This window comes from Lithobates pipiens, unplaced genomic scaffold (genome assembly GCF_037356315.1).
Source record: "Lithobates pipiens isolate NorthernLeopardFrog02 unplaced genomic scaffold, aLitPip1_a1.2 Scaffold_1, whole genome shotgun sequence".
NCBI lineage: Eukaryota > Metazoa > Chordata > Amphibia > Anura > Ranidae > Lithobates > Lithobates pipiens.
In genome coordinates this window covers 134,446,522-134,565,320 of record NW_027507685.1, presented here as the reverse complement: position 1 = coordinate 134,565,320, position 118,799 = coordinate 134,446,522, and the positions used below count along the sequence as shown (strand labels likewise).

The 118,799-nt window shown below is 44.8% G+C and overlaps 1 protein-coding gene across 1 annotated transcript; it reads right to left on the bottom strand.

The window, feature by feature from the left end:
• Positions 1-32,141: 32,141 nt before the first annotated feature.
• Positions 32,142-98,990, bottom strand: LOC143975159 (epithelial sodium channel subunit gamma-like). Its single transcript, XM_077477227.1, has 11 exons — positions 98,640-98,990; positions 87,889-88,100; positions 71,758-71,888; positions 66,490-66,653; positions 62,178-62,282; positions 56,391-56,511; positions 53,030-53,102; positions 41,189-41,246; positions 40,974-41,047; positions 36,782-36,857; positions 32,142-34,452 (listed from the first exon to the last, which is right to left on the bottom strand). The coding sequence occupies exons 1-11, from the start codon at positions 98,988-98,990 to the stop codon at positions 34,243-34,245; spliced, it is 1,575 nt and encodes a 524-aa protein (XP_077333353.1). The 3' UTR covers positions 32,142-34,242.
• Positions 98,991-118,799: the final 19,809 nt, after the last annotated feature.

Here is a 118,799-nt window from a genome sequence, read left to right as displayed (position 1 = left end):
AAACGCAACCACTGTGCCTATCGAACGCAACCACTGTGCCATCAAACGCAGCTACTGTGCCATCAAACGCAACCACTGTGCCATCAAACGCAACCACTGTGCCATCAAACGCAACCACTGTGCCATCAAACGCAACCACTGTACCTATCAAACGCAGCCACTGTGCCATCAAACGCAACCACTGTGCCATCAAACGCAACCACTGTGCCATCAAACGCAAACACTGTGCCTATCGAACGCAGCTACTGTGCCATCAAACGCAACCACTGTGCCATCAAACACAATCACTGTGCCATCAAACGCAATCACTGTGCCATCAAACGCAATCACTGTGCCATCAAACGCAGCTACTGTGCCATCAAACGCAATCACTGTGCCATCAAATGCAACCACTGTGCCATCAAACGCAATCACTGTGCCATCAAACGCAACCACTGTGCCTATCGAACGCAGCTACTGTGCCATCAAACGCAATCACTGTGCCATCAAACGCAGCCACTGTGCCTATCGAACGCAGCTACTGTGCCATCAAACGCAACCACTGTGCCATCAAATGCAACCACTGTGCCTTTCGAACACAGCTACTGTGCCACCAAACGCAACCACTGTGCCATCAAACGCAACCACTGTGCCATCAAACGCAAACACTGTGCCTATCGAACGCAGCTACTGTTCCATCAAACGCAACCACTGTGCCATCAAACGCAACCACTGTGCCATCAAACGCAACCACTGTGCCTATCGAACGCAGCCACTGTGCCATCAAACGCAACCACTGTGCCATCAAACATAGCTACTGTGCCATCAAACGCAACCACTGTGCCATCAAACGCAACCACTGTGCCTATCAAACGCAGCTACTGTGCCATCAAACGCAACCACTGTGCCATCAAATGCAACCACTGTGCCTTTCGAACACAGCTACTGTGCCATCAAACGCAACCACTGTGCCATCAAACGCAACCACTGTGCCATCAAACGCAAACACTGTGCCTATCGAACGCAGCTACTGTTCCATCAAACGCAACCACTGTGCCATCAAACGCAACCACTGTGCCATCAAACGCAACCACTGTGCCTATCGAACGCAGCCACTGTGCCATCAAACGCAACCACTGTGCCATCAAACATAGCTACTGTGCCATCAAACGCAACCACTGTGCCATCAAACGCAACCACTGTGCCTATCAAACGCAGCTACTGTGCCATCAAATGCAACCACTGTGCCATCAAACGCAATCACTGTGCCATCAAACGCAACCACTGTGCCTATCGAACGCAACCACTGTGCCATCAAACGCAGCTACTGTGCCATCAAACGCAACCACTGTGCCATCAAACGCAACCACTGTGCCATCAAACGCAACCACTGTGCCTATCAAAGGCAGCCACTGTGCCATCAAACGCAACCACTGTGCCATCAAACGCAACCACTGTGCCATCAAACGCAAACACTGTGCCTATCGAACGCAGCTAAAGTGCCATCAAACGCAACCACTGTGCCATCAAACACAATCACTGTGCCATCAAACGCAATCACTGTGCCATCAAACGCAGCTACTGTGCCATCAAACGCAATCACTGTGCCATCAAATGCAACCACTGTGCCATCAAACGCAATCACTGTGCCATCAAACGCAACCACTGTGCCTATCGAACGCAGCTACTGTGCCATCAAACGCAATCACTGTGCCATCAAACGCAGCCACTGTGCCTATCGAACGCAGCTACTGTGCCATCAAACGCAACCACTGTGCCATCAAACGCAACCACTGTGCCTTTCAAACACAGCTACTGTGCCACCAAATGCAACCACTGTGCCATCAAACGCAACCACTGTGCCATCAAACGCAAACACTGTGCCTATCGAACGCAGCTACTGTGCCATCAAACGCAACCACTGTGCCATCAAACGCAACCACTGTGCCATCAAACGCAACCACTGTGCCTATCGAACGCAGCCACTGTGCCATCAAACGCAACCACTGTGCCATCAAACATAGCTACTGTGCCATCAAACGCAACCACTGTGCCATCAAACGCAACCACTGTGCCTATCAAACGCAGCTACTGTTCCATCAAACGCAACCACTGTGCCATCAAACGCAATCACTGTGCCATCAAACGCAACCACTGTGCCTATCGAACGCAGCTACTGTGCCATCAAACGCAATCACTGTGCCATCAAACACAATCACTGTGCCATCAAACGCAATCACTGTGCCATCAAACGCAACCACTGTGCCTATCGAACGCAGCTACTGTGCCATCAAACGCAATCACTGTGCCATCAAACGCAACCACTGTGCCTATCGAACGCAGCTACTGTGCCATCAAACGCAACCACTGTGCCATCAAACGCAACCACTGTGCCTTTCCAACGCAGCTACTGTGCCATCAAACGCAACCACTGTGCCATCAAACGCAACCACTGTGCCATCAAACGCAAACACTGTGCCTATCGAACGCAGCTACTGCGCCATCAAACGCAACCACTGTGCCATCAAACGCAACCACTGTGCCTATCGAACGCAACCACTGTGCCATCAAACGCAACCACTGTGCCATCAAATGCAACCACTGTGCCTATCCAACGCAGCTACTGTGCCATCAAACGCAACCACTGTGCCTATCCAACGCAGCTACTGTGCCATCAAACGCAACCACTGTGCCATCAAACGCAGCCATTTTGCCATCAAACGCAAACCACTGCGCCATCAAACACAACCACTGTGCCTATCAAACGCAGCCACTGTGCCTATCGAACGCAGCCACTGTGCTATCAAACGCAGCCACTGTGCCCATAAATTGCAGCCACTGTGCCATCAAACGCAAACACTGTGCCTATCGAACGCAGCTACTGTGCCATCAAACGCAACCACTGTGCCATCAAACGCAATCACTGTGCCATCAAACGCAATCACTGTGCCATCAAACGCAGCTACTGTGCCATCAAACGCAATCACTGTGCCATCAAATGCAACCACTGTGCCATCAAACGCAATCACTGTGCCATCAAACGCAACCACTGTGCCTATCGAACGCAGCTACTGTGCCATCAAACGCAATCACTGTGCCATCAAACGCAGCCACTGTGCCTATCGAACGCAGCTACTGTGCCATCAAACGCAACCACTGTGCCATCAAACGCAACCACTGTGCCTTTCAAACACAGCTACTGTGCCACCAAACGCAACCACTGTGCCATCAAACGCAACCACTGTGCCATCAAACGCAAACACTGTGCCTATCGAACGCAGCTACTGTGCCATCAAACGCAACCACTGTGCCATCAAACGCAACCACTGTGCCATCAAACGCAACCACTGTGCCTATCGAACGCAGCCACTGTGCCATCAAACGCAACCACTGTGCCATCAAACATAGCTACTGTGCCATCAAACGCAACCACTGTGCCATCAAACGCAACCACTGTGCCTATCAAACGCAGCTACTGTTCCATCAAACGCAACCACTGTGCCATCAAACGCAATCACTGTGCCATCAAACGCAACCACTGTGCCTATCGAACGCAGCTACTGTGCCATCAAACGCAATCACTGTGCCATCAAACACAATCACTGTGCCATCAAACGCAATCACTGTGCCATCAAACGCAACCACTGTGCCTATCGAACGCAGCTTCTGTGCCATCAAACGCAATCACTGTGCCATCAAACGCAACCACTGTGCCTATCGAACGCAGCTACTGTGCCATCAAACGCAACCACTGTGCCATCAAACGCAACCACTGTGCCATCAAACGCAACCACTGTGCCATCAAACGCAACCACTGTGCCATCAAACGCAAACACTGTGCCTATCGAACGCAGCTACTGCGCCATCAAACGCAACCACTGTGCCATCAAACGCAACCACTGTGCCTATCGAACGCAACCACTGTGCCATCAAACGCAACCACTGTGCCATCAAATGCAACCACTGTGCCTATCCAACGCAGCTACTGTGCCATCAAACGCAACCACTGTGCCTATCCAACGCAGCTACTGTGCCATCAAACGCAACCACTGTGCCATCAAACGCAGCCATTTTGCCATCAAACGCAAACCACTGCGCCATCAAACACAACCACTGTGCCTATCAAACGCAGCCACTGTGCCTATCGAACGCAGCCACTGTGCTATCAAACGCAGCCACTGTGCCCATAAATTGCAGCCACTGTGCCATCAAACGCAGCTACTGTGCCCCATCAAATGCAGCCACTGTGCCCATAAATTGCAGCCACTGTGCCATCAAACGCAGCCACTGTGCCCCATCAAATTCAGCCACTGTGCCCACCAAAAGCAGCCACTGTGCTATCAAACTGTGCCACTTCTTTAGGGTTAAAAGCCCCCCCGATATCGGCCGTAAAGCGTTGCCTAAACAGCGCCGCTAAAATGAGCAGTGCTTTAGCGCCAACACGGCCGCAATGTGAAAGGGGTCTTAGAGCAGTCTTGTGACTTCTATCCGTGTCCAGACAAGCACTGGATAAAGTTTGTAGGAGGAGTTTTCTGGCTGTGCTGTGAGACTGCAAGACCCCTGACCCTCTGTCTGGACAGTGCTGATTGGCCCTGTGCTAATCACATGCACCCTCCCAAGAAAAGAAAAAAACTGTAGCAATACACACCAAACTGAGCATGTGCAACCTGACTCCATAGACTCTGTGTTATCAGGAATTTATCAGGGGACAGTGGAAGGAGGGGAGGAACAGAGAAGCCAGGATCAAACAGCCTTTTTACACCCCTTAGGTTCCACAGTGAGTATAACAAGCATGGTTTACTGCATATACAGACTTCTTTTACTCTTGTTTAGTAACACTTTAACAACTGAGTCATCAACTGAATGTAAAAAAAAAAATTGTGAGCTAAAAAATTGAGAAAAAAATGGCGTGGGGTTCTCCCCCAAATGCATTCCAGGCCCCATATTGATGGGGACAATGGACTCTTCCCCACAACCTGGCTGGTGGTTGTGGGGCTCTGTGGACAGGGGACTTATCGGAATCTGGGGCCCCCAGAACCCAGCCCCCCACCCCATGTGAATGAGTATGGGGTACATTGTACCCCTACCCATTATCTAAAAAAAACTTGGATGGACTGCCCTAGATGCTAAAAACGTGCCAAAGTAGCTCCTGCGTTTTCTGGCAGAGAGCCTCATGTGTTTTTGCAATGCGTTGTGGCAGAGCGTTGCCCTGCCAGGGTCTAGAAGGAGGATGTGACCCAGAATTCTCAACCAGACAGGTTGCGGGGCTCCAGGGAGCTTGTAACATAAAGAGGAAACTGGCCTTTCAGATTCCTCAGTGTTTTGTAAAGTCCACTTTGGGAGCTGGAGCTCAGGGATTTCTGAGAGATCCGGGTGGGATGGAATCCCTAGTCCTGGGTCCTGATTTTGAGAACAGCCAGCATACTGATTGGTCAGGTGTGGGCTGGGCTTTTAGTAGTGACCTGACCATAGTTCTGGGCTCCACTCCGGCAGATAGGAAGTCTGAGTACCAGGAGTCAGGAGGGCGCCACGGGGGAGCCAGCAAGAGACTGCTACATGTGTGCACCAAGGTGGTCAGTGAAACAGTCTGTATGAGACAGACAAGGGCCTGAAGTGTAAGGCCAGAGCAGCAGTGTTGCAAGTGAGAGCCAACTATGCTGAATATAATTTTGTTGATGAAAAGGAATGCTGAAACCCCTGCGAGGGAAACCTATCTTTGTTTGTTGGACTTTCTTTTAAGAAAAATGGGCAAACAAAGCCCTTAAAAAAGAACCAGCGAATGACGGCATCCTTCAAGCTCTACGTTTGATGCTAATCCTTTACAGCGTGTTTTCTGCACGGCAAAATGCGTGACGACTACCAGCATTTAGAGTACCCTGAAAGTGGAGTTCCACCCCAAAAAAAAAAAATGTCATTTATGTGCATAAAAAAAAAAAAGAAAACATTTGGAGAATTTGTTTTTTTTTTATTTTTATTTTTTTTTTTTTTAACTCACCTCTAAATGCCTGTTGCTAGAGGGTCCCTCGTAGTCTGCCTCCTTCAGTGCCTGGGCACTTGACGTCACTTCCCTCGGCGCAGGAAGGGAGATCAGCTCTGCCCCCTCCCTCTTGTCAATCATCTGGGACACGTCACAGGTCCCAGGTGATTGCACAGCCATTCATGGCGCGCGGCGCCGCTCACGCATGTGCAGTGGGTGAAGCTACAGCCAGGCGCCCTCAGTTAAAATGCCTGCACCGCCGAGCGGAAGGGGAGACGAACGGGGCTTTGTTCCCCCACATCGCTGGACCCTGGGACAGGTAAGTGTCCCATTATTAAAAGTCAGCTGCTGCAGTGTTTGTAGCTGCTGACTTTTAATTATTTTTTTTTTTTAAGCAGAACTCCGCTTTAAGAAATAATGGCACTGCAAGCACGATGTGTGTTTTTTGCACATTCCTGGCAATGCGCACAGAAATGTATGTTTAAGGCCCCCCAACCTCAAGTGTAAATGCGGCCTGATAGGTGAAAAGAAATGTAAAAAGTCCAATCTGACAGAGCTTAAGCTATTTTGCAAAGAAGAATGGGCAAAAATGTCACTCTGTAGATGTGCAAAGCTGGTAGACATCACCAAAAAGACTTGCAGCTGTAATTGCAGCGAAAGGGGGTTCTACAAAGTATTGACTCAGGGGGGCTGAATAAAAATGCGCACCACACTTTTCACATATTTATTTGTAAAGAATTTGGAAAACCATTTATTATTTTCCTTCCACTTCACAATTATGTGACACTTTGTGTTGGTCCATCACATAAAATCCCAATAAACTACATTTACGTTTTTGGTTGTAACATGACAAAATGTGGAAAATTTCAAGGGGTATGAATACTTTTTCAATGCAATGTAATTAACAACTTACAGACTACCACACGCCGACATACGCCCTAACTTTGAAGAGGAATATCTTTGTTATGGCAGCAGCTAGCTGCCATAAACCCGGTATCCTCTTCTTCAGCCGGCAGTCCGCTTTCTGATAATGGTGGTCTTTGTGGCGGCTTCGCCACGAGATCACTTTTATCAGCAGTGGCGCTCCAGTGGCCTTTGTCGCTTATCGGAAGCCGTCGGCAGCGGCGGAGGCGATCAGCTGTTGTCCCTTGCTGGGTATGGAGACGAGTGAGGGGAAGATGGCCCCCACCGGTCTCCATACCATTGCAGGACGGAAGCGGCGTTAAAACATCACTTCTGCCCATAGCTCTTAAAGGGCCATTTTTTAAATTTTGTATTGCATATTAGTGTAAATTTAAGAGGACCTGTCATGTTTTTTTCTATTACCAGGGATGTTAACATTCCTTGTAATAGGAATAAAAGTGACACACTTTTTTATTTTATTTTAAAGAACAGTGTAAAAATAAAAAAATAAAAGGTAAAATAAAGAAAAAAAACGTTTTTTTTAAACGCGCCCTGTCCCATCGAGCTCGAGTGCAGAAGTGAACGCATACCTGAGTAGCGCCCGCATATGAAAAAGGTGTTCAAACCACACATGGGAGGTATCGCCGCGATCGGTTGTGCGAGAGCAATAATTCTAGCCCTAGACCTCCTCTGTAACTCAAAACATGCAACCTGTAGAATTTTTAAACTTTGCCTATGGAGATTTTTGAGGGTAAAAGTTTGTCGCCATTCCACGAGCTTCAATTTTGAACTGTGACATGCTGGGTATCAATTTACTCAGCGTAACATTATCTTTCACAATATAAAAAAAAATGGGCTAACTTTACTGTTGTCTTATTTTTTTAATTTAACCACTTCCCGACCAGCGCACGACGATGTACGTCGACAGAATGGCACGGGCAGGCATATTGGCGTACATGTACGTCCAATCTTCAATGCCGCCCTGCCTGGTCGGGACCCCCATGAGTCCGGTCGCGGGACCCGCGGACTCGATCGCCGCGGGCATACCCGCGATCGTCTCACGGGATGGCTGAATGGAGGAAATGCCGTGTAAACAGCATTTCTCCATTCTGCCTAGCAACTAGTGACGCTGATCTCTGCTCCATGTGATTGGAGCAGAGATCAGTGTTCACTAAATGAAAGCCCAACCCCCCCACAGTTAGTAACACACCCCTAGGAACACTTAACCCCTACACTGCCACCCACTGGTTAACCCTTTCACTGCCAGTGTCATTTACACAGGAATCACTGCATTTATATAGCAGTGATTACTGTATAAATGACAATGGTCCCAAAAATGTGTCAAAAATATCCGATGGGTCCCCCACAATGTCGCAGTCACAATAAAAATCGCTGATCGCCGCCATTACTGGTAAAAAAAAATAATAAAAAATTATTAATAAAAATGCTATAAAACTATCCCTATTTTGTAAACGCTATAACTTTTGCGCAAACCAATCAATAATCGCTTATTGCGATTTTTTTTACCAAAAATATGTAGAAGAATACGTATCGGCCTAAACTGAGGGAAAAAAATGTTTTTTTATATATTTTTGGGGGATATTTATTATAACAAAAAGTAAAAAATAATGCGTTTTTTTCAAAATTGTCGCTCTATTTATGTTTATAGCACAAAAAATAAAAACTGCAGGGGTGATCAAATACCACCAAAAGAAAGCTCTATTTGTGGGAAAAAAGGACGTCAATTTTGTTTGGGAGCCACGTCGCACGACCGCGCAATTGTCAGTTAAAGCGACGCAGTGCCGAATCGCAAAAAGTGGTCTGGTCTTTGACCAGCAAAATGGTCCGGTCTGCAAGTGGTTAAAAAAGTGTAATTTTTCCAAAAAAAGTGTGCATGTAAGACCACTGCGCAAATACGATGTGATAGAAAGTATTGCAATGACCGCCATTTTATTCTCTAGGGTGTTAGAAAAAATAAATGTATAATGTATGGGGGTTCTAAGTAATTTTCTAGCAAAGAACAAACAGTTTTTAACTTGTAAACAACAAATCTCAAAAAGAGGCTCGGTCCTTAAGTGGTTAAACAGTGCTCTGCCATCAGGATTCTTACCTGTAATGGTAATATCAGTTTTGGGTGGATGGAGCTGAAGGTTTTCACCTGGCTGATATTTTGCAGGCCTGCCCAGTAAAATGAGACTGAATAGGACTGGGATTGTAAAATAGGTATAATCAGACCCCCACCCTGCCCCATCATTTCATAAATACGGCATTTATCACTGAATATTCATCCTGTATTTTTGTAATTGGAACATGTCATCAAGTTTATTTTTGGTTTTAAAATGTAACAGACTTAGAAAGTGAAGTATGCTGTGTTTTCTCTTATGGCTCAGTGAATACAGGATCCTTTGTAGAATTCAATCTGAGGAATGAAGTGTGCCAGTTTCAGTTGGAACGTCTGCCAAGGTCAACATGATCTGACCAGCGTGTTTTTCTCAGGAGATCCGTGTTCAGGAATATGGAAATAAGACCTGCGTTCTTCCAGAAAACAGTACACCAACTGTCACATTTTTTTTTTTTTTTTACTTTTTTCATTTACTTTCACCGAGGGATTTGGCCAGCAAGTCTGTCATTTTTCAGCTTCCTTTAGCAGAACAAGCTGTTCAGCAAAAGTGGCAGTTAGAGGGTTGAGGAAAACCTATATCCCAAGAGAAAAAACAAACAAACTGTTGCTGTAACTGTTTAAAAAGTGTTAGCTGGAGTTTGCTTTTAATTTGTTAGTCAAGTCCATCTAATCTGCTAGTGTACTTAAAGTGGAGTTCCAGACAAGACATAAGCACACACCACCCCACCTGATTTCTGGATCCTTTTTTTTTTTTTTTCATACCTTTTTCTGATATTTTCTTTGGACCTCCGTCCCATGGTGTTGTGGCAAGTTACATCACTTACGCTTGTTTTTTTTTTTTTTGTGCCTTCCTCCTCCCCTTGTCGCCTTCTGGGACCTGTGTGTGTCCCAGAAGACAGCGAGACCATTCAGAAAGCGCAGCGAGACTCGTGCATGTGCCTTCCTTAGTAAGGATGCCATCGCCTGCACCCGGAGCCAATGGATGAGTCAGCTTCAGGTGCCGACATCGCGGGCTGCCTGGACAGGTAAGTGTCCTTATATTAACCACTACCCACCTGCCGGCCATCAAATGACCGCTTGGTGGCGTGGCTCTCGCTCTGGGTGAACGTCATATGACGGCCCTCCAGAACGACTGCTCTCATGCACCCGTGGGGGCACTACACCGATCTTGGTAAACAGCCTCCTGCGCTAAGGGAAGTGACGTCATGTGATCAGCCGTGTCCAATCACGGCTGATCACGATGTAAACAGGAAGAGCCATTGATCGGCTTTACCTCACTCGCGTCTGACAGATGTGAGTAGAGGACGGCCGATCAGCTGCTCTCCTGACGGGGGGGGGGGGAGGGCTGTGCTGATTGTTTATCGGATGTCCGCACAGGACCACCAGGATGTCGCCAGGACCACCAGGGATTGCCACCACACTGGACCACTGGGTATGCCACCCTAGACCACCCACCAGGGAAATGCCAATCAGTGCCCATCCCCAGTCCCTGCCAGTGCTATTAGTGATGCATATCAATTCCATCTATCAGCGCTGCATATCAGTGCCATGAATAAGTGCCCAGCAGTACCACCTATCAGTGCCACCCATAAGTACCCATCAGGGCAGCCTTTCAGTGCCGCCTAATCAGTGCCCCCTTATCGGTGCCCATGAATGAAGGAGAAAACGTATTAACAAAATTTTATAACAGCAAGAAAAGAAAAACTTTTTTTTTCAAAATTTTTGGTCTTTTTTAATTTGTTTAGCAAAAAATCAAAAACACAGAGGTGATCAAATACCACCAAAAGAAAGCTCTAGTTGTGGGAAAAAATTATAAAAATTCTGTTTGGGTACAGTGTAGCATGACCGCGCAATTGTCATTTAAACAGCAACAGCACTTAAAGATGAAAATTGGCTTGGGCAGGAAGGGGGTGTAAGTGCCCGGTATTGAAGTAGTTAAAAGTCAAACACTGTAGCTGCTGGCTTTAATTTTTTTTTTTTTTTTTTTACCCAGGCTGGAACTCTGTCTTTAATACTATCCTCTCCCCGAATTGACAAAGCTGCTGTCCAAAGGTGGCTCAGTGGCTCCTCCATCCAAAGTGAAGACACTATAAGACAGGAAGTACTGTATGTTACTGGCCGGATAACTAGGTGAAAATAAAATTAAACAAAGCCTAAAAATAAAACAAATTAAGCCAACACAATTAAAGCGGAGGTCCACCCTAAAGTGGACCTTCCGCTCATTGGAATCCCCCCCCCCCGGCACCACAATTGGCACCTTTCAGGGGGGAGGGTGGTGCAGGTACCTGTACAGTACAGGTATCTGCACCCACTTCCGGCGTAGATTCTGCAGAAGGTACGTCCCTTTCCGCAGAATCTACGCCCCTTTCCGAAAGTCCCCCGCTGCCTGCTGGGAAACACACGGATCCCAGAGACAGCGGGGACCATCCTTATTGCGCATGCGCAGTAGGGAACCGGGAAATGAAGCCGAAAGGCTCCACTTCCTGATTCCCATACCCAAGATGGCGGCGGCAGCACCCAAGAGACGATCGAGAGATCGGCTTCGGGTGCCGACATCGCGGGCGCGCTGGGCGGGTAAGTGTCATTATTTTAAAAGTCAGCAGCTGCAGTATTTGTAGCTGCTGGCTTTAAAAAATAAAAATAAAAATGGCGGAACTCCCGGCGGACTCCCGTTTTAAGTAATGGTAAGTTGCAATATATCAGGAAGAAAATTTTCCTCTGCTGTAGCAAATTGGATCATGCTGTTCTGGGGTTTTTTGCCTTCCACTGGATCAACTGTGGGTATAGGATTGGGTATATGGGATTGTTTGATATTTTTTATTTATTTATTTATTTTTATGGTTGAACTAGATGGACTTGTCTTTTTTCAACCTGACTTACTATGTAACTATATATTACATTATTTTTTTGGGGTTTAATGTTGCTTTAGCCTAATTGACACATACAGTACTTGCCAATGTAAAATTGTAGGTGCAGTTTTTCAGAGCTTAATTTTCTGTCTTAACAACAAGAGAAAGCCAAGGTTGTATAGGATATGAAGGTGGCATAGCCTGATTCAGGGACATTCAGATGTGGTGGGCCTGTGTGCTAGACCATAAGTTGGGAATGTATAGCACAGTGAAAAGAACTAGGCGGTGTGGAGTAGGAAATGTACAGCATAGTGTACAGAATAAGGTGAGGAATAGGGCATATACAGCACAATGTACAGTGAGAGGAGGTGTGGAATAGGGAATGTACAGCATAGTGTACAGAATTGGGTGGTGTGAAACAGGAAATGTGGAGCACAGTGTACAGAATAAGAAGATGTGGAATAGGGAATGTACAGCACAGTGTACAGAATGACGTGGTGTGGAATAGGGAATGTACAGCACAGTGTACAGAATGATGTGGTGTGGAATAGGGCATGTACAGCACAGTGTACAGAAGGAGGTGGTGTGGAATAGGGAATGTACCGGGAACTATGTTGGCGGCCAGAGTGGGGTACGAGGACCAATGCGGGGGCTTCAACCTAAGGTAATTCACAATGAGCTAGTATGCTATGCTTCGACATCGGCGCACTACATGTGAAATATCTCCTAAACGGCACACGTTTAGGAGATATTTCCACTACCTTATTCTAGGCTTACCTATAAGTAGAAGTCACACAAATGCATTTACAACCACTTTAATGTAGAAAGAGATGATCAGTAGTGCGAATAATTATGAAGGGGAGGGGAGATGGGGCAACGCGGCGTGAAGGTGGCAGCTGGCAGAAATTAATATTTGTGCAACAGTAGCACTGAGAAGAGATTTTAGCTAGAGACTAATACATTGTGAATTATAAATGAAGAAAGAGGCAGTAAAAGTGGTTCTGATAGTGGCTTGATTTCTAGGGTGCTGGTGCATGATGCAAGCCAGGGACCCTGCCCTCCAACCCAATGGACCTGGTCTTCTACATCAACGTGTCCTGCAGCAGAAACAGTGCTAATATAAACTTATGCACGTGAAAATATATTTTTTTAATATTACACCTCCATGTATTTTCCCAGTTTCACAATAAGTAAAGATGGTGTACATGCATGTTTGATGTTGCAGGGAAAAAGGGGTAGGGTCAGTGTCCCTCTGGTGAGCATCAGGGTATTGAGTGTTAGTTTTGGGATTTCCAAACGAGATGACCTAAAGCCCCATACACACTATGAGTTTTTCTGCTAAGTTTTTCCTTCAGGTTTACCAAAACCATGTAGTAGAAGGGCCTGCCTCATTGCACACAAATTGAAACTCCTAAGGTTTGACCTCATATTATATGGTTTTGGTAAATCTGAAGGAAAAACTCAGCAGAAAAACTGATAGTGTGTATGGGGCTTTACTTTCCATTGAAAATGTGAAGTGGATCCAATAGAACCATGTCACTTTGTATGTGTTGAGTTTATTTTGTTATGACAGTATAAGGCTTCTCATTCACACGATATCCTCCACCCTACTCAACCACAGGGATATTGAGGGAGGATATGGGTCTTTCCATTCTGGGGGATAAAGGATTTAGCTGCATTTAAGAGGCAGTTAAGTATGGGTTTCTTGTAAGTTTTTGTGGGACTGTTTTTGTAGAACATGACCAGTCGGTGAGTTCTTGAGATTTTTTTGGCCTTAGTCCAATAGGGCCTAAGTTTCGGGTGGGACTAAAACACATGGAGGATTGAACCTCTCTCAGCATTTCAGTGCCTGCATTTGTCATAGACATTGGGATAAAATTTGTGGATGACCTTTGGAGCTCTGTACCATCTAGACCAGGGATCCTCAAACTACGGCCCTCCAGCTGTTGCAAAACTACATATCCCATGAGGCATTGTGAAACTCTGACATTCACAGACATGACTAGGCATGATGGGAATTGTAGTTCCTGAACAACTGGAGGGCCATAGTTTGAAGACCCCTGATCTAGACAAGATTTAGGATGGAGGATTTTAGGGTAAAGTGAAGTATTTTTTGGCTTTGTTCTGGCGTGACAGTCAATTGCTTTCTGTAACTTATTCAACCATATGGCCTGCCTGTGGCTGAGAGTGTATTTGTGTAGAGTGTAGACAAAGTGCAGAAGTGAGCCTTGGTCACTATATAGCATTTTGAAGTGAGTGAAAGGTGTTGAGAATGATGGAGGAGGTGGTAGAGAGGAGAGAAGGTGTCTTACTGTAGTTGCAGAGCTTTCCAGACATCTAAATAAAAGAGACCCCTAATGGCCATCATGGCGTTAACAGAAGGGACGTTGTCCATAACAATGACAATTGGAGGCTTGAGAAAGTTCATTCCCAATATTTACTTTTTTATGTTTGTTTTCTATTGGGGATAGACAGCAAATAAGGACCTAACTGATGATCTAATTTTGCTCTATGCATTTTTGTTACCTTTATGTTCCTGTAAGAAAATTTCCTCTAACTTGCTCTCCTGGTGGCAAGTGGCAACATTATCCACAGAGGGGAAATCCTACGAAGGAGTCCAGAGACAGTAAATAAAAAAAAAGACAGACAGGATATGCTTTTTGTTGGAAAGCTTCTCTGGATATAACCCTTACCATTCAAGATATTGCTGGAAGCATGGCTGAGCCCTTTTGCTTTAATGGAAAACAACATTGACACAAAACCGGAAATTACATCATAATCATTTGAAATAAAAATCATCCCGGCCACAGTAGTCTTAATGGTTAGAGAAATTGCTTGATGATTTCAATCAATTTGATTGACAATTCCTGAGAGAGTATGTCATCATAAGCATCCTACAAGGGTAATACATTTTTCACACAAATTGCCTGGGACTTCTCTGTATTGACTTCTCTGCAAATGTAGCATGGGCAATTTCTCTAAATATTAAGATTACTGTAGCTGGGACGATTTTTACTATAAATGTAATCCCAGCCAGAGGTGGCTCTTCAATTAGGCGGTTCCCCAAGACCTTACACTCACAAGGGCCTCGCGATCACCTTATTTGCCTAACACGTTACCCCAGGCAGTGTTAAGAGCCCTGCCTCACTTAAGCGGGCCTCGCGACAGCCGAACAGCTGGTAAGCTGATTTACAGCATGACAGTGGGCCCTTACCCTCACTTCCTCCCACTTAAGCCAATCCCCTTTAAATCCGAGTCATGCTCAGCGAATTAATAATCAGCCAGTTCTGGAACTGCGGTGTTTGGCAGGACGCTGGTCAAATGTGCGGTGACATCATGGTGCTTGTTGCCTTTCCAGCAAACTTGAAAGCATCTGCAAGGAGAGGGCATGGGCGAGAGGAGGACCAAAGCCTGCAGGCAATTACAGGTTAGTGTACGACACAGTCAGTCACTCTATTGGGGGTCACAGATGTAAGGGGCAAGTGCAGACCCTAAGATAAGGGAGGGACACTGATATAAAGGTCCCCCCTTACATCAGTGAACTCCTTTACCTTGTCTGCAGACTGTAGGGAGTAAGGAATGTAAGGGAGAATTTTGTTGGTGTAAAGGAAAACACTGGTGTAAGAGGTTTTCTGGTCACCAGAGACCCCTACTTACATCAGAGTTCGCAGAGTTCCCCCTTACTTCAGAGTTGCAAGGGGAATTCTGCGGACTCTGAGATAAGGAGAAACTCTGCAAACTCTGATGAAAGGGGGGGGGGCTTTGGTGACCAGAAAACCTTTTACATTAGAGTTCACAACATTCCCTTTTACTTGAGGGTCCGCAGAGTTCCCCTTTACAACAGGGTCCGCAGAGTTCTTGCTTGAACTATAAAACAAACCCTGCAGATTTTGATGTACCATAAAGAGAAACTCTGATATAAATTGGATTGTGGGAATACTGGGAACTCCGATGTAAGGGGGGATTCCAATGTAGGGGCAGGAAAGGGGCCTGCTGCAGAACACATGAAAGGTTCCCACTGCAAGAACATAGTAAAGGGCCCCAGACTGAGGTCGGGGGGCCCTTCATGTTTTTTTACACCGGGCCCTGAAGGTTCTAGTTATGCCTCTGCAGCATGACTTTATTTTAGAGGTGACAGGACACCTTAACCACTTCCCACCCGGCCAATGCACATATATACGGCTGGGTGGGAGCCGTCTACTTCTAAAAGGACGTTCAGGAACGTCCTTCCGAAGGAGCGGGATCGCGAGCGTGCGTGCCCACGCAGCAATCCATGATGTGCGCATCTCAGATCGGCAGGAGGGCTCTGTGATTGGCCCTCCTGATCACATGATGGCCGTGTCCAATCACGGCAGTCATGTGATGTAAACAAACAGCCGGTTGCTAGGCAATCAGCTCCTCCTCTCCTCACACAGAAGTCATCGCTGAGGAGAGGAGAGCAGATCGCTGCAGCCGGCTGATGATCAGTGAGTATGAGCTGTTTTTTACAGCTTTTTACTCACTGATCATCAGTCTAGTGTAAACACACAACACACCACACAGTATAAACACAATGTCCCCAAAACACACATGTCCCCAAAACATACATGTCCCCAAATAATAAAAACACATGTCCCTAATAATAAAAACATGTCCCCCACATATGTCCCACTAAAATCACATTTCCCAATGATTATCTGCACACATATGTACGTGATCACCTGCACACATATGTACATGATCATTTGCGTACATATGTCCGTGATCACACAAACCAATTATTATACACTTAACGGAATTTTTTTTACCAAAAACATGTAGCAGAATACATGTTGGCTTAAATTTATGACAAAATTTGATTTTATTGGATTTCTTTTAAAATAGAAAAAATAAAATATTGTTTTTTTTTTCCCAATTTCCGCTTTTTTTGCACTTTTATCGCAAAAAAATAAAAAATGGAGTCGTGAATAAATAACACCAAAATAAAGCTCTATTTGTGCGAACAAAATGATAAAAATTTCATTTGGGTACGGTGTAGCATGACCGTGCAATTGTCACTGAAAGCGCGAGAGCGATGAAAGCTGAAAATTGGGCTGGGAAGGAAGGGGGCGAAAGTGCCCTGTATTGAAGTGGTTAACGCTGCTGTGCACAGGCAGCCTTAAGAGCCCTGTCACACTCACCTCTTGCATGACATAAGACTTCTGGAGCTCTGGAGCTTATTTTTTTCCATTATGGGCGTGAGTGGGGCCTCATGTCTAAGTTTTGCCTCACAAAGCCTAGAGCTGCTTCTGATTCCAGCTGTTATGGGCGAGTTATTTTTTAAATCAAAAAGGTTTTTATTGAACATGTCGAGAAACAACAACTTCCAATGTACAAGTACATAAAGGAATTTTCAACCAATTGCATATACACAAGCATGTTATCCTAAGGCCGCGTACACACGGGCGGACTGTTCGCTCAACTTTGTCCGCTGAACAGTGTTTCAGCGGACAGTCCGCTCGTGTGTGGGGCTTCAGCGGACAGTTTCAGCGGACAGTTTGACGAACAAAGTTTTTCGGAAATTCCGAAAAACTGTCCGCTGAAACTTGGTTTGAGCGGACAGTCCGCCCGTGTGTAGGCCACTTTCGAAATGAGCAAACTGTTCCCGCTCGGAGGAAAGTCTGCTCATTTCGAGCGCGTCTCCAGGTAGGCGGGGCCCGCGAAGGAGACGTCGCGGGCCCCGCCGCCTGGTATGGACTTAAAGGGGAACACCAACGCCGAAAAAAATCGGCGTGGGGGTCCCCCCAAAGTCCACAACAGACCCTTGTCCGAGCACGCTACCCGGCCGGCCAGGAAAGGGGGGCGAGCGAGCGCGCCCCCCCTCCCGAGCCGTACCAGGCCGCGTGCCCTCAACATGGGGGGTGCCTTGGGGAAGGGGGGGCCGCGCGGCCCCCCCACCCCAAAGCACCTTGTCCCCATGTTGATGAGGACAAGGGCCTCTTCCCGACAACCCTGGCCGTTGGTTGTCGGGGTCTGCGGGCGGGGGGCTTATCGGAATCCGGGAGCCCCCTTTAATAAGGGGGCCCCCCGGATACCGGCCCCCCACCCTATGTGAATGAGTATGGGGTACAATGTACCCCTACCCATTCACCTGTAAAATAAAAGTACCCAAAAAAAAAACACAACACACGAGATAAAATATTTTATTGCACAGCTCCGGGGGTCTTCCGTCTTCGGGGGTCTTCTCGCCGGACTCCTCCGCTATCTTCTTGTAGCTCTTTTGCTAGCGGAGGAGTCCGGCTTTCTTCCTCCCCGCCGCCGGCCTCTTCTCCCGACTTCGGGGGTCTTGTCCCCCTCTTCGGTTCTTCTGCCGGGCCACCGCGCCTTCTTATAGCTCTTTTAGAGGCGGTGGCCCGGTCTTCTGTCGCCGCTGTCGCCTTCCGGTCGCCTTCCGTTCTTCTTCTTGTTCTTCTTCTTCTTCTTCTCCAGGAGATGTTGACACGTCGCTCTCTCCGGCCGGAATGCCAGAGCCGCGCTGTGCGGCCACTTATATAGTGACAATGGGGCGGTGTCACATGGTATATGTCACATGGGTTGGTCACATGGGTTGATGTCACATGGGGACTATGACATCGTAAGGGGGCGGGGTCACCATGTGACCAACCCATGTGACATATACCATGCGACACCGCCCCATTGTCACTATATAAGTGGCCGCACAGCGCGGCTCTGGCATTCCGGCCGGAGAGAGCGACGTGTCAACATCTCCTGGAGAAGAAGAAGAAGAACAAGAAGAAGAACGGAAGGCGACCGGAAGGCGACAGCGGCGACAGAAGACCGGGCCACCGCCTCTAAAAGAGCTATAAGAAGGCGCAGTGGCCCGGCAGAAGAACGGAAGGCGGCGGCGACAGAAGACCGGGCCACCGCCTGCAAAAGAGCTATAAGAAGGCGCGGTGGCCCGGCAGAAGAACCGAAGAGGGGGACAAGACCCCCGAAGTCGGGAGAAGAGGCCGGCGGCGGGGAGGAAGAAAGCCGGACTCCTCCGCTAGCAAAAGAGCTACAAGAAGATAGCGGAGGAGTCCGGCGAGAAGACCCCCGAAGACGGAAGACCCCCGGAGCTGTGCAATAAAATATTTTATCTCGTGTGTTGTGTTTTTTTTTTGGGTACTTTTATTTTACAGGTGAATGGGTAGGGGTACATTGTACCCCATACTCATTCACATAGGGTGGGGGGCCGGTATCCGGGGGACCCCCTTATTAAAGGGGGCTCCCGGATTCCGATAAGCCCCCCGCCCGCAGACCCCGACAACCAACGGCCAGGGTACGGCTCGGGAGGGGGGGCGCGCTCGCTCGCCCCCCTTTCCTGGCCGGCCGGGTAGCGTGCTCGGACAAGGGTCTGTTGTGGACTTTGGGGGACCCCCACGCCGATTTTTTTCGTCGTTGGGGTTCCCCTTTAAGTACATTCCAGGCGGCGGAGCCCGCGACGTCTCCGTCGCGGGCCCCGCCTACCTGCACACGCGCTAGAAATGAGCGGACTGTTGCCTCGTGTGTGGGCGAGTCCGTTCATTTCAAAAGTTGCGCGGACTTAGTACGACGAACAAAGTTTGCCGTATTTGTCCGCTCAAAAAGTGCCGTGTGTGGGCGTGTTCGTTCATTCAAAAGTTTGAGCGGACTGTTTGACGAACTTAGTTTCGGCAGACAGTCCCCGCGTGTGTACGCGGCCTTACTGTTACTACACATCTAAGTATTCCTAGCACTCTTATTGCACCACTCCATCTCCCCACTGACACAGCTCGCAGCATGCATAGTATCAACATGATATATTCTCACCTCTATGGACCTTGTAAAAGTCTAGACATCACAAGTTCTCTAGGGCTTAGAACAGGTATATCTAACCAGTGTGACCATATGCGTTCGAACCTGCCCGGGCATCCCCTGTGCTGATAGATATATTTTTCCATAATTTCCCATGTGTGTTATCCAGGAGGTGCTAGTGGGTGGCAAGGTGGATTCCCCGCCCATTAAGATAAGTTTCCTGGCCTGAAACAGTGCCCTAGAGAATGCAACCCTGGTCAATTCCTCTGGGATCACATCCTCCAGAACCCCCAGAATACAGCATATAGGGTCTGTAGGTACCTTCGTTTGAAAGACCCCATTAAGTGTACCAACCACCTCGTTCCAGTACCGATTGAACTTCGGGCAGCGACACAGGAGATGGATGAGATCCCCGTTGTGCTGCCGACAGTGACAGCACAAAGGGTCCGCCCGTCTGCCCATCCTATGTAATTTTGTCGGGGTGTAGTGTACCCTTAGATTTATATAGAGTTGGGAAACTTTTTGTGCTATATTCAAAGAGAATGTGGTTATAGATTGTAGGGCTTCTTGCCGCTAATCTCCCGTAAATTGGTCAAAGTCTCCCACCCCCACGCAAACACTGCCTTACAGGGGTATGCCCACAAGTGTCTTGCTAGTAGCATTGCCATATAATCCCCTTAGTTGTACAGCTGGAGTGCAGCATGTGAAATACCAGAGTGGGTGACAGTGCCCACTCTCCTGCATCCCCCTGCGCAGCAACAGCATGCCGGAGCTGAAGGTACAAGTACCATATGGTGGCAGGTAGGTTGACTTTGGCTCGTAGTTCAGGGAGGGAAAGCAACTTACAGTCAAATATGTGGGATAGCAGAGTCACACCATGGGCCCCTGCTGTAACTTAATCAACTCCACATATGGACGATTACCCCATATAGGGCTAAAATCTGTAAATCCCTGCACCCCCTGGAGTTGCCTGCTCTTGTTCCATATTTTTTGTATTAGCGAGAGGGTTGGGGTCTGTTTATTGGATTTCATCAACATTTGCTCCTCCAGTCCCATCGGGGTGGTCTTAGCACCAGAGACAAACAGCATCAGCTGCCCTGCCGAGCCTCTCGGATCTTGGCACATAGAGCTGACCAAATGTGGCAGCTGGGCCGCTACATAGTACAGCCAAGGGTTAGGAACTGCCAACCCCTCCGCCATCTTTGGAATACTGCAGCTGCTCCAGCCTAATCCTAGGGGGCTTGGCATTCCACAGTAGTCACCGAAAGAAGGTGTTTACCAGTGAAATTTTTTTTTTTTTAAAACATGAGTTCTTTTTATTGAAAAAAAATAGGTTTATGGTACATACAGAAAAATAAAGGGTGTCCACATAGAAACTTATGGTAATCTCAGTTTCTCAGTTTCACTCTTCGTACATAATGTATATACATGCCTCACATAGTTAATCAAGTCAGTACATATTTTTAGAATTATTATCGGGGTCATGCAAGCACCTCCATAAATCCACCCACCCCCCCTCACCCCATCCCGCCCATTCCCGGGTCGTCTCCATTAACCTAACAAAAGTACTGAACAATACTCATCTACAATCAGACTATTATGTGCATGTTGCAGAGTTTTTGAGCCACCTGTCCCAGACCTTCTCATATTTGGAGGGGCATCCCCTATGAGTGTATACAAGTTTCTTAAACAGCAAGACTCCATTAATTTCCCCGAGCCATTGGGAGACCGTTGGAGGGTCAGGTCTCATACAGACTCTGGCAACCATTTTCCGTGCAGAAAACAGGGTTTCATGTAAAAATATTTTGGTGTACTTTTTCGAATCAGGGTCTGGGAAAATACCCAGAAGACACGGCTTTGGCTGAAGTGTTACGGGGGATCCCATCATATCATGTAGGAACCTCACCACCTGGGACCAATACGCTTGAATTTTAGGGCATTCCCATAGAAGATGAAAAAAAAGGTACCGGGTGCTTGTGTACACATGGGGCAAGTACTGGAATAAGTACGTTTGTACCTGGAAGCCATGAGCGGCGTGAGATACGCTCTGTGCGTTATAAAAATTTGAGTCAGCCGGTCAGAGTTTGGGCGAAAATAGTTTACAGGTGTCCAATGCATCACTCCATTCGTCATCTGTAATAGGCCCCAACTCCTCCACCCATCTATTTTTAAGTGTATAGGCAGCCACGGTCATGGAAGGAAGTGATAACATAGCATAAAACTGTGAGATGAATTTTTTGGGGTCTGGGTTTTTTATCGCTGCCATCAGTGGGTTGGGGGGTAAAGATAGATCATCTAGAGGAAATTGGGCACGGTATGCATGACGAAGCTGTAGGTATCTGTAGTAAAAGTGATTCGGGAGCTCGTATTCCATCTGTAGGGCAGGAAAGAATTTTAGTTTGCCACCAGAAAGCATGTGAGACAAATAAAAAATACCCTTCCCGCACCACACTCCGCTATCCACGATCCCTCTAAATTCTGGGATATTCCAATTATGCCATATGGGGGTGTGTTCAGGCAGGGGTGGAAGGCACAGTTTCACAGAGGCAATATGCCACACCTTCCTATACTGGTATAGAAGAGATGTGGAAGGCGACTTTCTCCCCTCCCCCTCCGTTCCCCCGACAATCCCAACCATTGGGTCTAAAGTTGGCTTGGTCCATGTCGGGCATAAGAAATGTAAAAACCTGTCTTTGTCCGTTTTGTCTATATCAAACATTTGTGACAGCTGAGATGCTAAATAATACAAATTAAAGTCCGGCATTGCCAGTCCCGCTAGGTCTGTGGGCTGTTTTAGTTTTTGCCATGTGAGTTTGTGCCTGCTATTACCCCACACAAAAGGTTTCAAAAGAGCTTCCATTACCTTAAAGTGTTTGAGGACCAGGTAGACGGGGGAGTGCCAAAGCATGTACAAAATTTTTGGAAGAAGGACCATCTTAATCAGATTTGTACGACCCATTACCCCCAGCGGGAGGCGTGCCCATAGCTGCGTCTTCTGTTTAATCATGTCAATTAGAGGAATTATGTTAAGTTTAATATAATCCGACGGGGTTCTGGTTGTCCCGATTCCAAGATATTTAATGGTGTCCACCCTCTGTAGAGGAAGCAGGGCCCTGTCTCTGGAAGGCAGAAAACTGTCCAGAGGTAGAATCTGGGACTTGTCCCAGTTAATTTTAAGACCAGAAAACGTGCCAAACTCTTCTATCAGTGCCAAAGGAAGGGGGAGTGATTGATCAGAGTCGTTTAGATACAGTAAAGTACCATCAGCATAGGTGCTGATCTTCTCCGTAATCCTTTCCCTACACATCCCCACTATTCCCACGTGCTCACGTATTGCCATAGCCAACGGCTCCGCCGCCAATGCATAGAGCAAAGGCGACAAAGGGCATCCTTGTCTAGTACCTCTAGAGAGGGGGAACTGCTCGGAGGACCAGCCATTCGCCTAGACCTTGGCGACCGGATTCTGATAGAGCAACTGGATCCACTTAATAAATTTAGACCCTATACCAAACTGGGCCAGGCAGGTCCAAAGGTATCGCCACTCAACAGAATCAAACGCTTTGGTGGTGTCCAAGGCGACTATTATCCTAGTGCCGGCATCATCGTGGAGAGTCTGGAGGTTAATAAATAGCCTCCTGAGGTTAAACTACGTGTTTCTACCAGGCATGAATCCTGCTTGATCTGCATGGATCAACGAGAGGATCACCTTGTTAAGGCGGATGGCAAGAACCTTAGCAAGTATCTTGACATCCACCTGCAGCAAAGAAATAGGGCGATAAGATTCCAGGAGGTGCGGGTCCTTCCCAGGTTTAGGGATTAACACTATAGTGGTCTCTGTCATGGTCACTGGAAGTTTGGAGTTTTCGAATATAGAGTTATAGATTGCCAGTAGCCTAGGGGCCAGTAGCTCTATGTAGGTAGAGTAGAATTCTATCGGTAGGCCATCTGAGCCCGGGGCTTTGGACGACGGGAACGTAGCAATAGCAGATGCTATTTCGTCTCGTGTCAGAGGTGCTTCCAGTCCTAAGATCTGATCCTCAGTCAGTTGGGGGAAATGCAGTCTCCTCAAGAAAGATTCCATCTGGGAGGGGTCATTGGAGGCATTAGAGGTGTAGAGAGAGGTAAAGAAGTCACGAAACATCTGCGTGACCCGTACGGGATCAGTCTCAAGTACACCCTGTGACGAGCGGAGGGAGATCACCACAGGGGGTCTCCCGTCACCATGAACAAGATAAGCCAACAGTTTCCCTGCTTGTTCACCATGTTCAAACGACCTCTGTCTAAAAAAAAAAAGAACAGTTTCTGTTTGGATTTTTCATAGAGCAATTGGTCTAGCGTTCTAGAACTGAGTCTAAGGCTACCTGCCTTTTCCGCTGAGGGGTCATTTATAAAGTTCTGTTCCACTGTCTGGAGAATGTGTGTTGCCTCAGCTAAATTTGCTACAGAGGACCGCTTTACCTTGTTAATTTGAGTCTGTAAGGTAATTCTTGCATGTAATTTAAATGCCTCCCAGACTATATGTCCCCCCTCATTGGTCTCAAAAAATTCCCTCCAGCCTGATTCCAGGTTACTGTCTTCGGGGAGGAGAGTCAACCAGAAGGGGTTGAGGCGCCAAGTCGTCAAAGGGAGAGCGTGTCGTAAGGAGAGCGTCGCCCAGTATGGACAGTGGTCAGAGAGCGATCTAGGAAGTAGGCCCACGTCTGTGAGTCTGGGTAGGAGTGATCTGGAGAAGAGTATGAGGTCTATTCAGGACATAGAGTGGTGAGTAGCAGAAAAGCATGTGAATACACGCTGCGTTGGGTGCCTGGTTCGCCACGAGTCCACCAGGTGGAAATCGCTGAGAAGTCTGGCAAACCTGGTCAATGGGGGGCGCGGGTTGGCCCAGGAGGGGTCCGCCATCCTATCTAGGGATTTGTCTAGCAGATTATTAAAGTCTCCCGTCCACACCACCGAAGCAGCGGGATGAAGGGCCATGTAATTAAAACCCTCTGACAACACACCAAACTGGAATGGAGGGGGTACATAAAAAGCCATTATAAGAAGGGAGACCCCCCCTAGGATGGGTAGTATGTACGGAGTGATACCCCCAGCCTATCCAGGGGCGCCGGAGCGCTCTGAGCATGGGGCCTTCAGCATGGGTTTCCACTAAGGCCACTACATCTGCCTTCATTTTTTTAAGCTGCCCAAAAACGGCTGACCGCTTAATCGGGTCCCTCATTCCCCTCACATTCCATGTGAGAAATTTCAGTGTGGCCATGGATGCATATTAATCAGTGGTGAGACAGCAGGAGACAGACCAACCCGCCAGGTCGGAGCAGTCAGGACCCCCCCCCCAAAATGGGAGAGGGCCCCACCCTCCCCGCCAGACACACATTGTACCATAGAAAATAATCAGGTAGAGACTTAAAAATAACTTTTTTCATCCATGAAAACCATATATCTCCCCTCCCCGCCCTGCACTGACCCCAACTAGTGCGGGCATTAACCCCTAACTGCCAACAGGGCATAAACATTTTCCAACTCGGGAAGGAACAACATTGCTGTAAGAAAATACCCGTGGAGGTATCATAATAAAAGAGCAAAGGATTATGCCATTTGTTCCAACCTGAGTGGTGCATAGTAAAACGTTGGGCGAAACTTCGCTGTATAATATGACACTACAGGACGGTGCTCACAAAGCAAGGTGAGCTTGCTAATTAGTTATTTCCCTCCGCCGGCCAGGAGGGTGCCGAAAAGTACATTCCTATAAGTGGGAAAAACAAAGTTAAAGTTTCAACACAGACATTGGTATGGTCAGCTGCAATATGCAGTTAGATATTACGGGGCCCCGTATAGAGCAGGACACTCTTTCCAACGGATATGTCAGCCAGGGTAACCATAACAGCCCCGTCTCCATCCTTCGTGGGAGGCCAGTCCAGAGTCAAGTGATCCAGCACACATGGGGGGGACTCAGCCACCACCCTCGTGGGCAACTGTAATAACCAGTGAGCAATGGACATATGCAGTCTGACGCCCTGTCGCTTCACGGCTGTCCCAGCATTGTGTGCATATAAAGGAGGTTGTGTAAACCACATGGGGCGTAGTGGTGACATTCAGTACCTCAGTATTTTAGGCCCTAAAATATTGGGCTTAGTAAGGGGAGCTGACGTGGAGTTGTACACTCATTCAGGGGGTGCAAGGAAATGGGGGTCCCAGTCCAGAAAGACATACATAATCAAAGATGATCAGGTGGGAGAAGAGGGGGCATTTCCAGAAAACAACTGGCATTGGCGGGCGGATTCGCACACACATACTCATCTGTTGACATCTCGCCGCTCCAGCCACGACAACGCTGTCTCTGGATCCTCAAAAAAGTGGGCCCGGTCCGTACCTTCCACACGTAGGCGAGCAGGAAATAGCATGGCATACTTTATGTTTTTGATTCGCAGGCGTCTTTTCACTTCCATAAAACTTTTGCGTTTTTTCTGAACTTCAGAAGAAAAATCAGGGAAGATTGCTACGGTTTTGTTTTCAAAAGGGATGTTCCCCTTTTCCCTGCTGAGACGGAGGATGGTGTCTGTCCCTGAAATTTAGGAACTTGGCAATAAAGGTGCGGGAAGGCGCCCCCGGTGGGGGAGGCTTACCCGACAGTCTATGTGCGCGTTCCACCGCAAACATGGGGGAGAACGAGTCCCTTCTGTAGGTGTCCACAAGTAGCTTTTCCAAAAAAGTCGGGGGGGTCCCTGCCCTCCACCCCTTCAGGAAGACCTAAAAAGCGCAGGTTACATCTACGAATCCTGTTCTCAATATCATCCTGCTTCTGGAGGATTTGATTCACTTGATGCTGCATGGCCTCCAAGGAGATCTGCAGGGGGGGAGGGAGTCCTCTACATTACTCAGGCGGGTCTCAGCTTCAGTAACCCTCTCCCTTAGTTTCTGAAAGTCTTGCCTAACCAGCGATATGTCTACTTTTACCTCTTCAATCCTGGCTGTGAAGTTGGTTTGGCAGTTCGTGACAGCTTCTTGACATGCTGTAATAGCATCGAGGAGCCTGGTTGTGTCTGTGCTCCGCGCATCCTCCTCCCCCTGCATAGCGGCGCCATCTTGGTCTGCTGGGCCTGCTTCATCATGTCGGAATTGTGACAGTCTGGTGGCAGCTGAGTTGTTCCGTTTCGTCGGCGACATGTGCCCAGGGGTTGCCCAGCTCGCAGAGCGGTCAGAACGGAGAGAAAAATGCAGTCTGCGTGTCCGGATTAGTGATCAGGATATGCGGTCGGCGTAGCTCAGCTCACATGCGTCCTATCTCATGCCGCTCCAGGCCACGCCCCCACCACTGAAATTTTTTAGGTGTATTACTACTGGCGAGTTGTGTAAGAAGTACAGCAACTGGGGCATTAGAATCATTCAGATTAAATTGGCCTTGCCTGCCAGTGACATTTTAAGGTTGTTCCATGTATTAATCTTATCTCGAAACCGAGATAATAAGGGGTTTACATTTAGGGAGCAATAATCCCTGAATCTGGGCGAGATTTGTACACCCACATATTTGAAGCTGGCAACCACGGGGATGGGACAAGAGTCAGGAAGTTCTACCTCCCGGTCCTTGTCCAGCAGCATCAGGGCTGACTTAGACCAGTTTATGTTCAGACCAGAAAAATGACCAAACTGCGTTATTATGGACATTACTCCTGGCAATGAGTGGCTGGGATGCCCCAGAAAGAGGAGCATGTCATATGTGTACAACATAATTTTTTCATGCAGGACTCCATAATAGAACCCACAGATCCAGGAACTAGCCCTTACCATGGCCGCCAGTGGTTCAATAGCAATTGCAAAGAGCAGGGGAGACAGCGGACAACCCTGCATCATTCCCCTGCCCAAAGCAAAAGCAGGTGACATTCTATCCGCCACTCTAATAGTTGCCTGTGGGGAAGCATAGAGCAGCTGAACCCATGCTATAAACTGGTCCCTGAAACCAAATTGATCTAGTACTGCCCACAGGTACCTCCAGCTGACACTGTCAAACGCTTTACTGACATCTATGGACAAGAGAGCCCTATGAACCCTATTATCTGCTTGTAGTTGCATGTTTATGAATAGCCTCCTTAGGTTTGTGGCATAAAGCCAGCCTGATCCTGGTATATAATGGATGATACTATCCCATTGACCCGAAGCGCCAGGACCTTAGCCAGGATTTTTACATCGCTCTGAAGCAATGAAATAGGCCTGTAGGAGCCTGGGTCAACCGGATCCTTCACCGGCTTAAGTAACAAAATCACATTTGCTCTGGCCATGGAATCAGGAAGTTTACTTTCATCTAGACATGTGTTAAAAACATTTAACATTTCTGGCAGTATTTGTTCACCAAATTGAGTGTATACCTCCATGGGGAGGCCATCCTCTCCAGGCGCCCTACAGTTGGGGAAAGAGCAGGGTGCCATCTGAAGCTCTTCTAATGTAATCGGTGCATCTAGTTGTCGTTTAGGCTCAGCAGACAGCAAGGGTAAATCAATATTAGACACAAAAGCGGCCAGGTTCTCATCCGAGTAAGCCTCCCTCGACCTGTAGAAGTCCTCATAGAAGGAGGCCAGCTCGGATATAATGGCCTCTGGAGAATTAACCACTTTGCCATTTGAGGCGCGAATAGCACCACTGGCCGGTGACTGTTGTTGGGATCATGCTATTTTGGCAAGTAGACGGCCTGTCTTTTCCCCCTCCTCATAAAACGCCAGTTTTGTGAAGAACCTCTTTCATTCTGCAGTGGAGGATCTCAGGCGGTCCAAGGAATCCTAAGCCGACATCCACGCCTCCCTTGCAGAATCAGTAGGATTAGTCACATAAGTCAGTTGCAGCTGTCTCACCAGGTCCCCCCGCCTGATTCAGCAGAGCAGAGGAGTTTTGTTTAACAATTTGTATCTCATGTATAAATACCCCCCTAAGATATGCTTTAAAGGTTTCCGATTTCTGCAGGTTGTCAGTATACTGCCGGTGTGACTGGAAAAAGACCTGGATCTGAGAAGCTATCCAATCCTGTGAGGAAAACAGCTTAAGCCAAAAGGCGTTCAGTTTCCATGGGGCCCTGGGTAACAAAGTGGGCGGTTGGGTGGTTAGCCATAAAGCTAGTGGAGAATGGTCGGATACTCCCCATGGGAAACATTCTACTTTAGAGGTGTAGCCGACCATGTTTGGGGTACCTACACAAATGCGGGACAGTGAGCCATGGGTCTTATAAAAACACGAGAATTGTTTACTGCCTGGATTGAGAATGCACCAAATGTCAATCCATCCCACCTCTGCCAATAGGCGGCTAAGGGTAGTGCCCCGGCCGGCCCTAGGGGGCGACATGGGGGGGGGTCTGTCTAATTTGGGATCTATGTAACAGTTAAAGTCACCCATAATCAGGACTGGAGTATCAGGCTTGTTAGTCAGGTAGGACAGCAACTGTAGCACCTCCGAGAAAACGTGTGGGGGGGGGGGGGTATATACACAAATGCCAAAATCATAGTAATTGTATACAGTTTACAATACAGAAAGACAAATCTACCACATATATCAATGAGGGAGTCCAGTTCCTGATAGGCCAGGGCTTTATCAGTACACTGATTCCACAAGCCCATGCATAGTGTAAGAACCCAACCATGTCTCCCTGCAGGTAGGTCTCCTGCAGGCCGATTATGGCCGGATGAAACTTCCACATACATGTAGAAATCATAGTCCTTTTCAATGGATCATTCACCCCCCGGACATTCCATGCCACTATAGGTGTAGAAGACATGGTAAACACAGATATATCCATTTATAGATCTGAGGGAGTTGTTCAAGCACAGAGTTCCCGTACTCCACCAGCCGCCAACTAGTGGACAGTCTGGAGCAGTCATCAAATAGTGTAGCACATATGAAGTAGTAATGGGGTAGCTTGCACATTGGAAAGGCAACAGGAAACTGAGGAAGAACATCATGCGCAACTGCGCAGCAAACAAGCAGAGCGACAGGTATAGGAGTGGCATTTAACCTGTGGCCCGCCCCCTGCCAACAGGGAAAAACACGGGCATTCCAAAAATGGTGGGGCTTGGTCCTTATATGACTTCCTCGCGCCAACAGAGCACAGAAACTTGAGCCATGTAAACCATAGCAACAAATAATGAACAGATGATGTGCATAATCGCATTCCGCGTGTACACTTGCACTAAGAAGCAAAAAAAAGAAAGTAAGTGGAATTTCACTCGCTGATAGCGGGTAACAATTAAAGGACCTCTCTTAGCCTTGCGTATGCTGAAAAGGTACAAGGGCTCCTTTCTTGCCCGGTAAAAATGATTACAGCAGCATCAACCTTCTCCATTATCTTGACGCCAGCGACGGAGATCTTGTTCATTTTGATCCAGCCATCCTGTGCATTTTCAAAAACATGATTCTGATCTCTGGCTATTATTCGTAGCTTGGCCGGGAACAGCATGGCATAATGTAGCTGTAGCCTTTGTAGCTGTTTTTTTTACGTCTGTAAATTTGGACTGTCTGCGTTGCAGTTCCGCCGAAAAGTCGATGGGGTAGAAGGATATTCTGGTGCCATTGCACCTTTTTCTCTTGCCAGTTGCAGCACAACCTCACAATCCCTATAGTTCAGGAGTCTGGCTAGCATCGATCTTGGGGTTTACCAGGCGGGAGAGCATGTGGCAGCACCCTGTGTGCCCGTTCCACTGTGTATAGAGGAGAGAAAGCCTCCTTGCCAAACACTTCCTGCAGCCAACCTTCAATAAATGCAGTGGGGTCCCTGCCCTCCACCTTCTCTGGGAGCCCCACGATGCAAACATTGTTACGTCTCAGGTGGTTCTCAATGTCGTCAGTTTTGTCAAAGGCCTGGCGTGCTTGTTGAGCAGCCACCTTCACATCATGATTCATATGGGGCATCTGATCCTCTATGTCACTTACTCTGCCCTCCACTGCAGTGGTTCTCTCTCTGATTTTCTGAATGTCCTGTCGGAGGAGAGACACTGTCTCCTTCAGCCCCCCAAACTTCTCTTTCAAATCATCCACCGAGGCAGTGCATTTATGAACAGCATGCAGTATTTCACTTAGTGTGGGTTGGGGGCTATCCTCCGATTGCATATTAAACAGGTTGGGCATGGGATCAGGGACAGGCTCCATAAATTCAGTGTCATTCAGCCTGCCTTTTCTCTGTCTAACTGTTCTGTGAACACTGCAGGCAGCTGTGCTTTAGCCTTTGTGGATTCTGCAGGCCCTGCCAACTTCTGCGTATAGTATAGCATTTCTCTGGGCTGTTCTTTAGTCTTAGGGGGTTTGGTGGACTTACCCCCCTGCTCCATTTTCTTGTTTGGGCCTCGTGGCATCTTCTGAAGCCGAGACTACCAGGCACCGTCTTGGAAGTCCTAAGAGGCTGCGGCTGCGTGGTCTCCCCGGTTCCCGCGGGTCATCACGCCTGTTTTTTCAGCAGCCACAGGGTCCTGGGGTATCAGGGGATCAGCAGTGACCGGTCAGTTTTGGGTGTCTATGGTAGCGAGGGAAGGATCGTTAGCAGGATCACCAGCGGGAGCGCCGTGGAATAAGTCTGTTCACATGCCTCGTTAGGCCACGCCCCCCATTATGGGCGCGTTTACTTTGGATTGAAAACTAATCAGAACATATAACCCCTCTTTCCCCATAAGAAACCCATTTGGGCGAAATTCATTGGTTTCCTGTCTGTGGATTGTTCATCAACATTAAATAGTGATGTAATTGGCATTTTATCAACAATGTGGTTTAGAGACATCATTGTCTAGAAATATATTTGATGGGGTTGATGTTCTGTAACAATTCTCATACTGTGTGTACTGTATAGGATTTTTAAAAATTGGGTTTTGATTTGATTTCATGGATTCATTAAATAAATTAGATTCTTTGTGTGTTGTATTGATCTTCTTATTGAGAGACCACCCACCTAAAAATCCTCATTTTAGAGTGTTGCATTGTACTCAGCTATTTGAATGGTGGCAGAAGGTTCTAAAGACCATATGAGAATGGTTGTTGCACCTGTTTGTATATTTTGAACTTTGATAATAGTACATTTTTCCAGATCACTTTACTTACTGACAATACATATAATTAATATATGAAGAATAGAGGCTGAGTAGAAGTTGTAAGGGAGACAGGCTCAACTGGCAATGGCAACTTTTGGGAAGACTTGGAAAAAGTGGTCTTGGGCATGGTTTACTTGGAGTCTAGTATGATTTGCTTCAGTTTGAACACAAACTGTGCCTGAGAACAGATCTCACTATAGATCAAGCTTAAGAATTGTAGTCTGGTTAGCAGAGTTAATGATGTAAGCATGCCTACGAACAATTATTTTAAAGCACAATGTGACCTCAGACCAGCTTGGGAGTGAGAAGGGGGAGCAATCAAACTAGGTCATGGTTCAGTTTAACTGTGCCTACCAGTTTTACAGGGAACATACATGTAGTTTTATATACACTTGCTCTTTCACATCATTGAAAACACCAAAATATAAGTGGAACAGGACAGACACCAAACTCAGACATCTGTATATAAATAGCTTTATTTTTTATCATTCTACAAATTAAGCTTAATTAGACAAAATTACAACACACATAACAGATAAAGTATGCCTCAAATATGCCTCAGGGATACAAAACATAATCTCTGACCTAATGATAAGACAAAAGTCATCATATTAGCTAAAAACTTCTCAAAGATGTTGCAAAGCAGATTTTTGACAGCATTAAGGTTCCTATACATTCCCTACAAAATATTTATAATCTATCAATTGCTGATGCAAAATGGTGTTTTTTTAACATGCAACTGCTGGATTGCTGGAAATGATTACTTTTTAAATTGTGACAATTCTAGGTTTCTGGAAGAATTAGAATTGTATATCTTCGGGTAGCATTTCCACTTAGCAGCATTAGGGTTGTCTGTTCGGATCCCAACCATGGCGCTGCCTGGAGTTTACATGTTCTCCCTATGCCTGCATGGGTTTCCTTCCACACTCCAAAGACATGCTGGTAGGTTAATTGGCTCCTCTCCAAATTGGCCCTAGTATGTATGAAGGTGAGTTAGGGACCTTAGATTGTAAGCTCGTTGAGGACAGGGACTGATCTGAATGTATAATATACTGTACATGTAAAGCGATGCATAAATTGATGGAGCTATAAAAGTACTTACTTCCTCCCCCTGTAAAACTTGCTACATATAGGTGGTTTGAAACTGTACCCACAACAAACAAAAATAGTTTATATACTAAGCCTACACCTGTCCTTCATTACCCTTATGGCAAGCTTCCTAGGTAACCACGAGTACCCAACATTTTGCAAGAAAATACTTCAGTCCAGTACAATAGCATCTTCTAACAATATATGGGCTGCTCTGCATTCCCTTAGGATTTCCCCAACAGGAACATGACGCCATACTTATCTAGGCACTATGGTGGAATATGGAGGTAAGGTACGTTTTTAACTTAACTTTTTTACTTACAGTTTTTAACCACCTATATGCGGTGATTTTTACAGGGGAAGGAGGGTCAGATCTTGGGAAGACCTTGTTTTATTGGGCCAAGATCCACTTTAAATTTAGTATTCTTTTTTATACATTATTTCAATTTGTGTGGTTGCTGGCTAATCAACTTACATGCTGGCTCTTATATGATTTGGCAAGCTCTTTGGTGGGCTATTTTCACTGCAGTGCTCACTCTTGCCCAAATTATGTTGCTATTTACCAAATGATGACATGAATCTTCTTATTAATTATGTTTAAAACAGAGGTAAAAGAGTGACACCTTTAGAGAGCATTGGCATGGGCTACTTGGTAAAATCTGGAACTGGAATGTTCAGAACCATTGATGGGTTCAATACACTGGTGCTCACTCTGTATTGACAGTAGATGGCCTGTATTCATGAGTCCATGCAGCTAGGAATATATATGTGCCCATGGGTGCCAATGGACTGTAATTTGTATATAAAAACTGGAGGAATGAAAAAATTGCATACTTTTCCATGACAGCCATCATTCTTTTGATAGAATCTGACTTTTGTGTAAAAAATAATGAACTTTAATTCCCCTGGCTGCTCAATGAATTAACATATCCCCTACATGACTGAGCTTAATGTAGCAATTCGAAATTTGGAAAGTTGGCTGAATCATCCATAACATGCTTAGTTTGTTGTTGGCTTTGAAAACTAACTTGGTGGTTTTTGATGCTTGAGTGAAGTTTCGGTATACACATTTCTTGCATGATAGACTTTTGATATAGACTGATCACATCCAAAATATTCATTTATCATACCTAAAATAGTCTTTTGACAAACATATTTTCAGCCTGAGAAACCTTTGCTATAAACCCATCACACACAAAATATTTACTTTTCACACTTTTTAAGGCTATATTCCCTCATGAATTGCATTTGTTGGGTAAGACGTTTATAGAGGTTTTATTAGTCCCTTTAACAGATTTCATAGCATTATTTGCCTTTTTTGTTTCAGGGCGATTTGCTCCACTATGTCTTTTTGTCATTGCATATATATGATAGTCTTGTCAGCTGGTGTAAAGATTAGGCATGAATGAAGGAGAAACAACACACTGCGGACATATGAATGCTTTGCTGGTTCTTTATATGTCTCCAACACTGTGGTCCTCTTTTTTTCTATTCTTCTGCTCAGAATTTGGTGGTTCTGTGTAGATAGACGGGACTCTGTTTTTGGGTATAAGGGTTGGAGTAGTCTTCCTTGTTCACTGTCCTCATACACCTCCGAATAAAGAGAAGAAGGACATCGAGGAACAATTCAAAGAACTCTGCTAGGGTGCAAACGGAGAAGCCCACCCAAAGGCCAACCAAACCCCCCATGTTAGAAATTAGGTTGATTTCCTAGAAGAGAGAAACATCCATCATTCCGTTATCAATGGTATAGTTTATGCATTCATTCATTCATTAAAGGGCCAATCCACCCAACTGGCATTTCATTTTTCCCCTGTGAATGACCTATATACCTAATGTAGTTTTTTAGACCCTCAGGTTTAAACCCCAAAAAGAGAGTGAAGATCAAATGTTTCAGTGCTCACAAGGGAGAGGAAGGGAGGGAAGAGATCTAGTTGTCCAGAGACAAAGCTGAAGGGGAGATTTCTCTTTACTTTGGCTAGATTTAATCTTGTTTCCTGTCATTGCTGGGGGCAGGAAATGAAGGCAAACTTGGGTACACACAGACAGCATTGAAAACCTGACAAAAGTTCTAACCCATCCACATTCTAAAATAAAAAAGTTGTATCTACTTTAAAAGCAGCATATCCCTTGAAGATTAGGGGGTGCTGAAATATAAGATTATAAATTTACTTCCTTATCTGGTTATGGTAGATTAACAAGTATGCACATGTGCAAAACTCTTGTCCCTACAAAATATGGATTCCAGCAACACCCTACATTTATAAACACTAAATAATTTTTAGGACTTTAGGCTTAATTCACAAAACTTTAACACAAAGTATTTTCATTTTAGCCAGGTGACCGATATTATCACATATGTTATATTTTCAAATCTTGTTGAACGTAAAGTGGTTGTAAACCCCCAAAAAAAAATCAAAAAAAAAAAAAAAAACCTGCAAGACAAAAAGGCATAATGAGCTAGTATGCATACTAGCTCATTATGAATTACTTACCTGAGATCGAAGCCCCCGCAGCGGTCGTCGTTTACCGCGCCAGCGGCCGGCATCGCTCCTGTGGGGTTACTTCCAGATATTGCGGCTCCGGCGCTGTGATTGATAATGACGGCGGCACATGCAAATACATGGACATCTCCTAAACCTACAGGATTTAGGAAATATCCAGTGTAGCTACAGGTAAGCCTAATTATAGGCTTGCCTGTAGTAAAAAGTGGTTGTAAAGGGGTTAAAACCAGTTTAAAGTATACCTAAAGACACATTTTTAGTTTTTTTTGTTTTGTCCATAGTGGTGAGGAATTAAAACATCTGCGGATTAAAACAGCAGCTTTTATTGCCACCAGCGCTGCCATTAGCGAGATTCACCCTCTCTACTTGTCCTGTTTACTGTTATCATTAAAAGTGAACGCAAAAGAAAATCCCAAATTTTGGGTTGTCCACATAACAGTAATAAAGGGGAAAATTACTCTCACTTCCTGTATTGGCTGTGGGACAGGAAGTGCCGTAAAATCTCCCTAATGGGATACAGATGGTTAAAAAAAAAAAACTGACAGGGGTTAAAACCCTCCCTTGCTCTACACAAAATTAATAAAAGGCTTTGCATTTAGTTCTACTTTAACTGAAATAAATGCAACTTTAAAAAATAAAATAAAGCCCTGCTGAATTGTCTGAAATTTAAAAATTGACTTAGCTGAGTGCAAAATTATTGGCTGATGAGTGACTGCATACTATCTACTATCAGATGCAGTCACTGTTCTTCAGCACCAACTTATTCACACAGCCATGGGTGCCATGGCTGCCTTAATATAATAGTCAGTAGTGGAGATTCCTCCATTTATGCCATTACCATGGATGGGGGAATCAACTGATTTTCTCTTTTTTTTGCACATGGGCTGAACAAGAGAATATCAAGCCGTGTACGGTGGCCTTTAAGAGTAACTCCACTTTTGAAGAGGGAAAAACATTCCACTCTGGGTGATGAATGTACATTACACTGCCAGGGTTTGAACAAACTTTGTAAACAATCACCTTGTAAAACAACCCATTCAGTTTAAATAAGAAATAAAATGCAAAACATTTTTATATAGATATAAAAAAAAAAAAAACACATTCTAAATACTTTTTTCCCCCTTTTTTTCTGAGTGATCACATTCCCTATGTTCTCAGGTGCATAAGAGCTGGGGGGATTAGAATCAGCAGCACACTAAGCTTCCCAGTGAATGGCTGTGGGGGGCGGGGGGTCAGGACAAGTCTGATCATTGGAGGAATGCAGGCCGAGTTCCCAACACAGCTAGAGAACTGACCATGATGTGCTCTCCTATTTAGTGTGGTCAGTTAATAGGAAAGCAGAGGGACTAGCAGGAACACCAGAGATTTCACAGAAATGAAGCAATACAAAGATAACAGAATACATTTTCATACAAGTACATGGTACAGCAGACACATATCAGGAATATGAAGTGTTAATTTAACAAATGCTTTTAGTTTCAGTCTTGTGAACTGAGCCCCTTGTACTTTACTCTACTTATAATAATGATAGTTACCGTCATCGAGGGCTCCTCTTCTATCATTTCAAAATTTAGCTGTTTGAAATACACCACAACTTTCACAAAGTTATCTCTGTGGAAACAGAGAAGAGAAAAAAACTTTATTCATGGGGAACCTTAAAATTACACCATTTAGTGGCCAATTGAACAGACTAAGGGTCCTTTCACACGGGCGGTCCACTGAGCAGGAAGATTACAGGTTCCTCTCCGCCCACTGTGCTGTGACAGACCTGTCAGAGCCCCGATCTCCTCTATAGGTAAATAGGATGAAGACGGACCGCCTGTCCATTTTCATCCAATTCCATCCAATCCGATTCTCCAGACGAATGGAAAAGAGGGTCTCCATCTGTCTGGATTTCATAGACAGGATCGGATAGCAGGGGATGTCAGTGGAAATGTCACCACTGATATTCATCGCTCCATAGGAGTGAATGGAGGCTCCGATCAGGTCTGTCTGAAAAACTGATAGGCAGACCTGATTGGAAAGCCTGTGAGAGCCTTTCAGTTTGTCCGTTTTTCATCCTTTCGTTACAGAAATCAATGCATCGCTATGTAAAAACAAATGTAAATGGCTGATCTGTTTAAATCAATTTTTTGGAAATTAAAGCTTTAATTTTTCTTCCGTTAAAAAACGCAAGGAACAAAAAACAAATGTAAACAAACGGTCCGTTTTTGCATTGGTAGTGGATGTAAAAAAACTGATGTACAACTGATAAGAACCTGATGAGAAACTGATACTTTTTTCTTTGAAAAAATGTGACTGAACTGATGAAACAAACGGAAGCTCATGTGAAAGGACTCTTAAAGTAGATATAAACCCAATCAAAAATAAGCTTTAAAATGTTAATATGAAATGTTCTTTTGATCCTTTGAAAACTGAAGAATTAAAAAAATGCCTGGTGACCCTGCCATAAAGCTCAGGCACTTCCTGTCAAAGGGTGACACCTGTCTCCCACTGGTGCTCCTGCATTATCACCCTGTCACACTGCAAGCAGTGGTTTTAATACACTTTACACAGGCATGTTGTCACCCTGTTGCCACCATCTTTAACCTCCCTGGCGATAATCCGAGTGTGGCTCGGGGTTTATTTTCAGTACCAAAAGCGGGAACCCCGAACCACACTCGGGATCAAACCATAGTAGCCCTGTACTGTTACTTACCTTGTCCCTACGATCCCCCAATGTCCTCCCGTTGTCTCCTCCGGTGGCTTCCGACATCCATCTTCCAGGTTTCCTTCCCTGTGAGCACTGTGACGATGGGGCGGAACCAGGTGGGAAATTCATAGTTTCATAGTTAGTAAGGTTGAATAAAGACACCAGTCCATCCAGTTCAACCTGAGTGAGTGTCTACAATTGTCCCTATCCCTGTACACTGCACACTCCCATCGGTCCCTACCCTCAAGGAGCCCACAATCCAAGGTCCCCATTCATATACTAGGGACAATTTTGGACAGAAGCCAATTAACCTACCTGCATGTCTTTGGATTGTTGGAGGAAAACGGAGAACCAGGAGGAAACCCACGCAGGCACAGGGAGAACATGCAGACTCCAGGCAGGTAGTGTCCTGGTTGGAATTTGAACCAGCGACGCTCCTTACTGCTAGGTGAGAGTGCTAACCACAACACCACTGTGCCGCCCTCAAAAAGTTCAAAACATAACATAGACACAATACATTGTAATCTGTTAGGACTACATTACTGTATCAAACCATTTTACCTCAGTTTTGTCCCTAGTGCTTTTTTCAGTGCCCTGTCTGCACTTTTTCCATTCTTTCTGCCTGGAAACCTGAGAACGTCCATAACATCCAAAAAGCATCCCTTTAAGTCAAAAGCGGTTTTAGACCAGTTAGAAAAGGGCGATAGCGAATTAGAATCACTTGCAGAACTGAGCAATAGTGATTTGTGGGAAAATTCGTCATCAGACACTGAAAGTGACGACAGCGGCGATTCTGCGACTGAGCTCAGTGATGTGCAAATTTGGTGCTCTGTTGACTGTGGTATGGATCAAGCAGCGCCCCCCCAAGATTCCCATTTACTGGCGTATCTGGTATGAAAGTAGACGTTGAACACGACAACCCCTTGGCATAATTACAATTATTTCTGACCAATGAGGTTATTGAAAAAATAGTTACTGAGACAAATCGGTACAAATAGCAATAATTAGCCATTACACATCGGAAGATTCCAAGAAGCTGAAAGTGGGAACCAGTGACCAAAGATAACATTTGGAAATTGCTAGGCCTAATAATTCTTCAGGGAGTGGTGGGGAAACCCCTTCAGATGAGGTATTCGACAACCAATAAATTACTTGCCCCTCCATTCTTTGGCACGGTCATGTCAGTACAGATTTTCCTTGATCATGAAATATTTACTTTGAAAACAACAAAAATTTATGAAACTACTCATTCTGCACCAAAACTAAAGAAAATTTGGGAAGTATCTCAAATGATTCTAAAGAATTTCTAATGGAGCTATGTGCCAGAAAGAGATATCAGCATAGATGAAAGTCTAATGGCCTACAAGGGAAGGCTCAGCTGGATACAATACATTGCATCAAAAAGAGCATGATTTGGCGTAAAATCCTACACGCTATGCGATTCCTCAATTGGCTACATTTGGAATTCAGTCATGTACACTGGAAAAGGAACAAAATCAAATCCAAACTACAGCAACTATGGAATGGAAACATCTTCTGTTCTTTTACTCATTGGGCCATTGCTAAATCAGGACTATTGCGTAACAACCGACAACTTTTATACGTCTCCTGAACTTTATGAGTTTCTTCTGTAAAACAAAACAGATGCCTATGGAACCATTAGGGCTAATCAGCGCGACATGCCGCCATTGTTTTGGCAATAAGAAGCTGAAGACTGGAGAAATGGTTGCATGGCAGATAGGCAAAATGATGGCACCACGATGGCGTGATAAGAAAGATGTGTGCCTAATGAGTACAGTTCATAATACCTCCATTGTTATGGTACGCGGAAAAGTTTGGAAAGAAATCATGAACCCACAAGTAGTGATAAACTACAATAACACCATGAGAGGTGTCGACAGAGCCGACCAAGCAATGACATTCTACCCAGCAATGAGGAAATAGCAAAAGAAGCACTACAAGAAGATCTTCAGGCATCTTCTTGAGCAATGTTTGTAAAATGCATGCATTCTGTTAAAAAAAAGAAAAAAAAGAGTGACAAGCCTGTGATTCATTTGGAAAGTTGCCAAACGTATCTTTGTGAACTTACCAAACACCATCAATGTCTGAATAGATCTGGATGTCGAGCTGTTGGCAACATCAACCTGGAATGCCTGACTGGTTGTCACTTCATGGACTACATCCCACCAACCGAGAAAAAGTCAGCACCTACAAGGGTGTGCATTGTTGCTCGAAGCGAGATGACAGTGGAAAGAAAATCAGAAAGGAAACCAGGTTCTATTGTCCCGATTGTGACATCGGACTTTGTGCAGTCCCATGTTTCAAAATTTTTCATACCCAGGATGTTTACTAAACCAATATGCAGGGCCTAGTGTTACAGTAACTAGTAATATTGCACCCTTGTTTGGACAAATTTCAGTGTTTTTGGTTTGATTACATTATCGAATAACATTTATTTTATTATAATTATTATGTATTATTATTATTATTATTATTATTATATATAATAATAATAATATATTATTATATATTTTTTGTTTATAAATTATTTATTATTATATAATTTATGACTTCGTGTTTCAAACTTTATCATACCTGGGATGTCTATCAGACTCTTGTTTGGACAGATTTAAGTGAGTTATTCCTGAGAGAATTACAGGCCTACAATAAAAAAAAAAATGTCCATGCAAAACAATGTACCGCTTTGACATTCAAAAATACTGACATAATCAGACCGCCAGGGAGGTTAAACCAGTCCAGCACAATGATGTGCAGTCAACAATGGAGCAAGTGCATGTAGACAGGAAATGGCTGGAATAGGCTAGTAGAGATCAATGCAATGTAAATAGGGTGACCGTATTTTATGAAAGATAAAGCAATTGTTTTATAATACACACTGCTTTAGTAAACAAAATGTCTTCCGGTTAGCACTTAGATCTTCTTTAAGGTCAAAGTTGCTGGTACATGGCCCTCTATATATTTGTAGTCACTTAAGCATCTTAGATGGTCATAGGTTAGTAGTACTGGAGACAAACCTAATGAGCACTGGGTTGTCAGCGATATCTTTCATCTGTCCTCCCCATTCTCTCAGTTCTTTTGCAAAGTTTTCCTACAAGAAAAAAAATATTTCAGTATTATTGGTGTTCATATTACTTGAACTGCAATAAATTAACATACACATCACAGCTCCTACACAGACAAGGTATGATTAGTACATGACAGCTTACTGTATATAAAGTGTTAGACTTACAATAAAAGCACTGGATGGCCACTGGGACCCTGACACAGTCAGCTCATACATTTCCTCTCTGCAGGAACAATAGGACATGGGATTATTCATTATGGAACTAGTATGTAGACATTTAAAAAAAGCTTAACTCTGCATAGTTGCCAACATTTGGAAATAATTAGAAGGAACGCCTTTATAGGCTCAGCAAGGAAAAAAAAAAAAAAAAAAAAAAAACTAGTCCCACCCACTGATTCACTGCCATTGAATCCCTTGAGCTCTTTCAATCTTCACTGTGGTATCTTCCTTAAGCGTCACCCCCGCTTCTCTGCTGGGTCCCTAGCTTGGCACTCTAGATACCTCTGAAGCTTCACCCATGCTGGCCTGCTCGGTCCCTAGCTTGACACACAAGGCTGCAAGTGTCACCACAGCTGGCTGGGTCCCTGGCTTGATTCCCACTGAAGTTGGTGGAAATACTGCTCCAGTACTTGCTTCAGTTACTCACGGTGGTCCCTGGTAATAAGGCGTATAGTCCCTTACTGGCGACAGCTTTTCCTCTACCTCCAACCACAACAGGTTCTCTGACCAACAGAACTGTCACTTTTGGTTGGACTGTAAGCTGCAATCCTAACCCTGCTCTCTTGCTTCTGAATAGGCCCTCAGACAACCTAGCAGCTAGATGTACCCAGGATATGCCCAATCTCTGGCCTAGCAGCCCAGACAATATGACACACGTCCACCCAGACAGCCATCTAGGTGGCAGAGAACACAGATCCCCTGATCTCACCCGAATATATAGGCTCTCCCAGCCGGCCAAGGGATTCAAGAAAACTCCTGCCCACTGGCTGAGATACCCAATATACCCATAACCTGACCTCATGTTACCCTTCCTGTAGCCAATACCACCAAGTACCCAGCCACCTAGTGGTAGAAGATAAAAGTGCAACCAGGCCAAACTTAAGGAGAAATCAATAGATCTCCATTAACCAGGACAACCACTCCTGGCAAGTAAATTTGCAAGGCGCAACCCTGCCTAAATTCCAGGGTGCTACATATTATATATATATATTCCATCCCTCGCCTCTAAGCTAGGCCAGGCTCTAAAGCAGGTAGGCTTACTTAGAAAAGTAGAAGAGATAATGCAATAAAAAGCCAACCTCAGAACCCAGTGCCTTTTATGGAGACACTGATGCTACATCTTCAATCAACACCCCATGACACCACTCACATTCTACTATGCTATAGACCACCAGGACCAAAGACTAATCTTCTTACACTCCTTACAGAATTCATTTCAATACACACCCTGAAATCCAAAAACTTTCCGGTACTTGGGGACTTTAACCTCTGGGCAAACGATAACCAAGACCCTATCGCAACCACCTGCATCAACCAACTGGAAGAACTGGGTCTCCAGCAACTGATAAAGACTCCCACACATGGTTCAGGACACACCCTGGACCTCATCTTCAAACAAAATATGGACATCAACATACTCGACAACATACCCTTACCATGGGCGGACCACCACGCCATCAAATTTAAAACCTCCACTAATAACATCCACCAAAAACAGAAACTTGCAACAACAACTCATTGGACCAGATCGCAGAAGAAACTACACTCCGAAACCTTCAAAACCACTTTATCAAACAAAATAGACTCAGTGGCTCCAAAACGCAGAACACTCACCCGGAGAAAAAAACTCAGGATGGTTTAATAGCTCTCTCTCTACTAAAGCAAGAACGCAGAAGAGCTGAAAGAGCATGGAGAAGAAATCCTACCAAGGAAAGCCACATAAACTAGAAAGGACTCACTGAGAATTACCACAAAGCAATCTTCAAAGCTAAAAAGGGATAATTTCTCAAATACCATCTCATCAGCCTTAAACTGCCCTCGGGAACTTTTTAAAATAGTCATGCAATCGATGAACCCGGTATGCTTAGAGCCCCCAGCTAACGAAACCCAAGATTTCTGCAATGAGTTAGACTTTTCCCATCAACAAAATCGACAACATCCGGAAAATAATTCATCAGAAAAAAACAGCCAACCTCAGTCAACTAAAGCAAAAAGAAGATATCGACACCAACATCCCACAACCACCGAAGTTTTTTCTGACCCCAATTACCATGGATACCACTAAAAACATTATTAAAAACCTTTGAGACTGTACATCGCCAATTGACATCATCCCCACAAAACTCCTGAAAGAATATTCCGACATCATGGCTCCCACTATAACTCACCTCATAAATCAGTCGTTTAAAGAAGGGATTGTTCCGGGCACCCTCAAACAAGGCATTGTCAAACCCCTGCTAAAGAAACCCAACCTCGACCCTCAGGACCCTAACAACCGCAGGCCGATAACAAGCCTTAACACCATCTCCAAGATTATGGAGAAAGCGGTAATACAACAGATACAACACCACCTGGACTCACACAAACTCCTGGACCCGCTGCAATCAGGCTTCCGCCCGGGCCATGGAACAGAAACAGCACTCCTCAAGATATAGGACAAAGCCCTCAAAGCAGCAGATGACGGAGAATCATGTCTCCTGGTACTGTTGGACCTCAGTGCAGCATTTGATACAGTGGACCACAAAAATCTACTCATCCACCTCACTGAAGTAGCAGGAGTCTCAGACTCAGATCTACAATGGTTCGCATCCTTCTTAGGAAATCGTTCTCAGACAGTCAAACTAGGAGCATTCTCCTCTGAAACTCGGGCAGTCTCTTGAGGAGTCCCTCAAGGATCACCCTTGTCACCAGTGCTCTTTAACATATACATCCGTTCACTCCTCAAAATCATCAGAATATCAGACCTCTGCTTCCACTCATACGCTGATGACACGCAACTCTACTTTCGCATCACTGGACAAAAAGACCATCATCAGCAACTAGAAAATTGCCTCACTTTGATAGACAACAGGATGACCACTAACTCCCTCAAACTCAACGAATCGAAAACAGAGCTTCTTATCCTACAAGCAAACCACAATTCACGAACCAAGATCCGTTGGACACCACCCACCATCTTCGGACAGATTATCTCCCCAAAGACCAAAGCCAAGAGTCTCGGGGTCACTTTTTACTCAGAAAAGTCAATGGAAGCGCAAATAGGAGCTGTAGTCAGTGGTTCTCACCATCTGCTTCGCCTGCTACGCAGAGTCATCCCCTTCATTCCAAAGGAGGACAAAGCAGTGGTAGTTGGAACAGTCATTCATTAATTCACGACTTGACTACGCAAACTCCCTTTATCAACTTGCGCGCTTACAACTTATTCAAAACACGGCAGCAAGGCTGATAACAGGAAAGAAAACCCTGGGAATCCATCTCCCCTTCCCTGAGGAACCTACATTGGCTAACCATAAAGAATCGGATCACATTCAAGACCCTCTGCCTCACCCACAAATGCACTCATGGAGATGCTCCTCAATACCTACTCGAGAAAATAAAACATTACACACCCAACCGTAGTCTTCGATCTTCTAACCAAAACCTCCTCCTCATTCCCAAATCCCGGTACAAATCAAAGGGGGAACGGAGATTCGCTGTCCAAGGACCACGGCTCTGGAACGCTCTACTGACCTACATCCGCATGGAAGAAAACCATCAGGTCTTCAGGAAAAAACTTAAGACCTACCTCTTCTAAGAAGCATGACAACAAAGCACAAATACAGCGTCTTGAGGCGATTCAGTTTGCATTGTAGCGCTATACAAATTATTAATTAATTTATTCAGCCTGTTTACAGTTTTTTTTTTTCCCCCATTTTCAACTTTAGTTTTGCATTAGCTCCCCTCTAGTAAATCTTTCTAGGTTCAAAGTAGCAATTACCACCTGGCTCAGGCCAGGTCACTTATGCGCCCTCAGTCTCCAAGCCCACACACAAAATAAGTGACGCATAAGGGCCAGGGCCGTCTTTAATATTGATTGGACCCTGGACAAAACTTTTCTTGGGGCCCCCCCATGCAGTTTTGCTATCCACCTGCTCTGAGACTTACAATAAATAGCAGTTAGACTCAAAATCTGTTTACTAAATCAGATCGGGCGGCTATTGCAATTGTTTGCCAGAGGTTACAGTGTATCATTACCGCTCACTGACTGGTTGCTAGAGGTTAGAGCACACATTATGGCTCACTGATTAGTTGCTAGAGGTTACAGCACATGATTTCTGCTTGTTGATTGGTTGCTAGAAATTGCTGTGGATATGACCTCAGGAGGACAAGATATACATATCAATGCCGCCGGCCGCCGCTATTTACATATGAATTCCGGTTATTTACATGTAAACACAGGATCTGGAGGTGAGTCACCTGTACACAAAAGGGCAGAGCTGGGCAGCATTAGTAGCAGCACTTCACACTGAGATATCAGGACACAGCAAAAGACTAAAAACCTCAAGCAGCGAGGGAATTTAAACCAGGATAGTTGGCAAGTATGAGGCAGCTGCTTTGGGCCCCACAACAATGACAGGCCCCAGGGCAGCTGCCCCTTTTGCCCTGCCTTAAAAACAGCCCTGATAAGGGCCTTGTCAGACAGACAATGTATTCCCTCTAACGAAACCATAGTTTATTTCTTTGGAACTGCCAAATCACAAATTTGTGAGACTTGTAGCTCAGATGCTCAGAGCTGTCATGTTAGCAACAAGCTCACCAGCAACAGTCACTCTGCATTCACCTTTACTAGCTACAAATACTGAAGGAAAGCACATTGTATCAAAACACACCAGTCTAATGATTTAGCACTGATAGCTGTGACAGAAAGTGCTTCTTTATCACAAATCACCCGCAACTATAGTGAATAAAGCACTAGCTACAAATTGCTGCTACAAATGAGTAATGCTTGCTACTATCAGCAATTGCTGCTACATAATCACCTGTCTGAAATGGACCTAATTATTGTAGTCAAGATGTGGGCAGACGGGGGGAGGCACTTGTGCTGACTGACTTTTAAACAGCATGGTCTGGGATTAGCAGTTTGAACGGGCAGTAGGCTATCTGAGCCTAAGTAGCAGTTGAAGAGGTGTCAATTGTCCTGGATTTTGCAGTACAGCCTGTGAAATGTGGACTATGGTCCTGCAGGGTCAGGAACACTTGCCATCTATACCCCAGTATATATACTAATGGGGTGGTGCACACCCTTTAAAGGGTCAGTCTATTCAAAAGTGATATTGAAGCCTGAGGTGGGAAAATATTATATTTCCTTATTAAAATTGTCTCACAATATCTAAGAAAGAATTCTAAGCCTGGTTACCTTATCTGACTTCATACCAAAGGAATGTCATTACAAACTGACCAAGTCCTTAAAAAGTCATGTTGCTCTCAAGGAGGTTGGTAATTTCCTTACACACTAGTCCTGTATAGAACACAGCCAAAACTTGGAATTATCAGTCTCGCCTCCAGATCTGCATGCGTCAGGTTTGATCATCATGCCACGCCGCAATAAAGTAGGCAGGAGTTTGTGACGAAATGACATCTATAGCTAAGTATTCTTGCTATTATTTCTAATATTATTACATTTGTTTTCTGTATCTGCCATTACTTTTTTTTTTTTTTTTAATCAGAGGTAAAGTTTATTGATGTTCAAAGTATACAAACCAGAACAATGAACAGAGTAAACAACAACCAGTGTGTACAGCCAAACAAACTACAAAAGAGTCAAAGTGGTACAATGAAGTAATACAGTCATAAAAGACCATTAGTAAGACAGTAGATCTCTTGTTCTAGCATTAACTTTCAAAAAAAGATCAAAGAAAATAGCACCCTATAGAATAGATATGGCAGACATACCTGTGTAACTACAGAGGGTGTATCTGTCTTTACTTAATTAAATGTTGTACCTATAAGTAACCACTATGCACGATAGTTTATGTTTTTGGGGTTTTGTTTGAGATGTGCAGAAAGAGATCACTAAAACAATTATAGGTATAACATTTAATTACGTAAAGACAGATACACCCTCCGTAGCTACACAGATATGTTTGCCATGTCTATTCTATAGGGTAATCTTTTTTTGAAAGTTCATGCTAGAACAAGAGATCTACTGTCTTACTAATGGTCTTTTATGACTGTATTACTTCATTGTACCACTTTGGCTCTTTTGTAGTTTGGTTGGCTGTACACACTGGTTGTTCTTTACTCTGTCTGTTGATTTGTTCTGGTTTGTATGGAGCCTACAGGTGGAGCCTGGTGGGCTAAGTCAGCCCTTGGCTTCATATAAGTCATGCATACTCCAACAATAAGGTCTGCCTGCCATAATTCTTTACTTTTCTTGTCCACTTGGGAGTTTTGCATTTCCTCCCACCTGTTTGTTTTCTGGCCCTTCGTCTCACTTGTCATAGTCTCAAATAGATAAAAATGAAACAGGGACAGTGGGAGCCCCTTATAAAGGCCACAGCACATGTGTAGACCCATGAACCCGGCACAGGCCTCTCAACGTTAACATTCATTTGAAGAAGGAGCCTCCTCATATTTCTTTCTGCTCTCGGCTTAATACCACATTGCTAGCCATGGCCTGCATTTTACAGCTCATTCATAAAATTCAGGCTATAGTGTGAAGTCACCGGTGTCCCAGAGAGTGTTAAGAGTATATACTTTATAGTGGTCTCAAATTAAACAGTTCTGGATGAAAATATATACTCATATCCATTGCATTACCAACACCCTCAAAAATGCCCACACATCTCTCCTGAATGGCTCTTTCCAGACACTCATTATCGTATAAGCAAAAACGTCTGCCGCTAAAGCCCGGAAATCACCCATGATAGATGTTGTGGTAATCTAAAATAAGATTTGATGGATAATGCCACATGAAAAAGATAGCTATCATATTAGGATACACAGAGGAAATTTGAGAGGGTCTGGAACCCATAGATATGTTATATTAAAGTGGAACTTCAGTCATTTTTCATCTTTCCATCTATTAAATCTTCTGCCCTTGTTGTTTTAACTTTGGATAGTAAAACATTTTTTTTCTGCCAGTAAATACCTTATACAGCCAACTTCCTGTTTCTTGTCTGGTAAAAAGTCTAGGCTTATGACATCATGCACAGCTCTCTCTCACTCTTGTGAGAGTTTGCCAGGAAGGGAGGGGGGGTGAATCATAAGAGGGCCAATGAGAGCTGAAGGGCTAGAGGTGTGCCTCTGTGTGTCTGTGTAAATCCAGGAAGTGAACAGGCAGCAGCTTCAGCTGCCCACAGTTAAAATGGATGCAGCCAGACTCAGTGGAGGGAGATTTCTTCAGCATATTTGGCAAGTAAAGAATCACAGTATATTTAAAATAATATGCAAAGTGGTTGGAGGGAAGCTTCAGAATGGCAAAGATATTTTTATTACAAATTATGTGAGCAGACTGCAGTTCCCCTTTAAGTTCTTTACATTAGCTTGGATTTGGGAGAGGAAGGAGTGGCGGGTTCCTCCCCAAGAGGAGAGCTTACTTTTTTTTTCCTCCGATTTTTTGTAACGTTTATTCGTTTTCCCTGTGCCTCTTTCCTCTTATGCTCTAGGCTTTTTTTTTAATAAGGGTTTTTCTCTTCCTATGTTGATAACCTGCTGATGGCACTCTTATGGCAACGACAATGAGTATGGTTGGATTACAGCTTTAGACCTGCCTTGGCACCCGTCAGTTATTTGGGCTCCCAGTGTGCTCAACCTCAGGGCCTACTCCTCAACTGATCCGACTTAACAGATCCCCACAATGCCTTGCTGTTCATGTCAGTAGAGTTCTATTAAATTTCTGATGGAGTGTTCATACCACAAATTGTTACCAATGTTTATTTAACAAAAATGTCCTTATGGAGATCTATAAAAATCATTGAAACAGAGAGGAGTACATACTTTCCTTAAACTTTGACTTACGGGTCTTGATGTTTGTAACTATGCCCCTGGTTGAACACCTAGCTCTACCACAGAGTTCTACAGATCTCTGCAGACCTCCATACTGTCATGTGACTTAGCGGGGTTGTTGACTAAGTGTTTCTGTCTGCTGAAGTCAGCTGGAAGCAGGATGGAAATAGGAATTTAGAGTGTCATGTGCTCTGTGGCTGCACACTGGCTTCCTCGTGGCTCAGCTGTCTACACAGAGCATACAGAACGAACAAACAATCGCTCCCCCAGCCCTGGAAAAAATAAGGAGAACAAAAATACTCAGTGACTTGTTAACTTTGTGGTTTTCAGGGGCAGAATATTTTTCGTGATTTTGCGCTATTTAAAATGATTTTTCTGGGAGTGCGTGTCACAGCTTTCAAAGTAAATATTCTGAGTGTCACAATTATCCAACAAAAGTCTCCGTTCACTTTCACCAAAACAAGCCATACACTGAAACACAGACATAAAAGTTAAACATAAAATTAAATTAAAGGGAACTTGTCCTTAAAAAAAAAAAAAAAAAAAAAAAAGATACCCTGTACAGTCCACAGGACTGCCAAATAGATATAGAAACAAGTTTCTTCTGATATTCGAAATGTTCATGGTAATGTTACTGTAATACAAAGTTCACTCTGGGTAAAGCCATTTAAAGCTGAAGGTTGTGTGTGGGGTGGTGGTCCTCAGTAAGGGTAATGGAGGAGACAAAATCTCTGCAATGTCCACTAGAAAAAAAAAGAACATAAGAGAAAAAGAGGAGCCCTTCTGGTATACTAAGTTGACAATATAATTGGATATGTAATGTTTTAACAAAGGTTAAAAAATTTGGTGTGGCTGCAAATACCCAAATTTTATGTTAACTTCCAACTAAGAGTGTGATGAAGACTCCAGGAAGTTGGTGTCAGGGAATCCCTCTGAAATGTCAGGTACATAGATGTGCGCAGGCAGGGCCCCCATCAGACATTTTGGGGGCCCCTTACAGGTATGGGCTTCCTGGAGCAGAGAACCGGGGGGGGGGGGGGCTGAAAATTCAAAGTGTCATCTCACCTCCTCTTCTTTCTCCTGCAGCGAGTTGAGAAACAGGGGGTGCTGCCTGTACCCCCCTGATGGCGGCCCTGGAAGTCTATGAAAGGGGGGCAGGTCAGTGACTAGGGGGAAGTCTATGACGGGGGGGTCACTGAATAGGGGCCAGTCTATGAGGGGGGGGGTCAGTGAATAGGGGTCTGTCTCTGACAGGGGGGTCAGTCTATGACGGGTTGGCAGTGAATAGGGGTCAATCTATGACAGGGGGGTCAGTGAATAGGGGTCAGTCTATGACAGGGGGGTCAGTGAATAGGGGTCAGTCTCTGACAGAGGGGGTCAGTCTATGACGGGGGGCAGTGAATAGGGGTCAATCTATGACAGGGGGGTCAGTGAATAGGGGTCAGTCTATGACAGGGGGGGTCAGTGAATAGGGGTCAGTCTATGATGGGGGGGTCAGTGAATAGGGGTCAGTCTATGACGGGGGTCAGTGAATAAGACACAGACTATGCCACGGGGATGAATGGATGGGAAGTAGTGTATGCCATGGGGAGTATCTATACACATAATGATGAGCTCACCACTCTGCCTTAACTTTCTATCCGTAAGCGTCTTGTCAGTGCATGAATGGATTGGCTCCTTGAAAGGCTCCTACCACTTCCTGCTACAAAGAGAGAACAAAACACACCCTCCTCGCACAGGCGCCAATCCATTCATCCATTCCCACGCCCTTCCCTCCACCACTCACCATCATTGCTGAGACAGTCACTGTCAGTCTGGGATGGACTGCACCGAGGATCATGGGGAGGAGAGATCACTGTGGGGACACGTGATAGGAGGAGGGCGGGGGGGCGGCTGAATGACAGCTGGACTGAACTGAAAGTCTGCTGTGACCATTTTCTCTCCTCTCTCCAGCCGCGACATGAGAGCAGGGGGAGGAACTGCCGAAATGAAAGTGTTTTCTCTCCTCTCAGCCACGAGCTGAGAATGGGAGGCAGTCGGGCCCCTGGGAACATTCGGGCCCCTTACAGGTGTAATGCCTGTACCCCCCTGATGGCGGCCCTGTGCACGGGTGCATGGTTTGTCTTGAAGAATGGCTAACAGGCACGTGCATGGAGTCCACAATCGCAGATGCGCATTCGCGTGGGCACAATTCCTTTTGGCGCCAGACGGGCTATATAAAGGGAGCACAGTCTACTATTCTTTGCCCAGTAATCTTCAGCTGTATTCTGATCTGATCCTGTATGCTCTCCTTGTTGCTGTCCTGGCATGTTCCTTGACCTTTGCTGTGTATCCTGCTCCCGTCTTGCTCCGTTCCTGACTCAGTTTATGATTTGGTACCCAGCTGCCCGCCTGCTGACGCCCCTTGCTTTTCCTAAAACTCTGCTTGTGCCTATAACCCTGGTTTCTGTTAACCTTTGGGTGCCTGCCTGGCTGTCTTCTGTTCCAGCTCTGCACACTGCTACATGCTCCAGTCTCCAGAGCCTTGACAAGCTGGCGGCCAAGAAACATCAACATCAGGCACTCATGTCCCTCCTATCCCTCGGCTTCTTCTGTCTCATTCTCAGTGGGGCCAGGACAGGCGATATAAGAGAGGTCGGCCTCATCAACTCAGTCTCCTAACAGGTACATGATAGTAGGTGTCGGGAACCATAAACCAAGCAGAGACAGAAAATGCAGTTAAAATCACACCTTTAATAAAATGGCAAAAAATAACAGTTTTAGTCAAGCCTGGGTTTGGATGCCAGAGCGGCTAATCAGATGAGCCAGGGTCAGGAAGCCAGAAGTCAGCATAGTAAGGAGCAAAAACAGGAACAGGTATCAGAAGATAAGTCAGCCAGTCCAAGTCAAACACAGGAAAACACTGGAGATCATAGACCATGCAAGGGTACGGAGGAAATGTGCAAAGCTGTTTAAATAGCAAAAGGGGCTGGCTGTAGACTGGACTAATCACGCAGGCAATGGTAACCAAGTAAGTCACTGTGGAAACAAGTAGCTGGTAATTAACTGACAGCTGAGGAGCCTCTGTGCACTGAAAGAAAACAGCTGCTTGTAACTTGCAGGAGCCCAGCCCTAACAGTATGCATTTTCACAGCACAACACTACTTCCTCAAAAGGGGCATCAGGATGGTGGGCAGAATTTAATGGAAGGAAAATACCCATCAAATGCTTGTATGGCAGAGGCGCTTTGATAGCGTATAGTAGTGTTCATGGAGGAGTCAAAGTCATTGCAATTTTAAAGCAAGCATTAATTACATGTTTCATGGCTGATAAGTCACTTCATCAGTTTTATTGGTGTTACACAGTGATTCAGTGCCTCCTGGTTGCTGGGCAATTATTGGGCCCGAGCAAGGGGGCTGTCTATGAAAGCTCAGTTACAGTGATGGGAGTGAGCAAGCTCCCAGCACAGAAACCCTCAGCCATCCTCAGACACAAAAGTGCTGCACCAGTGGCACAAACTTCCCTTCTCCTTTTGACTTTCTCACTGCTACATTCAGCTGCTGGAAGAGAAGAAAGGAGGACTGTGTAAGCTAAAAGTTATGACCTTAGGATTGTATATGACTTTGGGCTGGAGCTGATCACCAAACACCAGTTATGGATAGTCCACTCATCAAAGATCTCTGTGGAGCAAGGTTACAGGATGTGGAGCACATTTATAAAAATGCTGGGGGAGAGGAAGGTTTTCTACTAAAGTTACCTGGGCTATAGTTGCAACTACCCTTTAAATAGGCACTGCACAACTGCAAACAACAACAGGATTGCATAGTGTAGGAATCCACTGTTGTCTCCTAACAACTAAAACTATTTAACACTTATAAAATGGAAGTGTGATACTACAATATTGTACATGATGCAATTTGGTTTTGGGCAGCAAATTCAAACACGAGTTATCAAAACTGTTGACCCATGTGCAGCTTCACAGTCTGCCCATCCTACACAAATTTTATGCCCGCCCCTGAGGTTTAGGCAGAAGACACTTACTTGCACTGTAGGGGACAATGACAGTTTAACTCATCATGAGCAAATTTGAATTCATACAACTTTACACAGTCACCTGCAATAAAGCAGTAAAGAATGGTTATAGATAGTTAATGTAGACCAATCAGCAACTATATGATGTCCTTTTACCAATATAATGAAAGGCCACTTCCTCTCCCACTTGTACCTTGCCCACCCTCCCCTTCTCCTTGTTCACATGAATGTGTTCAAGGTCACTTAAGCCAGACATAGAAGGTTCCAACCTTGGCTGGTTCAGCAGGGACTGGCTGAGATTTGAACCATGCATGGCCATCCTGATTGTATCCAACTTGATCGATCGATCAAGTTGGGTACAAACAGCATGTCAGATTTTTTGGATAGAGTAAGGGAGGGTTGTAACCCATGTCAGTTTTTTTATTTGCCATTTGTGTCTCATTATATCTAAAACAAAGTGCAGCACCTAAAAACTTGATAAGTGCTGCACTTTGTTTTGTAATATATTGATTAGGTTGGTATCTGTTGACCTGTGCCAGCAGCCGTCTTCAATAACTTTTTTTAACTGTTCATGTCTAGTGTGGATTTACACTGTTTATGCTATTTGTGTACCATTGCAGAGATTTGTCTTCACTTCTTGTCCCATAGTCAAAACTGGAAGTGAGAAGAAATCCCCCCCCCCCAAAGTGTGGGATTCCTGGGGTGTTACCAGGATCACCAGAACTAGTGTCCCCATTGGAATATTTCCCCTCTTTTCCTGTTTTGATGCCAACTCAAAATTTGGGATTTTCTTTTTCTTTCTCTTTCAATGATAATAGTAAAACAGGACAAATTGAGAGGGTGGATCTCCTAAACAGAGACACACAGATCAATCTAAAATAGAAAGTTTTTTTTTTTTTTATTTTTTTTTTTAGTTGGCTCAGAAAAGGGTACATTACATATTAGGAAGTGTAATGTAGACAGGTGTATACAAAGTTAGTATAAGGCAAGATCTCAGAAGATACTGTACATTGTATATAATGATCAAATACAATAATATCGGTAACAGAAGTTTCTCAAACTGAGTATAAAAAGGAGCCTGAGAGCAGGGTTTGCATTGTTGGATCTGTTAAAAGGTGTGAGTATGGGGATTACAGAGGAATCAGTAGACGCTGTAAAATAATTAATCCACAGGTTAATGAAACTCTTGGTGTATGGACTCTATATTCGAATTGTATTTCTCAGAATATAAATCAAACAGCAAACTTGCTTCAATAGACTTTTCTAATATTTAATTTCCATGATAACAATCATACAATAAAGCTGGTAGCCAGGTGATGGAGACTATAATAAAGATCTTCTTCATTTATCCGTGCCTAGGGTGGTACTATAACTGAATCCATCCCTGTTCACATCAGTAGCAAAAGAGCCAAGTGTACTAGACACAAGGTCTGCCAGATGAAAGTGAGGACCAGTTAAAAGGTCAGATAATTCAACAATAATGACACAGAGGGATGTGATACATCACCAGATAGGATGTAAAGGACACAAAAACACTGCAAAACACAAACAATACATATCTCCCAACTGTCCCAGATTCGCTGGGACCGTCCCAGGATTTTATGTAAATCCTGCTGTCCCAGCGAATCAAGTCTGAGACCCAGAGTGGAGCCCAGTTCGGGAACAACTTCAGGCATTTGTTTCCAGTGACTTGTCTGGTGGGGGCACGCTAGCATGGGCATTAGTTGCCTCTGCCCTGCAGCTTGTGCAGGGTGTATGGTGTACCACACACCACGATACAGTGTCTGTATTGCCGCTGACATTTCCCCACCAGCTAGCTGTCATTACTGTGACAGGCAGCCAGCGGGGAGATGTCAGCTGCAATACAGAGACCGGATCGCAGTGTGTGGTATTACATGCACAGTGGATCTCCCTGGCTTCTCCTGCACCCTTCTACTCCCTCAGGTCTCCATGTACCTTCTTTCCACCCTTTTGTCAGCTGCATCTGGCCACAGTGCTGCCTCAGAGCCACAGTGCTGTACCCTGTACATACAGCCTGTCCCTATCACACCTAGCCATTGTCACTGCTCCCTTAAATTTAAGCACTACGCTACCTACTGGTTTGTTCACTTGGTTGTCAGTCAAGATACCATTGTAGGTCCAGTTCACTACTGGTTTATTCACTTGGTTGCCAGTCAAGCCCTGATGAAGGGGGCACGTAGACCCCGAAACATGGTGGCTATTTCTTGATCTGTACCCTGACCTTTATTGGAATAAAGTTGTATCTGGACCTCTTAGCAATGGCGTGGTACTTAAATTTCAATCCTTCTTACATTACACTACAAGCCAAAGAGACTGTGGAGATCCTCTGGGGTGTAGAAGCCACCTGCCCAGGAACCAGTTTATTTACACCAACATTAATACCTTAAGATATCAATAACAGCAAAATAAACCTACGGGTCCAGCGCTATCTTTCCACTTTCCTAAAACTTCCCGGGGAGCGGTCAGCAAGCAGAGTTTCCGAGGGTGGCTTGGCTGATCGCAGGCAGACACGCCCCACTTTCTGCACACACAAAGAACAGAGGATGGGAAGTCAGGTGTCAATGTGTGCTGCCTGTACGGGGATCTATAGAGAGCTGAGACCCTTGTGAGACACTATGAATGCATGCTGACTGCCCTGCTACCCCTGGATGGGGTCTGCTGATGGTAAGCAACCTGCTGATCTATGCGTTTCCAGCAGAGACAGTGTGGGGGAAAGGGGGAGGGTGCATGCCACTTGCACCCAGGGGTGTCCCTTTCTCTGATGGATCCCTGCTGTGCTGTTGGGTCATGGAAGTCCTTGCAGACTGGGCACAGCATGGAGGAGGTTGTGCATCATCTGCTGAAGCGGGATCCGGAGGAGGAAACAGGTGCTGGACCTGGTCTTTTCCTCCTCCCAGCCCAAGCTCTGCTGCTCCAGGGCTGACTCCTTACCCTCCAGTGCCCCCTGTAGTAGCCCCAGCAGCAATGCCAGTATCCCAGAGCCCAGCTTCATGCCTCTGGGATCACCTCACACCCTACAACCGGAGCAAAAATAAAGTCCCCCCAGCAAATATCTGACCCCCCCACCCTGCCTTGTAGCACACTAGCACAAGTCCTCTCTTCTCCCAAAGCAGCGCCCCCCCCCCCCCAGATTTCTGTCATCCACTCTACACCACATTCTAATACAAGTTCTCTACCTCCCAAGGGTTTTGTTTAACTATGCCTTTAAGCCCCTCCCTCTGTAAAGTTTGACCACACCCATTTTTTGCCTTGCTTCGTGCTACCTCCCTCAAGTGTCCCTTATTCTCAAGCTTGAAAGTTGGGAGGTATGACAATATAATATATACGCAATTTTACAGAGGAGACTCACGGATTACGTTGTTGCTGAGATTGCACTTAGGAACCCCCAGATCTTTGGGACAGGCAAATTCCCAGTGACTGCAGCCACAGTATTCAATGATATTTATCTGCGCACATGTCCGTTTACAGGCCTGTGGGAGGAAACACAGACAGTTTAGCTGTAAGAAAAGTAATCACAGGAGCTGCCACTGGTGACTGTTGTCCTCAATCTTGCTTTACTACAGAGGTGCTCAATCTGTGGCCCACAGAGCTCTCTGATGTGGCCCGCAAACCTCAAACCAGGGAAGTGCATGCCCATGCCCAGGCTAGAATGGAGGATCAGAAAGCCCAGATTGCGATCAATGGGACAAAAAAAGGCTCCTACGATGTGCCCACGTGCTATGGCGACGTCACTCCAAATGATCGGGGAATCAGCTGGAGTGCCATTCTGTTCTGAGCATGCGTGGGCACTTTTCCACAGAGGGCACAAATTGATAGAACACCGGCAGCAGAGGAAGCAGGTGGCTGTGGCGGGAGAAGAAGCCTCATAGTCAATGCTTCCTCCGTAGGACCTGTTATTGTCCCAGGTGGAGTGTTACCAAGCAGGACCTTTCTAGCAGCCTAGTGAGTGATGCCAGCAGAAGCTGGAAGAGGAAAAGGTAAATGTATTACACATCACATACACTGCAATCTTGTATTGGCATAATAGCACTCATAAAAGGGTTATTCGGATGCTTTCACAATGATCTGCCGGTGCAGTGCTGTGCATTTGTGGCTTTCCTGCGGGCTAGCCACAATGAGCCATAAACTTCTGTATCTATATCCTGCAAGTTAGGTGCGCTTTCTGAAAGCACACCAAAATTCCTGGATGTATCTGAATCTCCAAATCACAATAGTAATGAATTTCAACTAATCTGAAATTAAATTATACCAAAAACAACCACTTCATTTCAATTCATTTGTTTAATTTGGGTGACATGATGCAATAATTCAGGCCTTATGTAAATGTTTAACCTCTTCCTGACCAGCGGCCGCAGTTGTACTGTTGCAGGTTGGCTCCCCTTGGGTGAACCCAGATAGCTGTACATCGGTTCGCCTTTTGACCACTAGGGGTCCAGGCGCACCTGCGGAGGTGCGGGCACTCGCCAGCAGCATGACGCCGGAGCCAATGCGCGTGCCCCACAGTTGTGATGACCGCCAAGCACCCGCGGTTGCTCCACAAAGACAGAACGGAGATCTGTCAATGTAAACAGACAGATCTCCGTGCTGTCAGGGGTGAGGAGAGCAATCTGTTCATACCAAGTATGAACAACTAATTAATCTCCTCACCCAGTCAGCCTCCTCCCCCCACAGTTAGAATAACTCCGTAGGGAACACAGTTAACCCCTTGATCACCCCCTAGTGTTAACCCCTTCCCTGCCAGTGACATTTACACAGTAATCAGTGAATTTTTATAGCACTGATCGCTGTATAAATACAAATGGTCCCAAAAATGTGTCAAAAGTGTCCGATCTGTCCGCGCCCTAGTAAATTCCGATAAAAATCGCTGATCACTGCCATTACTAGTAAAAAAAGAAAAAAAAAAAAAAGAAAGAATAATACAAATGGCATAAATCTTTCTCCTATTTTGTAGATGTTATAACTTTTGCGCAAACCAATCAATATACGCTTATTTTGACTTTTTTTATTACCAAAAATATGTAGAAGAATACATATCAGCCTAATAAAAATTAGCTTTTTTTAAAAAAAAATTGGGGATATTCATTATAGAAAAAAAGTACAAAATATGTTTTTTCAAAATTGTTACACTTTTTTGTTTATAGCGCAAAAAATAAAAAAACACAGAGATGATCAAATACCACCAAAAGACAGCTCTATTTGTGGGAAAAAAAGAACGTCAATTTCGTACGTCCATGCAATCGTCAGTTAAAATGACGCAGTGCCGTATCGCAAAAAAAAAATGGCCTGGTCATTGAGCAGCACAATCTTCCGGGGGTGAAGTGGTTAAAGCATGCAAAATAAGGTAATGAGCAGCATTAAATGCATCATTTACAAATGATCAATGGTTACAGGCATGTGTATTTGCCCATAAGTGTGCAATTAGCACTCGATTACAGGAAACTTCTTTTAAACTTTTGACGAATTGGTATAATACGCCAATTAAACTGCATAAGTGGTTCCCCGCCGTTCCAGACTTATGTTGGCGCTGTAACCAAGCTAAGGGCACCTTACAACATATATGGTGGGAATGCGACCTAATTCGACCATATTGGGCCCAAGTGATTAGCATTATACAACAAATAACCGATACACGGATCCCCCTAGACGCTAAATGTTGTCTATTACACATTACTAACCTTTCCATGAGAAAATATAAAAAATCGCTGATCAGATTCCTACTTACGGCCGCAAAGGCGGTGGTACAGAGATATTGGAGAAACACTACGACCCCCTCAATCACGGAATGGCTGGGAGAGATAAGATATCTTCACAAAATGGAAGAGATTAGGGCCATAGCTCACGAAAGCACAGACAAGTACATGGTTACCTGGCGACCTTGGGTCGTGTTTATTTACTCCTCTGCATATGCCTCCCTGACACGAGCCTGAGGAGGAGGTGTCGCTGAGTATCTGGGCTGACAATGCCCGTTTTTTTTTTCCTTAGGGACAACCGCATCTTTCCCCTTTCTTTCTTTTTCTTTTTCCAAGGTGCCAGCCTTGAGACAGGCTGTCACCTCTTTTCTATCTTCTTTTGCCACATTTGGCTCTTGGATTATAAGTAGTAGGGTGTAGCCTGATTGGCATAAAGTTACAATGCAGATATATCGGGACAGGCTTTTACAATACTTTATTGTTTATGTTTAGGTCCTATTGATGCACTAGGAATGGCAATGTACCTATCCTTTTTATTAAGAGGTTTTTTTCTATATTTGGAGGGGCTCCCTAGCTTAATGGGATCTTTGTCAATCCGCTTATACGCAACCAAGATGCCTAATAGTATGAGTCTGTAACACTGTTGCTACCCTATTGTTCACTCAGGCAGTTGCATCTGCGATCATTATGCTCTGTTATGATGTATTGTAACTGGCTATTTCTTTAATAAACTTTAACTGTTAAAAAAAACAAAAAACGAAATAAGGTAATGACATAACAAATGATCCATTCGCTTTTATTCTAGGGAACACAGTGTGAATATTCTAATAAATCTTTTTGTATGTGGGGTTGAGAGACCATTCGATTAATTTGTATGTGCGTGACCCAACAAACAAAGTCAGTTGGGAATAATTCAGAATATTTTCATTATATATAAATGACTAATCTCCCAAAATAAAGAATTAACATGTTAAAACGAAAATATAGCCAATCTTCCAAAATAACAAAAGAATAACAGAGCTTCCAAAAATAGAAATTTATTCGGCACAACGAATGTATACTCTCCTAAAATAACAAATCGTTACGAAAATGAATCATTCTAACAAAACGATTATGATAAAACGAAATGATTTACTTAATGACTGAAAACTAAAACATTTTTTTGTCATGCACCTTTCTAATACAAACTTCATGAATTGTTTTAGCTATCTAAAATGGCACGAGAAATCTCATTCGGAGTTCTGGGGAGCATCCCAATCCTGTGAATCTAGGGGCATCCAAATATTGATATGCATACTAGTCTTAAATTGTTAATTAGCCCAGAACCCTGCATTCACTATATCTGGTCTCCCACAGTACACAGAACATGGAAATGCAATTATTTTAGTAAATATAAATGGCTAAATACCTTTTCTCATCAGCAGTATATAGAAGTCTTGTGAAATCTATCAGTGTCCGGCCAAGCACTGGTTAAAGCTTGTAGGATGCGTTTTCATTCTCCTCTGACTGTCCTATGAGGCTGCATGACCCCTGACTTTCTGTCGGGACAGTACTGATTGGCCCTGTGCTTATCGCATGCACCCTCTCAAGAAAAAAAAAAAAAAACTCTATAGCATACACACCAAACTGAGCATGTGCAAAGTGCCTCACAGGGCTCTGTTATTTTAGCAGATAGATAGGGGACAGTTAAAGGGGAGGATCAGAGAAGGCAGGATCAACCAGCCTTTTTACACGAGGTAGAGGATAACCAATTCCTCAGTGAGTATAACAAGCGTGCTTTACTGCATATACAGACTGATTTTATACAGTTGTGGGTTTAGTAACACTTTAAGGGAAAGGCAGCAACTATGAGTGAAAGAGCATGAAAACCTTACTTTTTTCACAGATCAATAACCAGCAAAACTTCCAAAAACCACTAGGTGTAAATAAAACACAGAAAGCATGCTTTCTCCAACAGCAAATGCTACCTTTTACTATACTAATCACACCAGGGGGCAGAGATTGTACAAAGGAGTGTTGCCATTTAGCAATGGTTGGAGTAGTGTGATCTTAAAGCGGGGTTCCACCCTAAAGTGGAACTTCCGCTGATCGGAACCCTCCCCCCCTCCGGTGTCACAATTGGCACCTTACAGGGGGGAGGGGGGTGGAGATACCTGTCAAAGACAGGTATTTACACCCACTTCCGGGCATAGACTCCCGTGGGAGTCTATGTCATTTCCTGTCCTGCCGCGCTGTCTGCTGGGACACACACTGGTCCCAGTGACAGCGTGGACAAATCCTATTGCGCTGCGCAACTCGCGCATGCGCAGTAGGGAACCGGGAAGTGAAGCCGATTCGCTTCACTTCCTGATTCCCTCACCTAGAATGGTGACGGCAGCAGCCGAGAGCCGAGCGATCGATCGGCCTCGGTTGCCGGCATCGCTGGAACCCGGGACAGGTGAGTGTCCATTTATTAAAAGTCAGCAGCTGTAGTATTTATAGCTGCTGGCTTTTAATATTTTTTTTTTTTTTTAGGTGGAATCCCTCTTTAATCTTAACCTTAAAGAAATAATGGTACTTTGGTAGAATCCACAAACATGCTTTTATTAAATGGAACCAAGCATAAAACCCACACAGAGGGCCAACACGTTTTATGATTAAGGCCTAACAGACGAAATGAGTTGGCCCTCTGTGTGGATTTTATGCTTGGTTACAATTAATAAAAGCTATCCGTTTGTGGATTCTACCAAAGTGCCAGCATTCCTTCAAGATTCAGATTCTACAGGGCTTACAGTGACCGATGGCTTGAACACCAACTAATATACTCAACATGATTAAAGCGGGAGTCCGCCGGGACTCCGTGTTTTTTTTTTTTTTTTAAAGTCAGCAGCTACAAATACTGCAGCTGCTGACATTTAAAATAGTGACACTTACCTGTCCAGTGCGCCTGCGATGTCGGCACCCGAAGCCGATCTCTCGATCGTCTCTCGGGTGCTGCCTCCGCCATCTTGGGTATGGGAATCAGGAAGTGGAGCCTTTCGGCTTCATTTCCCAGTTCCCTACTGCGCAATAAGGATGGACCCGCTGCCTCTGGGATCTGTGTGTTTCCCAGCAGGCAGCGGGGGACTTTCGGAAAGGGGCGTAATCTACGCCCCTTTCCGCAGAGAGCTATGCCGGAAGTGGGTGCAGATACCTGTACTGTACAGGTACCTGCACCCCCCTCCCCCCTGAAAGGTGCCAATTGTGGCGCCGGAGGGGGGAGGGTTCCGATGAGCGGAAGGTCCACTTTAGGGTGGACCTCCGCTTTAAGGAGAGGAGGTAGTAGCTCTGTGTGTCTTGTATTTACAGCTCCAGTCCTAAACATATTTATAGACATATAACCCAACATTATGCAAGTGTGAGCTTTCTCTTTTGGTATTCATTAGCTCTGTTCAGTCAGAGATTAGGGTGTTCATCATTAAACTCACCTCTCGTGTGTACCCAGCGCCGTAAACATCTTTATAGAAATTTTTGATGCCATCCCCTTCTGTGCATTGGCTTGCATATGGTGATTTTAATCTGTTGATGTGAACCTGTAAAATATTATTCAAAATCTTAACCAAGGTATGGGTTTATTATGTACATATGATAATTATTCCTCTTTGGTCAATTTTCTGTTAGGTTTTATAACTTTGTGGGTTTTTTTTTTACAGTTTGTATAAAAGCTACAGATATTTAATATAGGGTCTCCCCTTGACATTGGTGTCACAGAACATTATAGGTTTTTTAAAGCATGAATATAGCGGAAGCTGTTTGCCCTCAGACTGTATCACTCTAATAAAACAGACAATACCAATAAAGAAAGATTTTGATTGAAACTCATATGCCCAAATATTAAACCCAGTCACCATGATCAATGCTCAAATCCATCACTTGTACAGATTGAGCTGTGTGTGACCACCCAAAGCTCAATTGATTTTATTGTGCAGAAGTTCAATGCAACAAACAGAGCACACAATTTTTTTAAAGCGTACCAAGACAATTAGACAGGATCAAATTGTTGACTGTTTATTGTAATACTGATTACATTTTTAGCAATGCATGTTTTGTTTTTCTGCCTATTAAAAACTTTTTACTTTTTTACTGTAGTTCATTTTAATTAAAATAATGTACTATATTTATTTATATTCATATTCAATGAATTACAGAGACATAATATTAAATGATAATTTTCCATCTGGAATAGAAAAGTGATTGTTTTGTTAGTACAGTACCTCACAACAGTGAGTACACTCTTCACATTTTTGTAAATATTTTATTATACCTTTTCATGTGACAACACTGAAGAAATTATACTTTGCTACAATGTGAGTGTATGTACAGCTTGTATAACAGTGAAAATGTGCTGTCCCCTTAAAATAACTCAGCACACAGCCATTAATGTCTAAACTGCTGGCAACAAAAGTGAGCATACTCCTAAGTGGAAATGTCCAAATTGGGCCCAATTACCCATTTTCCCTCCCCGATGTCATGTGACTCATTACGGTTATAAGGTCTCAGGTGTGAATGGGGAGCAGGTGTGTTACATTTGGTGTTATCTCACTCTCTCATACTGGTCACTGGAAGTTCAACATAACACCTCATGGCAAATAACTCTCTGAGGATCTGAAAAAAAATATTGTTGCTTTACATAAAGATAGCCTAGGCTGTAAGATGATTGTCAAGACCCTGAAACGGAGCTGCAGCATGGTGGCCAAGTCCATACAGCAGTTTAATAGGACAGGTTCCACTCAGAACAGGCTATGTCATGGTCAACCAAAGAAGTTGAGTGCACGTGCTCAGCGTCATATCCAGAGGTTGTGTTTGGAAAACTAGATGTATGAGTGCTGCCAGCAAGCGTGTGTGGCGGCAACCAGGTGAAGAGTACAAAGAAAAGTGTGTCTTGTCTACCCATCAAGCATGGTAGTGGGAGTGTTATGGTCTGGGGCTACACAAGTGCTGCCGGCACTGGGAAGCTAAAGTTCATTGAGAGAACCATGAATGCCAACATGTACTTTGACATATTAAAGCAGAGCATGATCCCCTCCCTTCTGTGACAGGGCAGCAGGTGCAGTATTCCAACATGATAATGACCCCAAACACACCTCCAAGATGACCTCTGCCTTTCTAAAGAAGCTGAGGGTAAAGGTGATGGATTGGTCAAGCATGTCTCCAGACCTAAACCCTGTTGAGAATCTGTGGGGCATCTTCAAACGGAAGGTGAAGGGAGCACAAGGTCTCTAACATCCACCTGCTTCATGATGTCTTCATGGAGGAGTGGAAGAGGACACCAGTGGCAACCTGTGGTGAACTCCATGCCCAAGAGGGTTAAGGCAGTGCTGGAAAATAATGGCGGCCACACAAAATAATGACACCTTGGGCCCGATTTGGACATTTTCCCTTAGGGGTGTGCTTACTTTTGTTGCCAGCGGTTTAGACATTAATGGCTCTTTGTTGAATTATTTTGAGGGGACAGCAAATTTACACTGTTATACAAGCTGTACACTCACTACTTTACATTGTAGCAAAGTGTAATTTCTTCAGTGTTGTCAGATGATAATAAAATATTTACAAAAATATGAGGGGTGTACTCACTTTTGTGAGATACTGTATATAGACAATCTGTGACTTATGTAATCAATGACAATGATTAAATGTTAGTAAATGACTACATTTTGGCATATTGTTAGCTGACTCTATTAAAGAAGAACTAAAAACGGCAAAACTTTTTTTAAACCGGGATTCCACCCTAAAGTGGAACCTCCGCTGATCGGATCCCTCCCCCCCTCCGGTGTCACAATTGACACCTTTCAGGGGGGAGGGGGGTGGAGATACCTGTCAAAGACAGGTATTTTCACCCACTTCCGGGCATAGACTCCCGTGGGAGTCTACGCCATTTCCTGCCCTGCCGCGCTGTCTGCTGGGACACACACGGGTCCCAGTGACAGCGCGGAGATTTCCTATTGCGCGGCGCGGCTCGCGCATGCGCAGTAGGGAACCGGGAAGTGAAGCCGATTCGCTTCACTTCCCGATTCCCTCACCCAGAATGGCGGCGGCAGCAGCCGAGAGCCGAGTGATCGATCGGCCTCGGCTGCCGGCATCGCTGGAACCCGGGACAGGTGAGTGTCCATTTATTAAAAAAGTCAGCAGCTGTAGTATTTATAGCTGCTGGCTTTTAATATTTTTTTTTTTGGTGGAATCCCTCTTTAAATTAAAATTTTGGATAATGTAGGGAAGGTTATAATCCTTGTCAGTTTTTTTTTTTGCCATCTTTGTCTCCTTGGGGAGATTTACCTTTACTTCTTATCCCAGAATCAAAACAAGAAGTCAGAGAAAATCCCTTCAAAGTGAGGAAATCCCAGGGTGTCACCATAACTAGGGTTTCCATTGGAATATTTCTCCTCTATTACTGTTCTGGTCTTAACCCAAAGTTTGTGATTTTCTTTTATTTTCACTTTTGGTGAACCTCGCTAAAGGACAGGTGTTTTAATCTCTCCACTCTATTCAGTTAGTTAGTTTACTTTGATAGAGAAAATTGAATACAGTCCGTGATACTTTTTTAATTTGCACTAACACTCAATTTCAGGACAAGCTTTTGGGATATGTCCCCTTCTTCAAGGTCCAAGCAGTACACAGCAGTCCAAGTTATACTTTGATAATAGAATGTGTCACTTGTCTGGGGCTCCATCTAGCTGTAAAAAAGTAGAACACCACATAAACGATTTCCCATGGCATTGTCTTATCTGACGGCAAGGGCCAAGCCATGGCTTAAATGTTTTTTCAACCCCAGTGAGTTCTGAATATTATATTATATTATATATATATATATATATATATATATATATATATATATATATATATATATATATATATATACACACACACACACACACATATACACATATATATATATATATATATACATACATATACATACATACATACATACATACATATACACACACACACACACACACACACTCACTCACCAGCCACTTTATTAGGTACACCTGTTCAATTGCTTGGTAACACAAATTGATTCATGTCAGCCATCTTTGGCCTTGAAGGTTTTCATTAGACTGGACGAGGTTAGAGATTCTGCTCTCCTATTTACTGTATACTGTGTCGATTATGTCATCGGCACATGCACTTTGAAGGAGCGGCCGGAGTCAGCAGCCCTGGAAAGAGGACAGGCGAAGATGGAGGCAGCCTCTAGCAGGGAGGTAAGTGTCATATATTGTGCTAGTATGCAAAGCATACTAACACACTATGCCTTTACTTCGCAGTAAAGAAAAAAATAACTGTTTACTTCCTCTTTAATCCCCTCGGAGCCTCACATGTAGGTTAGGGGCCGGGCGCATGGATTAGGGGGGCGGCCCCCTTAATGGAGCGGCCGCCACTGTTGAGATGGTAGTGTCAGAATTTGCCATAAGCGACATGAAAGCATGGATCCATCCTGCCTTGTGTTAATGGTTCAGGCTGGTGGTGGTGTACTGGTGTGGGGGATATTTTCTTGGCACACTTTGGGCCCCTTAGTACCAATTGAGCATTGTTTAAATGCCATGGCCTACCTGAGTATTGTTGCTGACCCTGTCCATCCCTTTATGACTACAGTGTACCCATCTTCTTGATGGCTCCTTCCAGCAGGATAATGCACCATGTCACAATATTTGTACTTCAGCTGTGTGTTTTAGATGCCTGTCTGCAGTTTGGCATGAAAACAATTATCCATGTAGAAGACACTGAAGTATGGTAAGTTACCTTCATCATGCCAATATCAGTCTCAGCTCCTGGTGGCACATTTACGCCCTCATCCTCAGGGAACGGCATTTGCGTTTGATCGTGGATGAGAAGGCGAATTCCGGCAGCGTGTGTCATGTCTCTTACGTATTCAATCTGTTGAATGAACAGCTCGAGGTGCAATCCTGTCCAGAGCACAGCAATATGCACAACATTTAGATGCAGCTATGCAAGGTCTAGGTACTCAGCACACATAGGTGACTGGCAGTAAATTTGCAGATTGAAGCAAACATGGATTAAGGTAAAAATAACAAGCTACCTTTAAAGTGTATTTCCACTTTTGCAGCCAAATTGGAATGTGTTAGCAGATCTCATTATCAGTTGTAAACTACACACAGCAAGAAGATATCTTTGGGACTCTGCCAACATAGGTCATCCAGTGTTATACACATGTGGGTGAGGGAGCAGCTCACTTGCATGTGGCCATCACATGCAGCCAGACCCCAACCCAGAGAATTACAGGTTGCCAGGCTGTTCAAAGCAGGGATTCTCAACCTCAGTCCTCAAGTATCCTCAACAGGCCATGTTTTGGAAATTTCCGTTAGATAAAATAGCTGTCCAAAATAACAAACCATTGACTCCGATTTAAAGCACCTGTGAAAGATAAAGGAAAACCTGAAAAAATGGCCTGTTGGGAGTACTTGAGGACGGAGTTTGAGAACCACTGGTGTAAAGGACACAGTGGGGTGGGCTGTACAGTCAGTACAGCCCACCCCACCATATACTTTGCACAGATGGGGGCCAGAGGCCTACGCTTCCCATACACCTGTCCCTATACTACTGGCATATTTTTAGGTTGTAAATGACTAACAAAAAGATGAATGATGTATGCTAATTGTGTGCAGGAATATTAACATACATAGTAACATAGTCAGGTTGAAAAAAGAGAAATCCATCTAGTGCAGCCTTTCCCAACCTTTTCAACACAGAGGAACCCTTGAAATAGCTCTCCGGTCTCGGGGAACCCCTGCTAAGAATGAGAAATCTACAATTCATGATACAATAGTGTGATGGTCAGTGGGAAGAATGGTCCTTACACTTGTGGTCATTGGGAAGAATTACCTCCTTACAGATAGCTAAAAATATCAATGCTGTCTGTGGGAACTTATCTGAGAGGCAGAAATTGCCCAATGCTGAAAGAACCCCTAGCAACCTGTGGAGGAACCCTAGGGAACCCTGGTTGAGAATCACTGATCTAGTGCAACCAAAAAAATATATAAAAATAAAAATCATACAATCCTATACCCACAGTTGATCCATAGGAAGGTGAAAAACCCCAGCAGAGCCTGATCCAATTTGCTACAGCAGGGGAAAAAAATCATTCCTGATCCCAGAGAGGCAATCGGATTTTCCCCGGATCAACTTTACCTATAAATGTTAGTACCCAGTTATAATATGTACATTTAGGAAAGAATTCAGGCCTTTTTTAACCACTTGCCGACCGCCGCACGACGATATACGTCGACAGAATGGCACATGGGCGTATATATACGTCCCTGCCTTCCCGCGGGGGGGGGGCCCGATCGGGTACCCCCCCCCCCCCGGTGCCTGCGGCGGTCGGTATTCGTTCGGGAGCGATCCGGGATGAGGGGGCGGCCATTCATTCATGGCCACCCCCTCGCGATCCCTCCCGACAAATGGAAATGCTCCGTGACATCACTTCCTCTCCTGTAATGTAAACACAGGCAGAGGAAGTGATGTAATCTCTCCTCCGTGTCGGTATTTTTCGTTCCGGCACCGAGGAGAGAGGATCGGTGAGTTACACCAACACGACACTACACAGTAGAACATGCCAGGCACACTCACACCCCCCCTTCACCCCCCGATCACCCCCCCAATTACCCCTGCCCCCCCAGTCACAGTGACACCAATTGCATTTTTTTTTTTTTGCATTGGTGTCATTTGTGACTGTAATAACTGTTAGGGCAGTTAGGGTTAGCCCCCTTTAGTTCTAATGTAGCCCCCTAACCCCCCCAATAAAGGTTTAACCCCGTGATCACCCCCCGTCGCCAGTGTCACTAAGGCTGGGTTCACATTGCAGCGGTTTATGAGAATGGATGTGATTCGCACCGCACTGCAGTGCAAATCACATCCGATCTCTGTGCGATTCGAGTTCAGCCATACAGATAGTATGGCTGAATTTGCGTCACACCCGCCGCAAACTCGCACGGGACCCTTTTTTTGGTCCGCAGCAGAATCGGATCACATGGGTGTTCACACCATGCGATCCGAGTTTGCAGATCGCACTGCAATATGCGAACTGATCTGGGGGTGTCATTAACATTTCACTGACACTCCCAGCAGTTCGCATAGGGCAGTGTGAACTGCCGCCGGGAGGCATGCGATGCGGAAACCCGCCGCGGATTCGTGGCGTTCCCACATCGCTCCAGTGTGAACCCAGCCTAATAAGCGATCGTTTTTCTGATCGCTGTATTAGTGTCACAGGTGACGCTAGTTAGGCAGGTAGGTATTTAGATTCGCCGCAGCTTTTTATAGCGCCAGGGACCCCCATATACTACCGCATAAAGCCCCCTGATTGCCCCCTAGTTAACCCTTTCACCAGTGATCACCATATAACTGTTACAGGTGACGCTGGTTGGTTAGTTATTTTTTTATAGTTTCAGGGCACCCGCCATTTATTACCTAGTCTCACTAGTGTACCCCTAAATTTAGGGGTGTCTACTTTCCAAAATGGGGTCATTTGGGGGGGGTTTGTGCCATCTTGGCATTTTATGGCCTTCAAAACTGTAACGCCCTTAGAAAGCCTGAAGGCGGTGCTTGGTTTTCGGGGCCCCGTACGCGGCTAGGCTCCCAAAAAGTCCAACATATGTGGTATCCCCGTACTCAGGAGAAGCAGCAGAATTTATTTTGGGGTGTCATTTCACATATGCCCATGGCATGCGTGAGCAATATATAATTTAGTGACAACTTTGTGAAAAAATAAATAAATAAAAGTTTGTAATTTTCCCGCAACTTGTGGCAAAATATAAAATATTCCACGGACTCAACATGCCTCTCAGCAAATAGCTTGGGGTGTCTACTTTCTAAAATGGGGTCATTTGTGGGGGTTTTGTGCCATCTTGGCATTTTATGGCCTTCAAAACTGTAATAGGTAGTGAGAAGTGAAATCAAAAATTTACGCCCTTAGAAAGCCTGAAGGCGGTGCTTGGTTTTCGGGGCCCCGTACGCGGCTAGGCTCACAAAAAGTCCCACATATGTGGTATCCCCGTACTCAGGAGAAGCAGCAGAATTTATTTTGGGGTGTCATTTCACATATGCCCATAGCATGTGTGAGCAATATATCATTTAGTGACAACTTTGTGTAAAAAAAAAAATAATTTTTTTTTTTGTCATTATTCAATCGCTTGAGGCAAAAAAATAAAATATTCAATGGGCTCAACATGCCTCTTATCAATTTCCTTAGGGGGTCTACTTTCCAAAATGGGGTCATTTGGGGGGGTTTTGTACTGCCCTGCCATTTTAGCACCTCAAGAAATGAGATAGGCAGTCATAAACTAAAAGCTGCGTAAATTCCAGAAAACGTACCTTAGTTTGTAGATGTGACAACTTTTGCGCAAACCAATAAATATACAGTTATTTACTTTTTTTTTACCAAAGACATGTGGCTGAATACATTTTGGCCTAAATGTATGACTAAAATTGAGTTTATTGGATTTTTCTAATAACAAAAAGTAGAAAATATAATTTTTTTTCAAAATTTGCGGTCTTTTTACGTTTATATCGCAAAAAATAAAAATCGCAGAGTCAGTCAAATACCTTTAAAATAAATCTCTATTTGTGGGAAAAAAAGGACGCAAATTTTGTTTGGGTACAATATTGCATGACCGCGCAATTACCAGTTAAAGCAGCGCAGTGCCAAATTGTAAAAAGACCTCTGGTCATTGACCAGCAAAATGGTCCGGTCTGAAAGTGGTTAAACAATCTACTGAGCTGGCCAGAACCACCTCTGGTGGGAGTCTATTCCACATTTTCACAGCTCTTACTATGAAGAAACCTTTCTGTATTTGGAGATGAAATTTATTTTCCTCTAGACGTAAAGAGTGCCCTCTTGTCCTCTGTGATGACCTTAAAATGAATAACAACACCAAGTTCACTATACAGATCCCTTATATATTTGTGCATGTTGATCATACCACCCTCAATCTCCTCTTCTCAAAAGGGAATAAATTCAGTTCCTCAAATCTTTCCTCATAGCTGAGCTCCTCCATGCCTCTCATCAGTTTGGTTGCCCTTCTCTGCACTTTCTCCAGTTCCCCGATATCCTTTTTGAGAACTGGTGCCCAAAACTGAACTGCATATTCCAGATGAGGGGGCAAAACGATATCTCTCTCTCTGGAGTCCATACCTCTCTTAATACAAGAAAGGACTTTGCTCGCTTTGGAAACCGCAGCTTGGCAATGCATGCTGTTATTGAGCTTATGATCTACCAAAACCCCCAGATCCTTCTCCACTATGGATCTCCCCAGTTGTACCCGTCCTAGTATGTATGATGCATACTCTTATCCTCCAAGTGCATAACTTTACATTTATCAACATTAAACCTCATTTGCCACATGGTTGCCCAATTAGACCATTGAGGTCAGGTTGTAAATTGGAGACATCCTGTAAGGACGTTATTCCACTGCATAGCTAAGTGTCATCTGCAAAGACTGAAATTGTACTTTTAATTTACATTTCATAATATAAAATATTGTAATGTTTTTTGTCTTATTTTAATTTTTTAACTTACTACTACACCACCCCTTTCAGCACTTTCTTAGTAGAAGTGGCAGGACTTTAAATGTGAGGACCAGGAAAATTAAGTTTAAAATGTTATTCCATTAACTGGTGACCGCCTCTTTCCTGACAGCTTCAATACATTATACTCGTTCTAGTACTGTACAATGTTCACATCTTTCCTGCTACCTCTCCCTGAAACAGTATATGTTAAGATCAATGACAGCAGGGAGGTCACCAGGAGGCACCATTCAAATTTTGCTATGGGGCTCCTTGAACTGTAGTTATACTGTACAGTCATACGTGCCCTGGTCTCCATCAGGTACCCTCCCTGTTATAAAAGGAACCTGTTGCTTTGCCCTGAGTGAGCAATTTCACTTTAATTAAACAAAAGCTAACTGAAGACATTATTCAGTTGGGCTGTAAATCACATTAAAAAGGGACTTCATTTGTGCATAAAATCACATAAAAAGGATTCAAACAAAATCTTACCATACATAAAGCCAGCTTTGGTTATGTTCAGTGGCTTGTTGCTGACAGAATTCCCTTTGAAATCTGTGGGCTTCTGGGAATTGAATGTGTAGCAGTTTCCAAATTTATAGTTAATGAAACCAGAGAAGTAACTGCAAAATAAGGATGACCAACAATATTAAACGACATGTACATCTCTTCTTTCTTTAATATAGTCAAGATAAAAAAAAAGCAAATAAATATGTAAGCCAGGTAAATATGAAATAAATGCGCATTAACATTTTGTAGTTTATTATGCAGCCAGCAGGTGGAGCTTTAGGATCCATACACATTTTCCATATTCTCCTTAGCTCCTTTGTTGTAAACCCATTTTTGATTACAGAGATCAATAGCTTACGATGAAGTTTACACACAAGTCATTGAGTCAGAGCAATGGCTCCTCCCTTGTTAGATGATTCATTGAGATTGTACCTGGCAGGGAGTTATTTTTACTGTGCAGTCTGATTAGTAAGACAAATGATGTATAAATAGATACACTATATTACCAAAATTATTGGGACACCTGCCTTTACATGCACATGAACATGAACATGGCATCCCAGTCTTAGTCTGTAGGGTTCAATAATGAGTTGTCCCACCCTTTGCAGCTATAAACAGTTTTAACTCTTCTGGGAAGGCTATCCAGAATGTTTATGAGTGTGTCTAAGGGAATGTTTGGCCATTCATCCAGAAGCGCATTTGCGAGGGCAGGCACTGATGTTGGACGAGAAGGCCTGGCTCGCGGTCTTTTATTGATCCCAAAGGTGTTCTCTCGGGTTGAGGCCAGGACTCTGTGCATGTCAGTCAAGTTCCTCCACCCCAAACTTGCTAATCTATGTCTTTTAGGACCTTGCATTGTGCACTGGTCCAAATCATTTGGGGGAGGGGTGATTATGGTGTGGGTTTTTTCAGGGGTTGGGCTTGGCCCCTTAGTTCCAGTAAAGGGAACTCTTAATGTGCCAGCATACGACATAAGACATTTTGGACAATTTCATGCTCCCAACTTTGTGGGAACAGTTTGGAGCTGGTCCCTTTTCTGTCCCAACATGACTGCGCACCAGTGCACAAAGCAAGGTCCATAAAGACATGGATGAGTGAGTTTGGGGTGGAGGAACTTGACTAGCCAGTAGAGTTCTGACCTTAACCCGATAGAACAACTTGGGATGAGGTGGCAACCCTAGGATGGCGAAAAGAGGGAGAGATGAGGGCGCTCTGGTGAGGCTGGGTATCTGGTCCTTAGTAGCAGTGGAGAGATGGCACTGAAGGCAGCACTTTGTAGAGAAGGAACAGCTCTGGAGGGTCATAAAGGAAAGAGAAAGGCTCCTCTAAGAGTAGTAGTTAAAAGATTTATTACAGGCATAATGGGATTAAAAACATCCTTGTAAAAAGAAAGGGGCCTCTAAGTGCAGTGGTTAAAAGATCTAATACAGGCACAATGGTATTAAGAACACTTACAAGAGAGTAAGAGGTCATAGGCATATAATAATTAGTCCTCATGTCGATCGCTTTAATTCTTGTCTGTCTGGGGGAGAGAGAGCCATCCTGCATCTGTCAGAGTCCCTGGTGACGTAGATTAGTGAGAAGGTAAGGACGCAATGAGGTGGCCTGGGTTCTGGAACCAAGCTGGAATGCACAAGGCCGATGTAACATCAGGTGAACGTGTGCACAGCTCCTTCGTCAGGCCTATGCCCATACTTGCTGGTGGGCTCTCTCTCGACCCCAGACAGACGAGGATTACACTGATCTGCATGAAGACTATTTATTATATGCCTATGAGCTCTTACTCTCTTGTAAGTATTCTTAATACCATTGTGCCTGTATTAGATCTTTTAACCACTGCACTTAGAGGCACCTTTCTTTTTACAAGGATGGCCCCTATCTGTTCCACCATGACTGCGCACCAGTGCACAAAGCAAGTTTCATTAAGACATGGATGAGTGTGTTTGGGGTGGAGGAACTTGACTCGCCTGCACAGTTGAGTCCTGACCTCAACCGATAGAACACCTTTGGGATGAATTAGAGTGGAGACTCTGAGCCAGGTGTTCTCGTCCACATCACTGCCTGACTTCACAAAATGTGCTTCTGGAAGAATGGAGAAACATTCCCATAAACTCACTCCTAAACCTTGTGGACAGCCTTCCCAGAAGAGTTGAAGCTGTTATAGCTGCAAAGGGTGGGCCAACTTAATATTGAACCCTACGGACCAAGACTGGGATGCCGTTAAAGTTCATGTGTGTACAAAGGCAGGTGTCCCAATATTTTTGACAATATAGTGTATATAAAATCAGTTACAAAACCATTGAGTATCACCATCTTGACAATCTGGTCACATACTTAGAGAAGGCAGCCAACACATCACAGCTACCTCAGCCCTCTCTATGACAGTCATGTCTCTGTCAGCATGGAGGTAGAGTAGTTAGAAATCAAAATGCGGTCTTAGCTGTTATCCTTTAGACTTTTCTCCCTGCATATTTTGGAGAAGGAAAGAATGTGTGTAATACAACTGATGTAGCAGATTGTTAGGCTGTGTTGACCCTAGCAGGTTTTAGTAGGTTAATGCAGCGGCTTCCTAACCTGCCAAAACTGTTAGGTTCAAGCACTGCTTTTTGTTAGGCAGTACACTACTATGCACAATAATGCTATACAGTACTTTGGGATACCATCAAGAATGCATGACACTGCGGGACTCCAATGGACCGATGGAATTTCTGGCAGACTAGGTCTGATGGAATCAGTCAGTCTGACAATCCGATCGTGTGTGGGCTAATCCGATAGTTTTTCATAAAAAGAAAAAAACAGAGGGACCTAGAAATAGAACATATTTCAAATCTGTCCGACGGACTAAATTCCTATCAGGAAAACCGTTTGTATGCTGGTCCGACGGACCAAATTAGACGTAAAGGAAGCCATTGGCTACTGGCTATTGAACTTCCTTTTTTAGTCCAGTCTTACGTCATCACGTTCAAAAGGAACGGACTTTCGAACGGACTTAGTCCGTTCGTGTGTGGGCAAGTCCGTTCATTTGGAAGGTCCACTGGAACTCCGCCGAAAAGTCAGTCGAGAAGACAGTCAACCTAGTCTGCCAGAAAGTCCGGTCGTGGGTACGCGGCATTAGATGTACAGAATATGTAGCCAAGTAGTAATTGATCTGAAGGTTATTGCATCACACACGCCAGCTCTGTTAACTGTTACACAATGAGATGCTTGGAGAATCTTCTTTGAACTTAATCCCTCTATTTCTAGTGAAAGCCACCAACACGACATAATTATGCTGTAAATTGGGCGTGCATAGCTAGTTCTAGTAACTTCTAGCACCAGAAGCAGATGCGCAGAAAGGACATTGCAAACTTATCAAAGCAGAATATTAAACCACAGAGACATACACTGAAGCTAAAAGCTTTTAAAAGTTGCTGGGTGGTAAGGTGGGGCTTGGGAGAGGTCGCATTCCTCTGCTGGCATGTTCTCCTAGGTTTAGGGACCTGCTAGCAGACAATGCGATTATCTTTAAATCTGAATATTTAATCTCACATTTTTGTAGTTGTACAGGCTTGAAGGATTTCTATTTGCCGCCTTTTTTTTTAACTTGTTTACTTTTTCAACAATGGCTCTATAGCTGAAAGTTAAGGTGGTAGGCCTCCAAGGTCTGAGTTTTGGGGTGTCTATTGCTTGACCTTGTGCTTTTAAAGCATGCAATCCCCCCAGATCCTGAATGTGTATACCAGTAACAAGAGATGTTAAAGGGTTTCAACAACACTGCACAGGGAACGTAAGTGTTGATTATTGGAGCATATCAGACTGCTGGAGATCTGGCCTGCTGTGCCCTGTGAGGGAGCACCAGTCTGGTTCTCCAACATTCTGCACTAGAACTAGAACATTAAGAAAAAAATGGTAAAGGTTTTACCTTTTAACCACTTCCCACCCGGCCAATGCACATATACGGCCGGGTGGGAGCCGCCTACTCCTGATATGACGTTCAGGAACGTCATTCAGGAGTAGCGGGATCGCGCCCGCGCAGCGGCGCGATCCCGATGCGCCCGTGTCACCCGGACACGGCGCATCTCAGATCGGCAGGAGGGCTCTGTGATTGGCCCTCCTGATCACATGACGGCCGTGTCCAATCACGGCCGTCATGTGATGTAAACAAACAGCCGGTTGCTAGGCAATCGGCTCCTCCTCTCCTCACACAGAAGTCATCGCTGAGGAGAGGAGAGCAGATCGCTGCAGCCGGCTGCTGATCAGTGAGTATGAGCTGCTTTTTACAGCTTTTTACTCACTGATCACCAGTCTAGTGTACACAGTAAACACACCACACAGTAAACACATCACACAGTATAAACACAATGTCCCCACACATGTCCCCAAAACATACATGTCCCCAAATAATAAAAACACATGTCCCTAATAATAAAAACATGTCCCCCACATATGTCCCACTAAAATCACATGTCCCAATGATTATCTGCACACATATGTACGTGATCACCTGCACACATATGTACATGATCATTTGCGTACATATGTCCGTGATCACACAAACCAATTATTATACACTTAACGGATTTTTTTTTACCAAAAACATGTAGCAGAATACATTTTGGCTTAAATTTATGACAAAATTGGATTTTATTGGATTTTTATTGAAGTAGAAAAAAGAAAATATTGTTTTTTTTTTCCAAATTTCCGCTTTTTTGCGCTTATATCGCAAAAAATAAAAAACGGAGTCGTGAATAAATACCACCAAAATAAAGCTCTATTTGTGCGAACAAAATGATAAAAATTTCATTTGGGTACAGTGTAGCATGACCGCGCAATTGTCACTGAAAGCGCTAGAGCGCTGAAAGCTGAAAATTGGGCTGGGAAGGAAGGGGGCGAAAGTGCCCTGTATTGAAGTGGTTAAGCAGCCTGACTGCATCCAAACAATTAAAAACATAAAAATTGGGCTCCTTTGTGCATATGAAGTAGACAATCAAGGATAATGGAAGGTCCCTTCTAGTGAAAGCCCCACCTTCCCACAAGAATGCATTCCAGTTTATAGACAGGGGTACATTCTTTTGGAATTTTGAACACTCAGTTTTCAAGTAAAAGTAAAACCTTTACCATTTTTTCTTAATGTTCTAGTGCTAGTGCAGAATGTTGGAGAACCAGACTGGTGCTCCCTCACAGGGCACAGCAGGCCAGATCTCCAGCAGTCTGATATGCTCCAATAATCAACACTTACGTTCCCTGTGCAGTGTTGTTGAAACCCTTTAACATCTCTTGTTACTGGTATACACATTCAGGATCTGGGGGGATTGCATGCCTTAAAAGCACAAGGAGGGTGGTGTTGTGGTTGGGACAGTGACTGACTTTTCACACTGGGGCGGCGCGCTTGGAGAACATTAGGAAAAGTCCTGCAAGCAACATCTTTGGGGCAGTTTGGGTGCGCTGTAGTTAGCACTGCCAAAACGCCCTGCCCATTGAAATGAATGAGCAGGGCTTCCAAAGCGCCTGAAAAGTGATTCGGAAGCGCTGCAACACAGGCACTTTTAAACCCTTCTTTGGGGTTAAAAGAGCCCTGCTAGCGGCCTAAAAGCACCACTTAAACAGCGCTAAAGTGTCGCTAAAATGAGTGGTGCTTTAGCACTAACGCGGTCGCGGCCCTAGTGTAAAAGGAGTCTTACAGCCAAGGAAGCTCTCATCTTGGTCTCTGTTTGTTCTGTCTTTGCCATGGTACTGAACATGTTATCCGCTATAAAAAAAAACAGCCATTTGATGGCTTAACAGTAAGCACACTAGTAACTGTAACAGGCATGCCTTAAATTGTGTTGGGAAACAATTAAATCAGTGTGCTTAATTCCACTTAAGGCTGAGTTCACGCTGATGTGAATTGGATGCGCATCCAATTCTCATGACAGGAGAGTGTGACCGTCTCTAAATAGAGCCGATTCACACATTTCTGGGGCGGCCGCAGAGCACATTGCACAGGAGTCCTGAATGTCTTTGGTTCAGTTTCAGGTCTGAATTCAAAATTGGCCCAATTCGTCCCTGAAATGGAGAACAGGGACGCACTGGACCCCGGTGTGAGCCGCGTCTGCACACATTGTGAACTCAGCCTAAAGAGCAGCTTCAAGCTCCTTCAGAAGAAAATGTAACAACTACACATACAGGACTTTTAATATTATGGCACTTACCTATCAGGAGTCCAGTGTTGTTCTCACTGGAGCCAATTTTTCAATCGGCTATTGGGTACTGCCTCCACCATCTTGACTAAGGGAGACCAGCAGTGAAGCCTTGTGGCTTCACAACTGGTTTCCTACTGCACATGCGCAAACAGTGCTGTGCCTTGTTAACCACTAGCCGACCAGCTCACGCAGATAAACTGCTGCAGCACAGCTCTCCTGCGTGAGCCGACGTACCTATACGTCAGTCCATGCAAGGAGGATACCAGGCACTCTTCTGCTGGCAACCTGAGACCACAGGAGGAAAGGCAGAATGGGGAACTGCCTATGTAAACAAGGCAATTCTCCGTTCTGCCAGATGACATGTCAAAAATCTTCTGAACCTACGGGAGTCAACAATGGACTCTACTTCATTCTCCTCATGGTTTTCAACATGTACAGGGTGAGGACATGGCACCGAGGTGGTAAAGCGGTTGCCAAGGTTTTAATAAGGAGACAAGAAATACATTTGAGATATGCATATTAGAAGGAAGGTCTAATGCGTAAGCCACTGGGATAATCCTGCGAAGAATACAGAAAGGCCCAATAAACTGAGGTGTGAACTTCAGTGAGGGAACACAAAGTCGGAGGTTGCGAAATGACAGCCATACCCTGTCCCCAACCTGGTAGGAAAGTGCAGGCAGATGTCTGTGGTCAGCATGGAGTCTGTACCTATCATTAGTATGCCGCAAAGCCTCCTTGACTTGTGCCTAAGTGCAATGAAGACCACGGAGATGCTCCTCTAACGCAGGAATACTCTGCGGAACAAATGAGTCAGGCAACAACATGGAAGGTTGGAAACCATAGTTCGCCATAAACAGGGACAATTGGGAAGCAGAATTCAAGGCACTATTATGAGCCAACTCCACCCACGTAAGAGGTCTGACCAGTTGTTATGATGGTCAGAAATATAGCAACGTAGGAATTGCTCCAAGGACTGATTGGCTCGTTCTGCAGCCCCATTATCCCAGGCACACATGATCGGAATTTTGGTCGTAAAAAGCTCTGATGGTTTTCCCGATGGGATTTCGCTCAAGCCGTCTTGCATACACACGGTCACACCAAATTCCAACCGTCAAGAACGTGGTGACGTACAACATGTACGACGGGATTAGAAAAAGGAAGTTCAATACCCAGTAGCCAATAGCTTCCATCTCCTAGTTGAATCTGAGCATTTGTGAGTTTTTGCGTGTCGGAATTGCATACACACAATCGGAATTTCCGATAGAAAGTTTTTCCGTCTGAAAAATTGAGATCATGCTCTCAAATTTTTGCTGGCGGGAATTCGGCCAGCTAAATTCCAATGGAGCATACACACGGTCAAATTTTACGATGAAAAGCTCTCATCGGTCTTTTGCTGGCCGAAATTACGATCGTCTGTATGTGGCATTAGACTGCATTTGATACGCAGAGGAGAGTGCAAGCTGAATTCCCAACTATGCACAAAAAGCTTACTAGAACACACAGGGACACAAACCGACTACCCCTGTCCGAGACAATCACCTTGGGTAGCACATGTAAGGGAAAGATCTCCCGAGCATCTTCTTAAGTGAAATACAATGAGACATTTTTGAGAACTGGTAAACCCCCATACGGATAACGGTGTTGCCCAGAGAGTTGGGTAACTCCACAATGAAATCCATAGACAGGTGGGTCCAGGGCCACTCTCCAATGGGGATTGGGTTATAGGAGGCCCCCAGGAAGGTGGCGTGGAGTCCTACCCTGAGCACACGTGGAACAAGCAGCTACGAAGGCGGTTACATCAGCATGTAGACTAGGGCACCAAAACTGTTGGGAAATGGTCCAAAAGAGTTGATTCTTCCCAGGGTGGCCAGCAGCCCTAGGAGAATGGTAAGTCTTGAGCATGGAAGTACGGAGACTCTCTGGGACAAAGCAGCGGTCACAAGGTTTCTCAGGAGGAGCATATACCTGAGCAGCAAGAATTTTGTAACCCAAAAGGTGAAATGAGACTGGTGAGAAACTGTAGCCAGAATACGTTCACACGGAATCACAGGAACCGGAACCAACTCTATCTTGGAAGTGGAGGAAAATTTTTGTGACAGCCCTTAGAGGAACCGGAACCAACTCCATCATGGAAGTGGAGGAAAATTTTTGTGACAGCCCTTACATTCTTAGTACTGGTTAAGAATGAGACAATGTAATTGAAACTTCACAAGAAAAGAGCCAATTGCACCCTTCTGGGAGACAGGCGTTTAACCTCAGACAAGAATGTGAGATTCTTATGGTCAGAAAGAATGAGAACCAGCATAGTGGTACCCAAGAGAGGTTTTAATTCCTTCAGAGCTGAAATGATCGCTAACAGCTCTCTGTCACCAATCAAGAAAACGCTGCAGAGGACGTAAACCCACGGGTCGGGGTTACTGTGAGACTGCAGAAAGTTTCTTTGGGTCCATCGAAAAACCAGCAGATTGGTCTCTCTTAGCTTCTGAAGCACATGACAGACATCTGTGTGGTGGCTCTCCAGGGACTTGTCAAGATAAACCACCACACATAACTGCAACAAATCTCGAAGGACATTGTTAATAAATTCCTGGAAAATTGCCTGGAGCGTTACAAAGGCCAAAAGGCATTAAGAGGTACTCATAATGGCCTGTTCTGGTATTAAACCCAGTTTTCCACTCGTTGCCCTCTTTAATCCTCACAAGATTGTATGCCCCTCTCAAATCAAGCTTTGTGAAAACCGTTGCTCCCTTGAGGTGGTCAAAAACTCCATAATCTATGGAAACGGATAGGCATTCTTAATCGTGAAATTATTGAGACCTCCATAATTAATACAAGGTTCACCACTCTTCTTCAAAGAAGAAACCAGCACCTGAAGGCGATGAAGATTTGCGGATGAAACACAGAGAAAGTGTGTCTGCAACATACTCCTCCATGGCCTTATCCTCCAAGGTTGAAGGTCAATTGCACAATCAAAAAACCGGTGTGGAGGCAAACTACCCCCTTGAGCTTTGTCAAAGACATCGCTAAAATCGCGGTACTCCTCTGGCAGGGAGGAGAATGAAGAGGTGCACAGGACCTTGGCTATCTTCTGGAAGCATGTCTTACTGCATTGTGGAGACTAGGAGAGAACCTCAGCATGGAGCCAACCAAAAGAGGGGTGTACCTCTGTAACCAAGGACAACCAATAACCAGCAGAAACTTAGGTTTGGAAATAACTTGGAATTGGATTATCTCATGGTGAAGAGCCCCTATGGCCATGGACAATGGAACAGTCTCATGAGCCACATGGGCAGGCTGTTGGGGTCTCCTGTCAAGAGCCTCAATAGCAAGTGGAGTGTAACGCAGCTGCAGCAGAATCAAGTGCTTTGAAACACAGGCAGCATCAATGAACAGGCCTGCAGCCCCAGAGTCGACTGAAAGGGTAACCAAAACCAGGGGCTTATCTTTCTGGATAACTGAGGACGAAACTGTACTGTCACTTTAAGACCGACTCCACCCAGGAGTGATGCCAAGCGTCAAGGGGCATAGTAGCCATCTTAGAGCACATGTAAGGAAGCATAATAAGATGTACTGTCCTGAGATGCATGTTGCAGTGTACAGTGAGTACTGAAATAAACATCCGTTGTTCCAGACCAGAGTCTTGTGTCTCTCAGAACTCAGAGGATATAACAGTGGCGATGAGGATGGGATTTACAAAGTGTCTATCAGTCTGAGAGAGAGACAAAGACAGTGCGGATTTTCACCTGGATAAAAGCAATCACAGATCCCAGCAGGAAAATGTCATTGATCGGGACATTAAGCGAATTTGATGGAGAACACACATCCTGGAGTTCCTGGGTTGAGAGACTGGAACAGTATTTCAGTGCAAATGCCATCCCAGGTCAAAGGCAAGAAGCAGTATTTCTGACAGTGGTTGGTGTTAAGACATATGACACTCTTAAGCCTTGTACACACGGTCGGAGAATCCGTCGGAATGTGTCCTATCGGACCGTGTCGTCGGATAATCCGACTGTGTGTGGTATGCATCGGACTGATTCCGTCCGAATATCCGTCGGACCCAATTTTCCAACATGTTGGAAATATTTCCCGAACAACTGGTTCGATCGGACATACTCCGATCATGTGTAGCGAATTTTGATCGGACCAAGTGCCACGCATGCTCAGATCAAATTCCTACATCAAAGCTATTGGTTACTAGCCTGAATGTAGTCCCATCGTAACGAAATTACGTCATCACGTTCTGAAAGATCGGATTTTTCGACAACTTAGTCCGACCGTGTGTATGCAACAGTTTCGGACACAATCCGTCAGACTAAATCTGACGGACAAAATCCGACGGATTTGATTGGCAGAATCTCCGACCGTGTGTACAGGGGCTTAGGGATCTCCTTTCCCCTGTAAAACCAGCAACTAAGACATTGGCAGAGCTCCTGACAATGTTAGAGGATCACTTCCAGCCTAAATCACTAGAGATTGCAGAAAGATTTTGGTTTTATCAGAGGCAGCAGCCAGGTGAAGAAATTAAAGCTTATGTGCTCGCCCCTCACAGACTAGCCTCTACCTGTTCTTTTGGGGAGTACCTACCTACTGCACTGAGAGATAAGTTTGTCATGGGACTGAATTGTGACTAGCCAAAAGAGACTGTTAACAGAGAAAGACCTTACCCTTACAAAAGGAAATTGAAATAGCTTCAGTGATGGAAATGGCTGTGAAAGATACGGAGGAATTGAACCCCTAGGGCAGAAGGGAAGAGGTGAAACAGGAAGTTTTCAGAACAGCAGTCAAGCCCACAGTTGCAAACTGGAAATACAGACCCCCACCAAGCTGGGGGTCAGCCTGCTACCGTTGTGGGAATATAGACCATGATCACAAAGTCTGCCGGTTTAAGGATCAGACCTGTCATAATTGTGGTAAAACAGGCCATCTGAAACGAGTTTGCCGTAGCAAGAAGGTGCAAGATACACAATCTCTGAACCACAAGACAAAGAAATATATGGTGGGAAGATATATATCATCATCTGAGTCAGAGAATGAGGAAGTACTCCACAGATTAGACATACATCATATGCATTCAGCACCCTCCGCAATGAATGTAGAGGTAACTGTTGAGGGAAAGAAACTAAAGATGGATGTAGACACAGGAGCAGCAGTTACAGTTTTTACTCAGAAACAATGGAGACAACTTCAGACCCGAACAACTGTCCGCCCAACACCAAACTGTAGACATACTCAAAGCAGATACTCCACCCACTGGGTTATGCAAAAGTACAGGTATTGTACAAGGGTCAGACAAAGAGACTTCCATTATATATACTAGAAAATGGGGGACCCCCCTCTCTTTGGGAGAGACTTTGGTATGCCAGACATTGCCATAAATCCCTGTACCATGGTTACAATTCCATTAGGAGATAATGAGGGATGGGTGGTGTCCCTGAAGCAGCGATTTCCATAGATCTTTGATGATCAGTTGGGGAAAAAGCATGACTGTATGAGACTCAAGCTGAAACCCAACGCTCAGCCTAAGTTCTTCAAAGCTCATACAGCACCTTTCGCACTCAGAGCAGGAGTGAAAGCAGAACTAAGTCGGCTGGAGGAACAAGGTGTCATCTCAAAGGTAGAGCACAGCGAGTGGGCATCACCTGTTGTACCAGTAAAGAAAGCGAATGGGGACTTACGCATTTGTGGTGATTTCCTGGGTTGATACTGGAACAGTATTTCAGTGCAAATGCCATCCCAGGTCAAAGGCAAGAAGCAGTATTTCTGACAGTGGTTGGTGTTAAGACATATGACACTCTTAGGGATCTCCTTTCCCCTGTAAAACCAGCAACTAAGACATTGGCAGAGCTCCTGACAATGTTAGAGAATCACTTCCAGCCTAAATCACTAGAGATTGCAGAAAGATTTCGGTTTTATCAGAGGCAGCAGCAGCAGCCAGGTGAAGAAATTAAAGCTTATGTGCTCGCCCCTCACAGACTAGCCTCTACCTGTTCTTTTGGGGAGTACCTACCTACTGCACTGAGAGATAAGTTTGTCATGGGACTGAATTGTGACTCTAGCCAAAAGAGACTGTTAAACAGAGAAAGACCATACCCTTACAAAAGGAAATTGAAATAGCTTCAGTGATGCAAATGGCTCTGAAAGATACAGAGGAATTGAACCCCTAGGGCAGAAGGCAAGAGGTGAAACAGGAGGTTTTTTTTGTTTTTGTTTTTAGGGATGGATGGAAGGTGTTATACCTGAAGAGTTCCACATGTACTGTCACTTTAAGGCTGACTCCACGCAGGAGTGATGACAAGGGTCAAGGGGCATAGTAGCCATCTTAGAGCACATGTAAGAAAGCATAATAAGATGTACTGTCCTGAGATGCATGTTGCAGTGTACAGCGAGTACTGAAATAAACATCCGTTGTTCCAGACCAGAGTCTTGTGTCTCTCACAACTCAGAGGATATAACAGAAACACCACCTAAGGTCTGTCCATGACAGGACCTCAAGGTATGGGCGTTCCCTGGACGGGTAGGACAAGACTTCAAAAAGTGACCTGCCTGGCCACAATAAAGGCACAATCTCTCCCTCCTCCTAAGGGCTCTCTCATCTGCAGAGAGACGCGTGAAAGCCCAAGTGCATCGGTACCAGGAGGCATGGCAGGTGAGGGAGGCAAGAGTGGGACTGCAAAGCTTGGAGACAAATGTACAGGAGGCTTCCGCAAGTGCTCCTTAAAAGAGAATCTTTCACTGAGTCTGGAGTCAATGAAGTATGGCAAATGTGATCAACTTCTCCAGCTCAGTAGGTATATCTCGGGCTGCTATCTCATCCTTGATGGTATCAGAGAGACCATGAGAAAAAGCAGCCACGAGGGCCTCATTGTTCCAAGCAATGTCTGCTGCCATAGTACGGAATTCAATGGTGTAATCGGCAACAATCGGAATTCAATGGCGTAATCGGATGGACATGAGGCACTTGGCAGCAGAAGTGAAGCATGCAGGAACGTCAAATACCCTTTTAAAAGAAGCCACAAACTCACGGTAACTCTAGAAAATAGGTTTTTGCGTCTCCCATAGAGGGTTTTCCCAGGCCAAGGCACTCTCAGAAAGCAAAGATATCACAAAACCTACTTTGCTTCTGTCTGAAGGAAATGTCTGGGACAGCATCTAAAAGTATATCTCAACCTGTTTGAGGAACCATCTGCATTGGACTGGATCGGCCCCAAATCATTTGGGAAGGGGAGCGGAACCAGACATAGCTCTTATAGAGGTAATACTCTAGGCAGGTGCCTACAAAGAGAATGGAACAGCAGCAGAGACAGCCTGCAACACAGGTTGTACCGGTGCAGCCACAGTGGGAGATTTCAGGTGAGCCGTGCGCCACCTACTGTCAGAAACCATGATATCAGACTAAGACAGAAGTATTGTTAAATCACACTGGTATAATAATAAAAGTAACTAGAATAAACATAGTCAAAACATAGCCACAGTTCGGTAACCGGAACAGATAGTCAGACAAACCAGAAAGTCAGGAAGCCAAAGATCAGCGTGGTGGAACAGCAAGCAGGATCTGAAGCCCAAAGGAATGTTAGCCAAGCAAGTCTTTATTAGGAACGCAGGAGATAGTCTCTGTGATGTGGACTAAGGCAAAGGCAGAGATCATCTGGGCTGGACGGCTTAAGTAGACGGGATTGATGAGCAGGATATCATCAACAGGCGAGTCACTGTGGAGAGATAGGAGCTGGCAAATATCCGACAACTGAGCAGCCAGCTCAGAGAAGGAAGGGCTGAGCCCAGCCCTGACAAGTTAGAACACACCCAGGGAACACACCAAACACCTTGATTGCCCCTTAGTGTTAACCCCTTCCCTGCCAGTGTCATTTTTACATCAAGCAGTGCATTTTTTGATAGCACTGATCAATGTAATAATGTCACTAGTCCCCAAAGAGTGTAATTTGGGGTCAGATTTGTCTGCCGCAATGTTGCAGTCCCGCTAAGAATCACAGATCGCCGCCATTACCAATATAAAAAATAAAAATAAATAAAAGTCCCTAAAATCTATCCTGTAGTTTGTAAACTTTTGCGCAAACCAATCAATATATGCCTATTGCGATTTTTTTTTACCAAGAATATGTAGAAGAATATAGATTGGTTTAAACTGATGAATAAATTAGTTTTTTATATATTTTTTGGGTGGATTTGTATTATAGCAAAAAGTAAAAAAAAAATAAAAAAAAAGTTATTTTTTAAATAATTAAATTGTTGTTTTTTTTTGTTTATAGTGCAAAAAATAAAAACCGCAGGAGGTGATCAAATACCACCAAACGAAAGCTCTATTTGTGGGTAAAAAGGCCCATCAATTTTGTTTGGGTACAGCACTCCATGACCACGCAATTGTCAGTTAAAACCGTATCGCAAAAAATGGCCTGGTCATTAAGGGTGCAAATCCTTCCGGGGCTTTAATGGGCCGCTATGGGGGAAGAAAGGGGGGGGAGGGGTCTGAACTTCCAACTCAGTTCTCTGCAGCAAACTGAGCCAGAAGTGGAAGCAAGTACCTTTTAAATCCGGGTACCCGCTCCCCTTCTCTCCCCAAAAAAAGGTGCCAAATGTGGCAGCAGTGGGTGGGAGGGGGCAGACAAGTGGAGCTTCCCCTTTTGGGTGGAGCGCTGCTTTAAAGCAGAGCTAAATCCATCAAGTTAACAATTTCAAAAGACAATTACTTTTCAGCTACGTTCGTAATTGCTAACTGTCACATTGGTTGTGCTCTCAACCAAACTGTCATACCATCAAATGGCTGGTGTCATAACTGATCATATGTGCAGCATCATGGAAGTGGAAGAACAAACAGAGGCTAAGATGGCAGCTTCCTTGTCTGAAGATGATAGGGGGGTTTAGTTCTGCTTTAAGGAAACCTAGATCTCATAACATTCACGTGACTTAATGTCTAGGCATTTGGTATTTTTCTCCACCGAAGAATAGCATCACGGTTCTGATGGGCCGATTCTCTTGTTCAACGAGTATCACAGGACTGTCCACAGTGAAATCCAGGAGCTGTGGTTTCTTCGTAATAGCTATATAAAAGCTACAGTGCCTTCTTTTTAAATCATATTCTGAGTGAGCAGAGTAGGGTAATAAGTGTATTCCTAATATGAATCTTAAAGCGAAGTTCCCCCCAAAAATGGAATTTCTGCTTTTCGGAATCCTCCCCCCTCTCCGGTGTCACATTTGGCACCTTTCAGGGGAGGGGGGAGCAGATACCTGTCTAATACAGGTATTTTGCTCCCACTTCAGGGCATAGATATCCGCACCACCCGCGGGTATCTACGTCACTTCCCGTCCCCCCCGCTGTCTTCTTAGAGACACATGGGTCCCAGGAGACAGCAGGGACCAGTGGGAACACGCAGCGCGAGTCGCGCATGCGTAGTAGGGAACCAGGAAGTGAAGCCTCAAGGCTTCACTTCCTGATTCCCATACCGAAGATGGCAGTGGCAGCACCCGAGAGCCAAAGGACAGATCGGCTTTGGGTGCCGACATCGCGGGCGCCCTGGACAGGCAAGTGTCCATATTTTAAAAGTCAGCAGCTGCAGTATTTGTAGCTGCTGACTTTAAAAAAAAAAAAGTTTTTTGCTAAAGTAGAGAATGATTAGAACCACTTTCAGATATTTTTGATGTCTGCATACCATTGGGGAGATTTCCCCTTAATTTGTATCTCGGAGACACGAGAAATGAATGGAAATATCTTCCAATTGAGGGCACATCAGAAAAAGATGTCCCCTTTTGAGGATTTCTACTCATCTCCTGCTCTGGAGGCAGCTGTAAAAGGGACACAGTAAGAAAAAATATGACCTGGGTTCTAACCCTTCCCTGCATTTTCCAAAGTTTTGGCTTTAAATATTCATTACTACAAATAAACCTTTTAAAAATCGTGACAGGCTTGGTCAAGGTAATGGTTTTCCTTTGTTTTATCTACCTTGCGTTGCATTCTTGACCGTGGAAGTTGCAGAAGATTAGCATGTCCTCCAGCTGATGTCCCATTTCAATCTTCTGCTCATCGGATAACTGATTAAACTCAGAAGCAAATTTATTGAAGGCACTGGCAAACTGCACTGTCTCATCTTGGAACTCTGTAGAGGAATTGACATACGTTCGATTTCTACGGTGGATCGTTTCTAGACCAGAACCCTGCAGAATCAGAATCACAGAATTATCTTGTTTGCCAAAAAACACATTATATGGATAGCGAAAAAGAAGGGGCCCTTCTTTTCCGCTTCAAATTAATGAGGATACCAATTTATAGATCCAAATTTCAATATTTATGAGGCATTACATTGTTTATATTATATGGATAATTTAACCCACTGTCACCCACATCCAATCGGCTTTCGGGTGCTGGCGATTGCAAAAATAGCCTACTGCAAAAATTAAAATTGATCAATGCAATCTACAACCACCAATTTCTGTTAAAACCACTTGCTGACCACCTCCTGTAGCTTTAGTGCTACACTGCGGCTTGGCTATGCAGGATCATGTATATGATTTGCAGTTCCGGCTAGGGGGCTCTCTCATGCATGCTTCTGGCACCCCGGCTGTGCTTTTATTTGCTACACCACAAGCTGATCAGCGGGTCCCGGACAATATTTTTTGGTCCAAACCCGCCGATCGGCTGAGCAAATGACAGAAGGTCATGGAGTAAAAATCAGCACATTGCTTAGTTAAATAGCACACAGTAAACATTGTTAGGTACACATTTAACCCCTTGACTGCCCTAGATGTTAACCCTTTCCCAGCCAGTAATTAGTACAGTGATAGTGCATATATTATTAGTACTGTAGTAGTGTAACTGGTGATGTCAGCAGCAGTTATTCAGTTCCCTGCCAGCATCACTTAGTGTCAGATTGCCTGCCACACTATCGCAGTCCCACTATAAGCTGTTGATCACTGCAATTAGTAGTATATAAAAAAAACACACACACATTCCAATATATATACTACATTAAATTCAAAAAGTGCAGTTGCTAATGACAACAGAAGCATAAATTAAAAACAAACAAAATGAAAAAAAAAAAAAAAAAATGAATCCTTATACAAGAGTGTGAATTATAATAGCAATCGCAAAAAAATAAAATAATAGTCCCCAAAAAGTAAATCAAACGCAATATAGTCCAAAATAATTTGTTGAGGGAATCCTAATCTTGCACTATCAATAAGGAATTCCACCACACTGCTCCAGCGGTCAGATATTCCGAAAAAACAGACATGTTCCATTACTTTGTGTACAATATAATTCTTACCGAAACTAGTGGACTCTGTTGGGTATAACAAGAGTCAATAGCACATTGGTATTTGCATGGTCCCCATATGGAAAAGCATGCCTCCTCTGGATACTCAGCTACATCCTTATCCGCTGTGACGGATCCTATCCCACACTCCGTTGAGTGCTTCCGTCAGTAATACCGATTCCTCCAGTCTGACCATCAAAGAGATATATTATTATAGCTGCATTGAATTCAAGCCAAGCCAAAAATAGCTTGTAGAATCTTGGTAGGGCTGGCTCATGAATACTTCCCCCTCCCCTCTAGCAACAACTTAGCAGACAACTTTATAATTAACATGTTAATTAACACAGCACTTAAGGCAGCCTAGGTGACCAGTCTGTCTCCGGAGATCAATTTGATCAGCTCTTTCAATGATCATGTATTGTTTAGAATTAACAACCAAGAATAGTCTTTGGGAAAATCCAAGAAAACAGTCTGCAACAAAAAATGTACATTAAAAATGTAACAAAAAAAGATTAATATAGCAATACCAAATAACAGGGTGAATGTGGACAGAAAAGGTCCCTGCAGCCAGTGTCCACGACAGTGCCCCCCGTCCCATAGTCCAGTAGACCCAACTAGATCCACCACGGATCAGCGTTCCCATTCTGCTTTCCTGGCCGATACTGGATGGTAAAATTATAGGGCTACAGGGCCAAGCTCCATCGCAACAAACATCCATTATCCCTGGAGACCCGGTTAAGACAGATTAATGGATTGTGGTCAGTGAGCACCGTAAAAGATCGTCCGTAGAGCCAAGGTTGGAATTTCTTGAGGGCCCACACCAAGACCAAACACTCCTTCTCCATGGCTGCATAACAGACTTCCCTGGGTAGCAGCTTCCGACTGATGTAGGCCACTGGGTGCTCACTGCTATTAGGTCCTACTTGGCTCAGTACTGCCCCCAGCCCGAATGTAGAGGCATCTGTGTGGACACAAAAATGTTTGGTTGGGTCAAGGGCAGCTAGAACAGGCGCTGAAGTTAGGGCATTCTTTAATCGTTGGAAGGCAGCTTCACACTCTGGGGACCACAGTACCTGTCGGGGAAGGTGCTTCTAATGCCGCGTACACACGACCGGACTTTCCGGCAGACCAGAGTTCGTCAGACAATTCGATTGTGTGTGGGCTCCAGCGGACTTTTTCTTACCAAAAGTCTGGCGGACCTAGAAATAAGACTGGCTTCACATTTGTCCACTGGACTCGGCTTTTAGCGGACAATCAGTTCGTCTGTGTGCTAGTCTGATGGACTAAAACCGATGCTAGGGCAGCTATTGGCTATGAATTTCCTTATTCTACGCCATCATGTTCGAATCCGTCAGACCTTTGGAGTGATCGTGTGTGGCCAAGTCCATTCATTTAAAACATCAGTGGACCTCATCTGCAAAGTCCATCAGATTGTCCGCCGGACCAAGTCCATCGAAAAAGTTTGGTTGTGTATACGCAATATTAGTCAGGTCTGTCAGGGGCTTAGCGATGGAACTATATTGTGGGACAAACTTCCTATAGTACCCAGCTGTGCCGAGGAATGCCAAGACCTGGGTTTTAGTATGGGAGGTTGGCCACTTGGTAACTGCCTCAATATCAGCAGGCTCGGGTCATTAATGTCCACTACCTACTTGATGTACAAGGTACTGTACCTCAGACATCCTTATGCTGCATTTTTCTGGCTTAAGGGTTAGTACAGCAGAACCAGATGGTCCTCCCAGGTATCCCTGTAGATTGCAATATTGTCCAGATATGCACAAGCATAGTCCTGGAGGTCATCAAGGAGTTGGTCTAACATCCTCTGGAAAGTAATCGGTGCATTCTTCATCGCAAATGGCATCACTTTGGACTGGTATAGGCCAAATGGGGTAATGAACGCTGACTTCGAAAAGGATTCTGCATCCAGAGGAATTTGCCAGTACCCTTTGCATAGGTCGAGGTTTTTCAGGAATTTTCCCAGAGCAATGCGATCTAACAGATAATCCACCCGGGGCATAGGGTAAGCCTCAGTAGTGGTGTACCCATTTAATCTGTTGTTGTCTATACAGAAGCGAGTCATGCCATCCTGCTTCGGTACAAGGACCACCGGGGAAGCCCAGGGGCTGCTGGATGGCTCAATGACTCCCTCCCAACTCGAGACCTCCTTAATCTCATGAGGCATCCCCTCTCTCACTGCATCAGGTATCCGGTAAGCCGTCGGTCTTAGTGGCAGCTGTCCTGGGGTCTCCACCCAGGGACTGCGGAGAACATTTCTCTTCTCTGACTAAGGACCTGTCTAGCTTGTTCTCTCTGCGTCTGCCTTAACTGGTCATCAAGCTTTATCGTCTCTATCCCTGCAGTAATCCTATTTAATTCTGGGAGCACCAACAGGGGAAGGTTCCCAGAGTCTTCCACAGCTGGAGCGCATATAGCGGCTACCTCTCCTGATCTTTCCCAGTATGCTTTCAACATGTTCCCATGAAAGGTCCGTCGGACTCTTTCATCCGAACAATTAGCCACTAGGTAGGTTGTGTCACAGAGCTTTAAAACTCGGTAAGGTCCCTGCCAAGTGGCCTGTAACTTGTCTTGCTTGGTTGGCCTGAGGACAAGAACTGAGTCCAACCTCCAGAGTGCGGTTCCGGGCGATCGTACCATCGTTTCTGCTGCCTTTGGGCAGCCCGAAGGTTCTCTTGGACAGTGTCCGTGAACTCGTTTAGTCTGTCCCTAAACTCAAGAACGTATGCTACGATAGAGGACCCGTGGGGATCAATTCCCCCTTCCCAGTGGGCTCTGACTAGATCTAGGGGCCCCCTCACCCGCCTCCCATACAGTAACTCAAATGGGGAGAACCCGGTAGATTCCTGTGGCACCTCCCAATAAGCAAAGAGAAGCAGCGGCAGATATCTCTCCCAATACCTGTGAGAGGTTGCGAGTGTCCTAAGCAGCTGTTTCAGTGTTCCATTGAACCTCTCACACAGTCCGTTGGTCTGGGGGTGATAAGGAGAGCTCTGTAGGGGCTTTTTCCCACAGAGCCTCCATAACTGCTGAGTGAGCTCAGCAGTGAACTGGGTCCCCTAGTTGGAGATGATTGCCCGAGGGAAACCCACCCTGGCAAAGATCCAGAGCAAGGCATCAGGCATAGTTTCTGCGTGGATATTTGCCAAGGGAATGGCCTCCAGGTACCAGGTTGCATAATCCACCACAGTAAGGTTATATCTCTTCCCAGAAGGACTAGGTCGGGGAAATGGTCCAACCAGGTCTACAACAACGTGGCTAAAGGGTTCAATGATCGGTAAAGGGTGTGGGAGAGCTTTCAGTGGGCCCCCATGCATACCCACTCGCTGGCATGTGTCACAGGTCTGGCAATACTGTCAAACATCCCCTGTAATCCCTGGCTAAAAAAACGACTAAGTCAGACAGTGTAGGGTCCGGAACATCCCCAGGAGTCTGGCTAAGGGTATGTCATGCCTAATGTACAGCAGGTCATGCCGATATTTCTGTGGCACATCCAGCTGCCACTTGGGTGGATGGGAGGCTGTATTTCCCTCAGTTACTCAATCACTGGACCCACTCTGCCCGCTCCCCCTCCAACCCCCCTGGGTCCAATCCTGCTCTTTCCCTATAGCTAGCTAGGATAGAGTCGCTGAGAGTTGCCTGCGCAAAGTCTTGGGGAGAAGCCAAAGTCGGGTTAGGAATAGCTTGGGCAGTACAGTCTGGGTCAGGGGTGACAGGTCTTACTGGAGTGCCGTCCTCGAGGGAGCGTACCTCCATCCGGGCTTGCTGGCGGGTGGTAACAGGGCAGGCTTCTGGGGATACATCCAGGGAGAAGGCTGAATTTAAATGTCTCAAATCATTGCCCAACAAAACCTCTGCAGGTAAGTTCTGCATTATTCCATCTTCCACTTCTTTGGCCCCTGAACCACAATCAAGGTAGTGAGAACCCGCATAACATTTCCCCCGGCCACCTGCACAGCCACAGACCATTCCATCTGCTCTGCCGGAGGTTATCATCCAGGACTGTATCAGGGTAATAGTAGCTCCCGTGTCCTGCAGTGCCTGGGCAACCCGACCATTAATCCACACAGCTTGTTGATGGTGCAAACGATTATCTGTAGCGGCAGCTTGCACGGGGTCTGCCTCAAGTAGAATTCCAATATTCACTTGGATAAGTCACATCATCTCTCTCAAGACAGTGTGCAGCAGCCCGGGCAGGTCCAATGGGCCTGTTGTTCCGTGCGTCCCAGGAAACACTCTGCGGACAATACCTCCTAACCTGCTCTGTTTGGTTGCATCCGTAGCAGAGGTCCCCTTTCCCTTGTGAAGATGGTAGCTGAATGGGACAGGAGATTAACAGCTGGTATGGAGGGGCAGCGCTCCATGGAATGATGGGGACAGGCCGATCTGGGGTCTTAGGCTCTGGATGTTCAGTCCGCCTTGAATCCATGTATTGGTCAACTAGGGTGGCAGCTTCATCTACTGTGACTGGCAACTGATCCCTTTACCCAGTCTCTAACTTCAACTGGGGTATGATCGTAGAATTGTTCCAGGAGGATTAGTTGGAGCGCATCTGTCATGGTAACAGCTTAGTGCCCGGTCATCCAACTCTCCGATGCTCGGGTCATTTAATGAGCCCATTCTGTGTAAGGCTCTCTCTCCTTTGCAAAACCTCAAAATGGTGTGCCTCTGGAGTAATGTCGAAGCGAGCCAATAGTCTTTTACTCAGTCATAGTCCTGGCTAATCTCATCTGGGACATTAATGTACACCTCTGCAGCCCTTCCTTTGAGCCGGCTGACCAGGAGCGTGACCCACTCTGCTTTATTGACACCTTGGAGACTACATTGCAGCTCAAACATTTGCAGGTAAAACATCCATCTCATCTTCCCTGTCTTGATACATTCAGAAGGCGTGTCATGGTTATGCAGTGATCTTCCTGTGTTTGCTTACCTCCCCTCATGTCTTCAGACTAAGAGGCCAGCCACTTCCACCTGGTGGTTTTTATAACCTCTCCTCTAAGCATGGCTCCACCCCAGGCCCTATCAGGGAGCCCTATATTAACCTGTGCACTGCAGGCCATCAGTGCTGATCAACCATTGTGTATACCTTTGTGTGTTAGCTTCCTGTTTCCTGCTGTGTGCTCTGCTACTGTTTTCCGTTACCGACTTTGGCGTGTCTTGACTATCCCTGTTTGCCTGTGATCATGACCTTTTGGCGTGTACCCGACTATTCTTGTCTGCTTGTGGTCCCAACCTTGGCTTTGTCCCTCACCATCCCTATCCTCCTGTTGCCTACTGTGGGTGTGAGCTGGGGGACTCTGGGGGTCGCGACCTGGAGCCAGTTGCAGCCAAGTCCATCCTCACCACCAGAGGCGTTGGTGAACACCTTCTGGCTCTTAGACTCCGCGCCCCAGGGAATCTTACGCTCTAACCCCAGTGGGATCTGTCCCCCATCTGCAGGAGTCAGCCATAGGGTCCACAACCTTGCGGTGCACTCCAGATCCCTACGGTGTGCACCTGTCACCCGCCTCAAGGTGACCTGACAAGGCGGCATAGAGTAGCATTTTGCGGGCCGCTGGAGCTTCCCGGATGAACATAACTGAAGCTCCTTGGTCCCGCTGGAGTTCAGCCATTTTCAGCTGGGACACCTCTCGCAACAATTGACTGATAACCTCTTGTAGAATCTTGATTGGTTTATTGGGCAGAATACAGCTTTTTTTTTTCATACACTTTTTTAACACAATGGGTTAGATAACGAGGTAGGGCTGGCTCATGGATACTTCCCCCTCCCCTCTAGCAACAACTTAGCAGACAACTATATAATTAACATGTTAATTAACACAGCACTTAAGGCAGCCTAGGTGACCAGTCTGTCTCCGGAGATCAATTTGATCAGCTCTTTCAATGATCATGTATTGTTCAGAATTAACAACCAAGAATAGTCTTTGGGCAAATCCAAGGAAACAGCATCTCAAAAATGTAACAAAAAAAAAAGATTAATATAGCAATACCAAATAACAGGGTGAATGTGGACAGAAAAGGTCCCTGCAGCCAGTGTCAGGGACATCCGCCATACGAGAATCAATTATAACATATGGGGGGGGGGGGGGGGGGCACATAGAATGAGACCATAAACTGAAATTTAAAAGTACTAACCACTCACATGATTAAAAAAAAAAAAAACAATAGGCCCCTTTCACACTTGTGCGACTTGTCCTGTGAATTGGGACTGCAAAGTCGCATGACAACTCGTACCCCAATGAGTACCATTCATACCTGTGCATGTTCAAAGTAGTACCTGCACTACTTTGGTCTGACTTTGACATTTGCATTTTCTCATGTACACCCCATAATGACTTTTCTTTCTATAAATGCAATGAGTTGTCTCTGGTTCCAACTGAGTGCATGTCTGATCTTGGTCACTGACTTTTAGTTAGGTATAAAAGTTAATTGCTTCTTTAAAGTGTTTCTTCAGTGTTTTTTTTAAAAAAAAATACTGTAGCTGCTGATTTAATAATAGGACACTTACCTGTCCAGAGATCCAGCATTGTCATCACCCGAGCTGGCTCTTCAGCCGTCTACAGGTCCAGGAGTTGTAATATGAAGGAAGAGGGATCTCACCGCTCCAGGAGCACACATGCAGGCTGTAAACTGTCTCTTCGGCTGGGAAGCCACAGGTGCTGACTATTACCACTATCAGACGAAAAAACAAGCTTTGGACTGCCGCACTCTTTAGAAAACCACTTTTAATCACATCACAGCTCAACAAACACAGCGAACAAGGAAAAATTGCTGACGTTTCGCACTAGCTGTAGTGTTTAATCATCATGATTAAGCACTACAGTTGTGCGAAACGTTAGGAATTTTTCCTTGTTCGCTGTGTTTGTTGAGCTGTGATGTGATTTTCCAATAAAAAAAAGTGGTTTTCTGAAGTGTGGTGGTCCTGAGCTTATTTTTCGTCTGTTGCTACAGGTCCAGGAGTGTGGGAAGCCGGCTTCTGACTGCATATATGTGAGCCGTTGTGTGCTTTGTAAATGGTCCTGCAGCTTTTTGGGACCTGTGATGTGTCTCAGAATGCAGCAGGGAAGGGGGGAGTGAACTTCTGCTTGGATTACCACAGCGATTCGACTGGAAGTAGGTGCGGGTATCTGTCAAAACCAGACACCCATTCCCTCCACCCCCCCAAAAAAAGTGCCAAACTTGAAGGTGGGTAGGCAGACCAGCAGAACTTTCCCTTTTGGGTAAAGTTATGCTTTGATGTATGTCAGTAGAAGACAGGAGACAGTAAACATGCCAAATGATCAGAAAATTCAGGAAGCAGTACCATATAATATGATACATGGTGACAATCAACATTTGTAGTCCAGAGGTCAAATGTTATGCCTCTATAATCTTTTAAATAACTTTCAACCGATGGCTACTGTGAGTGTTGGTGTAATAACCTATATTACAAATTAAATATCAAATTAACATATTCTAATCCTAGATAAAATAACTAGTGTTCTCCGTAAAATGGCCACTAAACCAATGACATTTAATAAATATTTTTGTATCATGTACGTGTAAAGTATGTGTATCTAAAGCAAAAACAAAAATGTATTATATTGAAGCTAACTAGTCCTTAGATGTTGCGGCTGCATTCATTTTTATTTTTGGGGGGCTTTTTTCTTCTATTGTTAACTTGTGACACTGCCAGTAAAATACTTTCTGTCCTAGGCTGGCAATATTTCCTCACTGAACTGTGTCTACGGAGGAGCAGTAGCGTTGTCACCCCTGGACAGTACCACAAAATACCCCTTTCGTCATTATATAGGGTTGTTGTGTCTTGTAGCTTGCTGATTTCAGTTTAGTGTTTAGAAAGTTAAAAAGACACTGAAATTTTATCAGGATTAACAGGCATTTTCTTTACTTGGAGAAAGTGTACTTTGAAAAATGTATAACATGACTAATGCAGCCAAAACATCTAGGAGCTGGTAAACTGCCATATTCTGCATTTTTTGGAGAGGGGTTTATATACTCTTTAAAATTAAAATGAAAGCAAAAAAAATAAAAGTTAGCTAGGCGTCTCTCTGCTGACAGCTAACATCAGCCTTTCTCAATCAGTGTTCCTCCAGAGGTTGAAAGGGGTTCCTTGAGCAACTTCTGCCTCTCAGATGAGTAAACTGCCACTAATGATTTTTTTTAAAACTATCTGTGGAGAGGTATTCTTTCCAATGACCGATTACAAATATAAGTAGCATTCTTCCCATTGTCCATCACACTAATGTACTGTGAGCAGTCCTGGGACAAGGTCGTCGAGTGCCCAGGGCAAGGATCCTAAATTGCACCCCTCCCCCTGTCTGAATACATGCCGTAGAATAGGTATTCCTCCCTGCCCCTTTCCTTCTCTGCACCTGGGGCAGCTGCCACCCCTTGTCCGGGCCCCGATTATCAGCTTTAGATATAGTAATGTTTAGCAGGCATTCCATGAGACCCTAGTTGTTTCAATTGTTACTTCATACTAAAAGGGTTTTTAAAGGCTAGTTTGCACAGAGCAGTAGGCTTCATGGAACAGGTATAGTTAGTTAACTTAATATAGGAGCTGCCATTGCAGTGAGGCTGTCATCCTAACCATCATTAGTCATCTTTCATCATTATCTATCTGTCCTTCCTATACATTCTAATCACATCACTCCTTAGTAAGTCATTGATCCAGAACAAGCATGACAATTCCCTAGTTAGTTGCCTGCATTTTTCTGGGTCACCAAGCAGTGAGACAAGTCTGGAGATGACAGCCCCACCACCACAAAAAAAAACAAAGTCCACAAAAGCCGCTGCCATTACTCATTTTCCCAATAGATTTACTTCAACTTCTGTACATATTGGGAAACCTTTACATACATAGCTGTGAATGTTAGTAGCAGTTTTTCCACACAATATAGTATGTCTACTTTAGAGTATATTAGCCATTTAAAGAGAACCTGTCTACAAATGCCAAAACTATGCAATAAGCCACTGGCCTGGAAGCAGCATTCAGTTGAAGGGTCCTGACTTCACGTGTTGCAATTTGTTTTGGAACAGGTACTCATTCAGTAATTAAGCAAGGAGAAGGGTGATCTAGACTAGAGCTTACACCAAAGAACCTGTTCTTGGCAATTCCCTATATTCCAGGTTATTGAGACATATACCCAAAAATACAAACGATCCTGCTTGCCTGAGCTTTAAAAAAGGACCATATTGATTCTCCGAACACGCTAAGAAGTTGGACTTAAAATTGGGCAAAATCCTGCAGAAAGCAAGCTGTAGTGACTGGGGTTTAAGACAGTTGTCCCAGAAGCAACCTTGTAAAATATTGGTATATACACAAATGCACTTTCTTTGCCTTTCTCTCTCACACACATCTACACACACACTCTCTTATCAACAGGCACATGAGGACATAAGAAGATCATTTACTAGACATTCACACCTGCAGTGAGGTAGACATAGCGAAGTTCTTCTGGATGGACGAAAGTCTAACGCTGTTCAGATTGCAGATGGTGACAGCCGGGAATTTAAGTTTGGCACTTGAGATGAGCATGATCTTCTCGTGTGATGGGTAAGTATAGTAGGTCATGACCATCTCGGTGCACTGCCACAGAGCACAAGACAGGGCAAATGTCACAAAAAATAGCCAAACTAGGCGCCGAAACCAGTGCCTGGACCTGAAAATGTTAGGGATACCATGAGCCGAGGTGTGTTGCAGGATAGCCCGACCTAGCTTCCTTAAGGTGGTGGCATCATAGGACGACGTCAAGACCCTCATCTCTGGGAAGCCCATTGTCACTTTGTGTCACAGAGGGTAGGAACCGAAGAGCCAGCAGCCCAGCTTAAACGCCTTCTGTGAACCAACCTGTGAGGTTCTTAAAAAGACAGAAGCTGTAATGCCCAAAGGTATAAAGACCTCTAATCCATATTTCCTTTTGTTGTGATGACCTGTTACCTTAGCGACAACCTCTGTAATGATCTCATTATGATTCCAAGTCATAGACAGGCTGACATTTCTGAGAACCAATTAAAAGAAGACTGGACATTTTATAATGCTACCTATACTAAGCTCTTGGATTCTATCGGGTAATATATTGATTTGACATCACATATTCTGTTCTTTTTTGTGGCATCCTGTTATATCTTAAGTATGTTGTACAGACATCTCTCATATGCAGAAGCTTTAACTTGCTTTAAAACTGGAGAACAGCTAATACAGAAGCCCAATCCCTGACAACCTTTACATGCTATTTCCCTTCCTTCACTTTATTGACAGCAAAGGTCACACAGAGCAGAGAAAATAAACTTTCCATTTTGGATCTTGAAAACTGAGCATATTTTTTCCTGATTCAGACCTGCTTTGCTGTGACATGATATAGAAGAGAAAAGGCCACACACAAACACATATTTAAGCTTATGGACACAGCTCTGGAAGTTACAGGCATAGGTATGTTGTAGGACAAGGATACTCAAACCGTGGCCCACAGAGCCCTCTGATGTTGCTCATGAAATCAAACCAAGAAAGTGTATGCCCATACTCTGGGATGGCAAGTTGTCAAGTCCAGATCACGATCAACAGGTTGCCAACCTGCTATCTTAGAGCATTAAAGTGCATATGGCAGGCACTGGCAGCGGAGAAAGCAGGTGGCTGCAGAGAGAGGCGTATAAGCCAATGCTTCCTTTGTAGCTCTAGCTCCTGTCCCAGGCAGAGTGATACCAAGTGCACTTCACCTGGGACCCTTTTAACAGCCTGGAGAGTGATAGAGGATAATTATGTATTAACACATACACTGCACTTTTGCAATTGGCATTTTAGCGCATATAAAAAAAGGTTTTTAGCCTGCTTTCACACTGATCCACAGGTGCAGCGCATTGCACCTGTGGCTTTCATGCAGGTTAGCTGCACTGAGCCAAAGTCTTTGATTATTTTTTTACAAGTTTAGTGTGCTTTCTGAAAGCACACCAGAACTCCTGGGTGCAGGAGTTTTGGTGCACTTTCAAAAAGTGCACCACACCTGCAAGATATAATAGAAGTCTATGGCTCATCGCAGGAAAGTCGCAAATGCACTGCGCTGCACCTGGGGTTTGGATAAACCACAGTGCACCAGTGTGAAAACATCCTTATAGGGAGATTAGGACAGTAAGGGCTTGTTTACGTTTGTGGTTTGGAGGAGTGGAAAAACCCTATATTTCATTGTGGCCCATGATCAGTTACCAAATCACATAAGTGGCCCTCGCTCATCAAGCGGTTGAGCACCCTTGTTGTTGGGTCACTTATAGAGAAGCCCACTCCAATGCAGGGGGTGTTAGATTAAATATATTGCCCCAATGGTAGTTTTCTGGTGTGGCTGATCTTCTTCTGTAAAATCCTAACAGCCCAGTTGTCATGCAGTGCTGTGACCTTCAACAAATAGGCATTAAAGCGGAGGTCCACCCTAAAGTGGAGCTTCCGCTCATTGGAACCCTCCCCCCCTCCGGCGCCACAATTGGCACCTTTCAGGGGGAAGGGGGTGCAGATACCTGTACAGTACAGGTATCTGCACCCACTTCCGGCATAGATATCTGCAGAAAGTACGCCCCTTTCCGAAAAAGTCCCCCGCTGTCTGCTGGGAAACACACGGATCCCAGAGACAGAGGGGACCATCCTTATTGCGCAGCACGACTTGCACATGCGCAGTAGGGAACTGGGAAATGAAGCCGCAAGGCTCCACTTCCTGATTCTCATACCCAAGATGGCGGCGGCAGCACCCGAGAGACGATCGAGAGATCGGCTTCGGGTGCCGACATCGCGGGCGCGCTGGGCGGGTAAGTGTCATTATTTTAAAAGTCAGCAGCTGCAGTATTTGTAGCTGCTGGCTTTTAAAAAAAACAAAAAACGGCGGACTCCCGCTTTAAGAAATTGTGATATAATTTACTGTGTTCTTATGCACCATGGGAAGTGAGAAGAAGCCCTGTGTAATCTCCAAATCAATCCCAGTCACAAGCCTGAAGACTCATTCCCAGCGGTGTGGTGTCAGAGTAGCCAATCACCAAGCACCACTGCTGTCACAAAGGAATGAGTCACATGCTTTCTTTTTATGAGGAGGTAAGTATAACCTTGGACAGAGGGGTGGCGGTGGATGTGGTGTACTTGGATTTTGCAAAAGTGTTTGACATAGTTCCCCACACACACGGCTCATGTGTAAGGTAAAGTCTACAGGCTTGGAAAGATCAATTTGTAAATGGATAGAAAACTGGCTAAAATACAGAATTCAGAGAGTGGTATACTCTACATAGTCTAAGGTTATCAGTGATGTACCCCAAGGTTCAGTTCTGAGACTCTTACTTTTTAATATCTTTATAAATCTTATAGGGTCTGGGATTAAAAATAGCATTTATGTCTTTGCAGATAACACCAAGCTATGCAGTGAAATAATGTCCTTACAGGATGTCTCCAATTTACAAGCCAACCTCAATGCCCTGTCTAATTGGGCAACTAAGTGGCAAAAGAGGTTTAATGTTGGTAAATGTAAAGTTATGCACTTGGGGGTTAAGAATATGCATGCATCGTACATACTAGGGGGAGTATAACTGGGGGAATCAATGGTGGAAAAGGATCTGGGGGTTTTGGTAGATCATAAGCTCAATAATAACATGCAACGCCAAGCTGCAATTTCCAAAGCGAGCAAAGTCCTTCTTGTATTAAGAGAGGCATGGACTCCAGAGGAAGAGAGATATAATTTTGCCCCTGTACATATCATTAGTAAGATTTCATCTGGAATATGCAGTTCAGTTTTGAGCATCGGTTCTCAAAAAGGATATCAGGAAACTGGAGAAAGTGCAGAGAAGGGCAACCAAACTGATAAGAGGCATGGAGGAGCTCAGCTATGAGAAAAGATTGGAGGAACTGAATCTATTCCCTCTTGAGAAGAGGAAAATAAGGGGGGATAATGTACCTTGCAAAAGTATTTTGTTGCCTCACCACCTGGAATTAACATGGATTGTTTGAGGATTTGAATCATTTAATTTATAGAACATGCCTACAACATTGAAGATGTTTTTTTTTAATTATTGTGAAGCAAACAACAAATAAGACAAAATAACAGAAAGAGTAAATGTGCATAACTATTCACCCCCCTAAAGTCAATACTTTGTAGAGCCACTTTTGCAGCTATCACAGCTCCAAGTCGCTTGAGCGATAAGTCTCTATGAGCTTGCCACATCTTACCACTTGGATTTTTGCCCATTCCTCCTTACAAAACTGCTCCAGCTCCTTCAAGTTGGATGGTTTGCTCTTGTGAACAGCAATCTAAATCTGACCACAGATTTTCTATTGGATTGAGATCTGGGCTTTGACTAGGCCATTCCAACACATTTACATGTTTCCCCTTAAACCATTCAAGACTTGCTTTAGCAGTGTGTTTGGGGTCATTGTCCTGCTGGAAGGTGAACCTCTGTCCTAGCCTCAAATAACACAGAGTGGTACAGGTTTTGCTCAAGAATATCCCTGTATTTAGCACCATCCATCTTTCCCTCAACTCTGACCAGTTTCCCAGTCCCGACTGCTGAAAAATAAACCCAAAGCATGATGCTGCCACCACCATTTTTCGCTGTGGAGATGGTGCTCTTTGGGTGATGTGATGTGTTGGGTTGGGTTTGCGCCAGACATAGCATGTTTTCTTTGATGGCAAAAAAGTTTGATTTTAGTCTCATTAGACCAGAGCACCTTCCTCCATACATTTTGGGAGTCTCCCACTTTTTCACAAACTCAAACGTGTCATTTTATTTTTTGCTGAAAGTAATGGCTTTCTTCTGGCCACTCTCCAAAAAAGCACAACTCTATATATTGTTGTCCTATTTACCGATACTCCAGTCTCTGCTGTGGAACTCTGCAGCTCCTCCAGGGTTACCTTAGGTCTCTGTGCTACCTCTCTGATTAATGCCCTCCTTGCCCGGTCCATGAGTTTTGGTGTGCAGCCGTCTCTTGGCAAGTTTGCTGTTTTGCCAAGTTCTTTCTATTTGGTTTTGATAGATTTGATGGTGCTCCTAGGGATCATCAAAGATTTGGATATTTTTTTTTTTTATAACCTAACCTTAACTTGTACTTCTCACCAACATTGTCCCTTACTTGTTTGGAGAGTTTTTTGGTCTTCATGGCAGTGTTTGGTTGGTGGTACCTCGTGTTTAGGTGTTGCAGGCTCAGGGGCCTTTCAAAATGGTGTGTATATGTAACGACAGATCATGTGACACTTAGATTGCACACAGGTGGACATCATTTCACTAATTACATGACTTCTAAAGGTGATTGGTTGCAACAGAGCTTTTTATGGGCTTCATAACAAAGGGGGTGAATGCATATGCACATGCCAATTATCAGTTATTTAGTTCTGAAAAATAGTTGTATGTATATATTTTTTTAATTTTACTTCCCCAACTCAGACTATGGTGTTCTGATCCATCACATATAATTCCGATAAAAAACAAAACAAAACATTGAACCAAAGGCTGTAATGTAACAAAATATGTTAAAAGCCAAGGAGGGGTGAATACTTTTGCAAGGCACTGTATGATCAACATGTACCAATACATAATTGGTCCATATAGTGAACTTGGTGTTGTGTTATTCACTTTAAGGACATCACAGAGGACAAGGGGGCACGCTTTATGTCTACAGGAAAAAAAGATTTAATCTCCAAATACAGAAAGCTTTCTTCACAGTAAGAGCTGTGAATATGTAGAATAGACTCCCTCCAGAGGTGATTATGGCAAATTCAGTAGATTGCTTTACAAAAGGCCTGGGTACTAATATATATAGACAACGTTGATCCAGGGAAAATCCGATTGCCTCTCAGGGGATCAGGAAGGAAATTTTTCCCCTGCTGTAGCAAATTGGAGAATGCTTTGCTGGGGTTTTTGCCTCTCTCTGCATTATTATATTTTTTTTTGGTTGAACTAGATGGACTTGCATCTTTTCTCAACCTGACTAACCATCTAACATGCTCATTCATATCCAAAGTACTGTGTATTTTTCTTCACCCCTGGCAGCATGGGGGGGGGGGGGGGGGGGGGGGGGTCAAAGGGAAGATAGCTGAGGAGGCCAGTAGAGAGAAAGCAGAGTTCAATTTATACCTTATGTAGCACCCTCCAGGTTGCTAGATAGGTGTAAAAAGTTTTTTTAGGCAGTCAGCAAGTTTAGGCAGGCCTAGCTGATAGCTAGGCCTGTTTGTTTTGATCTGGGTTGGGGTGGCCCAGTGTTGAGCTGGTGATTCACAAGCAGCATCATTAGAATCTCTCATTGCTTTCCAAAATGTTCTGGTACTTTCTGGAAGGAAAGGTTAAGCTGTTTGGGGTGTTCTAAGGAGCCTTGGCCAATCCTCAACTTGGATTTCAGGGGGCATGCCTCCTTAAATGCCTAGGGTCAGCCCAACTGGGGAGGAGTTATTCGTGTGGAAGCTGGAGATGGAGTGCTAGGCTGTATGGGCCTTTGGGGGAGCTCACCAGTCTGGGGGGTGAATGACCTTGGGCCTGGGCGCAGACCATGTGGAGGTGTCCCAGACAGGAGGCATGGGAGCAAGGAGAGAGGACTGCGGGATAGAGCACTGCCAAGCAAGTCACCAAGGAGGAACAACAGGTCGCAGCCAAGAGGGCTGATGAGTGACACGCAGTCAGGGGAGGACTGAGGAGGCACGCCAGAGAAGACTGGGAGAGTGCAGTCTGGGATGAGCACAGAACCAGAAGAGTGGGCTGTGGAAGCATGGGCAGGAGAGAGAGGCAGCTGCAGCTAGGAGGGCTTGCAGGGCCTGAAGAGTTGGTACTCAGAGCAGTAGCTATGGGTAGGACAACTAGCACCAAGGACTGTCATATTTTGGCTATACCATTGAGATCCTATGTCCCTACCCGCAAAGGGAACTTTCAAGGCCTGGCTGAGCCAGTGTCAGGCCTAAATTTCTGTACTAGTTAGTCCTGAAAGTGTTAGCAAGAAATGTGCTGGAGGTGTTGAGGAGGAATAGTCGGCAAGCAAGTTTTGTGCTGGAGTGAAGACTGGAGTGTATATAGCTGGTCCCATGTAAATATTCTGCAATTAAGTGGGCATCCCATATTCCCTTATACCATCCAAGTTAACTCCCCTCAATAAAAAAACAAACAAAGTGCATGGACTGTTTTCTGTCTAAAAGAGTGACTGGAAATCGTGTGCCTGGCTGGGTAGGGTGACACGTGGACTACAATACTCTGCAGCACTCACGAGGGTACCTCTACACCTATAAACCTTAAAAGCAGAACTAAATTTTTGGGGCCCCAAGGAGCTCTTGCACATTTTCGCACACTTACCTTGCAATTTGCTCTCCTCCAGCTATTCAGTGTCTGTGTTCCTTTGCCAGCGCTGCTCTCCTGGTCTTCTTCTGGGCCTAGAGTCTTTAACCTTTCCTACTGCCCAAGATGCACTCCTGCACTGCACATGTACATGTTATAGATGCTGCGCATGTGTAACTGTCAGTGTGCATTTTAAAAAGAAAGTAGCAGGTAGGGAAAGATTTTATGGCAAAAGTGTGGTGATCTTCTCTTAGGATGATGAGTGTGGCCAATAATTGTACATAACTATAAGGATAGTTGCATCTTTGCTTGCCTATAGGCTTAAAGTGGCATTAAACTCAAAAGCAAACATTTATTATACTTCAGCTTACCAATTCTTAGATGTGATAGCTGCATTTGTTTCCTTTTTAATGCTTTCTTTCTTCTATTTTCATCTGGTGAACCAGCCAGCAAGTGTGCTATTTTTCAAAAGCACAGAAAACGAATGCAGCCACCACATCTAATGATTGGTAAGCTGCAATTTATAACATTTTGGGTTTAATACTGGCTTTAAGCCTACTGTGCCTAACAGGAAAATCACTTGTAGGCAGGGCCTAAATTAGGTACCTTGTTTGGGAGGAATTACGCAGAGAATGTGATTCTCTGGGTTATTAAATATAAATCTAGAGTAGCCTCTGTAGTACAACTGTGGTACTTAAAGTAGTAGTAAACACTTTTTTTTTAACCTACAGGTAAGCTTATAATAAAGCTAACCTGTAGGAGATCCAGGGGTTTAGAGGGAGAGATGCAGAACCCAGAGGTCCTGCAGAGCTGACTGAAGGGAGACACCAGGAAGAATCTGATTCTGCCTGCTGTGAGTACAGATCTGTGTCTTTGGGGCTTGTCAAGTGAGGGCCACCCCCTTCAACTAGAGGAGTCAGTGGACAGGTGTCAGTAAAGGGGATGCTAGTGAGAGTGTCCTGAAGATGAAGTAGTTCATAAAGTCTTCTGCTAGTGAGAGCAAGAAGACTTAATTATTCCATACATGTGGCTGTATGGTTAAAGCAGTGTGTCTGCTTCCACAGATAATCCGGTGAGGTCAAGTGAGAGTTGTCCTTATCTATTTTGAATAGTTCCAGTTGGAGTATCCCACTCATCCCTTCTCCCATCCAAGTTCCGAATAAAATACAAAAACTCAAATAACCTGGACTGGTCATTGAGTAATGAGCAAGTGAGACTAATGGTGGGTCAAGCAGGAACTTCTAGCAACCAAACGGTAACATTCAGCAACACAGTAGGTGCCCTATGCACCTAAGTGGGGATTCTCAGCAACTAAGTGGGAACCATTGGCAACCTGCTGCAGGTAACAAGAGAGATGCCTGTGAGGTCAACACTCAGATCTGCCTAGCAGGAGGAGCCACCGCCAGAGAGTCAGCTAGTCTGGGGCTATGGGCGGAGTCGCCACTCGTGGGCTGACAGTCACAGGAGGGGAAGAGAGCTATGATGTCACTTCAGCCTTTGGGTGTAGCTGCAGGAGACACATGCAAGGAGTAGCAATATGGTGGGTATCGGAGCGAGCCGGAGCGCAGATGCTACCGCATGTGATGGCATGGACTGGCGCTGTGCACTGAAGGAGAAACTGAGCTATCTGTGAGGCTGCGAGCATGGAGCCAGTGTGGGCACTGCGGTGAGAGGTTGCTGCAACTGGAGCAGAGTGATTGCAACTCCTGAAGTCTGTACGTAAATTTGGAAGTAGCAACCACTTCAGAGACACTGACACCTATAGTGGCTGTTCCATTTGGGAGAGGACAGGGAGTGCGAAGAACACCGCTGGGGCCGGGACCCGTGGTGCACACTCGCACTACCATCTCTCAAACCAGGGAGATCCATGTGTCTAAAGTGCAAAATCTACAAGTCACGAACACCAAGTCGCAGCCACAGGGTGCCTCAGTAACATCCGCAGCAGTTAACAGTCCATCTCTTAGAGAGGCTGAGGGGCTTCAATGGATCCAGAAGCGACGGAGGTGGCAGTCGTTTGCATGAGGTGTGTGAGGAATCTGGGGTTCTGTGAGGCCTATGCCACAAGGGTCCCAAATCTATCCCCAACCCACATCTATGTTTGGGCTCGGGCACATAATGACGCCTACAAAAAAACTGATCACCAGAGTGGAGACCCTGTATGCCCCACCTGGGAGAAATGATAGGCAGAAACTCCCCAGGTGGCCATGCAATATGAATAAGATGATCCATATGCCCCAAGAAAGACCATGGAGGAGATTGAGAGTAAGAGGGATGCCTGGTATGATGAAGCCATTTGGGAATTCCTATATGTCCCCAAGCCACACTGGAACTCATCCAGATCACTTCTATGGGACACCTTCCTCTCCATCAAAGAGAATTCGAATCTGGGGTGGTCGACACACATTGATTCAGTAGAGATCAATCGCCCATATGGGAGAGGCCAGGCTTGGTCTCTCAGTATCATAAGTCCAGAAGGCATGGTAGAGCAGATCCCTCATCCAGACCACTATTATTGAGGAATGCAAGCCGGATTCAAGAACTGTCAGTAAAGGGGCTGTTGAGCCCGAAGTATTGCCACAGTTGACCTGTCGTTCACAGGGTCGAAGGCCCTATTCATCCAAGTTTCCCCTTCCCTTCTATCCTTGCAAACGAAGGAGGGAACTATCGAAGCTATAAATGTTTCATCATTGGGGAGGAAAATCCTTTTGCCACAGATTATTCCACCTGTCAATACCAGGGGCCACTACCTAGAGGAGGCAAATCCCTATTCCACAAAAACACTTTGCGGAGATACTTTGCTAAGCACACTTTGTGACGATCTTTGGGCCAAAAGCCCCTTATGTTTGCTCAAGAGGTGTTTGGAAAAGAAAGAGAAAGAACACTTTGCAAAGATACTTCATTCTGCAAGGACACTTTGTGAAGATTCCTTTGGGCCGGTTTAACGTGGGTGATTTGCTACCCTGGGAAAAAGGGGGTAGTTGCTCATTGTTTCTTCAGAGAAGGACAGAGCCAGAAAGAAAGGGCTCCCTTGAAAAATTTCTACAAAACACTCACAAGTAGGCCAGCTATTGATCAGGCTCCAGCAATAATAGCAGGCCGCCAGGAGAAGTTGTGCTGCCTCTGTGACGCAGAGGAAGGGATAATGCAGGCATCCGTCATATAGACTCTGCACCTCTTCATACTAACTTGTGGGTCTGACTGAGATAGACAAGAATCAATACCTTGGTAGTTCAGTGGGACTGAGTATATTGCTAGTCATATGGTTCAAATGTGAAATGTGTCCAGTTAGTTAGACTAGGGTGTTGTTCTTTGAAAAAGGGGAACAAGGGGAGAGGTGACTAGCCTCAGCGGGACTTTTAACGGTATCAGACATTACATATATTAAAGAAGATCAGATAGCAATCACTCAGAAAGAGTTTTTTTTTTTTTTAATTCATAGAAATGTATTATACAAAAAAATAACAAATTTTGCTAAAACAGCACTATCAAAACAGATACACATCCATACAATACATAGAGATCTGGAAGAATCATTTGTGAACTCAGTCAATGTAATATGATGCTCAACATGTTTCACTCATGGACGAGTTTCTTCAGGAGCTTTGAATATCATTGACAAGTATAATACTGCATGGATAAACACATAAAGAAATTGATTAAATAGTGCATGTTCCATTATTCACAATAAACTTTAAAGAAAAAAGCAAACAATTAAATATGATTACTACAGAAAAAATTATTATATACAGGGTTATATGTTTAAATATTTGGAGAACAAAACCTCTAGGTCGTTCAAAATCGAGGGGGCTGAAAGATCACATACTCACCCACTGTATGTTCACAAAATAAGATCAATCAGAATAATCCCGTATTGCAAAAAATGAAGAGCCTCAGTGGTGGATGGGGGGACATCCGGACTATATGTGCTTGCAGGGAAGTGCTTCAAAATAGCAGTTTAAATACATACTATAGAGAGAGGGAAAGAAAAATCCTGCTGTAATTTAAAAAGCATAATATTACTCTCAGGAATCGCTCAAATTTTGCAATTCCTAAGGGATGTTTATATTGACTGCATAGATTAATAGATAATTTGGAATCATTACCCGATAGGGTCAATATTAGAAAAACTGAACCCCTACATAGGGGTCAGGGGCTGCCCTAGCTAGACCGCAGTTTCCAAGATGGACAGGAAAGATATCCTCCTAGCCGCTCTCATACAAGGTAAAGTTGAATTCGTATTACACTAGGGCTTATCAAGTCTGGTATGCACAAAAGAAAAAACAAACCAGCAAGCAGTAGCCACAGGTTAGTTCAGATATATTGCTTGATAGAGAATCAAATAGAGATAAAGGTTGCGCTGGAAGTAACAAAAGCAAACAGCTACATACCTAGTTGCACAAACGTAAGAACCTTGCATACACACAGTCCTCCACAGAACAAGAGAAAGGCAGACAAATGCTGCCTTATAAAGCACTCCCCCCAACACAGTGGCGTCTGGGATCGCCCCCGGTAGGTGGGCGGAAATGTCTCTACATTCAGTCTCGGAACGAGCCGAGGAGTGTGCCGCGCATGCGCGCCGTGACGTAAACCGTTGTCACCCGCGCACGGCGGCCATTTTGGAAAATCCTAATTGCCATCCACAGTAATGGCAAACCGGAAGATTCCTATAATACATCTCCTGCGCCTACATGAACAAGTGACACACAGGATATGCCATATTAGCTGGGGGAATCCACAATATACTGTGCGTGGATTAGATGGAAGAGCAGAAAGGAGATAACAGGCATTGAGAATGCAAAATCACTTGCCACCAGGACAAACCCAGTGGGAAGGAGCAATGCCAGTAACCAACCACTCTGCTCAATAACACACCACAGCGGGGGATCGAATCCACCTACATCGAGGAGCATAAAAGATGCTTCTATACGGAGGGGAGAGAATCCTAACGTATAGGGCATATGTAGCCAACAGAGTGCTGAGAAAAGTAGGGACTTACATAAATATAGCCGCGCAACAGTAGATCAATCAATGCGAGACTATAATAAGGCCCAGTGCACCCGTGCAAGCATTAGTCCAGAGGTGCCCCATTGCTAATGGTAAATACCAAAAACAAAATCAAAAATAGGCCGGCCAGGAAAAAAACCCCTAAGACCATAGTTTTAAGAGTGCTCTTCAAAGTGAACTTAGAAGGATTATAATTAAGAAATTGGATTTGAATAACTGATTATAGCATGGTAAGAATACATGGATACCCCAGCCCCCCGGTTCCTCGACCAAATTGAAGTACAGATATACATATAGTAACAAAGTGCCTATCTATTTATAAAAATCAATCAATAGAGAAATGAAAGAGTAATGAAAAAAAGGAGAAGAAAAGAAAAAAAGGAATAAATTACAGTCATCAGAGGAAAGGTTTATAACTCAACGAGTCATTTAAACCAGGGGCACATGTGGCCCCTAAGATGTAAATCCATTGTGTCTCTTTTTGTAAAAGTATACGGTCATAATTGCCCCCTCTCTCACCTGGGGGGTATGATTCCAGTGCGAAAAAATGCATGCACGTCTCATCAAAGGCATGAAAGAGACCCATATGTCTACTTATTGGTGTCTCCATTTTTTTGGCTCGGACCAGAGATACATGGTCCCTGATTCGGCAGAAAAAGGGACGCTTGGTCTTCCCTACATAGTAGGCCCCACAATTGCATATCATTAAATATACAATACCAATAGATTGACATGTTGCTAGGAATTTAGGTCTGTAAGCTTGACCATTGGGCAGCAATATATGCCTAGACGCAAACAGAAAACGGCAATAATTGCACTTATGGCAGGGTCTACTGCCAGTTTCCTTGTATTTGGTTTTGGCTACCGGGGTATAATGACTCCGGACTAACTTGTCACGAAGTGATTGGGATCGTCTATATGTAATAGATGAACGAAGAGGTCTTGCAGAGCTGAATGGAAGGGAGACACCAGGAAGGATCTGATTCTGCCTACTGTGAGTACAGTTCTGTGTCTTTGGGGCCTGCCAAGTGAGGGCCACCCCCTTCAGCAAGAGTTAGTGGATGGGTGTCAGTAAAGGGGATGCTAGAGAGTGTCCCAAAGATGAAGTAGTGAGAGCAAGAAGACTTAATTATTCCATACATGTGGCTGTATGGTTAAAGCAGTGTGTCTGCTTCCACAGATAATCTGATGAGGTCAAGTGAGAGTTGTCCTTATCTACTGTGAATAGTTCCAGTTGGAGTATCCAAATCATTCCTTCTCCCATCCAAGTTCCAAATGAAATACAAAAACCCAAATACCCTGGACTGGTCATTGAGTAACGAGCAAGCGGGAGTAAGGGTGGATTAAGCGGGAACTCCTAGCAACCAAGCAGGTAACCCTAGCAACATCGTGGCAAACTCACACAATTGTCAGTTAAAGCGACACATTGCAAAAAATGGTCTGGCCATTGAGCAACCAAATCTTCAGGGGGGCTGAAGTGGTTAATGGGTCCAACATTTCTCTGGCAGAGTGGGAAGAGAGACTGAAAATGGCGCTCGCTTATATCAGGTTCACGGCTGGTTGCCGGAGCTGACTATTAATGCCTCAGAGTATGACACCCCCCATGCAGCGATGGCGCTGCCAGAAGAGGAGTGGGCTACTCTAGAACAAATTGTGTCACACTTGGAGGGCCTGTTTGGGGAGAAGATACCTCTTCTGGAGCCAAGGTAATGTTTCTTCCTAAGGGAACAGCAGAAGAACAAGCACTTCACCCATTATGCAGTGGCCATCCAGAACCTCTGCAGGCATCTAGAAAATGTGATAGTATGTGATGCATACTAGCCCATTATGCTTTTACTTTGCAGGGGGAAAAAAAAACATTAGGGATCAATTCATATCTGGCCTGAAGGCTGGCCCAGTCCAGAGAGACTGGCAAGAAAAAGTTAGTGAATCTAACAGCTCAAGGTTTTTTACCTTCATGCATTCTATTCCCCATGAAAAAACCTTCTCGGTGCAGTAGCCCCCAAGCCCTCCCTAATACTTAACCGAGCCCCATCGTGATCCAGTGATGTGCACAAGAGCCTTGGCTCTTTGGGGATATTCCCTCATTGGCAATCACAACCAGTAAGCCAATGAGGAGAGAGAGTGGGCAGGGCCCAAGCCGCGGCTGTGTGTGAATGGACACGCAAAGAAGCAGCTCGGGAGAGAGCCTACTTGGGTGCCCCATTGCAAGTTGCTTGTTCTTCGGGCACGCGGCAGGTGGAATGGGCCAGGAGCACCAGAAAGCTGACCCCCGGGACAGAAAAGCCAAAGTACCAGCAAATCAGAGGACATGGTCACACCAAGCCCAGTGATAGCCACCTTTTTTGGAGCCCAGAAACAGCTGAACCCCTGGTGGCAATCCCTCAGAGCAGCTAATAATCTACCTATCCTGGTCGAAGGTATCACCTGGGTGAAGATTCTAATCAAAGACCAGCCGGTGAAGCGGAAAGGGGTAGGGGTGACCCGTGACCCAGTCAACCCAGCAGTGGCCGAGAATGAGTAAAGTCACACACACGGAGCAGAGTCCATTCATTTTGAATGTGACTCCAGGTAGACGGGACTCCCTCCAGCGGCGAGGTTGACACCTTGCTAGCCCCATCGACTGGTATGGATTTAAAGGGAAACCCCTACGCTGAAAAAAATGGTGTGGGGCCCCCCAAAAGTCCATACCAGACCCTTATCCGAGCATGCAGCCTGGCCGGTCAGGAAAGGGGGTGGGAACAAGCAAGCGCTCCCCCCCCCTCCTGAGCCATACCAGGCCACGTTCCCTCAACATGGGGGGGTGGGTGCTTTGGGGAAATTCTTTCAGGTCTTCTCCCGCCGGGCCTCCGCTATCTTACCTTCTTCTTCTTCTTTCTCTCTCTCTGGCCGTAATGCCAGGGGCGCATTGCGTGGCGACTTATATAGGCATAAGGAGTGGGGTCACCGGGTGATGTCCCATGGTGACCACCGCCCCTTATGATGTCACAATCCCAGCATCCCCTGGACTGTAACATAAGGGGTGGGGTCACCTGGCATTATGGCCGGAGAGAGCATCCTGTCAACAACAGAAGAAGAGAAGAGGGGAAGAAGAAGAGGAAAGAAGAAGGCGACATCGACGAACGAGAAGACTGGGCCAACGCTAGTAAAAGAGCTGGGAGAAGATAGTGCAGGCCTGGCAGAAGAACCGAAGAGCAAGACAAGACCCCCGAAGTCAGAAGAAGACCCCCGGACGGCGGCGACGAAGGAGAAAGCTGGGCTCCTCAGCTAGTAAAAGAGCAGAAGATAGCGGAGGAGCCCGGCGAGAAGACCCCCGAAGATGTCTAATAAACTACTTTAAAAACCTGTGTTGTATGTTTCTTTATTTACACTTTTTTCCCCCCAGGTGAATGGGTAGGGGTACATCGTACCCCATACTCATTCATATAGGGTGGGGGGCTGGAATTTGGGGGCCCCTTATTAAAGGGGGCTCCCAGATTCCGATCAGCCCCCCGCCCACAGACCTTGACAACCAACGGCCAGGGTTGTCGGGAAGAGGCCCTTGTCCTCATCAACATGGGGACAATGGGCTTTGGGGTGGGGGGAGCCTCAGGACCCCCCCTCCCATGTTGAGGGCACGCGACCTGGTACGGCTCAGGAGGGGGCGCTCGCTAGTCCCCACCGCCTTTCCTGACCAGCCGGGCTGCATGCTCGGATAAGGGTCTGCTATAGACTTTGGGGGGATCCCCCACGCTGTTTTTCCGGCGTAGGGGTTCCCCTTTAAATCCATACCAGGCGACGGGGCTAGCAAGATGTCAATCTCACTGATGGAGGTGGCGACATTGACTTCCTTCGCTAGTCCGTCTACCTGGAGTCACGTTCAAAATTAACGAACTTTACTCCGTGTGTGGGCAAGTCCGTTAATTTGAAAAATCCGGCGGACTAGCACACACACGGGTGGATTGCAGAGTCCGGTGGACAATTTTTAGTCAAGACTTCTTTCTAAGTCCGCCAGACTTTTGGGAAGAAAAAAGTCCACTGGAGCCCACACACTGGTGAATTGTCCAACGGACTAAGTCCACCGTATAGTCCGATCGTGTGTACACGGCATTAGAGACGTAAATTTTGAGACTGTGTTAGTTAACTCGATGATATAACTATCGTCTCCAAGACATTAGAAGAACACATAAAACATCTGTGTTTGGTAAAGAATACCAAACACATCAAAGGAAGTAACCTGGAGCCTAAGTGGGAGCGAACCCCATACTGGGAGGGGGGCAGCCTTTTCCGTCTATACCTGTCTAGAATTTGGTCACAGAGGGGCCCAATCCCATAAAGAAGTGACTACAGTGAAATATGCTGAGGCCTTGGAGGAATTTTTGCTTGCGATTGACTTTGCCAAAAAATGTAGCTGATTGTACTTAGACTCTTTAGTTCACCTCTATAAATCTGACAGTATTGCGAGTTATTTGCAGCTTTGATACAAGATACACCAGGACACTGGATTTTTGGCGTGCAGTTGTGTTGGAACAGGAAGGGGCCATCTCCACACTATTCCCACAAAGTTGGGAGCATGAAATCAGCTTGGTATGCTGATGTCTTAAGTGTTCCCTTCACTGGAACCAAGGGGCCAAGCCCAACCACTGCAAAGCAACCACACACCATAATTCCCCCTCCACCAAATTATTTGGACCAGTGCACTAAGCAAGGTCCATAAATACATGGATGAGCGAGTTTGGGGTGGAGGAACTTGACAGGCCTGCACAGAGTCCTGACCTCAACCCAATAGAACAAAGAATGGTATGAAGTAAACGGAGACTGCAAGCCAGGCCTTCTCGTCCACATCAGTGCCTGACCTTACAAATACGCTTCTGGAAGAATGGTCAAACATTCCTATAGACACACACCTAAACCGTGTGAACAGCATTCCCAGAAGATTTGAAGCTGTTATAGCTGCAAAGGGTGGGCCAACTCAACATTGAACCTTAAAGACTAAGACTGGGATGCCATTAACCACTTAAGGACCGGAAGGATTTGCTCCCTTAATCACAAGCCAATTTTTGCGATACGGCACTGAGATTTTTAGAAGGATTTTGACATTTCGGTGGACAAATCTGACCCCAAATGACACCTTTTGGGGACTAGTGCCATTATTACATTGATAAACATGCGATAAAAATGCACTGATCAATGTAAAAATGACACTGGCAGGGAAGGTGTTAACACTAGGTGGTGATCAAGGGGTTAAGTGTGTTCCCTCAGTGCGTTCTAACGGTAGGGGGGATGAACTGCCTGGGCCATGACAGAGATCACCGTTTCCGATCACTGGGAACAGTAGATCTCTGTCATGTCATCTGTCAAAAAGGGGACCTGCCTTGTTTACAAAGGCAGATCCTCATTCTGCCTCTGCACTAGGCAATTGCGGGTCACCAGCGGGGGACATTGAGTCCACCCAATATGTGGGCACACTCCCGCAGTGTGTGTGAAAACACGCCACGCACCCGCAACTGCGTGAGCCGCCATCCACTTTCGTCGATTTGTGCAGGAGAGCCGACTTGCCGCAGTACAACTGCGGTGGGTGGTTTTTAACTGGTTAAAAATCATGTGTGTGTAAAGGCAGGCGTTACAATACTTTTGGTAATATAGTGTGTGTGTATGTGTGTATATATATTTTATTATGACACCATACATTGCCTCTAAACTCTCTGAAAGGTGTGAGACTGCGACATTGTTAAAAATGTGCTTCTTTTTAAGTATGGTTTAATGAACTGGTTTCTGAAAATAAGTAAGGATAATCCTTAATAAATACTGACCTACTTTATTGACTTTCAGGTGAGGTGATAATCGATATGGTGGTTTGCTCTGAGACTGGAGATCAGATCTCTGCCTTCTGCAGATTTTCTGCTGGGAAAACTGTCAATAAATCTGGATACCTTATGAGCTTGTTTTAAAGTAAGCCACTAACAAAAAGAAGTGCAGAATGAGAGAGAGAGAGAGAGAGACTATGGGGTCGATTTACTAAAAGGCAAATAGGCTGTGCATTTGCAAATTGCAATTGTACTCTCTGTGTGCAGTTGCTCCAGAGCTTAGTAAATAAGGTGAAGCTTCGCTTTTTAACCACTTGAGCCCCGGATCATTTTGCTGGTCAAAGACCAGAGCACTTTTTGCGATTCGGCACTGCGTCGCTTTAACTGACAATTGCACGGTCCTGCAACGTTGCTCTCAAACAAAATTTATGTCCTTTTTTTCCCACAAATAGAGCATTCTTTTGGTGGTATTTGATCACCTCTGCGTTTTTTTTGCGCTATAAACAAAAATAGAGTGACTATTTTAAAAAAAAAAAAAAAAAAAAAAAAACTAAAAAAAACATGTTTTTTTCCCTCAGTTTAGGCCGATACGTATTTTTCTACATATTTTTGGTAAAAAATAAAATAAAATAAAAAGTGCAAAAAGCGTTGATTGGTTTGCGCAAAAGTTATAGCGTCTACAAAATAGGGGTTCATTTTATGCCATTTTTATAAAAAAAAATTTTTACTAGTAATGTCGGCAATCCGCGATTTTTATCGTAACTGTGACATTATGGCGGACACGGTGGACAATTTTGACACATTTTTGTAATCACTGTCGTTTTTACAGCGATCAGTGCTATAAAATTGCATTGATTACTGTAAAAATGACACTGGTAGTGAAGGGGTTAACCGCTAGGGAGGGGTTAAGTGTGTCCTGGGGAGTGATTCTAACTGTTAGAGGGTGTGGCTATGAATGACACTTCACTGATCACAGCTCCCGATCACAGGGAGCTATGATTAGTGACAGCAACACTAGGCAGAACGGGGAGATGCTTGTTTACATTAGCATCTCCCTGTTCTTCAGCTCTGCGAGACGATCGTGGGTATCCCCGCAGACATCGAGTCCGCGGGACATGGAATCCTACTCATGGAGCTCCCGGCAGGGGCACACACGTGACCACACAGCGGCAAATTCAAAGGGACGTACCTGTACGCCTATTCACCCAGCCGTGCCATTCTGCCGACTTATATGTACATGCAGAGGTTGGCAAGTGGTTAAAGAGTACCCAATCACTTGCAAGGAAAATTAAAAAAACAGCATTTTTGCTTGCACAGGATTGGATGATGGAAGTCAGCAGGGCTTCTGTTAATTTACTAAACTCTGGAGCAACTGCACTCTATGCCTCCAGTCATGTTCCCCACCTGCTGCAATGGACAGATAGTATGGTGGGCCAGGGAGGCATGTAAGCATTCACCAGAGTACTGCTGCAGTCTTGCAATCCCCCACTGATACTCTCTAAGCCATGAGAATGAGATTTAGCACAGAAGGCACATAAAAGGTGGTGGTGCTTGGAGAACAGCAGTCAGCAGGGATCAATTGCAGCTTACTTCTTCCTTGGGGCATCAGTGTATATATATTCCTGTGCTACTATGTTGCAAGTGAAAGGTGTAAAAAACTGCTGCAAGCACAGAATAAGGGTCAGTCCATGCCCGTAGGAATAGTAAAATCAAATGGGGGTTGAAAGAGAACCAAGTAATCAGATCAAAAGAGGAGAGAAAGAATACTGCTAAAGGTAGCAGTACAAATAGATCAACAGTGTAAATAATAACCACAGCGTGTGGTAAAGTGACTGGTAACAAAGTGAAAAAACAGATAATGTGGAAACAAAATGATAATTCTTCTGTAGTCAAAAAGGGGTGTACTGCTAAAGGTAGCAGTGCACATGCAAATGAATAAATGAACAAAAATAGATCAAAAATGTAAACAACATCCACAATGGATTGTAAAGTGACTGATTTCAAAGTGCAAAAGAAATAATGTTGAGACACTAGAATATTTCCTCTGTAAATAAAATGAGTGCAAATATAAATGTGCAAAATGAACTGTACAAAACCAGTGAAGAGTGCAAATGAGTTAGTGCAAAATGGCAATACAATCCTTTCTTCTGTGTGCAAAGGACATCAAGGTGCAAAGACAAGGTGCCAAGGAATAGTAAACTCCTCGTCATGAAAAAACACACAATGGTAGCAATGTCCTCTTAGCTTGTGGTAATGAGGTAACCTCATGTGTATACAAATCTGTAAGATTCACTTCTTCCTTCTACCATAGTGCTGGACCACTGTAGATCTATAAATGTCTTTGTCTGTCAGTGGATGCAAGGGAGATATCAGAAAAGAGAGGGGGTCCGGATTATGTAGTATTTTGAATAAACATAGCTTTTATTGATAACATTCAGGGTACTGACATACAATCATACGATAATGCACAGAACTCCATGAGCGGCGAGCTTGCCTGCCAGCGTCAATACAAGTGCCTCTCC

Excerpts from the sequence above, each read along its gene's own strand:
- LOC143975159 (XM_077477227.1), bottom strand. The coding sequence starts at position 98,990 with ATGGGCTTCCCAGAGATGAGGGTCTTGACGTCGTCCTATGATGCCACC. Across the intron at positions 88,101-98,639 it reads CTATGTCTACCTCACTGCAG|GGTTCTGGTCTAGAAACGAT; the intron begins GTGTGAATGTCT and ends CTGATTCTGCAG. Across the intron at positions 62,283-66,489 it reads CTGATATTGGCATGATGAAG|GTTCACATCAACAGATTAAA; the intron begins GTAACTTACCAT and ends AATATTTTACAG.